We start from the raw sequence: 144,179 nt of genomic DNA, 5'->3' as shown, positions 1-144,179 counted from the left end.
TTCTTAATCTTGAGTTCTAGTTTGATTGCACTGTGGTCTGAGAGACAGTTTGTTATAATTTCTGTTCTTTTACATTTGCTGAGGAGTGTTTTACTTCCAACTATGTGGTCAATTTTAGAATAAGTGTGATGTGGTGCTGAGAGGAATGTATATTCTGTTGATTCGGGGTGGAGAGTTCTATAGATGTCTATTAGGTCCGCTTGGTGCAGAGCTGAGTTCAATTCCTAGATATCCATGTTAACTTTCTGCCTCATGGATCTGTCTAATGTTGACAGTGGGGTGTTAAAGTCTCCCATTATTATTGTGTGGGAGTCTAAGTCTCTTTGTAGGTCTCTAAGGACTTGCTTTATGAATCTGGGTGCTCCTGTATTGGGTGCATGAACATCGATGCAAAACTCCTCAATAAAATACTGGCAAACTGAATCCAGCAGCACATCAAGAAGCTTATCCACCATGATCAAGTGGGCTTCATCCCTGGGATGCAAGGCTGGTTCAACATATGCAAATCAATAAATAGAATCCAGCACATAAACAGAACCAAAGACAAAAACCACATGATTATCTCAATAGATGCAGAAAAGGCCTTTGACAAAATTCAACAGCCCTTCATGTTAAAAACTCTCAATAAATTAGGTACTCATCGGATGTATCTCAAAATAATAAGAGCTATGTATGACAAACCCACAGCCAATATCATACTGAATGGGCAAAAACTGGAAGCATTCCCTTTGAAAACGGGCACAAGACAGGGATGCCCTCTCTCACCACTCCTATTCAACATAGTGCTGGAAGTTCTGGCCAGAGCAATCAGGCAGGAGAAGGAAATAAAGGGTATTCAATTAGGAAAAGAGGAAGTCAAATTGTCCCTGTTCACAGATGACATGATTGTATATCTAGAAAACCCCATTGTCTCAGCCCAAAATCTCCTTAAGCTGATAAGCAACTTCAGCAAAGTCTCAGGATACAAAACCAATGTGCAAAAATCACAAGCATTCTTATACACCAATAACAGACAAACAGAGAGCCAAATCATGAGTGAACTCCCATTCAAAATTGCTTCAAAGAGAATAAAATACCTAGGAATCCAACTTACAAGGGATGTGAAGGACCTCTTCAAGGAGAACTGCAAATCACTGCTCAACGAAATAAAAGAGGACACAAACAAAAGGAAGAATATTCCATGCACATAGATAGGAAGAATCAATATCGTGAAAATGGCCATACTTCCTAAGGTAATTTATAGATTCAATGCTATCCCAATCAAGTTACCAATGACTTTCTTCACAGAATTGAAAAAACCTACTTTAAAGTTCATATGGAAGCAAAAAAGAGCCCTCATTGCCAAGTCAATCCTAAGCCAAAAGAACAAATCTGGAGGCACCATACTACCTGACTTCAAACTATACTACAAGGCTACAGTAACCAAAACAGCATGGTACTGGTACCAAAGCAGAGATGTAGTCCAATGGAACAGAACAGAGCCCTCAGAAATAATACCACACATCTACAACCATCTGATCTTTGACAAACCTGACAAAAACAAGAAAAGGGGAAAGGATTCCCTATTTAATAAATGGTGCTGGGAAAACTGGCTAGCCATATGTAGAAAGCTGAAACTGGATCCCTTCCTTACACTTTATACAAAAATTAATTCAAGATGGATTAAAGACTTAAATGTTAGACCTAAAACCATAAAAACCCTAGAAGAAAACCTAGGCAATACCATTCAGGACATAGGCATGGGCAAGGACTTCATGTCTAAGACACCAAAAGCAATGGCAACAAAAGCCAAAATTGACAAATGAGAGCTAATTAAACTAAAGAGCTTCTGCACAGCAAAAGAAACTGCCATCACAGTGAACAGGCAACCTACAGAATGGGAGAAAACTTTTGCAATCTAGTCATCTGACCAAGGGGTATTATCAAGAATCTGCAAAGAACTCAAGCAAATTTGCAAGAAAAAAACAAACAACCCCATCAAAAAGTGGGCGAAGGATATGAACAGACACTTCTCAAAAGAAGACATTTATGCAGCCAAAAGACACATGAAAAAATGCTCATCATCACTGGCCATCAGAGAAATGCAAATCAAAACCACAATGAGATACCATCTCACACCAGTTAGAATGGCCATCATTAAAAAGTCAGGAAACAACAGGTGCTGGAGAGGATGTGGAGAAATAGGAACACTTTTACACTGTTGGTGGGACTGTAAACTAGTTCAACCATTGTGGAAGACAGTGTGGTGATTCCTCAGGGATCTAGAACTAGAAATACCATTTGACCCAGCCATCCCATTACTGGGTATATACCCAAAGGATTATAAATCATGCTGCTATAAAGACACACGCACATGTGTGTTTATTGTGGCACTATTCACAATAGCAAAGACTTGAAACCAACCCAAATGTCCAACAACGATAGACTGGATTAAGAAAATGTGGCACATATACACCATGGAATACTATGCAGCCACAAAAAACGATCAGTTCGTGTCCTTTGTAGGGACACGGATGAAGCTAGAAACCATCATTCTCAGCAAACTATCGAAAGGACAAAAAACCAAACACCACATGTTCTCATTCATAGGTGGTAATTGAACAATGAGCACACTTGGACACAGGAAGGGGAACATCACACACTGGGGCCTGTTATGGGGTGGGGGAGTGGGGAGGAATAGCATTAGGAGATATACCTAATGTAAATGACGAGTTAATGAATGCAGCACAACAACATGGCACATGTATACATATGTAACAAACCTGCACGTTGTGCACATGCACCCAAGAACTTAAAGTATAATTTAAAAAAAGTTCTAGTGGAAAAGTGTGGCCAATGAGCTAGTGGGTAATTTAGGTAGGGTGATGGAAAGAATCAAATAGAAATGCTAGAAATAATTTCTAAAAACTCATAGTATGAGATCAAGAATGTCTTTGAGGGATTCGTTTTAAACTTGAAAGTCAAGAAAGGATCAGTGGACTTGAAGATAAAAGAAATCATGCAACTGAAACCCAAAAAAGAAAAAAGTATTACAAAAGAAAACCTAGAATAGAGCATCCAAAAGCTATGGGAAATCTCATGATTCAATATAAATGCAATAGGAAATCCAAAAGTTGAAAGAAAGAGATAATGGAGCAGACAAAATATTTGAAGAAATAATGGCTGTGAACTTTACAAAATTAGTGACAGACACAAACCACAGATCCAATAAACTTAGATAACAAGAGAGGATAAGTACTTCTGTGCACACACACATACACAAATGCACACACACATAAACGTGCCATTTTATGATGAAGAAAACAAAAAAATATTGAACAAAACTCTTGAATACAGGGAGAGAGAACAGACAGAGGTAAGAATGGAAGCAGACTTATATAGGCCAGAAGATAATGAATTCATAAATAAAAGACAGAAAGACTTTTTTTAAAAGTCAACCTTCAATTTTAATAACAGCAAAAATACCTTCAAAAATGTAAAAGGAGTAAGGGTGTATCTGATAAAAACCTTCCAGTGTGTGGTAGACTGAATAATCCCCTCACCCCTAACCAAAGCTCTCTATGTCCTAATCCCTGGAACCTGTGAAAGTTACCTTAAACAGCAAAGACTTTGCATATATGATTCACTTAAGGATCCTGCACGAGAAAGATTTTCCTGAATTATGTGGTTAAGAGGGAAAGAAACAGAAAGAAATATGAGGGAGGAGAAAGGAATGTGACCATGAATACAGAGATTGGATTCACGGTGCCACAAACCAAGGAATACCAGTAACCATTAGAAAATGAGAGTGCAGAAAGAGATTCTTCTCTAGGGCCATATTTGGATGGAATAAAGCCCTGTCAACATTTTGATATCAGGCTAGTGTTGCTGATTTCATATCGTAGGCCTCCAGAACATTTAGTAGATAAATGATTGTGTTAAGCCAAATAATTTGTGTTATATTGTTACAGTAAACACACAAAAAATAATAAGACACAAGCAAACATTAAAGAAACTTCTTCAGGTAGTAAAACAGACACAAAAAAGAAACATGAATCTGCATAAATAAATGAAATCCATTCAAATGTAATACGTGAAAGTGAGCATTAAGTTATATTTCTCATTTTAATGGCTCTAAAATAGAATTGGCTGCAAATGCTGGAGAAAATATGTTAAAAATAGAAAAAGGTGTATTAATATTTAGCCAGGCATTAAGATTTACAAAGCCATAAATTAATTATGAAAATGGCCGACAATACAGAAAAAATAATAAAAGCATGAAACATTTAGAAAACTGCCACTAGGGTGGTACCAGTGGCTGTTATCCAATATTAATGATACTTGCCTTAAATGTAAATGAGCTAAGCACTAGCTAAAGGACATATTTTCACATTAAAATTAAAGTAAGAGTTATATTCTATCTACATGAAACTCATTTTTAAATATAAAGATAGATACAGGTTAAAAGAAAAACTGTGAAAAATATGGACTGAAAACACTAATGTGTTACTCTACAGAAATATCAGAAAAATTAGAACTCAGGAAATGGAATATTATGAGAAATACAGTGATATATTAGATGATTATAGAGTCAATTTTTCATGAAGACATAACATCATGCCTAAGAATAAATACAACTAAAATGAGAACTTAGAAATATGTGAATCAAAAACTCATAGAATTTAAAGAAAAATAGTCAAATCAAAATTATAGTTGAAGACATGCATACTCTTTCTTTGGTAACAGATATAACAAGTAGACAGAAAACCAGTAAAGGGATAGAATAGGTAGCCAACAAGCATATGAAAAAATACTCAATATCACTAATAATTGGAGAAACGTGAATCAAAACTACAATGAGATACGATGTCACACCAATAAGAATGGCTATTACTAAAAAGTAAAAAAAAAAACAAAAACGAATTCTGGCTTGGTTGCAGAGAAAGGAAAGCACTTATACACTGTTGGTGGGAGTGTAAATTAGTTCATCTTGGAAAGCAGTGTTGCGATTCCTCAAATAACTAAAAACAGAACTACCATTACACCCAGCAGTCCCAATACTGGGTATGTCCAAAGAAATATAAATCACTCTACCATACTGACACGTGCACACATATGTTCATTGCAGCTCTGTTCACAATAGCAAAGATGTGGAATCAACCTATTAATAAGTGTCCATCAATGGCAGACTAGAAAAAGAAAATAGGGTCATATGCACCATGAAATACTATGCACCCATAAAAAAGAATGAGATCACATCCTTTACAGGAATATGGAAAGAGCTGGAGGCCATTATCCTTAGCAAACTAATACAGAAACAGAAAATCAAATGCTGCATGTTCTCACTTATAAGTGGGAGCTAAATGGTGAGAACACATGGACGTATAGAGGGGAACAACTGACACTGTGGCCTACTTGGTGGTAGAGGGTAAGAGGAGGAAGAGGATAGGAAAAAATAACTTTTAGGTACTATTCTTAGTGGGTGATTAAATAATCTGTAAATCAAACAACCGTGAGATTAGTTTTTCTATATAACAAAGCTGTGCATGAACCCTTGAACAAAATAAAAGTTAACAAAAAGAAACAGAAAAGGTAAACAATGGTGCCAATCAACTTGACCTAAACAGTAACACTGCAGACAACAATTACAACACAGTTATTGTTATTTTTTAATTTGCATGGAAAATTCTCCAAGACTGACCACATTTGGGGTATTTTAAAAAGTCTAATACATACAATAGTTGAAATTCTGAAAAGTATGATCTTATACCATACTGGAATAAAATTAATAATCATTAAGGGAAAGATAACTAAACTTGACATCTACCCAAATATTTTGAAAATAAACAGCACATTTTTCTTTAACACATGGGTCAAAAGGAAAAACTTACGGAAAATAAGAAAATGTTTTGAGATGAATAAAAATGGAAACTCAACATATTAAATATGTAGGATGTAGCTTGAACAATGTTTACTGATAAAATTATAACATTAAATGCTTGTATTACAAAGGAAGAAAACTTTCAAAGTAAGATTCCACATTCAGACACAAGGTATAGAAAAGCATAAACCTGGAATAAACAAAAGAACAGAAGTCAATAAAATTAAAAGCAGGAAAAAGCAAAATAGTAGAAAAAAAGAATCCATAAAATCAAAAGTCATTCCTTTAAAATATAAAACAGAAAAATATTGAATAAGATTGATCAGGAATATAAGAGAAAATGCATGAATAATACCAGGAATAAAAAAGGGAGCACGGGAGCACTCCTGCAAACCCTATTAATATTAAGAGCAAAATCAAGGAATATCAAGAATAACTCTATATCAATAAATAAGACAACTTAGATGCAATGGATAAATGCGTTAAAAGGAACTGCCTAAGTTCACTGAAGAAGATATAGAAAACATGAATAATACTACCTACTAAAGAAATTGAATTTCTAGCTAAAAACCTTGCACCAAATAACCTCCATATCCCGATGTCTTCACTTGTGAATTCTACCAAACTTCAAAGAAGAAATAATATCGTCTAAAAAAAAATAAGAATATTGAGAGGGTGACCAGCATTATCTGAAAAACAAATAGAGAAATTAAAGAAGTGAAAACTATAGACTAATATTGCTTATAACATACTGGCAAAAATTCTCACCAAAATGCCTGCAAACATATCCCATAATACATGGAAAAAATAATATAGTATGACAAAGTAGAGTTTTTCCTTGGAATACTAGGCTGATTCAAGAATCAGAATTCAGTCCACGTAAATAGCCACCCAACAGACTAAAGAAGAAAAAAAATTATAAAAATAAATGATTCAGAAAAAAAGCCTTTGATAAAATTTAACATCCATTTGAGATACAGATTATTAGTAACCCAGGAATGGAAGAGACCTTCCTCAAATTTATAAAAGATATCTTCAAAACATACCCAAAAAATGTCACATACTTGCATAGGAGTTTTATACTTTCTTTCTAGAAAACTGCCCAAACTGTTAAAACTTAAGGAAAACATTGGTATCATTTTGCATTTCTACCAGCAATGTATGAGAGTTTCAGAATATATTCCTTGTGGCATCATGATGATTCTAAAAATGTTTTACATTTGGATTTCAGGTTTTTCGATTAGGAAAGCTCTACTTGTATTATATTATTATTTCTGAAGATATAAAATCTTGACTAAATAATTTTTGATGTTAAAATATAAGAAGAGTAAACAAAAATTTATTTCCTGATTGAATTAAATTTTTGAAAAATATCTTATATGAAAGCATGTTAAAAGTTACACTAGAAAGCATGTGATATATTTTTGCCTAAAAAAAAAGTAGGAGGATTTAGGTATCATTTGGCTCCACTTGCTTGCATTCTGTAGTAAAATTATTGTTTGATTACAATAGTTAATATTCGTTATAGATAAAATAATTTATCACTCTTTACTAAATATATTTACCAAGAACCAAGTCTTCTACATTAGATCAAAATACCTAACAGTTTGAATTTTTTTAGAACAGAAATATAACAGCAAGAATAATTACTTTAACACAAATTAAGTTATTGATTTCAAAATCAGTGCTTAGTCAGCAAAAAATAGTTAGCACCTAGTCACATACTTTCTTGTAGTAAATACTATCAGTTTTACACTTGTGACCCTTCTTCCACCTGACATTCACAGACATATAATGATCAAAAGAACCATTTGTCTCTTCATAAATGTTACATATTTTACTTGGCTAAACATTACAGTTAATTAATTTTTGTCAGAAATCCAGTTACCTTTTTCTTTACTTCCAGCATTGTTTAGAACAAAAGCTGCCTCGTCATGTTGTGATAATCTTCTGATTTTTTTTTACCCTTTATGAAGATGTAACCACCTCCTATAGCCAGATAACATCGTCATTAATGCACAAATTTTACACTTGTTTTCTCTGAATGCGTGTGTACTTATGTATGTGAATATGTACATTTATGAATACACATAAACATATATGTTTCCTATGCCTCTTTTGCTACATGAATACAGATAATTATTTCCTCCTCAGTCTTCTCACCCTGAAATTCTGAATACATCCTTCTAATACTTCATAACACAATTATTTACAAACCTACCGGCTGAGAATTCAGCATACTCTAATACAAAGGCTGCAAATCACAAAAGCATTAAAAGAAAATATTCAATATAAAAACCATGTATTTTCAACATATTTTAGATACCTTGAAAGAAGGTAGAGTATATACAAAAATAAAAATAATGAAGGCCTCACTCTTTTTTAAGTTACAGTCTGTGATCAAGAAGATAACATGAATTAAAAAAGAATGAAACAATTAAGAATAAAATATTCTATAACCTAAATCTTGCAAAATGAAACACCATTTTTAAATTTGTTCTAGAAATGATTCTGTGTTTGGTGAAGAAATGATTGGACAAATAATATTAATTTATGTAGGCTGTTTGAATAACACATTGATAAGTTCAAGTATTAAAAATATGAGCTTGCAATTGAATATATTCAATTAACACCATCAGCAAGCAATTTCTTTTTTCTTTTTTTTTTTAGTAAGTAGATAGTCAAATAAGGCAGTAAATAATTATCCAAAGAATTCAGCTACAACATAATCTCAAAACATTATGTTAGGACTCTGGAAGTATTATTGACTATTCTTCTATTAATTAAAATGAATCCAGAATAATAATGTTTAATTACTTGCAAGGCTTATTTGATTTTTAATTTTTGAAAAGATAATAATTAGAGCATCATCTAGGTATCCATACTAAATGTCTGTTCCATTTAAAATGCAATTAATTCATTTTGTTAATTATTTTCAACTTCTTTTCATGCTGTTTCTACATGTCTATTTGGGCATAGATTGCTTTAGATTAAATATAGCCTAATATTACATTTTCCAGATAATGCCTTTGTCATACTTGTGAGCAAATAGAAATGTAAAGAAATGATAGTGACTTAATCTATATAGCTGTTTACTAGGTACTAGTAAATCAAAATATTAACCACAAAACATTTTGGGTTTGTGGAAGACAAAATTACATATTGAATAGCTAAAATTACTCATCTTTTTTTTTCTTTCAGGAATATGTGAGCCTCTGGCAAAGTTGACTATTAGGATACCTCTGTAAAGGATCAGAAATTATAACAAACTGTCTCTCAGACCACAGTGCAATCAAACTAGAACTCAGGATTAAGAAACTCACTCAAAACCGCTCAACTACATGGAAACTGAACAACCTGCTCCTGAATGACTATTGGGTACATAATGAAATGAAGGCAGAAATAAAGATGTTCTTTGAAACCAACGAGAACAAAGACACAACATACCAGAATCTCTGGGACACGTTCAAAGCAGTGTGTAGAGGGAAATTTATAGCACTAAATGCCCACAAGAGAAAGCAGGAAAGATCCAAAATTGACACCCTAACATCACAATTAAAAGAACTAGAAAAACAAGAGCAAACACATTCAAAAGCTAGCAGAAGGCTAGAAATAACTAAAATCAGAGCAGAACTGAAGGAAATAGAGACACAAAAAACCCTTCAAAAAATTAATGAATCCAGGAGCTGGGTTTTTGAAAAGATCAACAAAATTGATGGACCGCTAGCAAGACTAATAAAGAAGAAAAGAGAGAAGAATCAAATAGATGCAATAAAAAACGAAAAAGGGGATATCACCACCGATCCCATAGAAATACAATCTACTGTCAGAGAATACTACAAACACCTCTATGCAAATAAACTAGAAAATCTAGAAGAAATGGATAAATTCCTCGACAAATACACCCTCCCAAGACTAAACCAGGAAGAAGTTGAATCTCTGAATAGACCAATAACAGGTTCTGAAATTGTGGCAATAATCAATAGCTTACCAACCAAAAAGAGTCCAGGACCTGATGGATTCACAGCTGAATTCTACCAGAGGTACAAGAAGGAACTGGTACCATTCCTTCTGAAACTATTCCAATCGATAGAAAAAGAGGGAATCCTCCCTAACACATTTTACGAAGCCAGCATCGTCCTGATACCAAAACCTGGCAGAGACTTAACCAAAAAAGAGAATTTCAGACCAATATCCTTGATGAACATTGCTGCAAAAATCCTCAATAAAATACTGGCAAACCGAATCCAGCAGCACATCAAAAAGCTTATCCACCATGATCAAGTGGGCTTCATCCCTGGGATGCAAGGCTGGTTCAACATACGCAAATCAATAAATGTAATCCAGCATATAAACAGAACCAAAGACAAAAACCACATGATTATCTCAATAGATGCAGAAAAGGCCTTTGACAAAATTCAACAACCCTTCATGCTAAAAACTCTTAATAAATTAGGTATTGATGGGACATATCTCAAAATAATAACAGCTATCTATGACAAACCCACAGCCAATATCATACAGAATGGGCAAAAACTGGAAGCATTCCCTCTGAAAACTGGCACAAGACAGGGATGCCCTCTCTCACCCCTCCTATTCAACATAGTGCTGGAAGTTCTGGCTAGAGCAATCAGGCAGGAGAAGGAAATAAAGGGTATTCAATTAGGAAAAGAGGAAGTCAAATTGTCCCTGTTTGCAGATGACATGATTGTGTATCTAGAAAACCCCATTGTCTCAGCCCAAAATCTCCTTAAGCTGATTAGCAACTTCAGCAAAGTCTCAGGATACAAAATTAATGTACAAAAATCACAAGTATTCTTGTACACCAATAACAGACAAACAGAGAGCCAAATCATGAGTGAACTCCCATTCACAATTGCTTCAAAGAGAATAAAATACCTAGGAATCCAACTTACAAGGGATGTGAAAGATCTCTTCAAGGAGAACTACAAACCACTGCTCAATGAAATAAAAGAGGATACAAACAAATGGAAGAACATTCCATGCTCATGGGTTGGAAGAATCAATATCGTGAAAATGGCCATACTGCCCAAGGTAATTTATAGATTCAATGCCATCCCCATCAAGCTACCAATGACTTTCTTCACAGAATTGGAAAAAACTACTTTAAAGTTCATATGGAACCAAAAAAGAGCCCACATCGCCAAGTCAATCCTAAGCCAAAAGAACAAAGCTGGAGGCATCACTCTACCTGACTTTAAACTCTACTACAAGGCTACAGTAACCAAAACAGCATGGTACTGGTACCACAACAGAGACATAGATCAATGGAACAGAACAGAGCCCTCAGAAATGATGCCGCATAGCTACAACTATCTGATCTTTGACAAACCTGACAAAAACAAGAAATGGGGAAGGGATTCCCTATTTAATAAATGGTGCTGGGAAAACTGGCTAGCCATATGTAGAAAGCTGCAACTGGATCCCTTCCTTACACCTTATACAAAAATTAATTCAAGATGGATTAAAGACTTATATGTTAGACCTAAAACCATTAAAATCCTACAAGAAAACCTAGGCAATACCATTCAGGACATAGGCGTGGGCAAGGACTTCATGTCTAAAACACCAAAAGCAATGGCAACAAAAGCCAAAATCGACAAATGGGATCTCATTAAACTAAAGAGCTTCTGCACAGCAAAAGAAACTATCATCAGAGTGAACAGGCAACCTACAGAATGGGAGAAAATTTTTGCAATCTACTCATCTGACAAAGGGCTAATATCCAGAATCTACAATGAACTCAAACAAATTTACAAGAAAAAAACAAACAACCCCATCAAAAAGTGGGCAGAGGACATGAACAGACACTTCTCAAAAGAAGACATTTATGCAGCCAAAAAAACACATGAAGAAATGCTCATCATCACTGGCCATCAGAGAAATGCAAATCAAAACCACAGTGAGATACCATCTCACACCAGTTAGAATGGCCATCATTAAAAAATCAGGAAACAACAGGTGCTGGAGAGGATGTGGAGAAATAGGAACACTTTTACACTGTTGGTGGGACTGTAAACTAGTTCAACCATTGTGGAAGTCAGTGTGGCAATTCCTCAGGGATCTGGAACTAGAAATACCATTTGACCCAGCCATCCCATTACTGGGTATATACCCAAAGGATTATAAATCATGTTTCTATAAAGACACATGCACACATATGTTTATTGTGGCACTATTCACAGGAGCAAAGACTTGGAACCAACCCAAATGTCCAACAACGATAGACTGGATTAAGAAAATGTGGCACATATACACCATGGAATACTATGCAGCCATAAAAAATGATGAGTTCGTGTCCTTTGTAGGGACATGGATGAAACTGGAAAACATCATTCTCAGTAAACTATCGCAAGGACAAAAAACCAAACACCGCATGTTCTCACTCATAGGTGGGAATTGAACAATGAGAACTCATGGACACAGGAAGGGGAACATCACGCTCCGGGGACTGTTGTGGGGTGGGGGGAGGGGGGAGGGACAGCATTAGGAGATACACCTAATGCTAAATGACGAATTAATGGGTGCAGGAAATCAACATGGCACATGGATACATATGTAACAAACCTGCACATTGTGCACATGTACCCTAAAACCCTAAAGTATAATAAAAAATAAAAAAATAAAAAAAAAAATAAAAAAAAAAGAAATGGAACAAGAATGGAAGAGATAAATTAAAGGTGACTCCAGGGTTTGGGGCTCGAACAAATTATCATAGATGGTACTCATTTCTGAGCTTGAGAACCCTGGGTAAAAGCAGGCTTCAGACAGGGTGGGGGAAATCAAGAGTTCTACTGTGGAAAAGTAATGCTGAGATTCCCACAAGACATTCAAGTGAGTATTTTAAGTAGGTAATTGGACATGTGACTCAAGGGAGATGAATATTTTAAGTTGTAAATTATAAGCATATGTATGGTATTTGAATCTATGGGACTGGATATCGATCACATGATTCTTAATCCTGGTTGCACTTTGGAATTACCTGAGGTATTATAAATAATACTAATGCCAAGTTCTACCCTAGAGTTTCTGATTTAATTGACCTGCTGATAGAGCCTAGACATCTTAATTCAAAAGTAATGGGAGAAGTAATAGAAAAATTATTATGGCTGCAGCACATAGTAACTCAGAAGTCCATGGCTGTGAGTGAGAAGGCTCCATAAGCATTTTTGTGAGATAGGGTAGTGAAGGTCACAGTGAGATCCAAGATGGACTGACTTCATGACAGAGCTGCTCCTAAGGATAACCAGCTTTTCTTAGAGTCATATCAGTCCAATTGATAATTTCTTACAAAACATTGATAGAACTTCATGTTCTATAGATGAGATAATTTGATGTCTGATTTTCTTCGTTTACAGCTCAAATTTGGGGTTGACATCATGTCAACAACCAAAATCAGAAATGAATATGAACACGAATAACTTCAACATCACAGGTATTGAGATCTTCGATAATTTTGCTAAGTCATTAACTTTCTAAAATTCAAATTAACATTCAGAAAATCATACTCTTTATTATATTGTGCATTATTATTATGTTTTAATACGAGGATAAAGATTGACTAATATTCAGTGCTCAAAATGAAAACCTATGCTTGAAGTGTGAACATGCTTTTGAGGAGATTAATAAATCCTTTCTTTTATGTTCACCCTAAAATATGTTTTAGTATGATTTATCTACTTTTTTTTAGGTTCAGGGGTACATGGGAAGGTTTGTTATATAAGTAAATTTGTCTTACAGGGGTTTGTGTTTCAGATTATTTTGTCACCCAAGTGCAAAACCTAGTACCCAGTAGTTACATTTTTCTGATCCTATTGCTCCTCCCACCCTTTACACTTAAGTAGGCCCCAGTGTCTGTTGTTCCCCTCTTTATGTGCTTGAGTCATTGTTATTTAGCTCCTAGTTATAAGTGAGAACATGTGTTATTTGGTTTGCTTTTCCTGTTATTTTGCTGAGGATAATGGCCTCCAGCAGCATCCATTTTCCTGCAAAAGACATGGTCCCATTCTTTATTATGTCTGCATGGTATTCCGTGATGTATATGTACCACATTTTCTTTATCCCATCAGTCATTGTTGGGCATTTAGACATTCCATGTCTTTTATTGTGCATTGTTATTAAAACTAAATCCTTCCTTGTTAGATATATATTTACTGTGAATGGATTTTTAAAAATGTGCCCTCCACAGACCATTTTCCAAAACATATTAAAAATCTCCCATAACAAAAATGTCTGTATAATTTTCAGTACTTTTAATATTGACTTTAAATTACAATAAAAAGAAAAGTTGCCCTATCTATCTACCTATCTATCTATCTATCTATCTATCTATCTATCTATCTATCTATCTATCCATCTGCCTATGATCCATCATCTGCCAAATTTAGGCATGTTTTCCAATATATGTTTGATTAAAGAGCATTATCAAGCTCATCTTTAGTAATTTAGATGCTTAAAGTTCCAGGGGATAGAATAAAATTTAACTTATTTGGCATAAGTTATAGTAATATTAACAAATATTACGCCGATTTGTACCTAAAACATACGCTTGCAAAACAAAATTATTAAACAATATGTCATATTTAATGGTTTGTGACAGATCTGATAACCACAGGGAAAACAAAAGTTTGTTTTAGGGCTCAGTTAGAATGAAGTAAATTGACCTGTGTGCATAATATAATGGTAAGTATGCACAGTTTATAGTTTTTACCAGAATTATACTGGCCTATGTCAATTATATTGGTTTCTAGTGAAATGAAAATAGGCTTGAGGTTAAATTGTAATGAATTCATCTATTGTGATATTTTCATTTCTTTGAAATATGCAAATGCAAAGCTCAATAATTAGTAAGGTACATCTTTATTAAAGAAATTCCAAGTGAAAAAAATTAAAAACTGTTCTTTTAGTTTTACCCTTTTCTCTAAAAAATACACAATATCTATAAAGGAATGAAGCTGATATTCATCTGGCATGTACTTGATTTTTCTTTCTCTGTCATTCACGGTTATACCAAGGGTGAAATTTGCTCCTGGCCATTGGAAATAATAGAAAAAAATGCAAAAATAAAAGGTCACACCAAATTTTTTATCTCATGTCCTTCTTACAGAGAATATTTTATGTTAATGTCTTTTTACTTCTGGAAAGTGTGTGAAGGGTGCACAGTTTATGGAGAAAACATTTCAAAGGGTTAAAATAACTACTCTTTCAATAGAAAAAGTCTGTAATCTCCTGAAGAGTTCGTGGGAGAAATAAGAGTGTGGAGTTTTCTTTCCTTTCTTGATACAGCTGCACATTCACTACTGCCATGGAATAAGGCTAGGTGGGAGAGAATAATCAAATGCATTATTTCTCCCTCTCCATACTCATTTCCAAAAGGGCTGTGGCAGAGGGTGGAATTGTTTATTCTGATTACTTTAATTTAGTTCTTTTTCTGAGCTAACACAATTCATTTAAACCAATAAAATATATTTACATAAACTAATAAATCACATATGTTATCTACAGAAAGATTTCTGAAATATATGAAACTGGAAGTTTCATAATGGAACACTTAATTATTTTCAAAAAGTATAAATAATGTTTGTATATCTAAAGCCCCTACAATTTTTTAGCCAGCTCATATTTATACAGATTGAATACTTATTTTATCTTACATTATTAAAAGTATTCAAGAGATATTGCTTTCTCTGTCGACAATTCTGGCTCAAAGGCAACTAGCTTGAAGACAGAATTAAAGAAAAATTAGTAATATGGCCATAGATTTTAGAACCACTAATCCAGAAAATATTTGTTGAAGATGTTGATAACAGAAGCTATGCTCAATCTGTGAACATAAAGAATCTATTATAACTAACACTAATTTTGCACTGAAAAATAATATGGGCAGACACAATTCCAAGTGCATTTTACTGCAATGATTGTTCTACTGTATCTTCACAACAGCATTTTGGCACTGGTAAACTTTTATAGATAGATACAGAAATACTCATACAGAAATACTCATAGAATGTTTTTCGTAGATAAGTAGGAAAATAGTCACAGAGGGGTAAAATAACTTGTCTAATGCTATGAGCTATGACTGCCAAACCTACAATTTTTGGTGCATTATGCATGAAGAAAAAATAATAAGGGTAATGTTTCCAATATTAAGACTAAAAAGAAGGTTTTTAATAAATGTTTCTTCTCTTCAGTCTTTCTGATGCAATGGTCTTAAAATACCAGAGGTTTCCTGAAAATGATATTATTATGCACAATCTCTTTTTTATTTTTCTCTTGTAATTATTCTTAACCTAAAATAAAAATGCAGAATTTATAAGTTTGGTTCTCATGTTTGTTGGACATTTTGGGATGTGTGTGTGGCTGTGTGTGTGTGGCACATATTATTAAGGAGACAAGTGGTTTCCATGTGTATTTATATAACATACACTATTTTTAATTAACATATACAATTTTTATGTATATGTATTTATATACACATATACATATATACAAAATATATCCACATATACAAAATTTTGTGTATGTATATACACGTAAACATATATACAGATTTACTCAACTGCTTGCATTGAGAAGTCTCCTATAAAATACAAGAACGGCAACATATATATTCATTCATATGTGTATATAGATAGAGATACAGAAATCTTAATGTCCTTGGTCTTTGATAAAACCTCTAAAGAATGACAATATATTTCTTTGGGTAACTTATGACAGGTGGGATTTATGACAGTTAGATTTTCCCATTCTCAGTCTGTCACATCAAAATTCTAATACTCGGACAAAAAGGTGTCTTACGTTGCAAAATTTACTCTCCTCTCCAAGTGTGCATGCACACAGACACACACACAGAGCAACTTAACATACTTAGTTTAAAAGAGAAATAACTGTAGCTTTGTTATGCTTGAAGTAAGCTTATTACCTATGTCTTCATACCTAAACATGGCTACAACTAATTTTGGCAAGATTGCTTGTAGTCAATGGCATGTAGAGGCTAATAGCAAACTCTGGAGTCAAATGAGTCTAGTTATGAATCCCAGCTTTCTATTAGCTAGAGTTACTTATCCTCTCCGAATATATTTTTTCGTTTTTTTTCACGAGAACATTGAGTTATTTTAAGGCTTAAATCACCTAATGTAAGAAAAACGCTAAGCAGGTTGCCTAGCACATAATGAGGGCTCAGTAAATGTTAGTGATTATTACTTTTATTGAGACTACAAAACAACCTTGCTAATGTCTTTGTAGATCCTTAATAGCTAAAGAGAAATACAGTTAACAATCAGGTGGTTCTGAGGATCAAATGAGACAGATACATATAAAATATTTCACTCAGGATTTGGCACATTTATGAATCTTTTTTCTCTATCTTGCCTTTCACCTCCAGCTAAGGCAGAATACAGAATAGTGTTTTACTATGTCCAAATTTTGGAGAAAAATAAACATATTATTTTAATTGCAATCATTTCACAGTTGGTATCATAACTGATGTCACAAGATAATAGAAAAATACTCCTATTCTGATTTTATATATTGCCTGGATTCAACAAGGGATCACTAAATGATTTTCATGGGTCATTTTATAATGCAAAGAGAAGCATAAAAGTATTTTAACTCTTTTTAAACCAAAGTTGGGTTGGCATGAAAATCATTCTTGTTTATTGCAGTTTCAAATATTTATTCTATATCGCAGTAGCAGTTATATGTAAATTCATTCGTACTGCCATTGGTGTCTTATTTAAATCAGCCCTTACTACTGTGGGCTTAGAAATTCTGTCCTTTTGAGCTTAATTCTTTATCCTGCAAACACTTCTGATTTCAAAACCTGGCAAATTCCCTGAGGAGAAAACTGTTCCTTGTGCTTGTGGCAGGACTCCTTCTGGTAGCACTTCGTCTTCTACGTGTTGAGACTGCAATATATTCCCTTCTGATTTCCTGTGCAGCCCACAGTCTCCTGAAGCTCCACAAATGTCAGTGCTGCCTTGTAGTAAAAACCAGCTGTGTGTTGAGAATCTTGTAGCTTTCCACCTGCAACACAAGCTCCGTCTGGCCACACAAACTCTGCTGGTTTCTTTTTCCCCAGTTAAGTGCCTCTGCATCAACCATACCTAATCTTCAGCCCATGCTCAGAAGCAGCCAAATACTCAACGGAGGGAATAGCCTGTAATCATGGATCAACTAAGAAGGACTCTTTACAGAAATCATTTCTAGTCTCAATCACTTCTAGTTTCCTGCTGTCCGTAACAATATTGTTTTTGGTTTATTTTCTCTTCCTAGTTTTTGAAGGAAGAGTAGTAACCTACCCTGTACTACTACATTCTACACTGAATTAGGAGTATTTTATCAATTTCAAAAAATGGTTGTAACATTATATATTAAAATTAAGTGATTATTTGCTTTTATAATTGTTTTTCTGAGGAAAAAATCTACCATATTAATGTTTCAAAAGTTTAAATTAAGGTTCCAAGAGGAGTCAAGATTTGTGATTTTGATCTTATTTAGAATATTTTATTTTTTCCTTTTGAAGTAAACTAGTTGTTAATGTACTAGAAACATGATAACCTGAGTTTCCTCAAATGAAAGCTAGATGCTATAGAAAACAATCATGCTGAAAAACATAATTATTTTAAACAAAATCCAAATAGACTCTTTTTAACTTTATTATTATAGTTAAAAAACTGAAAGTCCTTTCAGCTTGTGGACTTTTAATATGTGGGCAGAATAGTGTTTTACTATATTCAAATTACTTTTAATATGTGGACTTGACATTAAAGGTATGACAAAACACCTTTAAAGAACAATTAATTATGACAATTTAATAAAAGTGGTCAGCATTGAAAAAATACTGCTATATTCTACATTTTGTAGTTCAGATCTGGGAAAGGGTAAATCTTATTAACCCTCTAAATACACATTTATTATTCCTTTATTCTATTCATGTTCAAATTTCAAGAACAGAGTAATCTCTGTTCATTTATTTTGTATACAACAACATAGTGTTAAACTCCACTTGCAATCCTTCAACTATATTTTCTTCGTTGCCATACCTACAGGAAGAATGAAACACACAATAGTATTTTAGACTTAAAGGGTCATATATTTTCAGGCCTGTTTCTTCCACTTCTATCTTTGCGTATGAAATATAAGTTAAGTTTTATAGACTTATACAAACTCCTTATCCCTTGTGGAATAAGTTAAATTCTCTTCATGCAGTCTAATGTTCTACCTTATTTTCCCTTTGATTCAAGAAAAATATAAATATGATTTACAAGTGGAAACAATTGTGCTTAATGAAAGCTTCAAAATTTAGACTCTTTCTGGCACAAGATAGTGTTCTATGCTATTGGCAGAAAATAAACTGGATACAATATCAAAGAATCAGAAAGATTAGTAAAATCTCTCTGACTGTAATAAAAGCATGAATAGTAAGAACCTTAAGATTTTCAAGCTAAAATTGGATCCTTAGTATTTTCAGCTAGATGGCTGCTTCTAGCAAAGGTGGATTCCCCCAAGAATGTCATGGTATAACATTCTTGTAATAAAATTAAATTTTAAAGTTTTTTTAAAAATATAAAACTAACTTGTCTTTCTGTAGTAATCTATTGTAATTTTACCAGCTATAAGTTTTTGCTAAAGTACCTTTAAAAATTATGTATTTTTGGTGGTTGTAAATTATTGAGATAGGGTTGAAGAAGGACATTTTGTTAAGTACATCAAACAAAAAGTAATGACTGACCACCTTAAAACAATCAAATAAAAATCAAATTTCCTTTACAACAATTATTTTTAACTAAAAGTCATATGTCTCAAAATCACTCTTTACCAAATATTATTCAATTATTTCGTTTTCTCTCACTTTTCTAACTCCTCTGTTTTGTACAGGCATAACTCATTTTATTGTTCTCTGCGTAACTGTGCTGTTCAGATACTGTGTTTTTACAAATTGAAGGTTTGCGGCAACACTGCATCAAATAAGTCTATCAGTCAGCAACATTTCTTCCAACAGCATTTGATCACTTAGGATCTCTGTGTCACATTTTGGTAATTTTAATAATAATTAAAACTTTTTCAATATTATATTTGTTACGGTGATTGGTGATAAGTGATCTTTGACATAACTATTTTAATTATTTTGTGATCCCACACAGGGTGCCCATAAACTTGGTGATCTTAATGAATAAATATCATTTGTGTCCTGACTGATCTACTGCCTGGCCATCCCTGTATTTAAGACTGCCTCTCTTTAGGTCTCCATATTCCCTGAGACACAGCAGTATTAAAATTAGGTCTAGCAATAACCCTACAATGGCTTCTAAGTGTTCAAATAAAAAGAAGAGTTAAAATAAAAGAAATGCCGTCTCTACTAAAAATACAAAAATTAGCTGAACGTGGTGGCAGCTTCCTGTAATCCCAGCTATTCAAAAGGCTGAGGCAGGAGAATCGCTTGAACTTGAGAGGTGGAGGTTGCAGTGAGCCAAGATCACATCACTGCACACCAGCCTGGGACAGAATGAGACTGTCTCAAAAAAAAAAAAAAAAAAAAGAAAGAAATGAAAAGTAGCAGAGGTTAGTTTATGTGAGGTTCAAAGAAAGAGCCATCTCCATAACATAATAGTGCAAGGTGAAGCAGAACGTGCTCATGTAGAAGCTGCAGCAAGTGCTGATCAAATAGTGTAAAGTGAATTGAAAGGATGTGAGTAGGACTCTGGCAGCATCTGCTATAAACTTTAATATTATTATCAGAGTGTGTGTATGTATGTGAGTGTGTAAAAAAGCCATCAATACTTCTTGGTCTTGACATGGAGAGGGTTTAGGAAAGACACCAGATAATCTCAACATGATCAAATAAGGTATTAGCAGAATATATAGTTAAGAACATTGATGAATGACTCAGATAAATGTTAACACTTTTTAGCAATAAACCATTTTCTAGCAAAAGTATGTATTTTTTTTTAGAAAAATGCTATTGCCCACTTAATAGACTACATTATAGTATTACCATATTTTTATATGAACCAGGAAACCAAAAAAATTGTGTGACTTGCTTTATTGCAATATTTGCTTTATTATGGTAATTGAAACTGAATCTACAATATCTGCAAGGTATGGCTGTAATTTGTGGAAGATCTATCAGGGAACCGTGGAGATTACATTTGGCAGATTGTTGAAAAAAGCGACCTTTGGTCCTGAGAAGTCTAACCCTGTATCACTTACCTCTGGACTTATTATGTTAGATAACTGATTATCTTAATTAAACCTTAATTTGAACTGATACAGAATAACAGACCCTGAGGTGTTGATGTAACCAGTAGAGGAAGCAGGGCAGTGAGGAGCCCTCCACTCAAAGCTGGATAAAATTTGTTATGTACTCTCAACTGTTGTAGTAGTTTGTTCTCACAGGGCTTTGAGAGGTCAAGGTGGGAAGATCGCTTGAGCTCAGGAGTTAGAGGCTGCAGTGAGCTATGATCACTATGATCACTTCAGTCTGGGTGACAGACTGAGACGCTGTCTCTTAAAATAAATAAATAAATAAATAAATAAATAAATAAATAAATAAAATAAAAACATGAGTTTCCTAAACAAACAATAATTGATTTCCATTGATCTGGTTAGACAGCATATTAGAATATAATACATGGCCATAATGAAATGAACCTACAATGTTGTGAGAACAGAAGGGATCATATCTCATGGAGCGTCTTGGAACTACACATTGCTTGACTCTAGCTTCGTCTCCTGGGTCTGGCTACAAACATTTACTGTGGCTTGAAACATCTGTACTTTTTGGTTTTTGTTTCCTTCACTCAGTGTTTTCCAAGATCAGCTTTATGTAGCTGGTTCTGTCCCTTTCTGGCTGTTTCTAACTACTACTCTGACCTACAAGCTTGGTGTTTCGGAACCTCACCCTGAAGCAACCAGACTTTGATAAGCCAGTGAAGCTGCTCCTGAGGAGCTCTCCATAGTTCGGAATGGCACTTGGAACACAAATCCTCCATTCTTCATCCCTTGGTGTGTTCTTTAGGCAACCTACTGAATGCTCTGGGAGCAAATAAGTCACTGCAATGGGCTCTCAAGTAATAATCATGAAACGAAAATGGTTAAAGATTCTCTGAAGAATCCAAAGGAAGCCTTCCTCTGAGGTTAGAGAAATGGTTTCATAACTAATTCCTACCTCATGCTTCTTCACTTGCAACTACTTTGAGAGGAGTCTAAAATATAAAAATAATGATGCAACCTACATGTGTTATCCTAAATTATAGCAATACTGAACTATAAAATAAATGCTAGGAAAATCAATAAAATTGTAAGCATTCCTGAGAATACTTTATATTTATACATATAAAGTATTTATAAGTATCTATAATGTCTTTTAATTATTTCTTGAGTATCCCCTTCACTGGTACTCTATGCTTGTGCTTCATCTACTTCTTGTATAGTTAAGTATGGTTTTCACACTTTCCTGAAGCATTATTTATGGCTAACAAACTTCTTTAGGCTAAGGATGAGGTCTCATAATTTCTACAGGTGACACATTTCGATTTTCTTTTTTCTTTTTTTTTTTTTTAGACGGAGTCTCGCTCTGTCTCCCAGGCTGGAGTGCAATGGCGTGATCTCCAATCACTGCAAGCTCCGCCTCCCGTGTTCATGCCATTCTCCTGTCTCAGCCTCGGGAGTAGCTGGGACTACAGGTGCCCGCCACCACGCCCGGCTAATTTTTTTGTATTTTTGGTAGAGACGGGGTTTCACCGTCTTAGCCAGGATGATCTCCTGACCTCGTGATCCGCCCGCCTCGGCCTCCCAAAGTGCTGGGATTACAAGCGTGAGCCACCACGCCCGGCAGACATTTTGATTTCTAATGTAAGATATCTAAACTCAGATATCTAGGGAATTAAGTGTATCCTTCAGACACCAAAATAAGTGCACAAACCTAATTAGCAATTCTCAGTCAAATATGTTACTCATATTCTATGTGACTGTGAAGAAATGGCATTTACCTATAAGAAAATTCACTAGAGTAGCTCCAATATAGTGTTTGGTAATTCCAATAAATTACACTTTAATCATAACCTGTTACACAATGCCAATTATAACCTAGCAAATTTCCATCCTTACTTTTTCCCATTATACTTGGCTGAGTCTCTTCCTGTGATAATCGCGTGTAATGTTGTACCATTTCAAAAGCATGCTTTGGAAATTCAGGCCACCATGCTGTTATTGTTTCCACTTTTTAAATGTTTGTTTGTTTGTTTGTTTGTTTATTTATTTATTTATTTTGAGGCAGGGTCTCACTCTGTCACCCAGGCTGGGGTGCAGTGGTAGGATTATGGCTTACTGCAGCCTCGCTCTCCCAGGCTCAAGCAATCCTCCTGCCTCAGACTCCAGAGTAGCTGGGACTGCAGGCCTGCACCACCACTTCCAGCTAATCGTTTTCATTTTTGTAGAAATAAAGTCTCATCATGTTTTGCTAGACTGATCTGGAACGCCTGGGCTCAAGCAATCCTCTCACCTTGGCCTCCCAATCCTGGGATTACAGACATTAACCATTGCACCTGGCCTGTTGTTCCCACTCCTAAGAGTCATCTACCTCTTGCTTACCTAAAGAACTTTGGGTAAATTTTCAAAAAGAAGAAGCACTCTACTGTTTCTCTGAATTTATCTAATTTCCAGGAAAATCACTTGCTCCCCCACATTTATTTATACTTATCTATATTTTAATACATGTTACAGTATGTTATGTATTTATTTTCTCTCATTGACAGTGAAGTCCAGGAGGGCACAGATTTTACTTTACCAATTTGAATAGCTTTAAAGTGAATCACAAGGCCCAATACATTGTTAAATAGCAAATAGGCTTTATCCATTTCTCAAGAAATATTCTCAAGAAACTGTTATTCCAGTTTTTGAAATTATTGTTTGCATTATTGCCTCCACCAATTGAAACAGCAGTTAAGCACAAAGATTGACATTCAGAGGCTATAAAACTAGATTGCCTGAATTTGAAAACTGTTTCCAAATGTACTGTCTATGCCATTCCCAGAAGTTACTTCTTATGTCTCTGTCACCATTTCACACCTATAAATTGAAATAGTTAATAATACTCCCTAAATAAAATGTAAGTAACTACTTGACAACTTAATTACAGATTTCAACACAATGTTTTGCAAAAATGTAAACCATCAATTAATATTAATTATTTTAGTATTATTTTTCATAGTAGTAGCAAGGTGTTTATCCTGGCAAGTTTTATTATATTATTTAAAACATCCTGTTAAATTTACCTTTTTTTGGTCCAGTAAAATTGCTTGAGAAAAATTTAGCGTTAAAAACATTTAAATTACATATCAATGTAAACCCTAGTTTCAGCAGAAGAACTAATATCAAAGTGTGAAATGTAATTTTAATGATGACTATAACATGCTCTTTGTTAGAAAACATAATCCTTATCTTATTTCATTTATCCCAAATTTGCTGGTGTTTTATAATAGAAAATGTATATCCTCTTTAAAATGATAGATTTATTTTATATTATGCTATGCTTTCTGTGATGGGCTCTCTGTGTAATGCAATGAATTTACAAATTTATTTTAAATAAAAACCATGGCCTCTAGGTCTTATTTTAACTCATTTCCCTTAGCATTTCATATTTGGTGTAATTTTATGAGGACTGTTCACACTATAATTTTACACTGTTTATTAAAATGAAAATAGCCCTCAAGAGATAAGCCAAGTGAAGTGGAATTTTAAAAGTGATTTTTGTTGCATTAAGAGAAACTAGAGTCAAAATTATATTCATAATCATGTTAAGAAATAACAGGCCCATTTATATGCATAATATAAACATTAAACAGTAAAGTGTTAAAAATAAAATCCAGATTTGCAAAATTTTTAAAAAATAAAATCCAGATTTGCATGATCTTTAATATGTATATATAATTAACAGGTAAAAGTAGATACTTTCAGACAAACAAAAACTAACAATTAATCTCCAGCAAACCTGCACAAAAAAGTATGCTAGCAGATAATCCCTTTCATGCAGAAGGAAAATAATGCCAGATCAAATTACCTTAAAATAGGAGTAAAAAGGTGAATTCAAGTGCATATTGAATATATATATTATTGATATTGTTTTATGTGAGACATAAAATGTATCTAGATATAAAATATATGAAAGCGCCACCACAAAATGTGGAATATGATAAACAGATTTAAAGTGTTGTAAAGCCATTATTTGATCTAAGAACTAATAATGTCCTAATTCGTAGTAGACTCTAAGTCAAGTACGTATGTTATAACCTACAGAATTTCTACTAAGAAACTAATAAAATAATGTACAATTAGTGAGATAAAGGTAGGAAAATTACAATAACTTGAAAGAGTAGAATTCTTAAAATGAAAAGAAAAATGAAGCTAAGCCAACAGCTTGGCCAAAAAAAAAAATCGATTAATAGAAAGAATTGGTATAGCTTTCTATAAATATCGAATATAACATTAAATGCCAATGGAGTAAACAATCCAATTATAAGATTCCAATCACCAAACTAGATTTTAAAAGAAAATAAACTATACGTTGTGTGGCAGACAAACATGTCTCCACTTCCTGGCCTTCTTGTCTTCAAGACTTTGTGTTATTACACACTTTTCCTGGCTACCCTGAGTGTGGTCAGGACCTGTGTATTACTTTTAGAGGTTAGATTATTACAAAGTTGATGAATATAGCACCCACATTACATTCAGTTTTACTACAGAAATCCTCTCATTTTAGCACACTCCTTCTAGAGATTCTTCTTGCTGGCTTGATGAAGTAAGCAATCACGATACAAAGCCAGTGTAGCAAGAAACTGTGGCCAGCTTCAGGGAACTGCAGGTGGCCTCAAGGAGCTGAGTAGCCTATAGGTGACAACCAGGAAGAATCTGGGACTGTCAGACCTTTAATTGCAAAGATATAAATTCTTACCACACATGAATAAGCTTAGAAGTAGATTCTTTCCCAGTTGGATCTCTGGTTAAGAACACAGCAGAGCCACAATTTTGACAGCAGCCTAGTGACACCCAAGCAGAGAAATTAGCTAAGCTACATCTAAACTTATGACCCACAGAAAGTGTGATGTAATAAATATAGGTTGTTTTAAGATGCTAAAACAACATTTAATTTGTGATAATTTGTTTGGCATTAATAGAAAATTAATGCATATTACTTAGAAAAAATTTAAAATACATTTAAGTCTTTAATCCATCATGAGTTAATTTGTTTATAAGGTGTAAGGAAGGGATCCAGTTTCAGCTTTCCGCTTATGGCTAGCCAGTTTTCCCACCACCATTTATTAAATAGGGAATCCTTTCCTCATTGTTAGCTTTTGTCAGGTTTGTCAAAGATCAGATGGTTGTAGATGTGTGGTATTATTTCTGAGGGCTTTGTCCTGTTCCATTGGTCTGCATATCTGTTTTGGTACCCATATCATGCTGTTTTGGTTACTGTAGCCTAGGCAATACCATTCAGGACATAGGCATGGGCGAAGACTTCCTGACTAAAACACCAAAAGCAATGGCAAGTGAAGCCAAAATTGACAAATGGGATCTAATTAAACTAAAGAGCTTCTGCAAAGCAAAAGAAACTATCAGCCAAGCGAACCGGCAACCTACAGAATGGGAGAAAATGTTTGCAATCTGTCCATCTGACAAAGGGATAATATCCAGAATCTACAATAAACTTAAACAAATTTACAAGAAAAAAAAAAAACATCGAAAAGTGGGCAAAGGATATGAACAGACACTTCTAAAAAGAAGACATTTATGCAGCCAACAAACATATGAAAAAAAGCTCATCATCACTGGTCATTAGAGAAATGCAAATCAAAACCACAATGAGATACCATCTCACGCCAGTTAAAATGGCCATCATTAAAAAGTCAGGAAACAACAGATGCTGGAGGGGATGTGGAGAAATAGGAACGCTTTTACACTCTTAGTGGGAGTGTAAATTAGTTCAACCATCGTGGAAGACAATGTGGCGATTCTTCAAGGTTCTAGAACTAGAAATACCATTTGACCCAGCAATCCCATTATTGGATATATACCTAAAGGATTATAAATCATTATTCTCCTATAAGGACACATGCACAAGTATGTTTATTGCAGCACTGTTCACAATAGCAAAGACTTGGAACCAACCCAAATGTCCATCAATAATAGATTGGATAAAGAAAATGTGGCACATATACACCATGGAATACTATGCAGCCCTAAAAAAGGATGAACTCATGTCCTTTGCAGGGACATGGATGAAGCTGAAAACCATCATTCTCAGCAAACTAACACAAGAACAGAAAACTAAACACTGCATGTTCTCACTTATAAGTGGGAGTTGAACAATGAGAACACATGGACACAGGGTGCGGGGGCATCACACACTGGGGCCTGTCGGGGGTTGGGGACTCGGGGGAGGGATAGCATTAGGAGAAATACCTAATGTAGATGACAGATTGATGGGTGCAACAAACCACCATGGCAAGTGTATACCCATGTAACAAATCTGCAAGTTCTGCACATGTACCTCAGAATTTAAGGTATAATTAAAAAAAAAAAAAAGAAAAGGAAAAATTTTTAAAATCACAGATGCAGAAAGGTTGCAAACAAACATGTGGAGAGATATTTATGAAGCAAATAGCAACCCAAAAAGTTATTGTGCCAAGTGAACTTTAACACAGAAGGATAAGAAGTGTAAAGGGATATTTCATAATAAAAGTAGTCATTCTAAAGAATAATATAACAGGCTTAAATTTTTGTAATTCATAGCTCAGCCTCAAAATATGTGCAGCAGAAACTAAAAACTAAAAAGAATAGTACACAAATTCATAATCATACAGAATTATTTTAAAAGAATTCTTTGAGATGCAGATACAAAAATCAAAACATCCACAGAAATATTGAATATTTGGAAAACTAGTGTAAAAACTTAACAAAAGCCCATATACAGAACACTGAATGCAAGATTTAAAGTTTGCATATCCTTTTAAATAAATGCATGTGGGCTGGGCCAAAATTAACATGCTGAGCACTAATATTATGTGTCAACAAATTTTAAATAATTTAAATCTTACATAGTGTTGTATATATAAAATTAAAATAAAATTTAATTACACACTCTTCATATTCAAAATCACCAAAACATTTTGATATTAATCCATGTGCTTCTAAGAAAATAAGTAAAATAATGCATAAAAGTATGTTAGTAAATAATAATAATAAAACATAGCATATCAAAACTTGCAGATGCAGTTAAACCCGTTATAAGCATAAAATTTATAGTCACAAATGCACCTATTACAAAAAGAAAAATAGGAAACATATTAATCAAGGTATCATCTAAAGAAGATAAAATATAAGAGCAATTTAAGCCTGATAATTTAAAAAGAAAAATAATTCTAAATATTATAAATAATAAAATAGAAAACATACATAAATTAAGAAATTTTTTAAAAGTTTGATCCCTTGATTATATAAATATATGTGTATTTTAGTACGTATATACATCCCAAAAGTGACTATTGAAGGAAAACGATCTGAAAACACTAATTATTAATTATAAATTAAAAGGGAGGATTCTACAGACATTTAATCAATAATATTGAGGATATTAACAACCAAATAACATTGGATGAAATTAGCCAAACTTACAAAAATTGAAGTGAAAAGAAATAAAATTTGAATAGTGTCATAAATTTTAAAGATGTTTATAATAAAAAGAGGTTAAAATTAAAAAAAACTTAGGATCAGACAATTTCAACATAAAATATGTCAAGAGCAAGTCAACATTTCTCCAGAAATGAAAGTTGGCCTAATATTAGAGAGAACACTGTTATACAGTATATTAGCATAATGAAATCCAAAACACAAAAATTTAAAAATCATATATTTTTTAAAAAAAGCTTTTGATATAAAAGCCAACACCTGATTAAAGGTTTACAAAATAAACCTATAGTTATATTTATACACGTATATATGCATATATACGTATTTAGGCATTTATATATATTTGTAGATATATTCAGAAAGTGAGATGGCTGTTTCTGGCTGTATCATTTTACACAGAAATATAAATGAGTTTGAGAATACAGGTTTGACTGTAAAAGTCATTCTCTACCTCCATTAGCTGAAAAAAAATAAGATAAAATGCTGATTCGATATCATTCTGCCTTAAGGTAAGTAAAAGTTGAAGAGAACATTTGTAACATATTTCTCTCCTTTCAGAGTTTATGGCTAATTATTTTTTAAAAGATTTGTCTTCTATTGTACTCTTAGAGAATGAAAGTCACAATCAAAGAACGTATTCATGACAGCAAATTTGCACTAAAGTTTCTTGTTCAACTATTTTTAACTCATTTTGTTCTAAATGCATTTAATCAGACTTTCATGTAAGTCACATAAGTAATCTTCAAAGCTAATATTCTTTAAAATGTAGTACAAAAACATGTAAGCCACAACACACTTTCATTATTTCTTATTCCTATATAATTCTTAATCTTGTATATAATCTAGAAGTTTAATGTTTAAAGACCATCTGAGATAGCTATTCTAGAAGACAGTGCTATGTACCTAATTGTGCCAATGCCAAGCTCATTAAAAATATTTACTCATTAAATGTATGCCGAGGAAATTATCGAATAAACAGTAGATAGATCCGTTATGAATAAAATAATTTACAAAGGAAATTAGATAATCTTATGTCCTGGGTATGAAATGTTAAAAGCAAGCATCAACTTTATTTAAATAATTCATGTTTTTATTTAAAATATGTTAAGTAAGTGCTTGTTATGTTTTAAGTATTAATACAATGATGATTAAAAATGGTATGGATTATAAAAAATTTGAAAATATAGTGAGAAATAGGATTACTTTATATATTTTATATCTCTACATAATATGTGCTATGAACTGAGCTGTGTTCCCCCAAAATTTAAATTTTGAAGCCCTAATCCCCCATGGGATGGTATTTGGAGATGAGGACATTGATTTAGATGAGGTCATGAGTATAGCATCACCATAATTGTATTGGTGCCCTTATAAAAAGAGACCAGACCGGACATCTAGAGTCTTGTCTCGCTCGCGCTCACTCACACTCCTACTCTCTGTTATGAGAGAGTACAGCAAGAAAAAGACCAAATACAAGCCAGGAAGATGGCCCTCCCCCAGAGCTGAATCTGATGGCATCTTATCTTGGACATCCTCGCCTCCAGAACTGTGAAAAATATATGTCTGTTGTTAAGCCACTTGGCCTATTTTTTTTATAGCAACCCAAGTTGACTAATACAACACAGCTTAAATTTCAGAAATATTTTAACTAAACTACCAATTTCATATTTTAGTAAGTAGCTACAAATATTACCAGAGTAAGTTTGATGCTCTTGTGTGGCTACAGTTGTTCCACATAGAGTCTATCATTCACAGTAACTTTTTGATTTGCCTTGGAATTACTACTCTGCCAGGTACTTTTACAATATCACATGTAATGAAAATAATACACTATTCTCAATAAAGAATTTTGTGCATATGTATTCTGGTTTCCCATAGCAACTTAATAACTAGATTTTATAAAGTGTATCAGTCCTTGGTGAAATTTATAACCTTTTTATGAACCCCGTATTAAGGATTCTCATTATTGACTTTGGTGGCTATATAAAATGGAAAAAAAGAAAGACTATGTGAAAGACAGGGAAATATCACAAATAATTTATTTGCCAAATAATTGGTTAATTTAACACATTCATATTGAGTATCTCCTATAGGCCAAATGCTCTACTAGTTCTGCAGATTCAATTGCAAGACAACTAGCCACACATTTAACCTTCATGGAGTTTGCTATCTCTTATAGACAAAAGTGGGTCCCCTACAAATGCATACGTTAAAATCCTAACCTCTAGTGCTAGAGTATGTGACTATATTTGAAGATTAGGCTTTCAAAGAGGTGATTTAGTTAAAATAAGTCCTTTGGGGTGAATCTTAGTCAAATCTGTCTGGTTTCTTTAAAAGAAGAGAAAATCTGGACACACAAGAAACACCAGAGATGTGCCCTCACAACAGAAAGACCATTTCAGAACAAGGTACTGTGACTCTAAAGAGTACAAATATTTTCACTGCATTTGAGGTACAGCAGAGTTAATCACAGTGAGAATTTACGCTGCAGAATAACCTCACAGACTGAATGCGAGTTTTGTATATTAATACTGCTTTAGTCAATCCATCCATTTACAGTGCATTTAATCTAGGTTTTGGAACATTTTGCCCCTTCTGGAATTATTTCTTGAAATTTGTAAGTCACATATTCTCCACTTAATTGAACTATATATATTAATGCCTTGGAATATATGATATACGTGTTATTTCTAAATTATATCAACCTAAAGACAATATATAGTTTAGAAATAACACATATATTATAGACTCCAAGGCATTAATATATACTTCAATTAAAAATAAAAATGTATCAGTATAAATCTCATGTCACTAGTGTGTGTCATATTAGCAATATTAATATCAAATATATCAATCTATAAAGAACATCATCTTATTTCCTGAGAATGAGCAAACGAGAAGCTTACATTATTTTAAATATTTTAAATATATTTAGATATTTCAAATAGTACTGGCTATACATCCAAAGGATTATAAATCTTTCTACTATAAAAACACATGCACATGTATGTTTATTGCAGAACTATTCACAATAGCAAAGATTTGGAACCAACCCAAATGCCCATCAGTGATAGACCGGATACAGAAAATGTGACATATATACACCACGGAATACTATGCAGTCATAAAAAAGGATGAGTTCATGTCCTTTGCAGGGACATGGATGAAGCTGGAAACCATCATTCTCAGCAAACTAACACAGGAATAGAAAACCAAACACTGCAAGTTCTCACTCATAAGTGGGAGTTGAACAGTGCGAACACATGGACACAGGGAGGGAAACATCCCACACCAGGGCCTGTCGGGGGGTGGGGGACTAGGAGAGAGGGATAGCATTAGGAGAAATACCTAATGTAGGTGACAAGTTGATGGGTGCAGCTGCAGCAAACCACCATGGCATGTGTGTACCTACATAAAAAACCTGCACGCTCTGCACATGTATCCTAGAACTTAAAGTATAATAAATATGTATACACACTAATTATGGAAGTGTTACTATCAAAAGCAATGAATATGTAGAAGGGATAAGTATAGCTATCCTAACAAAGGCCCTTCCATGCCAAGCTCACAGTTTGCTTTTTATGAGGTCACCCTGGGAAGTCCTTGAAGCGCCTAGTAAAAAAATGGCAGGATCATATTTTTAGCTGAAACGTCTAAGCTGGAAGAATTGTGAAGAAGAGCTCAGAGCAGGATTTCACCAGATATAATTCCATATAACAGTGGTTTAGTGGGATTATATGTCATGTTAAAAAAAGAAGAAAAGATTTCTGTTATCAAGGAAAATAAGAAAAATAACTTTAAATGCTTAAAAATTATAACTAAATTTGATAGAACATTGATTATGCTGAAGATGTTGTGCTATGCATTTTATTTGAATCATCATACTTATTTCCAGAAATATACTTATGGTTTCTTGAGACAAGCACAACTAGGAACTGTTTTAAATTGATTACAGTAATGTTCCAAGTCTGATTGTTTTTTCTATCTGTAACTAAGCTGCTTGGTGGCATCTTTCCACGTTAACTCTGGGCTTGCTAAACTTAATTTGGCTAAAGATACAGTAGTAGCAAAGTTATGCAAGCCTACAAGATGTGAAAATAGCTTGCACATTGGGTCATACCTTTTGCTGCTTTTAGAACCATGCTGTCTGCTGCCTTCTGAACAAGCCCGGATTAGCCTTCTGGGTGATGAGATACATAGCTCAGTCACTACCCTACTCCTTGCCACTGAGTTGGGGTAGTGACTGGGTCATACTGCCAAACCATTCAGACCCCAGAAGACATGAGACAGTCTGAATTCAGTAGAGCTGAATATATGTCAACAGAATCAGTTGACCCACAGGCATGTGAACAATAAATGATTGTTGTTTAAACTGCAAGTAGCTGGGTTCATTGAGTAGTGAAAGTTGATATGTTCATATATATCTATTCTCTCCTTCTACCTTATTAAAATAACCAGAAATATGGTGCAAAATGTTTATATTACACGCACAGTAAAAAAAACTATTTCATTGATTCTTTGCAGTTGAGCGTAACTATGTGTCCCAGTTCTGTCTGGTGAGAAGTAAGCAGAGTTTGCTCAGTGAGGAATCCAGCGAGGTTATTGTTTTCCTGATGTAAAGGGATATGTGTATCTACCCTTTACTCTCTGACTTCTTTTTGCTTGGAATATAAATGAGATGGCAGGAGATGCACCAAGTTTTCATAAAATCTGGGAGGCCACACATTTTGTATAGAAGAGCGGAGAACTAAAAGTAGCTTGTGTTTGTGATAACCCAGCTACATCCAATCTCAAAGTGCCTATTTTAGTATGACCTTTTACATGACAAAAGTAACTCACCTCTGCCTTTACCCATTCTTAGTTCCTAAAAATGTTTTCAGCTCAATGCATTAATTACTAGCTGATATATAAGTACTATTATTCACCACCAATATAAGATTAGAAAGTGAGATTTAAGAAAGTTAACTAACATTCCCATAATATTTATCTATTAGTGGATTATCTTTTCAACTCCAAAATACGTATTAAGCACAAATTATGTGCTGATTTGTATTATGTACTGGGAAGTGCTAAAATTTAAATGCAGGCAGTCTGATTAGATAGCATATCTTCTGTAGTACTATTCTATATAGGTTCTTCACTGTGGCTCATCTCAGATTCTTTAATACACTGATGTGTATTATAACTTCCAAAATCACACTTTTTAAAGCACTTTGTGGTACCATAGCTCTGAAAAATTCAATTGGAAAATGCTTGTTTAGAGGTCTGTAAAACAATGAACAGGGAAACCAGTCAGTATACTATTGCCTTGTTTTAGGTGGTAGGGAGTCAGTGGCTACATTAATGGGGGTGGAATCAAGGGCTGGGGAAAGTAAAGACAAATGTTTAAGAGGATGGAATTCACTATACAGTTTATGTGAAAGGGTTGGAAAGACTGGACTTGTGTGCTGCTGTTATTTGAGAATGTAAACCAAATGAGGTTATTGGGGAAACTGCGATGTGCTCTGTTGGGATATGTTAACTTTGAGTTGCCTATGCTAACATTCAAGTAGTAAATGTGTCTTAAAAGGGGCTGGATATGCAGAAGAATGTAAAAATTATTTAACTGGTATATCTCGAGCACTGATCACTTAGAATGGAAACTGATTAGCATATTCTACAGGTGAGTAACAACTTTATATCAGTGCAGCATATACAGGATTGATGTCAGAAAACCATGTCAAACTTAAAACAAATAGTTCACAAATAGGTGAAGAAAGGAAGAAAAAAAGGAGAGAAGAAACAAATGAACTAATGAATGAATAAAAGAATGAAGAAGATAAATAGGGAAACAAGAAATGAAGAAAAGAAAAGAGAAGGGAAGGAATAAAAAATAAAAAATAAGCAAAATTATTTCAGATCATTTAAGTTAGACATTTTCTCGTAGATGCAGACAAATTAAAATAATATCTGCGAGAAACGCAGAAGACAAACTAATGTTCATTCAATAAATATAAATTGGCTCCTACCTTATGCAGGCACTTTTCTAGGGGCAATGAGTGGGACAATGAGCAAGATAATTGAGGACGTTGTTTAAGGTGTATTTGTTTGCATTTGAGAAAGGTAGATACTGAATAAATAAATCTAAAACACATATTTTACAGACACTGATATATGCTTTGAAAACAGTAGAACAAGTAAATTATGGCAACTTTCATTCATATGTTCAAATTTATTGGGCAATAATGTAGTCCTAGGGATAGACTATGCAACACAAATGTATCACTATCTATAGATTCCTATTATCTGAAAAACAGTAATAGCATTTGGAGGCTGGCAGCAAGAAAAAGGAGAGATGTGGGACAATTTCCCATGTGCTATTTTCCCCTGCATTTTCTCTATAGTTGTAATGTAGACTCACAAATAAATGTAAGTTCTGGTGTTGAAGCTGGCAGTTTAAAAAAAAAAAAAAAAACTCCAACAATAATCTGAATCACTTTCATCATAGCAGTCCAACTGACCAGTATTGATGGCATGGAGAAAAATACCTGAAGCATATTGCCCAGAAAGTGTGCAACTGATGGGAATGTCCTCTTATTTGGGTTTTCTTTACCATAGCTTCTGAATCTAAAAGGTCAGGACACAGACACACTGGATCTGCAGTTAAAGGCAGCTGGTGAGTCTTCCCTTGTATTGGGGTGCACTAAAAACTAGTTTTTTTTTATTTAATTGCTAAGTCAGATAAGGTAAGAGAGCCAAAATGTCTATGTGCTTTCCACAATATCTAAAAAAATTCAAGTATGAGACATGTAATAATTTCAGTTTGAAGCTATAGAAAATTATCCTTCAATTTGTTGGCTAGCTCCTAAAACTCCACTAATTGCATTGTAAGAAACTCCACTTAAGTGGCAAGTCTCAGAATTGGTGTGTATGTGTTTGTGTGTGTGTGATTTATTCCCCATCTTCTGTAAGCTCTGTGTCTTACAAAAACATATAAGGTAACTATTATTTTCCAACATATAGAAAATGTCAGCATGATTTGGTCAATACAGTTTACCACGTTTATGTGCTGTGAAAATTGTAAGATAGACAAGTTCCTTGGAGCATATACTGTATGAAAAAAAAACAGAGCAGATATATATCTGAAACAAGATGGAAATATCTCTTATGAAAGACAGTAAACGTCTGCCATTTATTTTTATTTTTAATATGAGTGGAGTGAAAAATTAATAGCAGTCACTAGAAGAACTGAGTAACTATAATAAGGAACTGAGAAGTAGCTCCACCTTTGTTTCATTAGGATAAACTAACAAAACAACCTTAAAATCCTAGTAAATTTGTATAACAAAGATTAAGTTCTTGCTTACACATAGTGTGATACAGATAACTCTGGACTGGTGGATTGGTGGATTTTTTGGGTGGCTATATTCTAATTGACATACTCAGGAATGTGGAGTTTTTCCATCATGTGGCACAACTATTTTGGAATGTGTCACTTTCAGCCATGCTGGAACATGCACTTTCAGGATAGGAAATTGTGTAAACTATTATAATTATGGTTTTTCTCAATCCTAATAATATTATGTTTCATTTCGGCCCACAATTGTCCAGAACTCATCCACGTGGTCCTATCTGAATGCAGGGGAGTGGGGCAAAGTGATCTACCTATGTGCTCAGGAGGAAAGTAAAATAATTTGATGAAATATGTTATTTTTATTTAATTATATATATAATAAACATGTAATTTCCCCAAAATTATCAAACTTTTGCTTGAAATCTATTGCAATATTAAAAAGAGGCATGAGAGAAGTCAACCTTTCAAGTCATTGATGATTGAATATCTTGAGAATTCTTTTGGAAATGAGATATAGCTTTTGGTCAACTATTTTTGAAATAATAACTTTAATAATTTCCATTTGACACTTCCTGGATATATAAATTTCATCCACACATCAGTAGCCATGTTTAAATGTTTGCAGATGATAGTATACCAATTATAACTCTGAATTTAAGACCTGAAAAATGACCACCAAAAAGATTTGAGTTCACCTGTGCCTACCATGTAGCACTCATGTAAACTCTATTTGTCTCTTGACACTCTTGAGCTCCACTGACACCAGCAGACCAGTGTTGTTTTAGATCCCGAAAGATTAAGGATTATAACTAGATAAGATCCAATGTCTAATAATTTTCAACAATTCTGTTTTTTTTGTTTGTTTCTTCAAAGCTTAATTGTGAGAAAAATAAATGCAAGATCATTGGTCCCTTTAGGGAAACAGTTAAGAAAGGATCACAATATTTCACAATATGGACCTTAGGTTTTTTCGAACAGTTCTATTTATTTAAATAGTTGATAATAAGACTCAGACATTAACTGAAAAAAAAGAACATGGTGACTCTGTAATATATCAGACATACTAAGTTGTACAAGAAAATATAATACAATAATAATAACAGAATTAAGGTAGTTATTAATTTTATATATATAACAAATAATTCCTTAGGGGTGGCCTAAAAATTTCTTTCCTATGGACCTATAATTAATTATATCCTCTCAGACATTTCTTTGGAGATGATTGGATTACTGTGCCTGTCCTTATACCCATCATGTTACTCATATCAACTTTGTTCCTTTTAAAACTTTGCTATGGTTCTTATACTTGGATTCTATGTTTGTAATCCACCCAGACATACTAAAATTGGAGAGCCCATTTCAATTGGAACTGTTTAGTTCATTATTCATAGGTGCATTTTTGGTAATCTGTGTGTCTTTTTTTTTTTTCTTTTTCTTTCTGTTCTTTTTTTTTTTTGAGACGGAGTCTCGCTCTGTCGCCCAGGCTGGAGTGCAGTGACGCGCGATCTCGGCTCACTGCAAGCTCCACCTCCCGGGTTTACGCCATTCTCCTGCGTCAGCTCCCGGGTAGCTGGGAATACAGGCGCCCGCCACTACGCCCGGCTAATTTTTTGTATTTTTAGTAGAGACGGGGTTTCACCGTGTTAGCCAGGATGGTCCTAATCTCCTGACCTCGTGATCCGCCCACCTCGGCCTCCCTAAGTGCTGGGATTACACGTGTGAGCCACTGTGCCAGGCTGGTAATCTGTGGTTTTTTTTTTTGGCAAATATCTTCCTTATTTAAAGTGTTGGTGAAGAAAGCAAATTCTAGTATCTTTCAGAGAATATAATAAGGTAAGGGTTTTTGATGTATTTATTAAACTAACTAGCACTTCAGAATCTTTCTGAATTTAATGTGTTTGAATCCTAACTTCTTAAAAGGGCATGTGATATCTCTGTCCGTCCGATGACATTTAGGCACCAAGTTTGCATACAGATTTACACTAGAAATCTGACTTAACTGAGGAAACACAAGATTTCTAGTAATCATATCTACAGGGGCAAGTTAAGTCTGATATAACATTGTTTTGCTTCTTTAGTCAATAGTCTCAAAATTCATTACTAAGAACAGTCCTTAAGATGTTAATGCACTGTTTCTGCTACATTTAATGAGTAAAAACTCTATGTCTCTCTATTTTACATCTACATTTTACCTCAGTTCATGACGAATTTAGATTTTGTTCACTTTGGAAATTGGTGATGTAAAGTTTTATTATATTTAAAAACTTGAGACATATAGTTGATTCCTTACATAATAGCCATTTCTAATCATTATTGCTGAACAATAATGCAAAAACAAGCATATAGTTACCTCACAGCTTAAGTATAGTGAGGGTGCTTCACTATTCAGTATGAAAGATTGTCAAAGACTCCAGTAGAAGATTTACTAAGCAGTGGTATTCTAGGAGAAACTGAATAGTTTCCCAGCATCTCCACACACTCTGTTGTCTATATAAAAGCAACTAGGGAAAGAGCACACTGTCTTCTCAGGAAATAAGAATCTGTTTCTCCCCTCATCCGTCTGAACTCCTCCACTCCCTAAGTTATACTTTATTTTGTGTCTAGTATCTGATTATTGTTGTCACATAAATAGCAGGGGCCATATAGAGAAAAGCAGAACATATTTGGATGGCAAAAACAGTATATTTTAAATTGGATATAGTAAAGTAACATGAGTTTATGTGGATTCAGAAGAATTTGTGAGAAGTAGCCAGTCCTCAAATTGCCATTTTCAGTTCTCAAAAGGGCTGTCTTCTAGAGGGGGAAAGCACTGCAGCTAGAGTTTGTAATGAGAGGCAGATCACATTCTAGAGAAGCCATGGAGGGCACAGCTTCAGCTTGCCTGGATTCTTCACACTAGGTATTGGCATGGACAAGGAGTCCTCGAAGAGTTCCTTCAAAACCAGCAAATGCACTCCATCAGTATCACCAGCATTTGGATGTGAGTAGCACAGGTCATACTGAGAAGCCAACAACGTTAAGGAGAGATACAACTTCTACCAAAAGATGAGAAGATGCAAAAAGATATTTTTTGTCGTCCCCACAAGCTACTAGTGGAGCAGAATCAACAAGATAGGGCATTAACCCAAGAGAGAGAAACCACAGGAGACTATTAAAATGATAACCTCTGCCTTCTGCTAGTGGTCCACTGATTTAGTTAATAAAAATAAAAGAAAGACTGCTGGCACAAAGAGCTATCAAGATGCTACAGAATGGCAACTTTACATTTTTCTCCCCCACACTCCCAGGCCAGCCCAATGAATTTTTCAGAGGCTTCTCCAAAGGCAAAGTTTAATGAGAATTATTTGGAAATGAAATCAGGGCTGAGTTAAGGCAGTTCAATCAAATCTGTAATGTTAACTTACAAGTGCAATTTTTGAATCTGCACATATGTCCCAATCCTGATTATTTGGATTTCTTTAACTATCATGTCAGAAAACTAGGAGGGGTTTGAATTCAATTGCTGTTCTAATTAATTACACAAAAAATGTAACACTGACTTATTTTTCTCCAGTGATTTCAATCCAGTGCCTAGAAGTATGATTTTTTTTTTTGTATAACAATTCTAATATTTTATGACTGGTGGTGAGAAATTAAGGATTTGAGTATGCCGTTCTCTTGTTTTATTTAATCTAGTATGCAGCCGTCTTTTTCCCTTTATCATTAGAGAATTCCTCATCCTCTTCAAATTATTCTATATATTTGGCTACCCAGTCATTCAGGACACTTTCCTAAAGTAGGCATAGGGCTTTATGTGACCACAGGTGATAATGAATTAGCTACTATGAGGTGTTACTTTTACATCACAGAAAATCAATGAGATTTCCACTGCAATTTGCTCCTTGTCAGCTCAATAACAAATGAAAAGTTATTGCCATCAAACCCTAGGCTTACTCGACTCTGTATCTTTTGCTATATAATGGTTGCTGAAAATACCTATTGAATTTGGCTAACATAAGTACAATAAAATACATTTAATAAATCTATTGGGCAGCTGACCAATTAAAGGAAAAACTGAAGAACTGTGTCTCAGAAAGAATAAGAACTGGTAAAGTTACTAGGCATTGACCCTCTCTTCATTGTGTTCTTTTATTAAAAATCAAATTTCCACAACAGATTGCCATAGACTGAAGAAGGAGGAGAACATTAATAGACTCAAGTTAAAACTATAAGCAATGGAATAAGAGTATTTAACAAAGAAAAATCGTGATATCCTAAGAGGAAAAATGGATAGGCAGGCAAAAGCAACTAATGTCACTATTTTGCACAACACTTTAAAAATTTAAAAGTGAGTTAAATGAATTAATAAAAATTTACAATATAGAGAATTAAATCAGCAATAAGAATTAAATAAAATTGAGAAGTCATATTAAAGAAAAATCATTCATTGAAAAGCTTTAGAAATTACTCAAAATTCAGGAGAAATGTCAGCATTAAGTTGACTAGCTTAGTATACACAATAACAACATATATAATGCAGAATCCATCAGCAATAAATTCTTCAACATGCAAGTAACAAACTATAAACTTAGCACAATTGCCTATTGTTACTTTCTACTTATAAATGGAAAAAGCACCCCATCCATAATAAAACTAATCACTCCATCTGTGTTATGGATTCAAATTTTACTGATTTTTTTAAGGATCACATTCTATCTATGAATATCTCTTTTTTGGTAAAGTATGTTTAAATACTTTGTATATATGGCATCAATCTCATCAAAATTTAAATATAATCAATTAAACCTTACAATCAAATGTTAAGATTAAAGTCATTCCAAAGGAATATTAATATAGATTCATAAAGTGGAAAACATGTTTTAGAATTCACCATAAGTATAAACGTGTGTATCTGTTTGTGTGTGTTTATGAGATCTGTAAAATTGCAATTTAGTGAGAAAATTACAGTATATTCAAATAAAGGTAGTGATACAACCAATTAGTCATATGAAATGTTAGCCTAAAACAAAAATTAATTTAAGGTAAAATAATTATTATAAAGTTAAAATATAAAAATGGGAGGTTAAGGACATTTTCAAGGAGAACTATTAAACTACTGCCCAAAGAAATCAAAGAGGACACAAACAAATGGAGAAATATCCTGTGCTCATGGATAGGAAAAATCAATATTGTAAAAATGGCCATAATGCCCAAAGTAATTTAGAGATTCAATGCTATTCCCATTAAACTACCATTGAAATTCTTCATAGCATCAGGAAAATCTACTATCTACTTTAAAATGTTTGTAGAACCAAAAAATAGTCCAAATAGCTAAGGCAATCCTAAGCAAAAAGAACGTAGGTAGAGGTATCACACTGAAATGGGAAACGTTCCTTTATCCACCTCACAGTGTGTGCCATGTGGGTGTGGCTCGCTTCTTAAGTGTCCTGCAGCTCAAACTCCTAAGGGTAGCATGCAGACAGGCAGGTTGTGGGGAATGTGGGCTCCTACCCCACGGCAGCATCTAGGGTTGAGTGTTTACAGCTCCTGAAGCCCCAGTGGGTGTATGTACCACTGTGTGCTTTCAGTTCAGCTGTCCACAGGTGGCTTGGATTAATTAGCTCAATTAGATCCTCTCCTAATCCCAAGGGCAGAGGGTTTTCTTTATCCCAGGTTTCTTGCCTTAGTGTACCGGAATAATCAAATCACAGATGGGCTTAGTGAATGAGTGCAAGGTATTATTGAGTGGTAGAAGTAGCTCTCAGCAGATGGATGGTAGCCAGAAGGGACATGGAGTAGAAAGGTGGTCTTCTCCTGGAGCCGGGCCGCTCAGTGGCTGGGCTCTCCTCCAACCACTGCTGGCCAGATTCCATCTAGTCTGCATCATTCTGCTGTCAATAGCCTGCCAGAGTCTGTTGGTGTATTCTTGCCAGTGTATTTCACTCAATGTTCAGCAGATTGTGTGTGTGCCTCCTAGGGTCTCAGGGTATTGACAGGCACAGAATGAAGGGCGTGGTAGGGCAGGATGGTCTTGTAAAATGCAACATTTGGGCACAAAACCAGAAATGCCTGTCCTCACCTATGTCCATGGGCGTAGGCCCAAGCGTAGAGCGCTAGCCAGTGACCCCACCCTTCTCTACCCAGCACTTCTCTGCCTCCCTCCTATATCATTTCTCCCTTCTGAAGAGGTACATCTAACTGCTGTTACAATATGGACAATGACCAGTCTTAGCTACTTCCTGCTGACAAGAGGCATTTTGGGGGGGGGGAAACGGTAGTCAGATCCCTCTCAGAGGTCTACCTAAGGGTTTCTGGCAAAGGGGAGCCATTATCTGAGGCTCCAGTTGCCTGACCATTTGGAGTTTGATGGCTTTTAGGCATGAGATAAAAATCAAACAAACAAAGTTTTATAAGATTTAGTATGCATGGGTTAAACAGCTGTATTATACAAGGAAATAATCTATGCTGAAGATTGTAGATATAAGAATTGAAATATACCACCATCATTGTGCTCCGAGCTGTTTCACCCTGGTGAAAGAAATTAAACCTTGAATGGAAGCAGTTACACTTTAGAAGAGAGATAACTATTCTCGTCATATCCTTAGCATTTGCCAGGTGTACCCTGGGAACTCTGGGGCTACTGGGCTTGCATGGTGGCCATTAAAGCTTCTAACTCTTCCCTGTATTTCCTCTCTCTTTCCTGGGCCTCCTTGTGTCTATTATAAAAGTCCAAGGTGGCTATTTCCAGTCGGTCGTCTAAAGTACTATCTAGCCTCAGTGCCTGTTTTTGTAGCTTTCTCCTAATATCAGGAGCTGCCTGATTAATAAATTTATTCTTTAGGATTAGCTATCCCTTGACTGAATCAAGAGATAGAGAGGTATGCTTTGCCAAGGCCTCTGTTAGCCTTTCCAAGAAAGTAGTGGGATTTTCATCAAATTGATGGTTGATCATGAATAACTGAGTGTAATTGAGGGGCTTGGTTCTATTCCTATGTAAGCCTCACATTGTGCGCACCTGAAAGTGTCTCCTCTTCCAATCTTCCAACTCGTCATTGAGATTCCATTTAGGGTCATTCACTGGTACTGCTTCTCTTCTAGTTGGATAATACTCACTCCCTTCCCTGACACTATATGAGATACAAAGGTCATCCCCATAATTCTCTGCTGCTTGCAGAGTGGCGTGTTTCTCAGTGTCTGTCAGGGTCTGATTCAAAAGTAACACATCTCTCCAGGAGAGTTCAAATATTTAGATAAAATTCTGGAAAGCCTCTATATATCTGTCAAGGTCATCTGAAAACTTGCCAAGATCTCCCTTAATTTGTTTTACGTCCTCTAGGGAGAAGGGGAGTAGGACCTTACTGGGGCCAAATTCACCAAGCATCTGTTGGAAGGGCAAGAGAGAGACTGGGGCTTGTTTAGGGCAAGGGTTTCTAGGAGGGGGCATGTGAGAGGCTGAAGCTAGTCAAGAAGGTCAAGGTGGACCTGGAACTGGCTCCACTGCCAGGGTTGCCTCTGGGACTTGTCTGTTTAGTTCCCTGGGGTTGCCCCTTGCAGCCTTACCTGAGATGGCAAACAGGAGGGCTGGATCAATCCTACATTGTTGGCAAGGGTCTGGATTGCCTTACAAGGTATGAAAAGCCTGCACATATGGGACTTCAGGCCATCTGTCCTCATGTCTACAGAAAAGTTGCAACAGCTTGATGGTATCAAAATGAATGTGTCCTTCTTGGGGCCAATAAAGTCCTTCATAATTTGACCAAACCTTTGTGCGAAGGCTATGAGGCATTTTTCCTCAAGATTCTGAGGGTCAAAGCAGTCCCAATGGTTCAGAATATACTCCAGAGGAATGCAAGCTGGGAGTGGTCAAGAGAGCTGGTTGCCCATTCTGAAAAACAGAGAATAGTGCATCCCTCATTTTCTTCCTTGTTTCAGTGAAAACTCAGGGTGTGATGGAGAGAGAAAGTGAGCATCTTTCCTTTCCCTTTCATCTCTTAGCCTTGAGTCCTGGCAACCTTGGCAGGTGCTGGACATAGGTACCAATGCAGGATGCACCCATGAAACAGGGGAAACCTAGAAAATAGGAATTAACTACCCTAACCTATGCCTACTTTTTTCTCTGATATCAACAACCTTTGAGTTCCCTAGGCCCGTTTATGCCATGGGTCATGGATTCATTTCATGGGGTGGGGGTTTAGTTGGCAGTATTTGTCTTGCCTATTTACATTGAGCCTGTTGCCTGGCTTTGGATCCCTCAGACCTGGATTCTCTTTCTCAGGGCCTCAGAATGAAGCTTGAAATCAAGTTTGGGACAGAAAAGATATTTCAGAGGCTGTTTATATTTTTTAGAGTGTCTCAAATGGCCCCTGCCTAATAAGTAGTTATCAGCTAGCAGGGGCCATTCCTCTATCAACTTCTCTATTAGAGAGTGTTTAGATCACAGAGTGATCTAAACTTGTATTCATGTTTTATTTTATTAGCTCAACCATTGTGGAAGACAGTGTGGCGATTCCTCAAGGATCTAGAACCAGAAATATCATTTGACCCAGCAATCCCATTACTGGGTATGTACCCAAAGAATTATAAATCATTCTACTCTAAAGACACATGCACACGCATGTTTATTGCACCACTATACACAATAACAAAGACTTAGAACCAACCCAGATGTTCAGTGATAGACTGGATAAAGAGAATGTGGCACATATACACCATGGGATAATATGCAGTCATAAAAAAAGAATGAGTTCATGTCTTTGCAGGGACATGGATGAAGCTGGAAACCATCATTCTCAGCAAACTAACACAAGAACAGAAAACCAAACACTGCATGTTCTCACTCATAAGTGGGAGTTGAACAATAAGAACACATGGACATAGGGAGGGAAACATCATACGTTGGGGCCTGTCAGGGGGTGAGGGGCTAGGGAAGTGATAGCATTAGGATAAATATTTAATGTAGCTGATGGGTTGATGGGTGCAGCAAACCACCATGGCACGTGTATACCTATGTAACAAACCTGCACTTCCTGCACATGTATCCCAGAATTTAAAGTATAATTTAAAAAAAAAAAAAAGAAAAGGAAATGGAGTACTGGGGAGGGGGAGCCCTCTCCCTTGGAAAAGGAAAAAAGAGAAAAAATGTTTAAGGTGCTAAAGGCGAGGGAGATCCTGGGGGAAGAACTTCTTGCTCATTGTAAGTGGGTCCCTTTAATCCTGTATCTTTTCCCTGGTTCAAACCAGGTTGAATTCCTTGGCCAGGGGGAAAACATTCCAATAGCACAGCAGGTGAGAAGTGCCCACCCGTAGGCCTGTTGGGGTCCTGGTTTTCTCCCACTCCAACTCGTAGTTGTTGGGCTCAGCCTTTGCTTGCTGTGGACATTCCTAGGCACCCCAGCTGGGAGTAGAAATGGTAAGGGGAGGTGCCCTGAGCCTTGTGTGCCTGTGATTGGCAGAGGGTGGAGGCTGAGATGGTGCGTCTAAAACAGTTGGTCTGATTTCCACCTTTGGGGCTGAACCAAATGCTCGTTTTACTTAGTAACATTGCCACAGCCAGTAGAAAAACTCTTAACAATATAAAGGAAAAGATGAGAGCCATTTCAAAACATGAGAGAGAAAGAAAAGGTTAACTAAATAAGTCTGGGGTTTTTATCTGCCTCGGTTAGGGTGGTTTAAACTCTGAAGAGAAACAGCGCCTTTAACCTGCAGGAAAAACAGAGAGGTTGCAGGGTTTTGGAAAAGAAGATGATCTGACAATTTTGATTTGCACTCACCTTCCAGGATCTTGGGCGAGCCCCCATTTGAAATGGGAAAAGTTCCTTTATCCCCATTGCAGAATGTGTGATGGGGGTGTGGCTCACTTCTTTGGTACCCCACAGCTCAAACCCCTAGGGGGAGCATACAGAAGGTCAGGTCGTGGGAACTGTGGGCTTTGACCACATCGCAGCATGTAGAGTTGAGTCTTCACAGCTCCTGAAGCCCCAGTGGCATGTGAAACAGTATGCTCTTTCAGTTTGGCTGTCTGCAGGCAGCTTGTGTAAATCAGCTCAGTTAGACCCTCTGCCTTATTGCAAGGGCAGACGGCTTTCTGTATTCCAGGGTTTTTGCCTTAGTCTACTGGGAAAATTGGATCACATGTGGGATTGGAGAAGGAGTGCAAGGTTTTATTGAGTGGTGGAAGTCATTTTCAGCAGGTAGATGAGAGCCAGAAGGGAGATGGAGTGGAAAGGTGGTCTTCCCCTGGAATCGAGCTGCTCAGTGGCCTGGCTGTCCTCTGACCACTTCTGGCTGAATTCCATATCATCTGCATCATTATGCCATTGATGCCAGAGTCAGTGTGTTCTTCTGTCAGTGTATTCCTCTCAACCTCCAGTGAATTGTGTGTGTGCTTACTTGGGTCTTGGGGTTTTTATAGGCACAGGATGGGCCATATGGCGGGCCATGGTTGCTTAGAAAATACAACATTTGGACACAAAAACAGAAATGCCTGTCCTTACCTAGGTCCATGGGCACAGGCCCAAGGGTGGAACCCTAGCCACAGACCCCACACTTCTCTACCCAGCACTTCCCTGCCCCCTTCCCGTATCAGCACAATCTGACTTCAAATTATACTGAAGGTTACAGTAACCAAAATAGCATGCTACTGGTATAAAAACATATGTGTAGACCAATGAAACAGAATAAATAACTCAGAAATAAATGACAACCCTGACAAAAACAAACAATTAAGAAAGAATTCCATAATAAAGGCTGCTGGGAGATCTGGCTAGCCATATGCAGAAAATTGAAACTGAACTCTTTCCTTACACCATATACAATAAGTAAATATAAAATCCAATGCTATAAAATCCCTAGAAGAAAATCTAAGCAATACCTTTCAGAACGTAGGCACAGGCAAAGCTTTCATGATGATAATGCCAAAAGCAATTACAACAAAAGCAAAAATTGACAGTTGGAATGTAATTAAACTAAAGAGCTTCTGAACAGCAAAATAAACTATCATCAGAGTGAACAGACAACCTACAGAATGGGAAAAACCTACAAAGAGCTTAAACAAATTTACAGTAAAAAATAACATTAAAAGGTAGGCAAAGGACATGAACAGGCAATTCTAAAAGAAAACATACATACTGCAAACACACATGTAGAAAAAGTCTCAACATTACTGCTAATTAGAGAAATCAAAAAACAAAAAATCAATATGAGATATCATCTCACACCAGTCAGAATCATGATTACTTAAAAAGTCTGGAAACAACAGATGCTGGCACGGTTGCAGAGAAAAAGGAATACTTTTATACTGTTGGTGGAAGTCTAAATTTGTTCAACCATTTTGGAAGACAATGTAGTAATTTCTCAAAGACCTGGAGGCAGAAATACCATTTGACTCAGCAATCCCATTACTAGGTATATACTCAAAGGAATATAAATCATTCTATTACAAAGATACATGCATGCATATGTTCATTGTAGCACTGTTTATGGGAGCAAAGATGTGGAATCAACTTAAATGCCTATTAATGATAGACTTGATAAAGAAATCTAAACCATGAAATAATATGCAGCCATAAAATGGAACCAGGTTATGTCCTTTGCAGGGAGATGGTTGGAGCTGGAAGCCATTATCCTCAACAAACTAATATAGGAACAGAAAACTAAACACTGCATGTTCTCACATATAAGTGGGAGCTGAGGAATGAGAATACATTGACACATAGAGGAGAACAACACACACTGGGGCCTATCAGATCAGGGAAGGAGCATCAGGAAGAGTAGCTAATAAATGCTGGGCTTGATACCTAGGTGATGGGATAGTCTGTGCAGCAAACCATGGCACACATTTACCTATGTGACAGCCTGCACAGCCTGCACATGTACACCTAAACTTAAAATAAAAGTTGAAAAAAAAAGAAAATGGCAAACAACAAAATATATAAATGATATGTGAATAAATAAAAAAGACCATACCGAAAACGGAAAAAAGAGAAAGCTTAATACATAGCATGGGGTAAGGCTGTCTAAATAAATGCAAAAGGATGAAGCCCTAAGGAAAATTTTAATTGAAGTGTCTCAATACATTTTAAATAATTCATGTAGAAAAGCATGAAGAAAAGTGGCAATTGAAAATACTTGCTCAAGGATGATAAAGTATGTCTGTTGTTATGGGATCATTTTCAATGTGTATCTCAAATTCTGCCATAGTCCAGATCCTCTGAGCAAAGGCAATTATAATGAAGAGTGATTGTACAGGGAAACATTATACAGGGAAACATTCCAAGATAGTACTGATTAAGACATTATCTTGCTCCCTAATCCAGCCTCAATTTTCTCTATGTATTGTTTGCAAAGGGCATTTGTTGGCTTAAAAAAAAAAATGAAATGACACCAAGGAATTGGGGAAGACAAGATATAAGTTTTTTTTTTTTTTTTTTTTTTTTTTTTTGAGACAGAGTCTCACTCTGTTGCCCAGGCTGGAGTGCAGTAGTGCAATCTCAGCTCACTGCAAGCTCCACCTCCTGGGTTCATGCCATTCTCCTGCCTCAGCCTCCCGAGTAGCTGGTTTCTCTGTGTTAGCCAGGATGGTCTTGATCTCCTGACTTCGTGATCCACCTGCCTTGGCCTCCGAAATTCTGGTATTACAGGCATGAGCCACTGCTCCTGGCCAAGATATAAGTTTTTAATAGATGCTGTATGGTGTCAGGAAGCAAGTTTGCCCACACTTAAAGAGACTTCCTTCCATACTGAGTTTACAAGCCATAAATTTACAATGGTCACAATCTTTTGGGCTATGTAATTTTACATAGAGCTTCTCAGAAGTTATGTGTAACAGTAAAAAAAAGTGTTAATTCAAAATTAAGAATAATTATATGCATGTATCAGAAGGAAAAATACTTGTAATGGAAAAGGTGATGATAAGATAGAGATATATGTTCTTCTCTGGTTGAATAAAAAATAATGTGAAATAAAGAAGACCAAAGGACAGTGTGGAGTTCCTAGATGCCAGTAATTGTGGGTTCAAAAAGAGGAAGAATAAGATAGTATAACTTTCAAAATAGAATTCTGGATAACAATAGAACCCTAGTTATTTGAATGAGTGAATGGAAAAGGAAATAATGTTGATGCAGACTCTAGACTCACCATACTTATAAAAATAAGCAGTATTCAGCTGAATATTTCACAAGGGAGAAAGTATTCACAAGGAGAGTTTATATAAGAAGCACCAGGTTTAACATAGGAAACATCAGGACATGGTGCAGCAGAATACTTGATCAAAGGAATGCTTATGTAGGAGTGTTTATGATGAAGGATTTCAGAGGGTAATATAGTTTGGCTGTGTCCCTAGCCAAATACCATCATAAATTCCCATGTGTTTTGGAAGGGATCCATTAGGAAGTAATTGAATCATGGAGGTGGGTCTTTCCCATGCTGTTCTTGTGATAGTGAATGAATAAGTCTCATGAGATCTGATGGTTTTAAGAAGGGAAGTTTGCCTGAACAAGCTCTCTTTTGTTGCCAGCTGCCATCCATGTAAGACATGACTTGCCACTCCTTGCTTTCTGCCATGATTGCAAGGTCTCCCCAGCCACATGGAACCATCAGTCCAATTAAGCATCTTTCTTCTGTAAATTTCCCATTCTCGGGTATGTCTTCATAAGCAGCATGAAAACAGACTAATACAGTAAATTGGTACCAGTAAAGTGGGGTATTACTGAAAAGATACCCAAAAATGTGAAAGTGACTTTGGAACTGGGTAACAGGAAGATGTTGGAACAATTTGGAGAACTCAGAAGAAGACAGGAGAATGTGGGAAATTTTGGATCTTTTTAGAGACTTGTTGAATGGCATTAGCCAAAATGCTGATAATAATATGAACAATAAAATCCAGGCTGAGGTCGTCTTGGATGGAGATGAGGAACTTGTTGGGAACTAGAGCAATGGTGACTCTTGTTATGTTTTAGCAAAGAGACTGGTGGCATGTTGTTCCTATCCTAGAAATGTGTAAAACTTTGAACTTAAGGTATCTGGCAAAAGAAATTTCTAAGCAGCAAAGCATTCCACAGGTGACTTGGGTGCTGTTAAAGGCATTCAGTTTTAAAAGAGAAACAGCATAAAAGTTCAGAAAATTTGCAGGATGACATTGTGATATAAAAGAAAATCCCATTTGCTAAGAAGAAATTCAAGCAGCCTGTAAACATTTGCAGGAGTAACAAAGCTAAATGTTAATCACCAAGACAATGGGGAAAATGTCTCCAGGGCATGTCAGAGATCTTTACAGCAACCCTTCCCATCACAGGTCTGGAGGAGGTTTAGGAGAAAAAAAATATGGTTTCATGAGCTGGGCCCAGGGTCCCTGTGCTGTGTGCAGCCTAGGGACTTGGTGCCTGCATCCCAGTCACTCTAGCCAGGGCTGAAAGGGGCCAACATAGAGCTACAAAGGGTACAAGCCCCAAGCCTTGGCATTTTCCATGTGGTGTTGAGCCTGCAAGTGTACAGAAGCCAAGAATTGGGGTTTGAGAACCTCCACCTAGATTTCAGAGGATGTATGGAAACACCTGGATACTCAGGCAGAGGTTTGCTGCAGGGGAAGGGCCCTCATGGAGAATCTCTGCTAGTGCAGTGTGAAAGGGAAGTGTTGTCAGAGCCCCCACACAATGTCCCTACTGGAGCACTTCTGAGCTGTGGAAAGACAGTCACCTTCCTCCAGACCCCAGAACAGTAGATCCACTTACAGTTTGCACCATGTGCCTGGAAAAGCCATAGACACTCAACGTCAGCCTGTGAAAGCAGCCAGGAGTGGGGCTATACCCTGCAAAGCCACAAAGGTGTAGCTGCCCAAGGCTGTGGGAGCCCACATCTTGCATCAGCATGACCTGAACGTGAGTCATGGAGTCAGAGGAGATCATTTTGGATCTTTAAGATTTGACTGCTCTGCTGGATTTCAGACTTGCATGGGGCCTGAGTCCTCTTTGTCTTGGCCAATTTCTCCCATTTGGAATTGTGGTATTTACCCAATGCCTGTACCCCTACTAGGTCTGGGAAGTAACTAACTTACTTTTGATTTTACAGGCTCATATGCAGAAAGGACTTGCCTTGTCTTGATGAGACTTTAGACTGTGGTCTTTTGAGTTAATGCTGAAATGAGTTAAGACACTGGGGGACTTTAGGGAAGGCATGATTGGTTTTTAAATGTGAGGACATGAGATTTGGGAGGGGCCAGGAGTGGAAATATATGGTTTGTCTGTGATCCCACTGAAATCTCATCTTGAATTCCCATGTGTTATTGGAGGGACCTGGTAGGAGGTAATTGAATCATGGGGGCAGTATTTTCCCTTGCTGTTCTTGTGGTGGCAAATAAATCTCATGAGATTTAATGGTTTTAAAAAGGGGAGCTTCCCTGCACAAGCTGCATTTTTGCCTGCTGCCATTCATGTAAGACATGACTTGCTCCTCCTTGCCTTCCACCATGATTGGGAGGCCTCCCCAGCCATGTGGAACTGTGAGTCCAATTAATCCTTTTTCTTTTGTAAATTGCCCAGTCTCAGGTATGTTTTTATTAGAAGCATGAAAACAGACTAATACAGAAGGTAACAGAGCAAGTACAGAAGTAGGGGTGGGGGAAGAAAGAGTTAACAATTTAAAAATTGTAGCAAACAAAAGTATTGGAGATAAGATGGATTTGAATGTACAAAAGTAGCAGAGGATGGCACACACACACAAATATGGATAGACTCAACCTCCAAAAAAATGACAGAAGCTCATGCAATCCTGAAGAGATCAGCTTGTTGAATTTTCCTCTTACCATTTTAATGGAAAAGATTAGTTTATTTATTGACTACTCAAGATAAGGTATAATAATAATCTTTGAGTGTAACTTCAAGTATTTGGAATACTGCCGGGTAAAGTCATAAATTCAATTAAAATATTATGCACTTATTAAAATAACTAATGTATCATTGCATTTAAAATATGTAATTAAATAAGTATTTAAAATTTGAAAAGAAACTGGAAATATACAGGTAGTGGGAGTATAAATTTATATAATCCCTTCAAAAACAAATTTGCTAAAACCTACTAAAACACCACATAGACATATCCTGTGACCGAGCATTTGTACTCCTTGGCATTTATCAAAAATGATTACAGATGTTCAACAAAAGACTAAATGTTTATTGTAAAACCAAATAATACTCAAAGGTTTAATTTAAGCTCTCAATAGCTCTGATGTGGCTAGAAAGATTCCATAGAGTATATATATTTATATATAATATATATATTTAAATTAATATATATTTAAATATATATATAAATTATTTTGAACAATACTATAAAAATAGATAAAAAGATCTTATGAGATAAAACATTAAATTTAAAAATTACATACAATTAATATAACATAATTCATATGTAAATGGTAGACAATTTCTGACAAATTCTAAACTTACAATATATTAAATTATTATATTTTGAAATGTCTATGTTTCAAAAACATCAAACACTAAATTTGAAAAGAAAATTACAAATTGTAAATGATAGACACATATTATAGTTTAACTTTTAATATCTTTGATATATTAAATTGTTATAAAAAGCTTAAGAATATGGTAATAAAATCGGTAGAAAATTTATATACATCTAATTCTCCCATATATAGGAAATACATATATGAGACAGCTAACAAAAGAAATACAAGTGTCCCAAATTATTCAAAAATTATGGAAACCAAAAATGTGAAATTAAACGATCATATTTAGTCTTGGAAAGTGTTGACAACCAAATTGAGTAATTGAGGCATGGGTCTCAAATCATTGAGGTTTATTGACCCAATTTGAGGCCACACCCAGAAAATTGTGGATCACAGAAGCATCTGTGGCTTTTTTTTCCAAAGAGGTTCTTAGGAGATTTAGTATTTATACATTTTCTTTAAAAAGGGGTAGAGAGGAGCAACAGTGAGACAAATGCCCAATGCACAGTCTTCCCCAATTAACTTCAGACCACTTCTCATTCCCACAACCCATGTACCCATTCACACCAAGAAAATATTAATATAGCAACATGGAACAACAAGTGTCCTCCTCTGCCTGGTGTGTGGTCACACAAATTGGTACCCAGCTTGTAGCCTTTTCTATTAAGTATTCCGATTCTTCTTTCCAAAAACAGCTAGCTACCTGATTGATCTATGAGCCACCTTGGGCTACTCGGAAGTTAACTGGGCCAGTAAGAAAACTCAAACTCAACTTAACTATTGACTAAATAGACTCAACATTTCATGTTAATGTATATTAGAGAAAAAGAGTACCTATTAAAGTAATATTTATCTTAGTCTTGACTCTTCTGTACAAAATATCCAACATTCGGTCAAAAATTCTGAAACAATCCAAGAAATCAAGGAGACAAAAATATAAATTGTCTACAGAATCATAACTAAAAAGCCCCAGAAGTGAGAAGTTTCATACACGGAGTTTAAAATAATTGTGATTAATATGTTAGACTCTCTAGTCAAAATTTGACAATTATGTAATGTTAATAGACCTATGTATTCATTGTCCAAATCAAGATGTCAAATGTTACCAGCATCTTGTAAACCTTTCTCAAGAATCGTTATAGTCAATATCCTTTCAACGTTCACCGTTGCTGACATCTCACCACAGATATATTTTATGCAATGTATATAAACAGGTGTGCATATTATGCAGTACTTTTTATGTAGGTCCTTTTGCTTAGACAATATTGGTGACATTAGTTCTGGTTGTTGCATTTAGCAGTAGTCTGCCCTTTTTCATTTTTATTTAGCAATAAGAGGATGGAGATGAAAAAAGAGAGAGAGAATGGCAAGTCATAGAAACTTTTAAGGCTGCTATCACATAAATAGGTGGTATCATTAATCCTAATTGAAAATGTAGGGCAAGGGCTAGCAATTCACAGAATCGGCAAAAAATGAGGTCTAATCTGAGGTGCCTATAATACACACAAGTACAGATTCAAAATCTATTAAATGAAATTATTAGAGGCAAATGTGTTTTGAAAATCAAGCTTTAAAAACAGTTGGAGGGGGCACAGAATAAGATTCACTTTTACTTTTTATTTCTTTAAAGCTTTTACAGCAGTGGAAAAGAGATTCTGGGAATGAAGTATTTCACTAAACAGACCAAATGACAAGAGCTCAATATATGTGAGTGCTAGAAATAGATCCTTTTCGTATCTAACATGCAATAATAAATAAAGGCAATAAAATAAGAATGTTCAGATTATAAGAAATTAAAAATCAAAGATAGTTTAGAGTGGGGCCCTCGTGAGCCTGCATTTCTATTAAGGGAGTTGAGAAGGAGAAATTAGAGAAGACGAATTTTAATTTTAACAGTGAGTCCATGGATCTGATTATGTTAAAAAATTAGAAAAAAAATGAGACAAAATGGTTGCGTTAATCAGAATTATTCAGAAAAACAGAACTAATAGGATGTGTGTGTGTGTGTGTTGTGTGTGTAGAATGTCTGTGTGCCTGTGTGTGTGGTGTGTTTGTGTACCATGTCATAGACAACATAAGCCATCTCAGTCAAGGATGTACAGTAGATATAACCGTGGTTCCATAAAAGTATAATTCTGTATTTTTGCAGTGTCAGTGGCTTAGGCCATTAATTTCAGCTACTCAAAAGGCTGAGGTGGGAGGATTGCTTGAGGCCAGAAGTGTGAGAACAACTTGGACAACACAACACAGCTACATCCCACCCATAAAAAAAATAGTTGTAATTAGCACGGTGTGGTGGTGCATGTCTGTAGTTCCAGCTACTTGGGAGTTAGAGGCCAGAGGATCTCTTGAGCTTCCGTTTGAGACTACAGTGAGCTATTGTCATGCCACTGCCCCCTAGCTCTTGATGACAGAGCAAGGCATGTTTAAAAAAAAATAATAATAATATTGTATTCTTCCTGTATCTTTTTGTGTTTAGATACATTTAAATATATATAAATACTTACTATCATGTTACAGTTGCTTGTAGCCTAGGAGAAACAGGCAAAATCATATGGCCTAGATATGTAGTAGCCTATACCATCTGGTTTGTATATATACACTCTATGATGTCTACACAACAATGAAATCAGCTAATCACACATTTCTCAGAATATATCTCGGTCATAAAGTGACACAATGTATATAGAAAGATTTATTTTAAAAATTGACTAATAGAATTATGGACATTGGCAAGTCTAAAATCTGCAGCTGAAGTCTCATGGCCATCTGCTGGAGAATTCCCTCTGCTGAGGGATTTTATCTTGCTAGAGGAAGGTCAGTCTCTTGTTATATTCAGACCTTCAACTGTTTGGATGTGGCCCACTCACATTATGGAGAGTAATCCACTTTACTCAAAAATTCACCAATTTAAATCTTAATCTCATCAAAAAACACCATCAAAGAAACATCCAGAATAATGTATGGCCGCAGATCTGAATATGATGGCCCAGTCAAGTTAATACATAAAATTAGCCATTTCAATGATTAAATTGTCAAATGTTTAGAAAATGTAAATGAGATACAGATTAAAACTCTTCAAATGATTTTTTATGTTCTTTTTATTTACAGATTATATACACTGATTTACATAAAAGTAAACACAAGCAAATCTTATTTAATTGCTTCTGATCCACCATGACACCTTCTCAGCCCCTTTTTCTTCTTCTCTAAGGGTCTTATATTCTCTTGGCCTTCATTAAATTTTATATCTCTATCATTTTTTAATTTCATTAATTGCATTCTGAATCACCCAGGGAGAGCATTTGAATTCTGCATCTCATAACTAATAAGTCGTTAAGTTGTAGAAATTCTACTACCATGTTATTTATATTTACACAAATTTATTTATATTCTAGTCTTCATTTCCAATTTTCATTATTTCCCTGAAGGCCCTTAATACTAATGATCTAGAGTATAAAAGTAGAATAACAAGCAAGGTTATAACCTACCCTCTCTCCTATTTGCAATCTTTTTTTTTAATAGGTCCTGGATTAATCTTTTTATAATGATGTTCTAAATATGCTGCTTCCCTGACAAGTAAATTTGTACCACTCTTTGTTACTTAAAGTATAAGCTACTTTGGCAGCAGTTAGGAATCTCTAAGATTTTACCTTAACAAATCTGTAACTCTGTGTACAATATAGTTTGTTACTATATTAATCAATTATTGTTTTTACTGTATTTAATTACCACAGAAACACTTTTTTAACATTAATCTTTTATCTTGATATTACTGACACTCTCTCTCAGTAAATTTAGGTTTTCTGTAGATTCCTTTGGATTTGCTTAAAAGAAACTAATAATTTGCTAATAAGTTTTGCTTAGATTTTCCACCTTTTTGGCTAGTTTTTATAATTTTGGATGTAAGACAAGTTTTAAGATATCAATTAAAATATTTACTGGGAATGAAATTTTGCATGTTTGCCTTGTGTCCCATTTTAGTGGGCCTATATCTACATATTTAGCATTAATTATATAAATGTTTGATAGCTATTCTATAAGGTTGAGACATATATTTCAATTTATAGCTTTGAAATTATTTCATAATAAATGAATATTAAATTATATATAATGTTTTTTCTTTCTTTTTTGATATAAATTTTTTTATCATTTGGTGTGAGATATTTTCCTATTCTCAACCAAATTTTATTGGTCTTAATGTGTTAGTATTTTATATATCTGTCTTTGATTTTTGTAAATTTACTAAATTTTTCTGCATTTGGGGTGAGAAAACAGACTGAGTTCCCCAAGTGTTAATGTGATTTGTTATATTTTTGTTTAATATACTTAACTTCAAAATAGGCAAAATGTTCACATAATTTATGTCATAAAATGGTGCACTTTTACTTAACCTACTCAACATGTACCACAGTCTCGCATTTCTTGCGTATTCTTTCAAAGTTTGTCTTTATTATTTTATACTATCAGTAATGATATGTATTCTCTTACCTCCCTTTTACACAAATGATAGAAACTATACACATTTTTCTGAAATTTGACTTTTTCCACATTACACTATAACTTGGAGGTCTTTCTATATCTGTGTATTGAAAACACTCTCATTCTTTTATTTAAGGGCCAGATTTATTACTCATTCTTTTACTTATTATTTTAAGATTACTGTAGAATCACATGCAGTTGCAGAGAATAAAACTGAGAGACCTCAAAGAATCTTTACTCTGTTTATTAAAATATTACCATTTTGCACATGCAAGTATAATAATATTCCAAATGGGAAAATGACACTGCTGCAATCCATGAAGTCTATTCAGATTTCACTAATTTTTACATACACTCATTTATGTGTTTGTTTATTTAGTTCTCTACAATTTATAACATGTGAGACCACCATTATAGACAATATACTAAACTGCTGAGAAGTCTACTTTATTTGACATGTTATAACCATTCCTTCATTCTTTTGATTGTTTTCATGTAATATGTTTTTTCTATTTTTTTATTTTTATTCTCCCTATATCATTGTATTAAAGATGAATGTCTTAATGACAATATGTACTTGAGTTAGGCTCTTATCTGCTCTGCCAACATCTGTCTTTTAATTGATGCATTTGGACCATCCACATTTAATATAGTTACTGATATGTTAGGGTTTCAGTCATTCATTTTATTTTATTTTTTCTCTTTGTTATCTACAGTTTTTTTTTATTTGTTTTGTTTTTCTGAGATGAAGTCTTGCTCTGTCGCCCAGGCTGGAGTGCAGTGATGTGATCTCAGCTCAGTGCAACATCCACCTCCCGGGTTCAAGTGATTCTCCTACCTCAGCCTCCTGAGTAGCTGGGATTACAGGCACACAAAACCACATCCAGCTAATTTTTGTATTTTTAGTAGAGACGGGGTTAATTTATGTTTTCTTTTTCTAGCCTTTCCTGTGTGTTGCTTGACCTTTTTTCTTTTTTTATTTTAGAATTCTAGTTTGATTAATCCCACCCGAATAACTTGCTTAAGTAATACATTATGGAACAAGTGATATGCTGGGTATTCCAAGGCTAAATTATAGAAACATCCCATCTGAGCCTCTCAGAATGCTTACTCCAGGGGAAATCCATTGCTGATAAAAATTGACACAGCCTCTTAAGATAAACAAGCTTTTTATTATACAAGCAGAAGATTTAGAGATATTTGTTCAAGATAAGTAAAAGCACTGGTCCACAAGAAGAAAAAAAATATTGGCATTCATAGCAGTATTATTCACAGTAATAAACACATTAAAGCAAAAGAAATAACATGATTTGGCTCTGTGTCTCCACCCAATTCTCATCTTGAATTGTAATGTTGTAATCCTCATGTGTGTGGAAGAAATCTGGTGAGAGGTGGTTGATTCATGAGGGCAGTTTCTTCCATGCTGTTCTTATGGTAAGTTTTCATGAAACCTGAGGGTTTTATAAGCATCTGGCATTTACCCTTCTAGCACTCATTCTCTCTCCTTATGCACTGTGAAGAGGTACCTTCCACCATGACTTTAAGTTTCCTGATGCCTCCCCAGCCATGCAGAACTGAGTGTCAATTAAACCTCTTTTCTTCGTAAATTACCCAGTCTCAAGTATTTCTTCACAGTAGTGTGAAAATGGACTAATACAGTAAATTGGTCCTGAGGGAGTGGGGCGCTGCTGTAAGGATACCCAAAAATGTAGCAGTGACTTTGGAAGTGGTTAACGGGCAGAGATTTGAACAGTTTGGAGGGCTCAGAAGAAGATAGAAAAATGTAGAAAAGTTTGGAACTTCCTAGAGATTTGGAAGGTTCCAGAAACAGGGAGATGTGAGAAAGCTTGGAACTTCCTAGATACTTGCTGAATGGCTTTGACCAAATTGCTGATAATGATATGGACAATTAAGTCCAGGCTGAGGTTGTCTCAGATGGAGGTGAAGAACTTGTTAGAAACTATAATAAAGGTGATTCTTACTGTTCTTTAGCAAAGAGAATGGTGACATTTAGCTCCTGCCCTAGAGAACTGTGGAACTTTGAACTTGAAAGAGATGATTTAGGGTATCTGACAGAAGAAATTTCTAAGTGGCAGAGCATTTGAGAGGAAGCAGAGCATAAAAGTTTGAAAGATTTTCAGTCTAAAGATGCAAGAGAAAAAAATCCATTTTCTGAGTTGAAATTCAAGCCAGCTGCAGAAATTTGCATAAGTAATAAGGAGCCAAATGTTAATCACCAAGGCAATTAGATAAATGTCTCCACGGTATGTCAGAGACCTTTGTGGCAGCCCCTCTCCTAACAGGCCTGGAGCCACAGGAGGGAAAAAATAGAATTGGTGCCCAGCATTCCAGACACTCCAGACATGGCTAAAACCCAAGGTACAGCACAGGCCATTGAATTGAAGGGCACATGCCTCAAGCCTTGGGAGCTTCTACTTGGTGTCAGTCCTGCCTGTGGGTGTGCAGAAGACAATAATTGAGGTTTGGGAAGCTCCACCTAGATTGCAGAGGATGTAGGGGAAAGCCTGTGTGTCCAGGCAGAAGTTTGCTGCACGGGTGGTGCCTTCATGGAGAACAACTGCCAAGGCAGTGTGGAAGGGAAATATGGGGTCCAAGCCTCCACAAAGCATCCCCACTGGGGCACTTCCTAGTGATGCTCTGAGACGAGGATCATTGTCCTCCAGATTCCAGAATGATAAATCCATTGACAGCTTCTACCATGCACCCAGAAAAGCCACAGACACTAAATACCAGCCAATGAAAGCAGCCAGGAGTGGGGCAGTACCCTGAAAAGCCAGAGGGATGAAGCTGCCCAAGGCCATGGGAGCCCACCTCTTGCATCAGTGTGACCTGGTTGTGAGAAATGAAGTCAAAGAAATTCATTTTGGAACTTTATTTATTTATTTATTTATTTATTTTTATTTTTTTGAGACGGAGTCTCGCTCTGTCGCCCAGGCTGGAGTGCAGTGGCGCGATCTCGGCTCACTGCAAGCTCCGCCTCCCAGGTTCACGCCATTCTCCTGCCTCAGCCTCTCCAAGTAGGTGGGACTACAGGCGCCTGCCACCACGCCCGGTTAATTTTTTGTATTTTTAGTAGAGACAGGGTTTCACCATGGTCTCGATCTCCTGACCTCGTGATCCGCCCGCCTCGGCCTCCCAAAGTGCTGGGATTACAAGTGTGAGCCACCGCGCCCGGCCATTTTGGAACTTTAAGGTTTAACATTACTCTATTGGATTATAGACTTGCCTGGGGCTTATAGCCCCTTTGTTTTGGCCAATTTATCCCAATTGGAACAGGTGTATTTACCTAATGCCTGTACCCTCATTGTATCTAGAAAGTAACTAACTTGCTTTTGATTTTATTGGCTTATAGGTGGAAGGGACTTTCATGGTTTCAGATGAGACTTTGGATGTGGACTTTTGAGATAATGCTGGAATGAGCTAAGAATTTTGGGTGACTGCTGGAAAGAAATGATTGTGTTTTGAAACATGAGGACATGAGATTTGGGAGGGGCCGGGGCAGAATGATACGGTTTGGCTCTGTGTGCCCACCCAGATCTCATATTGTACTATAATCTCATAATCCCCACATGTCAGGAGAGGGAACCGGTCGGAGATAATTGAATCATGGGGGCATTTCCCCCATGCTGTTCTCGTGATAGTGAGTGAGTCTTTACAAAATCTGATGGTTTTATAAGCATCTGGCATTTCACCTGCTAGCACTCATTCTCTCTCCTGCTTCCTTAAGAGATGCCTTCTATCATGATTGTGAGTTTTCTCTCCTTTCACAACTAACATCAGCTTTTTTTACAAACCAGTACCAACTATTCTCCTGTTTTCTCTGTGTGTATTTTAAAATGGTCTTGGGCACCCACAAGAACATCCACCCCACAGGCAAGTCTGCCTCTTTGCTTTCACTTCACAGGCCTTGTGACTTCTAAAAACACACTAATTAGAAGCCCACTTCTGCCAGCTTCTTGTGACTTACCATATGTTTTTTATTCACGCTATGGCCCAGGGCTGAGTTTTCCCGTGGCTTTTGAAGCAGTGTGCTCCCATCATAGTATCTCACACTGGTTGTTTAAAGATCCTACTTAGTTTCCTTTATGAGTTATGTGTTAGCTCCCTTTTTGGAGGAGGGGAAATTGTTTCTTTTCCATTTGAAAGTTTTTCTCCCAAGTCCAAAGTCCTCTGGAGGTTACTTCTTTATGTCAAGAGGGCAAATAAACATTTCTCTCTCAAATCCAAGGCCTACTGTTTTTGCAAGCATATAAAGGCCTTCTGTGAGTATTCCTACAGCTTCCTCTCACTTCCTCCTGTAAGCACCATTTCTCTAATCACTTCCAAACCCTTCTCAATATGTATCAGGACCTTCAGGGTCATATTCCAAGGGAAGGAATTCTAGCTCTTTTGCATCAGTTACCTGAAAAGTCATCTCCTCATTGATTTAAAGAACATGTGATACAAGATTATAAGAAAAGATATAAACATTTTGTTGCTAAAATGCTCCTTCAAAGAGTCACTATAAGGTCATGGAGACAAGAATATAGGCTGGCCCAAGGCCTCAAGCACGAGAGACCCATAGGACAGAGAAGAAGTGTGGTCCCTGCCTAGCAGATTACCATATCAAAGATGAAGTCAAGGTGTCATGTAAACAGTAAGACCAGTTTATTCTAGAACCTCATTTGGCAATGAATGTTATAAAGGGAAGAGATTTTATGTGACAAAGCATCCTATATGTTAAATCCTTGCGCTAAAGTAAAATGACTGGTTGTTTGAAAAGAAGGATGTTTAGGATAAGTCAGAAAGTCAAAGCATGTCATAGATGATCTGTGTAAGTCATAAAACATTCATGAAAGGAAATTTATTAACAATGTACAGTTTTAAAGGGTATTAGGTCTACTAAAAGCTTTAATGTCATAGATTGCTACTATGATCCTTAAGTGTACAACTTGCCTGCTTTAAAGATAGGTAAGGCCTGGGAACACACAGAGTTAGCCATGACTCCTTGCAATGCTAGAAAACATCAGGCCTTACCTGCACTGTTGGGTTTCCTAGGCTCCAGACCTAGTACATAATTAGAATCACTATTTACCAGGTTTTTCACCAACAGTAAAAGTTGCTAAAAGTTAATAGTACAACATGTACTCAAGACTACTTCAAAAACAGTTTTACATGCAAGGTATGTAAGGAAACAAGAATGTGCTTTTAGCAAAACGTTATAAAAAGCCAGGAAATGTGAACTATTTTGCCTAGTTTAGAAGGTTAAAGGATTGTTTTAAGTTAGATAGGATAAAGTTGAACATTTAAGAAAGTTGTGGAAGGTTCATAAAAGATTAACCTTGTAAAAGAAATTCTGTGTGTGAACATATCAACTATAAAGAAGTATTACTCAGTTTTCTTCATAAATATAATATTTGAATGAAAGCACAACAGAGTTTTATTAGAGCAGGGGTGGCCAATCTTTTGGCTTTCTGGGCCACATTGAAAGAAGAAGTCTTGTCTTTGGCCACACAGACACACAAAACTACTAACACTAATGTTAGCCGATGAGCTAAAAAAAAATAAAGTCCCCCCCAAAATTATAATGTTTTTAAAAAGTTTATGAATTTGTGTTGGTTCACATTCAAAGATGTCTTGGGCCACATGCAGTACACAGGCCATGGGTTAGATAAGCTTGTATTAAAGCATTGAACATTTCATTAGAAAAATTGTAAAAAAAATTATAAAAGGTTTATGAGAATCTTACCTTATGGTCAAACTAATTAAGATTGGATATATTTATCTATAATGTTTTATCAAGAATTAGGTTTGACATCAATAGTACACTAATGCAGAGGTAAAATATGGCTTTTTTTTGGACTGTATTTGTATAAATGTGTTTTTGGCATATGCTAATAATTACAATTGTTGTGTTAAATTATTGTGTGCCACAGAGGTAACAAATTTCTTTGTCAGTTATGCCTTTAACTGTGGCTGCCCTAAGACATTTTGTCATCCACAGACAATTATTGTTTCATGTTAATCCTCTTTAAAAGGAGGTTTTATAATCTAAAGGACTCTAAAAGGTGCTCTTAAATGCACGTTTCTGATAACTTTGGATGTTGTGACATTAGAAAAGAGGAAAAACTTTCAGGACTCCCATGGATAGCTGAAATGTTTATGAATTCTAGCAATACTGTAGTTGACTACATGGACTGAACTAATAGAAGACTAAAATAATCCTTTTATGACTCTACTTAAAACGTTGCTAGTTCTTCATTTTTTTAAAGTGAAGAAAACTTTTGAGCTTTTTACAGCTTTTAACAATTGAGTAAAGTATAATCCTATAAATAAAATTTGGAACATATTTCTCTCTGTCTGATTTCTCCAGAATTTGGAAACTATTTTTGAGTATTCTTAACTTATGGCAATATATTTATTTGCATAAATGTGATAAGAATCTGTTTTCTGTGCTCACTTTGGCAGCATACATACTAAAATTGGAAGGATACAGACATAAACATGGCCCCTGCACAAGGATGACATGCAAATTCATGAAGCATTCCATATTTTTTTTTAAAAAGAATGTTTTCTTTTGTGAAAGGACACAATTGGAGAAACTGGTTATTTTACCAAGGCTTTGATTGGAATGGCATGCTTTCCTTTAAGAAATACAATTTGACTTATATAGCCAATGAAAGCCTTTTGGGAAACTGACATCATACCTTGTCTATACAGTTCTTGCACAGAGTTCCTTACTTGTCGAAATAAAGAATGTACATTTTCTCTTTTTTTTATTTTTTGAGACTGGTTCTGGGCAATAGAATGTAACTTTCTAACAAGCTGAGGAGCCCCACGTTGTCTTGAGACCTCAAGTGGAGAGGAATATATCCGACTTACAAAGGAATTTAATGACACAAATAAACCATGACTAGGCTTAAGGCTTTAAAAAGTCTTTTCTGAGATAGAACAAAGTTCCTTCAAAGCCATTATAAAAAGGATCTTATGTGGCAAATAATTATTCATGCTGTGCTTTATGAAAATAATCAAATTCACATACATATGATGAGAGAGAGAGAAAGAGAGAGAGGGAGAGACAGTGTGTGAGATAGAGCATGCAAGCAAGCTCATACTTACATGCAACCCATACAGGTCACTTTAACTTTTGACTTTGTGTCTCAACCTGGTTGTGTTGCTTTACCATTCAGAGTCCGCAGGTTGTGGACCAAAGTTTTCAGTTGTAATCGTAATAAAGATAACCCACGCTGGGTTTTTCCCCACTTGGCAAGATGTATCATAGTAACATGAATATATATGCCTGATGTACATTTAATAAAATTAGTGTGTAAAATTGCCTTTCTGTGTTATAAAAGAGTATTAATATTTAGTAATTATAAACAATTAAAATGAATCTAAGAAGGCAATTTAGGCCCAAATTATATATATGATATATATGTGATATTATATACATTATATATACACAATAAAGTGGATATGTACAATCTAGTGAGTATATAATCATTAAATATATAATTGAATATATAATAAATTTAATACACAATATATTGAATATATAACAAATTACTAAATACATTATAAAAATATGCCGCTTTTCTCTTTACCTGCTTTGCTTTTCATCTTTTTATGTCATTCATTTAAAAATCCCTAAAATCTTTAAAGTTTCTTTTTTTAGTTATTATGGGTACATGATACGTGCATATATTTATGAGTTATATATAATGTTCTGATATAGGCACACAATTTGTAATGATCAAATCAGGGTAATTGGGATATCTCTCACGTTGAACATTTATCTTTTTTTGTGTTAGGAATATTCAAATTCCACTCTTTTAGTTATTTTTAAATATACAAGAAATTATTGCTTACTATAGTCACTCTATTTTGCTATAAAATACTAGATCTTATTTAATTTATCTAGATATATTTCTGCACTCAGTAGCTATCACCACTTCTCCCCACTTCCCCTCTTCCCTTCCCAGCCTCTAGTAAGCATCATTCTACTCTCCATCTCTATTAGTTCCATTTTTGTTATTTTTAATTCCCACATATGAGTGAGAACATGCAAAATGAGTGTTTCTGTGCCTGGCTCATTTTACTTAACATTATGCCCTCTAGCTCCATTTATGTTGTTGCAAATGATAGAATATTATGCCTTTTTATGGCTGAATATTTCATTGCATATATGTGCCACGTGTTGTATTGATTTATCTGTTGATAAACACTTAGGTTGATTCTAAATCTTGCCTAATGTGAATAATGCTGCAATAAATATGGGAGTGCAGATATAGCTTTGATATACTGATTTCCTTGCTTTTGGATATATTAACTAGTAGTGGAATTGCTAGATTATGTGGCAGTTCTATTTTTAGTTTTTTGAGGAACCTCCATACTACACTCCATAGTAGCTGTACTTACTTACGTTCCCACCAACAATGTACGAAGTTTCCCATTTCTTCACAACCCCACTAACATTTATTATTGCCTGTCTTTGGAGAAAAACAGTTTTAATTGGTATGAGATTAATATTGTAATTTTTATTTGCATTTCTCTGATGACTAATGATGTTGAGCATATTTTTTATGCCTGTTGGCTATTTGTATGTCTTCCTTTGAGAAATGCCTATCAGATCTTTTACACATTTTAAAATAATATTATTTGATTTTTTCTATTGAGTTTTTGGTCTCCTTATATATTATTTATTAATTCCTTGTCAGATGGGTAGTTTGCAAATATTTACTACCATTATGTGCATTGTCTCTTCATTTTGCTGATTGATTCCTTTGCTGCACAGAAGCATTTTACCTTTCTGTGATCTCATTTGTCCATTTCTGCTTTAGTTCTCTGTGCTTTTATGGTATTTCTCAAGAAATATTGGTCCACACCAATGTCGTGCAGAATTTCCCCAAAGTTTTCCTTTGGTAGTTTCATAATTTCAGGTGTTTCATTTAAGACTTTAATTTATGTTGATTTGAACTTTTTTTTAGTTTTCTGTCGCATTTTGTGGCTTAATATATGGTCTATCTTTGAGAATAATCCACTTACTGGGGAAAAGAATGTGTATACAACAGCTGTTAGATAAAATGTTCTGTAAATATCTATTAGGTGCATTTAGTTTATTGTACAGAATATGTCCAATGTTCCTTTGTTGATTTTCTGTCTGGATGGTTTGCCTGATGCTGAAAGTAGAATGTTTAGGTATCAAGCTATTATTGTATGAGGGCCTATGTCTCTCTTTACTTCTAGTAATATTTGCTTTATAAATATATTGGTGGTCCAGTGTTAGGTGAATAAATAAAACTGTTGTAACCTCCTGATGAATTGACCCCTTTATCATTACATAATATCCTTCCTTGTATTTTTTATGGTTATATCTTTAAATCTATTTTATCTGATTTGATCAAAGCTATTCCTGCTCTTCTTTAGTTTACATTTGCATAAAATATCTTTTCCCATCCCTTTGTTTTTAGCCTACATGTGTCTTTATAGGTGAAGTGAGTTTCTTATAGGCAGCATTATATTGTATTGTATCATTATATTTTATTATATTTTTATATTATTATAATTATAGATATTATGTCATTATATTATATTTTATTTATTTATTTTTTATTTTATTATATTATATTTATTATTTTATATATTATTATATTTTATTTATTTTTTAAAACCTATTCTGCCACCCTATGCCTTTTGATTGGGAAGTTTAGTCCCTTTACATTCAATGTTATTATTAATTGGTAAGGACTTACTACTGCCAGTTTGTTGTTTTCTGGTTGTTTCATGATCCTCTCTACCTTTTTCTTACCTGTCTTTCTTTGTCTAAAAGTAATTTTCTCTAGTAGTATATTTTAATTTAAGGTAAAACTAATACAGCTTAAGGAGACTCTGGGCTGAGATGATGGGGTTTTCTAAATATACAATCATGTCATCTGCAAACAGGGACAATTTGACTTCCTCTTTTCCTAATTGAATACCCTTTATTTCTTTCTCCTGCCTGATTGCCCTGGCCAGAACTTCCAACACTATGTTGAATAGGAGTGATGAGAGAGGGCATCCCTGTCTTGTGCCAGTTTTCAAAGCGAATGCTTCCAGTTTTTGCCCATTCAGTATGATATTGGCTGTGAGTTTGTCATAAATAGCTCTTATTATTTTGAGATGCATCCCATCAATACCTAATTTATTGAGAATTTTTAGCATGAAGCGCTGTTGAATTTTGTTAAAGGCCTTTTCTGCATCTATTGAGATAATCATGTGGTTTTTGTCTTTGGTTCTGTTTATATGCTGGATTACGTTTATTGATTTGCATATGTTGAACCAGCCTTGCATCCCAGGTATGAAGCCCACTTGATCATGACATTTATGCAGCCAACAGACACATGAAAAAATGCTCATCACTGGCCATCAGAGAAATGCAAATCAAAACCACAATGAGATACCATCTCACACCAGTTAGAATGGTGATCATTAAAAAGTCAAGAAACAACAGGTGCTGGAGAGGATGTGGAGAAATAGGAATGCTTTTACACTGTTGGTGGGACGGTAAACTAGTTCAACCATTGTTGAAGACAGTGTGACAATTCCTGAAGGTTCTAAAACTAGCCATCCCATTACTGGGTATATACCCAAAGGATTATAAATCATGCTGCTATAAAGGCACATGCACACGGATTTTTATTGCGGCACTATTCACAATAGCAAAGACTTGGAACCAACCCAAATGTCCATCAATGACAGAATGGATTAAGAAAATGTGGCACATATACAGCATGGAATACTATGCAGCCATAAAAAAGGATGAGTTCATTTCCTTTGTAGGGACATGGATGAAGCTGGAAACCATCATTCTCAGCAAGCTATCCCAAGGATAAAAAATCAAACACCGCATGTTATCACTCATAGATGGGAATTGAACAATGAGAACACTTGGACACAGGAGGGAGAACATCACACACCGGGCCTGTTGTGGGGTGGGGAGAGGGGGGAGGGAAAGCATTAGGAGATATACCCAATGTAAATGATGAATTAATGGGTGCAGCACACCAACATGGCACATGTATACATATGTAACAAACCTGCACATTGTGCACATGTACCCTAAAACTTAAAGCATAATGACAATAATAAAAAAAGAAAAGTCTGAAAGAGAAGGGGTGGAAAAAACTAATACAAACTGTACCCTTTAAGTTCATTCCCCTGATTTTTAATTTTTTTGTTGTTTCTGTTTATATTTTTATACTCTCTATCTCTTAAAAAGTTGTAGCTACTATTTTTGATAGGTTTGTCCTTAGTCTTCCTACTCAAGATATGAGTGGTCTACACAAGACAATTACAGTGTTAGAATATCCTGTATTTTTTATTTATTTACTGTTACCAGTGAGTTTTGTACCTTTATGTGGTTTCTTATTGCTCATTAATGACCTCTTCCTTCAGATCAATGAACTCCCTTAAGCATTTCTTGTAGGACAGGTCTGGTGTTGATCAAAATATCTCAGCTTTTGTTTGTCTTGGAAAGTTTTTATTTCCCCTTCATGTGATAAGGATTTTTTGTTCTGGATATAAGGGGCGGTGGCTCAGGCTTGTAATCCCAGCACTTTGGGAGGCCAAGGCGGGTGGATCATGAGGTCAGGAGATCGAGACCACAGTGAAACCCCGTTTCTACTAAAAAATACAAAAAAAATTAGCCGGGCGTGGTGGCGGGCACCTGTAGTCCCAGCTACTCGGAGAGGCTGAGGCAGGAGAATGGCGTGAACCCAGGAGGCGGAGCCTGCAGTGAGCCGAGATTGCACCACTGCACTCCAGCCTGGGTGACAGAGCAAGACTCTGTCTCAAAAAAAAAAAAAAAAAGAAAAAAAAAGTTGTCCTTTTTTTCCTTCAGCACTTGAATATATCATGCCACTCTCTTCTGGCCAGTCAGGTTTCCACTAAGAAGTCTACTAACAGAAATATTGGACTTATTAAAAAGCTTTTTAGGTCCTTTCTTTAACTTTGACCTTTGGGAGTTTCATTATTAACTGTCTTGAGGTAGTTGTATTTGATTTAAATCTGCTTTGTGTTCTATTATATTGTTGTACTTGGATATTGATATCTTCCTCTAGTTTTGCAAAATTGTTATATTTTATTTGAAAAAACTTTTTATGCCATTCTCTCTCTCAATCTCCTCTTTTAAACCAATAACTGTCAGATTTGCACTTTTGAGGCTATTTTGTAAATCTTGTAGGCATACTTTTTTATTATATTTTAAGTTCCAGGGTACATGTACAGAACGTGCAGGTTTGTTACAAAGGTATACACGTGCCATGGTGGTTTGCTGCACTCATCAACACGTCATCTGCATTAGGTATTTCTCCTAATGTTATCCCACCACTAGCTCCCAACCCCCTGAAAGGCCCTGGTGTGTGATGTTCCCCTCCCTGTGTCCATGTGTTCTCATTGTTCAACTCCCACTTATGAATGAGAACATGCGGTGTTTGGTTTTCTGTTCTTGAGATAGTTTGCTGAGAATTATGGTTTCCAGCTTCATCCATGTCCCTGCAAAGGACAGGAACTCATCCTTTTTTATGGCGGTTTAGTATTCCATGGTGTATATGTGCCACGTTTTCACTATCCAGTCTATCAGTGATGAGCATTTGGGTTGGTTCCAAATATTTTCAATTGTAAATATTGACAGAACAAACGTAAGTGTGCATGTGTCTTTATAGTAGGATGATTTATAATCCTTTGGGTATAAACCCAGTAATGGGATTGCTGAGTCAAATGGTATTTCTAGTTCTAGATCCTAGAGGAAACGGCACATTTTCTTCTACAATAGTTAAACTAATTTACATTCCCACCAACAATGTAAAAACATTCCTATTTCTCCACATCCTCTCCAGCATCTGTTGATTTCTGACTTTTTAATGATCGCCATCCTAACTGGCATGAGATGGTATCTTATTGTGGTTTTGATTTGCATTTCTCTAAGGACCAGTGATACTGAGCTTTTTTTCATGTGTTTCTTGGCTGCATAAATGTCTTCTTTTGAGACATGTCCGTTCATTTCCTTCGCCCACTTTTTGATGGGGTTGTTTGTTTTTTCTTGTACATTTGTTTAAGTTCCTTGTAGCTTCTGAATATTAACCCTTTGTCAGATGGATAGATTGCAAAAATTTTCCCGCATTCTGTAGGTTGCCTTTTCACTCTGATGATAGTTTATTTTGCTGTGTGCAAGCTCTTCAGCTTAATTAGTTCCCATTTGTCTATTTTGGTTTCTGCTGCAATTGCTTTTAGTGTTTTAGTCATGAAGTCTTTGCCCATGCCTGTGCCCTGAATCATATTGCCTAGGTTTTCTTCTAGGGTTTTTATGGTCCTAAGTCATACATTTAAGTCTTTATTCCATCTTGAGTTAGTTTTTGTATAAGGTATAAGGAAGGGATCCAGTTTCAGCTTTCTGGATATGGCTAGCCAGTTTTCCCAACACCATTTATTATATAGGGAATCCTTTCCCCGTTGTTTGTTTTTGTCAGGTTTGTCAAAAATCAGATGGTTGTAGATGTCTGGCATTATATTTGAGCCCTCTGTTTTGTTCCATTTGTCTGTATATCTGTTTTGGTACCAGTACCATGCTGTTTTGGTTACTGTAGCCGTGTAGTGTCCTTTGAAGTCAGGTAGCATGATGACTCCAGCTTTGTTCTTTTTGCTTAGGATTGTCTTGTGTATGTGGGATTTTTTTTGGTTCCATATAAAATTTAAAGTTGTTTTTTCCAATTCTTTAAGGAAAGTCAATGGTAGCTTGATGGGGATAGCATTAAATCTATACATAATTTTGGGCAGTATGGCCATTGTCAAGATATTGATTCTTCCTATCCATGAGCATGGAATGTTTTTCCATTTGTTTGTGTCCTCTCTTATTTCTTTGAGCAGTGGTTTGTAGTTCTTCTTGAAAAGGTCCTTCATATCCCTTGTAAGTTATATTCCTAGGTATTTTATTCTCTTTGTAGCAATTGTGAATGGGACTTCACTCACCATTTGGCTCTCTGTCATTTGTGTATAGGAATGCTTGTGATTTTCGCACATTGATTTTGTATCCTTAGACTTTGCTGAAGTTGCTTATCAGTTTAAGGAGATTTTGATCAGAGATTATGGGGTTTTCTAAATATAGAATCATGTCATCTGCAAACAGAGACAATTTGACTTCCTCTCTTCCTGTTTAAATACACTTTATTTCTTTCTCTTTTCTGATTGTTCTCATCAGAAGTTCCAATACTGTCTTGAATAGGAGTTGGTGAGAGAAGGCATCCTAGTCTTGTGTCCGTTTTCAAGGGGAATGCTTCCAGTTTTTGCCCATTCGGTATGATATTGGCTGTGGACTTGTCATAAATAGCTCTTACTATTTTGAGATATGTTCAATCAATACCTAGTTTATTGAGAATTTTTAGCATGAAGGGCTGTTGAATTTTATTGAAGGTCTTTTCTGCATCTACTGAGATAATCATGTGTGTTTTTTTTTTTTCTGTCATTGTTTCTATTTACGTGATGGATTAGGTTTATTGATTTCCTTATGTTGAATCAGCCTTGCATTCCAGGGGTGAAGCCAACTTGATTGTGGTGGATAAGCTTTTTGATGTGCTGCTGGATTCAGTTTGCCAGTATTTTATTGAGGATCTTCACATCAATGCTCATCAGGGATACTGGCCTGAAATTTTCATTTTTTTGTTGTTTATCTGCCAGGTTTTGGTATCAGGATGCTGCTGGCCTTATAAAATGAGTTAGGGAGGAGTCCCTCTTTTTCTATTGTTTGGAATAGTTTCAGAAGGAATGGTACCAGCCCCTCTTTGTACCTCTGGTATCATTCGGCTGTGAATCTGTCTAGTCCTGGAATTTTTTTGGTTGTTTGCCTGTTAATTGCAGCCTCAATTTCAGAACTTGTTATTGGTCTATTCAGGATTCAATTTCTTCCTAGTTTAGTTTTGGGATGGAGTATGTGTCCAGGAACTTATCCATTTTTTCTAGAATTTGTAATTTATTTACATAGAGGTGTTTATAGTATTCTCTGATGGTAGTTCGTATTTCTGTGGGATTGATGGTGATATCCCCTTTAACATTTTTTATTGTGTCTATTTAATTCTTCTCTCTTTTCTTCTTTATTAGCCTGGCTAGTGGTCTATCCATTTTGTTGATCTTTTCAAAATACCAACTCTTGGATTCATTGATTTTTTGAAGGGATTTTCATGTTTCTATCTCCTTTAGTTCTGCTCTGATCTTAGTTATTTCTTGCCTTCTGCTAGCTTTTGAATTTGTTTGCTCTTGCTTCTCTGGTTCTTTTAATTGTGATGCTAGGGTGTTGATTTTAGATCTTAACTGCTTTCTCTTGTTGGCATTTAGTGTTTTAAATTTCCCTCTACACACTGCTTTAAAAGTGTCCCAGATATTCTGGTATGTTGTGTCTTTGTTCTCATTGGTTTCAAAGAATATCTTTATTTCTCCCTTCATTTCATCATTTATCTAGTAGTCATTCAGGAGCAGGTTGTTCAGTTTCCATGTAGTTGTGTGGTTTTGAGTGAGTTTCTTAATCCTGAGTTCTAATTTGATTGCACTGTGGTCTGAGAGACTGTTCGTTATGATTTCTGTTCTTTTGCATTTGCTGAGGAGTGTTTTACTTCCAATTATGTGGTCAATTTTAAACTAAGTGCTATGTGGTGCTGAGAAGAATGTACATTCTGTTGATTTTGGCTGGAGAGATCTGAAGATGTCTATTAGGTTCCTTGATCCAGAGCTGAGTTCAAGTCCTGGATATCTTTGTTAATTTTCCGTCTCATTGATCTGTCTAATATTGACAATGGGTTGTTAAAGTCTCCCAGTATTATTGTGTGGGAGTCTAAGTCTTTTTATATGTCACTAAGAACTTGCTCTATGAATCTATGTGCTCCTATGTTGGGTGCATATATACTTAGGATAGTTATCTCCTCTTGTTGCACTGATTCTTTTACCATTATGTAATGCCCTTCTTTGTCTCTTTTGATCTTTGTTGGTTTAAAGTGTGTTTTATCATAGATTAGGATTGCAACCCATTTTTGTTTTTCCATTTGCTTGGTAAATATTCCTCCATCCCTTTATTTTGAGCCTATGTGTGTCTGTGCACATGAGATGGGTCTCTTGAATACAGAACACCAATGGGCCTTGACTCTTTATCCAATTTGCCAGTCTGTGTCTTTTAATTGGGGCAGTTAGCCCATTTACATTTATGGCTAATATAGTTATGTGTGAATTTGATCCTGCCATTTGGTGCTAGCCAGTTATTTTTCAAGTGAGTTGATGCAGTTTCTTCATATCATCAATGGTCTTTACAATTTGGTATGTTTTTGCAGGGGCTGGTATTGGTTGTTCTTTTCCATGTTTAGTGCTTCCTTCTGGAGCTCTTGTAAGGCAGGCTTGGTGGTAACAAAATCTCAGCATTTGCTTGTCTGTAAAGGATTTTATTATTCTTCACTTTTGAAGCTTAGTTTGGCTGGATATGAAATTATGGGTTGAAAATTCTTTTCTTTAAAAATGTTGAATATTGGCACCCACTCTCTTCTTGCTTGTAGGGTTTCTGCAGAGAGATCCACTGTTAGTCTGATGGGTTTCCCTTTGTGGGTAACCCGACCTCTCTCTCTGGCTGCCCTCAACATTTTTCCTTTATTTTAACCTTTGTGAATATGACGATTATGTGCCTTGGGGTTGCTCTTCTCAAGGAGTAACTTTGTGGTGTTCTCTGTATTTCCTGAATTTGAATGTTGGCCTGTTTTGCTAGGTTGGGGAAGTTCTCCTGGATAATATCCTGAAGAGTGTTTTCCAACTTGGTTCCATTCTCCCAGTCAGTTTCAGGTCCACCAATCAAACATAGATTTGGTCTTTTTACATACTCCCATATTTCTTGGAGGCTTTGTTAGTTTCTTTTCACTCTTTTTTTTTTTTCTAATCTTGTCTTCTCGCTTTATTTCATTGAGTTGAATTTCAATCTCTGATATCCTTTCTTCCGCTTGATTGATTCAGCTATTGATATTTGTGTATGCTTCACAAAGCTCTCGTGCTGTGTTTTTCAGCTCCATCAGGTCATTTATGTTCTTCTCTAAACTGGTTACTCTAGTTAGACATTTGTCTAACCTTTTTTCAAGGTTCTTAGCTTCTTTGCATTGGGTTAGAACATGCTCCTTTAGCTCAGAGGAGTTTGTTATTACTCACCTTTTGAAGTTTGTTATTACTCACCTTTTGTTATTACTCACCTTCTGTCAGTTCATCAAACTCATTCTCCATCCATTTTTCTTCCCTTGCTGGGGAGGAATTATGATCCTTTGTAGGAGAAGAGGCATTCTAGTTTTTGGAATTTTCAGCCTTTTGCACTGGTTTCTCCCCATCTTCATGGATTTATCTACATTTGTTCTTTGAAGTTGGTGACCTTCAAATGGGGTCTCTGAGTGGACGTTGTTTTGTTAATGTTTATACTTTTTTTTTCTGTTTGTTAGTTTCCTTTTAACAGTCAGGCCCCTCTGCTGCAGGTCTGCTGCATTTTGCTGAAGGTCCACTCCAGACCCTGTTTGCCTGGATATCACCAGTGGAAGCTGCAGAATAGCAGTGATTCCTGCCTGTTCCTTCCTCTGGAAGCTTCATCCCAGAGGGGCACCGGCAAGATGCCAGCCAGGGCTCTCCTGTATGAGGAGTCTCTCAGCCCCTACTGGGAAGTATCTCCCAGTCAGGATAAACAAGGGTCAGATACTCACTTGAGAAGGCAGTCTGTTTCTTATCAGAGTTCAAATGCTGTTCTGGGAGTTTTGCTGCTCTCTGCAGACCTGCCAGGCAGGGATGTTTGAGTCTGCTTGATGCTGTGCCTACAACCGCCTCTTCCCCCACGTGCTTTGTCCCAGGAAGTTGGAGGTTTTATCTATAAGTCTCTCACTGGGGCTGCTGCCTTTTCTTCAGAGATGCCCTGCCCAGAGAGGAGAGGCAGTCTCGCCTCAGTGGCTTTGCTGAGTTGCTTTGGGCTTTGCCCAGTTTGAACTTCTTGCCGGCTTTGTTTACTCTGTGAGGGTAAAACCGCCTACTCAAGCCTCAGCAATGGTGGACGCCCCTCCCCACAATAAGCTTGTGTGTCCCAGGTCAAGCTCAGACTGCTGTGCTAGCAGGGAGAATTTCAAGCCAGTGGATCTCAGCTTGCTGGCCCCGTGGTGGGGGGATCCACTGAGTCAGACCACTTGGCTCCCTGGCTTCAGCCCCCTTTCCAGGGGAGTGAATGGTTCTGTCTTCCTGGTGCTCCACGCACCAGTAGGGTATGAAAAAAACTACTGAGGCTAGATCAGTGTCTGCCCAGGTGGTGGCTTAGTTTTGTGCTGGAAACCCAGGGTCTTCTTGGTGTAGGCACTGGAGTGAATCTCTTCGTCTGCAGGTTGCCAAGATCATGGGAAAAGCGCAGTATCTGGGCCTGCGTGCACTGTACAGTCCTTGACAGATTCCCTTGGCTAGGAGAGGGAGTTCCCCCACTCCTTGCGCTTCCTGGGTGAGGCGATGCCCCACCCTGCTTTGGCTGCCCTCCTTGGGCTGCACCCACTGTCTAACCAGTTCCAATGAGATGAACCGGGTAACTCATTTGGAAATGTAGAAATCACCCGCTTTCTGCATTGATCTCACTGAGAGCTGCAGACTGGAGCTGTTCCTATTTAGCCATCTTGCCAGCAAAAAGCCATGCTTTTTAAAAATTTTTTTTTGTGTTTGTTTTCTCTTCTGATTGTGTATTTATATAGTGTATCTTCAAATTAGCTCATTTCTTCTGCTCGGTCAATTCTGCTGTTAAGAAACTCTAAGAAGTTTTAAGTCTATTAACTAAAATGTTCAACTCTAGGATTTCTACTTGCTTTTTCATTATTTTAATCTCTTTGTTACATTTCTCTGACAGGATTCTGAAGTCTTTCTTTGTGTTGTTTTAAGTTCATCTGGCTTCCTCAAAACAGCGATTTTGAATTCTCTATCTGAAAGGCTGCATACCTCTGTCACTCTGAGATTAGTGACTGGTTTTGTATCTAGTTATTGTGGTGAGATCATGTTTCCTGGATGTTATTGATGCCTGTGGATGTTCACTGATATCTAGGATTCAAGAGTTGGGTATTCTTTCTAATCTCAATCTGGATTAGTTTCTATCCATCCTTCTTGAGAAGGCTTTCCAGATATTCAAAGGAAATTAAGTGTTGTAATCTAAGTCTCTGATTAATGCAGTTGTATCTGCACTAGGGAATGTCCCAAACTCAGGAATTTTAAAAACTTTGCAGATTCCTGCTGCTTTGTTGGGCTTGGGTACGATTCAGGAGAATTTCCTGGATTCACAGGAAGACTTTCATTCTTTTTCTTCACTTTTCCTCAAGCAGAAGGCACCACTCCTTGCTGGAATACCTGGAGTTGGGGGGAGCATGATGCAAGCACTCTCATGTCCATCACAGCTAGAACAACACTGAGTGACACTTGAATCCTGCATAGTAGTGGGTTGTCCCAAGGCCCATGGTGACTACTTCCTGGCTATCACTGATGTTTATTCAAGGCAAAAGAGATCTTTAGTCAGCATGTGGTGAATATTACCAGGACTGGGTTCTTCCCTGTGTGACAGCAAGTTCCTTTGTGGGTCCACAGCACATCCAAAAATGCAGTCCAGCTGGGCGTGGTGGCTCATGCCTGTAATCCCAGCAATTTGGGAGGCCAAGGTGGCAGGGATCACCTGAGGTCAGGAGTTCGAGACCAGCCTGACCAACATGGAGAAACCCCATCTCTACTAAAAATACAAAAAATCAGCCGGGCATGGTGGCGCATGCCTGTAATCCCAGCTACTCTGGAGGCTGAGGCAGGAGAATCGCTTGATCTTGGGAGGCAGAAGTTGCAGTGAGCTGCGATCACTCCATTGCACTCCAGACTGGGCAACAAAAGTGAAACTCCATCACAAACACAAAAAGCAATTCAGTAGCTAGGGCCTAGCAATAGGGCCTTCAGAAAACTGCTTTGTGCTTTATTTTACTGTAACTGAGCTGGTACTCAAGCAGAGACTCTTGCAAGGCAGAGTACTCTTTCCTCTTCCTTTTGCAGGGGCATGGAGTCTCTTCCCAAGCTGCATTGGCTGAAGTTGGGGGAGGGGTGATGCAAGCACTCCCTTGGACACCACAGCTAGTGTGTCACTGGGTCACATGCCCCACCAAGTCCACTGAGTCTGAGTCTAGCCAAGCCCCAGGGCTTGCCTAAAGACTGCAGCCTTGTGGCCTAAATTTATTCAGGACTCTAGACCACTTTGGTCAGATAGTGGAATTAGATGGAATTCAGGTTTATACTGCTAGGGCAGAGGAATCTTCTCTAGCTGAGGGTAGTCTAACTGCTGCCTCCATGGGTGCCAGAACTGTGCTGTGTGTTTTGTTCTTCTGTGACAGAGCAGCATTAATTTCCAATGCAATTCCCACAATCACTTTGCTCTCCCTCCCATAAGCACACAGAATCTCTCTGTCCACTGCCAAGGGATTAGAAGGTGTAGTGCAGATACCAAGACTGTCTTTTCCACCATCTTCAGTGCCTCTTTCCTTGACATAATGTTAACACTATATTCTGTGACTGCTTACCTAATTTTTGGTTCTAATGGAAGTGATTTCTAGCATGGATAGATGTTCAACTTTATGTTCTTGGGGTTGGGGGGAGCGATTGTTTGGTCATCTTGCTCTGCCTGCTTTCTACCTTTAAGTCTTTCAATAATCCTAAAACACCTTCCATCAATCACTTTTCATAAGATAATAACAAAAAGAATTATAAGCATAAAGGTTTACACATCTACATGTGTACACATTTTTTCCCTCAAATCCTACATGCTCCAGTAAGTTTAGGAAAGAAAATCTTAGTGCTCTGTTCAATGATTTAAAAATTCAACTTTAGTGTGTCTCTGTTTTGGGGTTGCTTCATCTTCCTGCTAAACTTAATGAGACTTGATGCTTACAGTAGCTTTATTGTAATCACATGGCTGATGCAGCATGAATAAATTATATGATTGTAAACATAAGTTGAAATAGTTTTTTAAAATATGCAGATATATTTGATTATCATTATCTCTAGCTCTACTCATGTTGATATAAATCTTAACATATAGAATTCCTTTCATAGTCAATCCCAAATTCTAAGCGTCTCTTCTTAACATGCTGAAAAATATTGCTGAAGATTTCATTTAGAAAAAGTAATAAAGCATATGATTAAAGGTAGCATTTTCTCTCCCTGAAAAATTCCCAGGGGAAGCAAGGCAACCTGTGAAGTTGAGCATGGACAGCAAGGAGTAACTTCGTTTTTCTAAAATAATATAAAGATAAAATATATTTATGTAGTAAAATTTTATGTTAGATTTCATGATGAAATGTTTATAAATGAAGGAAAAATGCCATTAAGCCATTAAATTTTATTATGGGAGAAAAATACTTGTAAAAATACCATTAAAAAGTCATATTTTGCTTCCTTTATTTTACTAAAAGAATAAATATTATTTACATAATTTCTGTATTTAACATTAAATTATTTGAAAAAATATAATATAGCTTAAATCACCCAATTATGTATGGGTATATTCCAGTATTTCTTTTATAACATCCATTGGCCAATGTTTATTTTACTGAAACAGGTCATGTAGGAATATAGTACACTATACTCTATTCAATTGAATAGAAATCCAATAAAATATTGAATAAAATATTGAATCTATTATTTTTCATTTCTATTGAAACAGGCAATGTAGGAATACACTACACAATATAGTACATTAGATTCCTATACTATAAGTACACTATATTCCCTTTTATCTATTTTTTAATTAAATAATACATTAGATTCAAACTTTCTAATTTTAGAGGCACTTTTTATGTTTCCAAAATCTTAAGGAGAAATTTTTCTAAAAGTCTCTATTTGAGTCCATACTAACCTTCCTGCCACATAAAATTTAAAAAAGAAATTCTTTTTCTTGGTTGGACTCATGACACACATTTTCATTATTCACGGATTACTTGCCTTTTATCTTGTTAGGGAATACATTTTTGAGTGTGGTCTTCAAACCAAGATATTGTACTTGCGATGAACGTTTTATAAGTATGCTTGCTCTGAGTGAGTCTTACAAGAATAATTTTCCAGATTCTTGACTTCACATGTACCCTTTTTTAAAACAGATCTGCCTGAGAACATATCTGTGATGGAGAAGTATCTCTTCTGACCTTTCACAACCACTCCTTTCTATTTGGTAAAAAAGAAAGGTTTAACCCTGACTTAACCCTACATTTAGTGTGTGGAATGACCTCTTGGGGCTAAAACTTCCAGATAAGATAATTAAAACATAATTGAAAATATTGTACAGCATACAGGTGTTGATTCCATGAAATACAGATCTTTGTAGTCAAACGGTTTACAAAATTTTGCTTTTAAAAGAAGTGATTGAAAGGCTCATTCTAGGCCAGGGGTGGTGGTTCCCGCTTGTAATCCCAGCACTTTGGTAGGCCGAGGCAGGCAGATGACCTGAGGTCAGTCAGGAGTTTGAGACCACCCTGGCCAATATGGCGAAACCCCATCTCACCTAAAATACAAAAAATTAGCCGGGGAAGGAGGTGAGCGTCTGTGATCCCAGCTACTAGAGAGGCTGAGGCACGAGAACTGCTGGAACCCGGAAGGCGGAGATTGCAGTCAGCCGAGATTGTGCCACTGCACTCCAGTCTGGGCAATAAGAGCAAGACTTCGTCTCAAAAAAAAAAAAAAAAAAACCAGACATTCAGTAATATAATTACCTTACTAAATAACTGAGGTGTTTCTGTTTGTTTGTTCGTTTTGTTTTGTTTTGTTTTGTTTTTGAGACTGAGTCTTGCTCTGTAGCCCAGCTGGAGTGCAGTGGCGGATCTCGGCTCACTGCAACCTCCGCCTCTCGGGTTCAAGTAATTCTCCTGCCTCAGCCTACCAAGTAGCTGGCACTACAGGCGCGTGCCACCATGTCTAGCTAATTTTTTGGTATTTTTAGTAGAGACGGGGTTTTACCACATTGGCCAGGCTGGTCTCGAACTCCTAACCTCATGATTTGCCCTCCTCAGCCTCCCAAAGTGCTGAGATTACAGGAACGAGCCACCTCGCCTGGCAGGTTTATATAGTCTTGATCGTATTTAACAATTACTTCCTTTTATTATTTTACTTAATTTTTAGTAAATGACTAGTAAATATTATCAGAATAATTTTTCATATTTATTGATATTATCACGTTTTTATCTTCCTTACTTTTTTGAAATAATGAATTAGGATAATAACTTCTCTCATGATGAATGCTCCTGAATTGGAGGTCTGTGTCTTACTTGGTCTTTGGAAATAAGTCTTCTGATATACTGCCAAATGACAAACTCCATTTGTTGTACGTTATAGTTTTTGACCTACATCAATCATCAGTTTGTTTTCAGACTATCTTTATGATTTTTAGTATTAATAGTATGCTAGTAAGATAGAATTTATGACAGACCTTTTTTCATTTTATCTGATCTAAAATATTTTAAATAGCACTCAGAATTATGAACTTGACAAGAAATTTAAGTGCAAAGCCACTCAAAAGTTCTCATAAGAGAAGAGACTTATCTTTGCGGATCGTTGAAAAAATAGTTATTTTTAATTTTTAATTGCTGTTTTCTCTAATTCACTGGGATTTTCTTGGGGCACAGAAAGTGTTCTCTTCTGTTTACTTAGTGCCAATAGATCACAGAAGTTAATACCTTCCGAGAAGTTTGGCTGTCACTCCAAGATTGGAATGCAAGACATGAGTCAAGCTTATGTGTGTTAAGCTTAAGACGTTGCCTGAATCTGAGGGAGTTCACATAAATATCCATGCCCCCTTAAAAAAAAAAAAAAAAAAAAAAAAAAAAAAAAAAAAAAAAAAACCTCAGTAAAAGACATCTTGGAAAATTCCAGAAAAAAATGAAGAAGAATGTAATTAAACTTGCCAAACAGTTAGTTGTTTGTAATTACATATATACATACATATATAGTACAAATAAAGTACATTTTATTTAAAACATACTCTGAATTTTTAAAATCAAGTTGAATGGTGTAAGGCTAGATCAGTTTAAAGAACTACCATGAAAGCATTCCACTAAACAAATCATCCATACTAAAATAAAGCTTCTTTATGACCAAAATGAATTAAGAATTCTTACATAGTTTTATGGAATTTGATCTTGGTTGAAATATAACATAATACCATAGATTATAATAGATACATGTACTATTCATAATTGTATTAAATCGTTTGTTTAATCATGGCGATAAATGATCTGAAAAATGATATTCTGTAAATCATAGTCCTAAGCACATATATGTCATTTTGTATTCAATAAATTTAATTAATTGTACTTTATTTTACTTAAATATTCTCTCATTACAATTTTTAAAATCCAAAAACATAATGGAAAGAGCTGTGTTAACTGCTTGTCATTTGTAAACTAAAACCCTGTGTGGCACTTTCAGTGCATTCCAGTGTCAGAGAAGTCAGGTAAGTAAGTAATTATTTTTGCCTGTTCACATGTTTCAAATATTATGTTAAATATTTCACCGATATTTTGATTTACCTGGCTTACTACCGAGGCAGGTCACAGTATGAGGAATTCAATTCCTTCATGAAGTTGCTCAAAAAACTTTACTCAGCTCAGCTATGATGAAATATACTTCTTTCATATGTATATACTGAAATAACTTTTGGTATGCATAATATGATGTATGTGAGGCAACAAGCTTTATTTTCTGGACCACTTTTTTGCTTACTTCAACCAGCCAAGGCAGCATGTACTTTGATTAATCTGAAATACACAAATATTGGAACAAACAAGCTTCTTAAACCATTATAGGAACAGCAACAAAGCATGCCCCTAGCTCAGTGCTTTTGTTCTTCCTTCCAAATGAAGTGTTCTTCTAGATAAATGAAGACTCTTTCCCATACTTCATTCAGATTTTGGTTAAATATTACTTTCAGAGAGAAAACATCCCTCTGCAACTAACCTCATGTGCCTATTTTATTTTAAAATTTAAACAAAAATTAAATTAAAATTTTAAAATTTAGTGTTCTATCTCGCTTTTGATATCAAATGTAACTAGTAGCTTTCATATTAGATAGAGCATATAAAATATTTCCACTATTACAGAGAATTCTACTGAATAGTTCTGCTGTATTCTCTTAACCTACTTCATTTATATGGAAAATTCTTATCACTATCTGATATTACATTACACATCTTTTTATTTCTAATCATTTGTTTTCATTATAATGGGAAACCTTACTTTAGTTACCAGGCTTCCTACTATCTAAAATAGTGCTTGGTGCAGAGATGTTGCCCAGTAAATATTTGTAGAATACAAGGCCAGAAATTACTCATTTTCCTTGTATTTTCTAGCGTCTCTTTGCTACCATTACCTGGTAAAACAGGCATGAACTATGCCCTTTGCCATTTTAGTCTAGAACATACAGAAGCGGACATTTTCCTGGCTTTTTAATATTTATTTCTATTTCATTTATTTATTTTATTTTTAATTTTTGTGGGTACATAGTAGGTTTATATATTTATGGGGTACATGGGATGTTTTAATACAGTCATATAACATGAAATAAGCAAATCATGGAGAATGTGGTATCCATCCCCTCAAGCATTTATCCTTTGAGTTACAAACACTCCAATTATACTCTATTTTTAAATGTACAACTAAGTTATTAGTGACTATAGTCACACTGCTGTCTTATCACTTAGCAAGTCTTACTCATTCTTTCTCTTTTTTTGGGGGGGTACCCATTTATTTTTGCTTGGTCTTCTAAGTCTAGAGCACAACAGTAGTGAAAAGAAAGACGTATAGAAAAAATACAAGAAACCAATGCAAATTTCAAAACAAATAAAAGAACTTACTTTGTAGATTTAAGTTTTTGAACTTACTGCTCTTTCTACAGATCATGGCTAAATTATATGTCCATGATGAATCTTTGAATTCTTATCAAAAGTGTAATTAATGCCTGGTGCAGTGGCCCATGCCTGACTGTAATCCCAGCACTTTGGGAGGCCGAGCCAGGCAGATCACGAGGTCAGGAGATCGAGACCATCTTGGCTAACACCGTGAAGCCCCATCTCTACTAAAATTACAAAAAATTAGCCGGGCATGGTGGCGGGCTCCTGTGGTCCCAGCTACTTGGGAGGCTGAGGCAGGAGAATGGCCTGAACCTGGGAGGCAGAGCTTGCAGTGAGCCAAGATCGCTCCACGCACTCCAGCCTTGGCGACAGAGCAAGACTTCTTCAAAAAAAAAAAAGTAATTAATAGGAATAATAGGAAGGCAGCCCTTAAGCTAATTTGGTGTTATAATTTTTTAAAGAAAATCAAAGCAATGCAAATGAATAAGACAACAACTAAGTAAATTTAGAAAATAAAGTTAGTTTTCAGGCATCAGCGTTTAAAAAAATATATAGTGTGTCTGAAAAGAATAATGAAAAACTGAGGCAAAATAGGATCTGCTTTACTCAAGAACTCCTTACTATTTTTCTGAAGTCTAAAGGTGATTTGATTTAAAAAGGGAGGAAATAAAGAGCTTACACAAATTACTATATATCTGTTGAGTAGAAATATTTCATAAATGCATTTCTTTATAAAATTCCGTTAAAGAAAATGCAAAATATTATCTTCCAAGATCAAACTTAATCTAACAATAGAAAATTACATATTAATTCCTTTAAATTAGTATACCCCAAGAAAGATACAAGAACTTTTAGATTGTAGTAAAATCACTGCTAATGACAGAAAAATAACTTCTTTTGAAAACTCACACTGAAGTCTTAGCGTGTCAGTTTGGTCTGACAAAAACAGTGCAGATTTTCAGATTAGACAAACCTAGATTTAGTAGCTTGATAAGTATCTGTAAGCAAGTAAGTGATTTAAGCAATTTAACCTCTCTAAGCATAAATTTAGAAAGAAATTAATTAAGCCAATATTTATTAAAAATTTTTATTGGATGGCCTTATGCTCATTTACAGAATTTACTCGTGAGAATGCACATAGACTTTGCTTTGATCACGTTTATAATCTTATTAAATAATACATGTGATAAATATAATTAGAAGTCCACTGCTAGTCACTGAGGAAAAACAAGGTTCAGGCTTAACCTCCCCTTATAAACAACTAGAAATCTCTGCAAAATATATAAAATAATACTTTTAAACATATTAAACAAAAAGCATACAACTCTAAGTACTAATAGAAAAAAAACATAGTGAATATTAAGTCAATCACTATGTGTGTATATTTTTATTAATTAAGGCAATTTTAAGACTGTACACACAAGAAATGGAAAAGAAAACAGAGCTTGGCAGACCTTCTAAATTGAGGTGTCAGAGTTAGTAGTGTCAGAAGGCTCAGATAATTGAAAATTGCAGGCTAGAGTTCTAGAAAGGAGAAAATTGCTCAGAAAAAGACCTCTACATATGGAGTCCCTTTTATTTTCTGTGTAGTAGGTCCCTCGTCTTTGAAGTATAACTCCACAAGACAATCACAATAATAGTAGTAAGATTGTCGTGATCATCTGGATAACTTACTGGACACTCCAGAAGGGACATATATTAATAGTAGTGGCCTTGAATTGAACACTACTTTGGACCTTTCTTAGAAAAACTAAATCTTAAGTCTAAAATAGATCAAAACAATCAGCAAAAAAAAAAAAAAAAAAAAAAAAAAAAAAGCTGAATTTTTTTAAAGTCCAATGGGAAATGACAAGAAACAACATAGAGCATAAACATGATGTAACTCATTGATGTGATAATTCATTGATGTGATAATTCATTAACATAACTCACAGTGCATAACATCAGATCACAAATTATTAGACATGCCAAGAGAAAAATATGTGACCAAAGCTAGGAATATTATCACTCAATAGAATCAACAACAATAAAAGAGAGAGATGATGTAACCAGCAGAAAAAGATGTTCTAAAGGGCTATGTGTACTAAAATTGTAGAAAACCAAATATCTACAGTTAAATGTTGACATTTTAAAGCTCTCTCTAACATTCATATAGCAAAATGACAAAAAATCAAGAATATATTAGATATATTAATAGCTGTAGAAGTCTTGAACAATAGAATAAACAAAGAAAACCTAATTGTCATTTAAGAAACATTTCACACAACAGCAGCAGAAGGCATACTCTTTTCAGGTGCACAGAAAACATTCAACAAAACAAACCATATAGTGGAACATAAAACATATAGCTAAAGAAATAAAACATACAAAGGAACCAGATGGAAATTTTAGAGTTAAAAAAGAAAATGGCTGTAATGACAATATTTTTGTATAAACTTAAAAGTTAATCAGGCACTACAAAAGAAACATTTAGTAAACTTGAAAATAAAATAATAATATATATCAAAAATAAAGAGAGAAGAAAATGAGAAAGGAAAAAAGTTTCAGTGATTCAGTTACCTGAGGTAAATTATCAAATATTTTTGCACATGCAGTTGGAATTTTTAAAGAAATAAGAGAGTAGTGATGATGAGGAGAATATATTTGAATAAATAAAGTATAATTACATATTTCCATGGTGTTTAATAAATGTAAGTAGTATATACACAGAAAATAATACCATAAGAACCATCATAATTAAATTGTTAAAAAACAGTGAAAATTCCCCATAAAACTCCATATTCCCTATAGAAAAAAGTATAATATGAATGACAGTTAACTTTTAATACCAAACAATGCAATCCAGAAGATAATAAAAATAAAGTCTTCCTGTGCTGGAAGAAGAAATTTGTCAATGTATACTTTTATATCCAGCAAATATATCCATAAATAAGGTGAAATAAAAAAAGAAAGGTTAAAAAAATTGATGCTAGCAGACCTATACTACAAAACATATTTCAAAAAGTTAGTCAGGATGAAGGAAAATAATGGCTAATGGAATCACATGGTGTTTTTTTTCCAGGAATGAATAAAGAGCACACAAATTATAAATATTAGAGTAAATGTAAAACAGGTTTTTTTTTTTTAACTTTAAACATTTTTCCAAAATATTATCAACTGTTTAAATGCATTATGTGTTTTATATCTTATGAAGAAGCAACATATAGTACTATTATAGCACAAGATTCAAGAAGTGAGAAATGAAATTATACCCTTTTAAGTGTCATGCACAGAAAATTAAATGGTATAACATAATGGAAGGGATACTGTGATTAAAATGCATATTGTAAATCCCAAAGAAAAAATGAAAATACAATAAAATACTTAGTTAATAAGCAATCAATTACCAAAATATACTAAATTAATGCAAAAGAAAATAGAAAATGAAAAATGAGGGTACAATTAAAAAAACTGGATGGTAGATATAAATTTATATGTACAGTTAAAATGAGTGTAAATAGACTAAAGATTATAATTAAAATACAGAGATGGTCATACTAGATATAAAAAGAAAGACCAACCACTTGCTGTATGCATAAACTCAATTGAAATATAAAGACATACATAGGACCAAAATAAAATATGGGAAAAGTTATATTATGCAAAGTGTAAAAAAGCCACAGTGGCTACATTAATATAAGACAATACAGTCTTAGCAAATAAGAAAAAAAGAGGAGAATTTCACAATGAGAAAGATAACAAGTCAGTAAGATGACATAATAATTCTGTATGCCCTCCACAATGATGTCAAAATATATAAAGTAAAAACTGATGTAACCTAGAACAGACAAATGCACAATTGTAACTATGTATTTTAATAATACTCTTTCCATATTTATACACCACACCTGCAGAAAATCACTTAGGTTATAAAAGAACTAAACAACATAATAAACAAATTGAGCATAATTAACATTTATTAACAGTTTATACAATAACAGAATAGATGCTGTTTTTCCAGTGAACATAGTATTTTCAACAAATTGACCATATGATGTATTATAAAAGAACTCTCAACAATTTTTAAAGATTATTGTGCAGTATATGAACTATGATCACATTGACTTTGGGTTGATAATTAACAAAAGATTTTTTTAAAAAAACTGTTGTTTAGAAAGTAAGCAACACATCTCTAAATTACATATGCTTCAAAAGATAAAACAAAAATGCTTAACAACTATTCTGAACTTAAAAAATTAAACACAACATATTCAAATTTGTGTAGAAAATTACAATGCTAAATAGAAGCAGAAACAGAAAACAACTTTGTTTTATTGCTATTCGACATTATAGTTGAAGGCATCCCCAGTTTAACAAGGCAATGAAAAAATAAAATGCATATAGAATGTAAAGAAAGATGTAAAACTCTCTTAGCTCATAGAAAGAATGATTCTATATGTAGACAGCATTAAAAAAAGCCAATAGAAATAAGAAGTGATTTAGTAAGATTAGGAAATAAAAGGTTACTACTCGTATATCAATTGTTTTTAGTATATTTAGAAAAAACACCATTAGAAAGTTAAATATAACATTACTTATGAGTATAAAATATGAAATAAATATGGTTACATGTAATAATATGTACAAGAACTTTATTTTAAAGTGCTACAAATATTACTAGGTGAAATAAAAGAAGAAATAATACGAGAGATATATCATGTTCATGGATAGGAAGACTCAATACCATTAATGTTTCCCCAAACTGTTCTACAGATCCATTGTAATCTACGTCAAAATTTTAAGAAGGTTTGCCTGTAGAAACATATAAGCTGATTCGAAAATGTATATGTAAGCACAAAGAGTGTGTAATAACTAATACAATTTTGAAAATGAAGAATAAAGTTGGGTGATTTCTTTTACTTGATTTCAAGTCTTAAAATACGTTGCAGTAATTAAAGCAGTGTTAAATTAGCATAAACATAGATATAGATAGGTCAATACATACTGGTTTTAGAATAGAGTCTGGAAACACACATATACACAGTCAATTGATTTGCAAAATGAGCACAGCTAAGTTAATAAGAAAGCAATTTTCAACAAATGGTGCTAAAATAGTAGAAACCAGACTATCTTAATTTTTAATCTATACTTGAGCATACAAGTTAACTCAAAATGTGTCATAGACTAAAATTTTTGAATGCTAAACCCCAAAATTATCTGATATTGTAGAATATGTTGGAGTATCTCTTTGAAAACTTGGGGTAGTCAAACATTTAATTTAGTAACATAATGCTGAAACATTAAAAAAACTGATAAAATGGTCTTTGCAAAAATGTAAAGCTTCTATTTTTAAAAAAATAAGGTTCAAGAAATTAAAATGCAATCCACAGGCTACACATATGTGTTCCTGTGTAAAGAATTCTTAAAACTCACAGATGTGAAAATAAGTAGTGCAATAAAAAATATGTAAAATATTTTAAATAAAAACATTACTAGGATCGTGACCAATATACATGCAGTTATACATCATTTAATAAGGGTGATGTATTCTAAGAAATGTGTTGTGTGGCCATGTCATCATTATGTAAACATCATAGACCGTACTTACTCAAAACTAGATGGTATAGCCTATTATACACCTAGGCTATATGGTTCTATTGCTCCTGGGCTACAAACCTGTACAGCATATTAGTATACTGAATATTGTAGGCAATGGTAATAGAATGATAAGTATTTGTGTATCCAAACATATTTAAATATTGAAAAGGCATAGTAACAATGCAGTATTATAATCTCTCATCATTGTATATTGTCAATCATTGACCAAAATGTTTGGTGACACATGATGGTATAAAAAGATGTAAAACTCCATTATTCATCAGGAAAATGTAAATTAAAATCACAAGACAATATGACTGCTTGCCCATGAGAAAGGGTGGACTAGAATGCCAAGTAACACTACTGGTGGGACTATTAAATGGTACAAACACTTTGGAAATAAAGTTTTAAAATTTCTTATTCAGTTAAACATAGTATCCCAAATTGAAATAACCCAAATGTGCATTAAGGAATTGAATGGCAAAACAAATTGTGGTACATCCACTCAATGGCATACTACTCGGAAATTAAAAGGAAAGTAATACTGATACAGATGTAGACTTGGGTCATTATCAAAGTCATTTTTTGGATCCAAACCATTGCGTTATCTGCTGCAAAGATTTCCTTTCTCACCACCCATAGCACCATTTATTTCTTACCTTCTATCTCTGATGTATCTTCTGTTATCTCCATCTGTCACTGAAATCTTTCTTGAAGTAGTATCAGCACTTCAATATCAATATCGATATATAAACTGCATCAGTATCAAAGTCATTTTTTGGATCCAAACCACTGTATCATCTGCTGCAAAGATTTCCTTTCTCACCACCTATAGCACCATTTATTTTTTACCTTCTACTTTTGATGTAGCTCCTCTTATATCCATCTGTCACTGAAATTTTTCTTGAAGTAGTATCAGCTCGCCAACACTGTGACATTTCTGGGATGATTGCCTTTGTCTTTGCTGTTTCTGCCATTTCTTCAGATATATTCATTTCTCCTCTGCTCTGTTCTGTCTTTATCTGCCACGACTACCATTTCAATTACCAGCATTAACTCTGCTACTTAGAACAATGAAAATCAACATTGTCTCTCTCTGTATGTACTTTCATTCTCAAATTCACTCAACGCTGGCTCCACAGCATCCATAAATTTTTCTTAAATATTTTAAACAGCTGACTTTATTTCAGTTTATATAATTATAAGGTTATTAATTAAATAATACATACCTATAATTGGTAATTAAATGTACCATGAATCTAAATATCTGTTGCTTCTTTAAAATGAAGCAGTGGATGATAATATATGCTCTGAATCAAATATTAGTTTTTTTAATTTTAATTTTGTTCCATCACTTATTGGTAGTGAGATGACTGGTAAGATATTTTACCCGTTTAGCCTGTTTTAACATTTGTACGTTGTTCTTAGCCTCACAAGGTTGTACAAAGATGTTTAAAGCACTTAGCAAAGTTCCTGGAAAACTGTTAATTTTAGATTAAAGTATTTCAGTATTATCTTTAATTTCTTTTTCTCTTTCGCCCCTAAAATATAACCACCATTTTCTCTAATTTGAAAAAAGACTTTAACTCTGTTGCTTTTACCATTTCCTTCATTTAGGTCACCATCGTCTTTCCTTTAGATTAACTTGCCCTTTGCTAAATTATTTCACAATGCTGCACCTACAATGTTCTTTCTGAGAAACAAAATCACTAATGCCCCTCAATACAGAAATGTCAGTCATGCTTTCTGTTAATATTCAAACTACAAGGAATGCATCCAGTTTGTGAAGTGCTTCAGGATGTAACCCACTTTAAACTTTTTCAGTCTCCCATTCTATCCTCACTCTCTACACTTTATCTGCAGCCACACTGAATGAACTCATTTCTTTTCTTATGTTATTTCCTCTGACTGGAAACCTTTAGTATCTTCTCTTTACCTGGTTGATTCCTAGTAATCCTCACTGTCACTTCATTTGAGATGCGCTAACATTGGATACAAGGTCGAAAGTTCCAGTTGTATATTCCTGAATTTTCCACCAAAGGGTTTGTAGGCCTTGAAGTTAATATTATCATTAAGTCAAATGACACCTCCAATACATTGCATGATTTATGAGAATAGAGACCACATCTAACTTCCAGTGGGTAGCATCTACCATAAGACTTGGCACACAGCACACAGCTAATAGTTCAACAAATACTTGTGTAAGATATTCTTGTTAACTAAGGATAATTCTACTCAAAAGAATCCCAGAAACCTTTGAAGTTGTTACTCTATATATAAATTCCCTTTTTTGCCAAGTTATTATTATCATGAGATTTTTCCAGGCTCTGTCTTTGCCACTTGCTAGAGATGCACCTATTTCCTTTTAGGACCTCCCATGGCTATCTTTGTGTTTTGATTCTGTAATCTTTTATCATACTCTGTAACTTATTTTATAGTTAAAATATTAAGGAGAGAAGACCTCTGGACTTAAGTGTGTGAACTTATTTATTAGTCCCAGATCTATTTTTTTCTATTTAATAGGCAATTAAATTCAGTTACATATTCAACAGATAGAGGCTGATTAATTGTTGACCCAAAATGAAATTATTCAGTTATTAAATATCAGTAATATTTGTTTGTTAAAAGAATATACAGTTGACCCTTGAAGCTATCAAAAACCAGTCATGTTACCACTGACTCCCCAAAACTTAACAACTAGTTACCTACTGTTAACAAAAAGACTTACTGATAAACTCTCTTTTAACACATATTTTGTGTAGGTATTACAAACTGTATTCTTGCAGTTGAGTTAGCAAGATAAAAGGAATATCATTAAGAAAATCAGCAGGAAGAGAAAATATATATTTTTATTTATTAAGTGGAAGTGAATCATCATAAAGGTCTTCATCCTCATAATCTTCAGTTTTGTAGGCTAAGGAGGAGGAAAAAGAGAAGGGGTTGGTCTTGGAACCTCAGGAATGGCAGAGGTAGAAGAAAATCTGTATATAAGTCGACATGCTCAATTCAAACCTGTGTGGTTCAAGGGTCACCTGTAACGTAGGTTCTTCTTTATGAGGTGATACATTCTACTAAGCCAAAGTTATGTTTTTTTGTTTGCTTGTTTATTTTGGCTTACACAAAAGACCTTTATTTTCTTACAGTTGAAGTACAAGATCAAGGTGTCACATGATGCACTTTCTGGTGTGACTTGCAGATGGTCTCTTTTATGTGAGTGCAGAGAGAGAGGAAGAGAAGATATGCTGGTGTCTCTTCTTATCAGAAAAAATACTAAACCATTAGGTTTGGGCCCCACTTGATCACCTCATTTAAGCCTAATTCCCTCCTTGTAGAATGTATCTCCAAATACAATCACATTGAGGGTTAAAGCTTTACTACATACATTTTGAAGGAACACAATGCAGTCCACAGCAGAATGGAAGCTATAAGCAATGGAACAACCTCCCAGGGAAACAGTGGGGACCATTCCTGGGGAAATAAAAGGTCACTGGACTTGTCCAGTTCCTCAATATGTTGTAGGCCTCCTCCTGATCTTTTGGAGATGTGTGGAAGTGAAGGGCACAATGAAAGTGTTAAATTAGAAGAAAATGTGCATAATAGCATATACACATAAATATATGCATATATTCTTCAGAAACATGTATTGTATAAATCATAATAACATAAAACAGTTTGGAGTATTATTTTATAGGCATTCAGTTATATTAGGTAACATAAATAAATCCACATTTTGTTGTAAATTATCTTTTTTATTTGTTTAAAATGATATGTTCTATTTCTGTTTACATATTTAATTCACACAAACTAAAAAAATAACATTACTTACTATAGAAGAAATAATATATTTTTTGTTAATTTTATTATCAAATATGTTTGAACTCAGTAGAAGCCTATTCTGCTTGCTTCTGTAGCCCTAGAATGCATAATATTTAATCATCTAATATAGCTTTTCAGTTGAGCTTTTAAGATTATAGATGTGTTTTTCCCTTTATGCAATTACTAATCAACTTTTCTCTCTTCTTCGTTTTGTCTCATTCAAGTTCATTTTAAGTCGTGTGGGCCTTGATTTACTCATTTTTTTAAATTAAGGTTAGCAGAGGAAAAACACAATGAACAAGTTTTATTTTCTTTAATAGGTAAAATCTTTTCGTGAGTGGTTGGCAGTTCAAAGAATGCCATTATACTCTGAAATTTTGAAGCAATTGCTGTTTAAGGCAAAAAAGTCATAATAGACACAATGTCACAATATTTTAAAGTTCATTTAACACATTATTAACTAATATATCTGTTGTCCTATAATCCTAGAACTTTATATACTCACCATATTTCTCATCTACTTTGTTTTTTCGAAAAGTAAAAATTAATTCTTCATCCATATTTTTCACTCTTTAAAAGTATATCTCAATATTAAAGAAAATATTCTTCATAGCAATGTGCTTTTATTTCTGAATTCTTGTAGGGATTTTATTGGACCCTAGAGATTTTTGAGATTCAGATATTTTAATTGCCTGACCACCTGTCTTTCCTAAACTTTGGTTCTTCTTTTGCTCTTGGGAATTGTACGTAACTTTCCAGCATCTGTTCTTAATCTGTTTGGTAAATGCAAAGAGAAAATATTCATTTAATTCCTCAAAGGCTATTCCCAACTCAATAAAAACTACTGAAAACTTATGTGATTTCTTTTTAAAGTAATATACATTCTATATGGTTTCAAATTTATTCATATGCAAATTATGTCATTTACTCCATCAAAAATGATCAATTTTTCAATGTTTATATAACAATAAGGACTGTGTTTCCAATTATTTGTATTATAAATTTAATGCTGAGGTTTTATATATGATCCAACTGTTTTTCTCCCCTATAATTCCATTTCTTTTTTTCGGTTGGGGATTTAAGGTAAACTATAACTTGATTTAAATTACATTGTTTAAACACTCAAAACTTGTTTGCCTCATGAATATTTGGGTTGGTTTGGTAAACATCTTCATCATATAAAATCTAAACATTTGCATTTCTCCCTATAATTTCCTTTTATATTTGTAAGAAATCATGAGGTATAGGTAAAATTATTTTTATTATACCTGTAAGGGAATTAAGGCTAACAATATAAAGACTTACCTCATAGTTGTGCACCTTTCTAGTGATGAGATAGGGATTCAAATCGAATACTGATTTACATCATAGTTAATAAACCAGAGGAAGCAGTTGATGGATTACATTTCACTTTTTGTTTCCATCTTAATATAAATGTTTAGCTTTATATTCATAAAGAAATATCAAATTATAAAAAGGTAATTTGGAAAATAATACTGAACAATTTCATGGAATATAATGCCCTATGTCTCCATATTCTCATAATATTCCTCAAGATAAACACCTATGTTTAGTGTATTGCTTCTAATAACAAACCCTTTTTTAATTATGTAAATGTTTCTGAGTTATTACCCTACCTGTTACAGTAAATTTGTGTATATATTACATAAATACAATAATATATTATATATAATATATAATTATATATTAAGTATATTATATTTACATATTATATATGTAAACAATATGTATATATTATATATATTGTCTATGTACTATATATACAACGTATATGTTACAGATACAATAATATATTTATATATAATATACACACACATTTACTATATCAATAACTTATAGTAAAATTATGTATTATAATTGTATATGTTTATATATAATTTGTAATATATAATGTTTATGTATAAAATTTGTAATATATATTTATAATACATAATTTGTTACATGATTTAACTAAAAGACAAATATCAGTAATATAGCTGTGGCAACTAGTGGTTGTGGGTCAATAGATACAGCCAGATTGTAACTCCAACTTACCTCTCTTATCAACCTGACTAGGGGCAAAGAGTAATAGTACATAGGGCTCTAAATTTACTCTTTAAAATTTAATGTAGTATAAAACTTATTTTGAAAAATATTGTATGGTTTTCTATTAGTAACATCTAAAACAAGCCCATGACAAATTATTAGAAAGAAAATGCAAAGAGCTTTTCAGTAAGGGGAACAGTTAAAAAAATTTAGAGACGTTTATATTTTTCTTTATTTGAATGATATTAAACAGGAATCAACTTAAAAAGGAATGAAAGGAGATATACTTAAAGACATTAGGAAAGTTTTAACAAAACTTTAAAACTGAAAAAATGAGCTAAACACTTGGATATAATTATTGCAAAAATATTAATTATAAATTTAAATTAATTCCAATCAAAACTACAATACATCTTTGATATGGGTCGACTATGTCCCCACCCAAATCTCATCTTGAATTCCCATGTGTTATGGGAGGGACCCAGTAGGAGGTACTTGAATCATGAAAGCAGATCTTTCCCATGCTGTACTCATGATAGTGAATAAGTCTCACTAGACCTGATAGTTTTAAAAAATGAGAGTTTCCCTGCATAAGCTCTTCTCTTGTCTGCAATCATGTGAGATGCGCCTTTCACCTTCTGCCATGATCGTGAGGCCTCCCCAGACACGTGGAACTGTAAGTGCATTAGATCTCCTGCTTTTGTAAAATGCCCAGTCTTGGGTATGTATTTATCAGCAGCTTAAAAACAGACTAATACAGTAAATTGGTACCAGTAGAGTCGGGTGCTGCTTAAAAGATACCTGACAATGTGGAAGTGACTTTGGAACTGGGAAACAGGCTGGGGTTGGAACAGTTTGGAGGGTTCAGAAGAAGACAGGAAAATGTGAGAAAATTTGAAACTTCCTAAAGAGTAGTTGAATGGCTTTGCCCAAAATGCTGATAGTAATATGGACAATAAAGTCCTGGCTGAGGTAGTCTGAGATGGAAATGAGGAAATTATTGGGAACTGTAGCTTTACATAGCAAAGGTAACTCTTGCTATGTTTTAGCAAAGAGAGTGGTGGCATTTTGCCCCTGCCCTAGAGATTTGTGGAACTTTGAACTTGAGGGAGATGATTCAGGGTATCTGGTGGAAGAAATTTCTAAGAAGCAAAGTATTTAAGAGGTGACTTGGGTGCTGTTAAAGGCATTCAATTTTATAAGGGAAGCAGAGCATAAATGTTCAGAAAATTTGCAGCCTGACAATGAGATAGAAAAGAAAATCCCATTTTCTAAAGAGAAATTCAAGCAGGCTGCAGAAATTTGCATAAGTAACAAGGAGCCAAATGTTAATCCCCAAGACAATGGAAAAAATGTCTTCAGGGGGTGTCAGAGACCTTTGCAGCAATCCCTCCCATCACAGGCCTGGAGACCTAGGAAGAAAAAATGGTTTCATGGGTCAGGCCCAGGGTCCTCATGCTGTGTGCAGCCTAGGGACTTGGTGTCCTGTGTCCCAGCCTCTCTAACCATGGCTGAAAAAGGCCAACGCAGAGCTCAGGCCATGGATTCAGAGGGTGCAAGCCCTGAGCCTTGGCAGCTTCCATGTGGTGTTGAGCCTGTGAATGCACAGAAGTCAAGAATTGGAGTTTGGGAACCTCCACCTAGATTTCAGAGGATGTATGGAAATGCCTGGATGTCCAGGCAGTTTGCTGCAGGTTCATGGAGAACCTTTGCTAGGTCAGTGTGGAAAGGAAATGTGGGGCCAGAGCTTCCACACAGAGTTGCTACTCAGGCACCACCTAGTGGAGCTTTTAGAAGAGGACCACCATCCTCCAGACCCCAGAATGGTAGATCTACTGACAGCTTGCACTGTGCACCTGGAAAAGCCACAGTCACTGTACTGGAGGGTGGCTGTACCCTAAAAAGCCACAGGTGTCTATAGGTTTTGAAACATGCACTATGGTTTAAATCATTATACTATCATATGAAATTGTCTCATGACCCTAAAAATATGCCATCTTTGACCTATTCAACACAATCCCCTTCTCATGAATTACAAGGATAGTTTTTTTTTTACTGACTCTATAATTTTGCTTTATTTAGAATGTCATATAATTGTAATAATACAGTATGTACCCTTTTCAGAATGTCTCCTTTCACTTATAAATATGCATTTAGGTTTCATTCATGTATTCTTGTGGATTGATTGCACATTTTTTATTGTTGAATAATATTCCTTGTATGGTTTTACACAAATATGCTTATCAGTTCATCTGTTGAGGAACACCTTGGTTATGTCCATTTATTGGTAATTACAAATAAAGGTGCTATATACATTCTTGTGCAGGTTTTTGTGTGGATAAAGATTTTCAAAAGAACTGGGTAAATATCTAGAAATGTAAATGCTGGGACTTTGTAGCTTGGTAAGAATCTGCCAAATGTCCCACTAGAAATTAATGACATTTCCTGTTTTCTAAGTTCTCAAAAACATTTGGAATTATCAGTTATTAGATTTTAGTCATTCTAACAGGTATATAGTATTATCTCACTGATTTAACTTGCAATTTCCTAATGACAAATGATATTGATAATCTTTCTGTATACTTCTTTGCTGTTTTGTGTATAGTCTTTGGTAAGATTCCTTTTGTAATTTTTTAATTTATTTTATTTTAGTTAGCTTTTATTTTTAGTTCAGGGCACATGTTCATGTTTGTTATAGGTACACTGTAAGCAAAGGGATTCAAATGTTTTCTGTGCTTAGGGAGTTGATGTAGACATAGTACATTATAATGTAAGAAAAATTATAAAAGTGAACTAATAAACAGGTCTCTAAGAATGAAGATAAGAAAAATCATGTAGCAGGTTTTTATCTGTGGTTTCAAAAATATGTATTTATACGGCTGTATTCTGAGCTGTATTAACTTTCCCTATTTTGATTCTATTTTTGAACCAACATTTGAAGTTAAACCTGAGTTCTTGTTTAGAAAATTGTACTAATATTACATTTATATTATTAATATCTACAAATATTACATACTTCAACAATAAATATAATTTCATTTTTTCTTTTTTTAAATTCTATTTTAAATTCAGGGGTACATGTGCAGTTTTGTTACATAGGTAAACTTGTGTCATGGGGGCTTGTTATATAGATTATTTAATCACCCAGCTGTTAGGCCTAGTTCCCATTATTTATTATTCCTGATCCTCTCCCTCCTCACACCCTCCACCTTCTGGTTGGCCGCAGTGTCAGTTGTTCCCCTCTATGTGTTCATTTATTCTCATCATTTAGCTCTCGCTTGTAAGTGGGACCATGTGGTATATGATTTTCTGTTCCTGCATTAGTTTGCTTAGGATAATGGCTTCCAGCTGCATCCATGTTGCTGCAAAGAATTTGCTTTTATTCTGTCTTATGGCTCTGTAGTATTCCATGGTGTATATGTGCCACATTTTATTTATCCAATCCATCATTGATAAGCACCTAAGCTGATTCTATATATAGGCTATTGTGAATAGTGCTGTGATGCACATGTACATGCATATGTCATTGTTCTTCCAAAGTAGCTCAAGAACCATTTATTGAACATGGAGTCCTTTCTCCATTGCTTATTTTTGTCAGCTTTGTCAAAGATCACATAGTTGTAGGTGTGCAATCTTATTTCTAGGCTCTCTATTCTGTTTCGTTGTTTTATGTTTCTGTTTTTATACGAGTACTATGCTATTTTGGTTACTGTAGCCCTATACTATAGTTTGAAGGCAGTTTTTTTTTGTTTTGTTTTGTCTTCTTAGCATTGCCTTGGCCATGCTGGCTCTTTTTTGATTCCCTATGAATTTTAATATATTTTTTTTCTAGTTCTGTGAAGAATGTTATTGTTAGTTTGATAGGAATAGCATTGAATCAATACATTGCTTTGGGCAGTATTGCCATTTAAATAATCTTGATCCTTTTTTTCCATGAGCATGGAATATTATTCCATTTTTTGTGTCATCTCTGAATTCTTTGAGCAGTGATTTGTTGTTCTGTTTGTGTAGAATTTTCACCTCCTTAGCTGTATTCTTAGGTATTTTATTCTTTTTGTAGCAATTGTGAATGGGATTGCATTCCTAGTTTGGCTCTTGGCTTGACTATTGTTGGTCTGTAGGAATTCTAGTGATTTTTGCACATTGATTTTGTATCCTGAGACTTTGTTGAAGTTGCTCATCAGCTCAAGGAGCTTTTGGGCCAAGACTATAGGCTTTTCTAGATACAGTATCATGTCTTCTGCAAACAGTAGTAGTTTTACTTATTCTCTTCCCATGTGGATGCCCTTTGTATCTTTCTCTTGCCTGATTGCCCTGGGCAGAATTTCCAGTACTACGTTGAATAGGAGTGGTGAGAGAGGGAATTCTTGTCTTGCGCCAGTTTTCAAGGGGAATGCTTTCAGCTTTTGTCCATTCAGTATGATGTTGGCTATGGGTTTGTCATAGATGGCTCTTATTATTTTGAGGTATGTTCCTTCAATACCTAGCTTGTGGATAGTTTTTAACAGGAAGTGCTGTTGAATTTTATCAAATGCCTTTTCTGCATCAATTGAAATAATTGTTTGGTTTTTGTCTTCAGTTCTGTTTATGTGATGAATCACATTTACTGATTTAAGTATGCTGAACCAAGCTTGCATTTCAGGGATAGTCTACTGGCTCATGGTGGATAGGCTTTTGAATATGTTGCTGGATTTGGTTTGCCAGTATTTTGTTGAGGAGTTTTGAATCTATGTTCGTCAAGGATATTGGCCTGAAGTTTTCTTTTTTTGTTGTGTCTTTGCCAGGTATTGGTATCAGTATGATATTGGCCTCATAGAATGAGTTAAGTGGGAGTCCCTCTTTGTCTTTTTTTCTTTGGACTAGTTTCAGTAGGAATGGTGCCAGCTTTTTTTTTTTTTTTTTTTTTTTTTACGTCTGATAGGATTCAGCTGTTAATTTTACTGCTACTGAACTTTGGTTGGTTGGTAGGCTATTTATTACGGATTCAATTTCAGAGCTCATAATTGGTCTGTTCAGAGATTCACTTTATTCTTGGCTCAGTCTTGGCAGGATGTATGTGTCTAGGAATTTATCCATTTCTTCTAGATTTTCTAGTTTATATGTATAGAGGTCTTCATAATATTCCCTTATGGTTATTTACATTTTTGTGGGTCAGTGATAATCTTTTAAATTAGATTGCTTTCCTGTCATGCTATTGTGTTTTAAGAATTTTTTGTACTTTTAGGACACAAGTTATTTACTAGATACTTGCTTTTCAAATAACTTTTTAAACTCTATGATTTTTTTTCTTTTTTTAAAAAAAAATTCAATTTATATTTTAGATTTATGTACAGGTTTGTTACATAGATATACTGTGTGACACCATGGTTTGGCAAGTGAATGATTCTATCACCCAGGTATTGAGCATAGTACCCAATAGGTAGTTTTTTAACCCTTTTTCCACTCCACCTCTCCCACCTCTAGTAGTCTCCAGTGTCTATTTTTTCCATCTTTCAGTACGTACATACCCAATTTTTAGCCCCCACTTATAAGTGCTAACATGCAATACATGCTTTTTAATTTCTATATTAATTTGCTTAGAATAATGGCAAACAGCTGCAAACATGTTGCTGCAAAGGACATGATTTCATTCATTTTTATGAATGGATAGTACTTCATGGTGTACATGCACCACATTTTCTTTATTCACTCTTCCACTGATGAGCATGCAGCTTCATTCCATATTTTGCTATTGTGAATAGTGCTGCAGTGAACATGTAAGTGCATGTGTCTTTTTGGTAGACCTATTCATTTTCCTTTGTGTATATACTCAGTGATGGGATTCTTGAGTCCAATGGTGGGTTCCAAGTTCTTTGAAAAATCTCCAAACTGCTTTCAAAGTGGCTGACCTAATCTACATTCCCACCTATAGGTTTCCGTAAGTGTTCCTTCTTCTCCACAGCCTCACTAATATGTTTTTGTTTTTAATTTTTAAAATAATAGTCATTCTCACTGGTGTGAGATTATATTTCATTGTGGTTTTCATTTGCTTTTCTTTGACGATTTGTGATATAGAGCATTTTTCCATGTTTGTTGGCCACCTGTATATCTTCTTTTGAGAAATATCTGCTTATTTGTTTTGACCACTTTTTAATAACGTTATTTTTCTGCTTGTCGAAATTGTAATTTCTTATACATTCTGGATATTAGACTTTTGTTGGATGCATAGTTTGTAAATATTTTCTCCCACTCTGCAGGTTGCCTGTTTACTCTGTTGATAGTTTATTTTGTTGTGCAGAAGCTCTTTAATTTAATTAGGCTCCATTTGCAACTTTTTTTTGTTGTTGCAATTAATTTTGAGGTCTTAACCATAAATTCTTTACCAAGGCCTATGTCTATAATGGTATTTGTTACATTTTCTTCTAAAATCCTTATAGTTTAAGGTCTTACATCTAAATCTTTAATCTCTCTTGAGTTAATTTTATTATAGAGGGAGAGACAATCATCCAGTTTCACTTTTCTGCATATGATTAGAAAGCTATCTCAGCACGATTTACTGAATAGGGAATCATTTTCCCATTCCTTACTTTTGTGGACTTTGTCAAAGATCAGATGGCTGTATGTGTGTGGTTTTATTTCTGAGTTCTCTATTGTGTTCTATGTATCTGTTTTTGTACCATACCATGTTGTTTGGGTTTCTGTAGCCTTATAATATAGTTTGAAACCGAATAATATGAGGCCTCTGGCTTTGTCCTTTTTTCTTAAGAGAGTTTTCCTTGTTGGGCTCTCTTTCAATTCCATATGAATTTTGGAGTAATTTTTTCCTATTTCTGTGAAAAATGACATTGGTAGTTTGATAGGAATAGCATTGAAACTGTATATTGTTTTGGGCAATAGGGTCATTTTAACAGTATTGATTTTTTCAATCCATGAGTATAGTATGATTGGCTATTTGTCTGTGTTATCTATGATTTATTTCAGCAATGTGCTGTAGTTCTCCTTGTACAGATCTTTCACTTCTTGGTTAGATGTATTCTGAGGTATTTTATTTTATTTTTTGGTGGCTATTGTAAATGGGTTGCATTCTGGATTTGACTCCCAGCTTAAACATTTTTGGTGTATACAAATGCTACTAATTTCTTACATTGACTTTTTATACTAAAACTTTACCGAAGTCATTTATCAGTTCTAAGAGGCTTTGGCAGAGTCTTTAGGGTTTTCTAGGTAAAGAATCCTATCTTTAGTGAAGGGAGATAATTTGTATTCTCATTTTCATATTTGGATGCCTTCATTTCTTTCTCTTGCATGATTCATTTAGCTAGGACTTCCAGTACTATGTTGAATTGAAGGGTGAGTATGGGCAATCTTGTCTTGTTCCTCATCTTAAGGTGAATACCTCCAGCTTTTGTCTGTTCAGTCTGATGTTGGCTGTGGGTTTGTCATAGATAGCTCTTATTATTTTACTGTATGTTCTTTTCATGTCTAGCTTGTTGAGGATTTTTTCATGAAGGGATGTTTAATCTTATAATTTTTTGTATGTCTATTGAGATGATCATATGGTTCTTGTTTTTAATTTTGTTAATGTTGTGAATCACATTTATTGATTCGTTCAACCATCCTCGCATCCCAGGAATGAAGACTACTTAATTGTGGCAAATTAACTTTTTATGTGTTGTTGAATTCAGTGTGCTAGTATTTTGTTGAGGATTTTTGTGTCTATATTTGTCAGGAATATTGGCCTGTAGGTTTCCTTTTTTTGTGATGTCTTTACCATGTAATAGTATCAGGGTGATACTGGCTCCATAAAATAAAGTAGAAAGGAGTCTTTATTATTTTTTGAAATAGTTTCAGTAGAATTGGTACAAGCTATTTGTATATCTGGTTGAATTTTTCTGTGAATCTATCTGGTCCAGAATTTTGGGGGGTTTGTAGGTTTTTATTACTGATCAGTTTCAGAATTTGATATTAGTCTGTTCAGGGTTTCAATTTCTTCCTGATTCAGTCTTGAGAGGTTTAGTGTTTCCTGGAATGTAACCATTGCCTCTAGATGTTCTAGCTTGGGTGCATAGAGGTGTTCATAATAGTCTGTGAGTATATATTCTGTTTTTCTGTGGAATCAGTTATAACATTACTTTTTTTTCCTGATGATACTTATTGAGTTTGTCTCTTTTTTTTCCTGTGTTAATACAGATAGTAGTCTATTAATTTAGTTTATCCTTTCAAACAAAAACTTTTGGTTTCATTGATTCTTTATATGGATTTTTAGATCTCAATTTTATTCAGTTCCACCCTGATTTTATTTATTTCCCTTCCTCTTATAACTTTGAATTTAGTTTGCTTTTGTTTTTCTAGTTCCTCTAGGTGTAATATGAAATCATAAATTTTAGATTTTTCTAACTTTTTGAGGTAGGTGGTTGGTGCTAGAAACTTTTTTTTAACACTATTTTTGCTGCATCCCAGGGATTTTGGTATGTTGTGTCTCTGTTTTCGTTTTTTTCAAAGAATTTTTTTAAATTTCTGTCTTGATTTCTTTGTTTACTAAAAGTCATTCAGGAGCAAGAATTCCCATGTAGCTGTGTGGTTTTGAGAGATTATCTGTGTTGATTCCTATTTTTATTCCACTGTGATCCAAGAGTGTGGCTGGTATGATTTCAAGTTTTTTGAATTTATTGTGACTTGGTTTATGGCTGAACATGTGGTTGAGCTTAGAGTATGTTCTGTGTGCAGATAAGAAGAATATATATTCTGTGGCTGATGGTAAAGTATTATGTAAATGTTTATTAGTTCCCATTGGTTAAGTGTAGAATTTCAGTCCAAAATTTCCATGTTAGCTTTTTGCCTTCATTATCTGTCTAATGCTGTCAGTAGGGTGTTGAAGTCCTCCACTATTATTTTGTGGCTGTCCAAAATTTTTGTTTTTGTTTTTACATTCATAAAAACCTGTTTTATGAATCTGTGTGTTCCAATGTTGGGTGCATATATATTTAGGATAGTTGTCCTCTTGTTAAATTGAACACTTTATCATTATATAATGCCATTCTTTGTCTTTTGTTCTACTATCGTTGGTTTAAAATCTAGTTTAAAAATAGTGAGCACTTATTTTTTTGTATGTGCCTTCCATTTGCATGATAGATCTTTCTCTATTATTTTACTTTGAGCCTATGGGTGTTGTTGCATGTGAGATGAGTCTTTTGAAGAGAGAAGATGAATGGGTCCTTTTTTTAAACAACTTAGCTTGCTACTCTGTGCCTTCTAAGTGAGGTTTAGACCATTTACATTCAAGGTTAGTATTGATATGTGTGGTTATTATGAAGTTTTTAGCTGTTTTCTTTGTATTTTATATTGCGTGCTTGGTTCACAGGGTCTGTGAACTATGTACGTAAGTGAGGGGTGTGTGTGTGTATCAAGTATTGTTCTTTCATTAACATGTTTAGAACTCTCTTGTAAGGCTAATCTCATCATAATGAATTCCCTTAGTGCTTGCTTCTCTGGAAAATATTTTCTTTCTTCTTCACTTATAAAGCTTAGTTTGGCAGGATATGAAATTCTTGGTTGGAATTCCTTTCCTTTAATAATGCTGAAAATAGATCCCCAATCTCTCCTGGATTGTAAGGTTTCTGCTGAGAAATCTGCTGTTAACTTGATGAGGTTCCCTTTGTATATGATCTGACTTTTTTCTCCAACTGCTTTAATATTTTTTTTCTTTAGTACTGACCTTGGACAGTCTGGTGACTACATGCCTTAGTAAAATTCATTTTGCATAGTATCTTGTTGGTGTTCTCTGGGTTTCTTGTATCTGAATGTCTATCTGACTAGGAATATTAGAAAATTTATCTTAAATTATTCCCTCAAATATGTTTTTCAGGTTCTTTTCTCCTTCTCTCTCATAAAAGCCAACAACTTATAACTATTGGTTGTTTTATGTAATTCCATGTTTCTTAAAGACCATTGATTTTTAAAAAGTTATTATTTTTTATTTAGTAAAGATCAGTATTTTTATTTTGTTAACTATCGTTCAGGTTTTTTTTGTTAACTATCTTTTAAAAAGCAGATCAATTTCAATTTTAAGAAAGTATAAACTTTCTTTTTTTTCACAGATTGTACATTTGAAGTTTTTATCTACAAACTCATCATCAAACACAAGGTCATGTAGACTTTCTACTGCATTTCCAGAAATTATATTATTTTGTGTTTTACATTTAGGTCTGTGTTCCATTTTGTGCTGGTTTTTGTGAAAGATATAAAGTTTGTTTCTTGGTTCATTTTTGCATGTGGATATCCAATTATTGTACAACTGTTTATTGAAAACACTATTTTTCCCCTTTGAACTGCCTTTGCTCCTTTTTCAAATGTTAGTTGACTATATCTGTATGGGTCTATTCCTGGGCTCTCGATTCTGTTGCATTGGTCAATATAATCATTCTTTCACCAAAACCAGGCTGTCTTGATTACTGCAGCTTTGTAATAGTTTTGAAGTCATGCATTGTGAGTCTTCCAAAATTGTAATTCAATTCTTTTGAAATAGGGTATTACACTGTTGCCCAGGCTGGAGTGCAGTGGCATGATCATAGCTCACTGTAACTTTAAACTCCTGAGTGCAAGCAATTCTCCCACTTCAGCCTCATGAGTAGCTGGGACTACAAGAGTGCACTACCAAACCTTGCCAACTAAAAAAAAAAAAAACATATAAAGAGAGGTGGGAACTCACTATGTTGCCTAAGCAGGTATCAAACTAGTGGCCTGAAGTGATCCACCTGCCTCAGCCTCCCCAAGTGCTTTTACTATTCTTGTTGATGCCTTTTCATGTAAACTTTGTTATCGGTTTGCCAATATGCAAAAAAACAACTCATTGGAATTTTGACTAGAATTGCATTGGATTTACAGATCAAGTTGAAAAAATGGACATCTTAGCAATGTTGAGTGTTTCTGTCAATAAACATGAACTATATCTTTATTTATTTATATCTTAACTGATTTTTTTTTCAGAGTTTTATAGGTTTCCTCATATAGCCCTTGGATTTATCTAGCTAGATCTATAAATAAACGTTTATTTTTATTTGATGCTTTTTTCTAATATATGCCTTCAGTGGTGTGTCTATCATTCTGAACACTGCCTTCCATAATTCCACAAACCTTATAAAACCATATTCTCATTTTCATTTAATTTAAAATATTTTTAATTTGTTATTGAGACATTAATTAACCATGAACTATTTAGAAGTTAGTTATTTAATCTGTAAAAATTTGAAATTTTCTAGCTCTTCTTCTTTCATCGTTTTCTAGTCTAACTCCATATAAGTCTCAGAATATACTTTGTCTAATTTGTTAAGAAGTTCTTTTTGGCCCATCACGCAGCTTATCTTGGTAAATGTTCCATGTGAGTGTGATAAGAATATATTTTATATAAATATATATGATTATATATTATGATTATATAATATGATTATATATATGATTATATATTATAAATATAATATGTAATTATACATATATATTTATATTTATATTTATTTAGAATAAATATAATCATATTTATTGTTGGTTGAAATATATATGAATATATTTTATATAATATTAAATATATATTGTTGGTTGAAATATATATGAATATATTTTATAATAAATATAATCATATTTATTGTTGGTTGAAATGTTTATAAATGCCAATTAATGTTAATTGAAAAAATTGTTGGGGCCAACTGTACACTAACCTATTTTCTGCCTGTTGAATCTGCCAATTACTTATAAAGAGATGTTGAAATCTTTAGTGACAATGGGGGATTTGTCTATTTCTTTTATGTAGTTACGAGAATCTAACCTATTTCATTTTTCCTTTTTCTGAATAACTTTTGAAAATATTTCCTGCAAGACAGGTTTACTGGCAACAAATTCTATCAATTTTTGCCTATCTGAATAAGTTGTTTTTACTGCTTAATTCGGATTAGTAATTCTCCTGGATATAGAATTCTAGATTTGTGTTTTGTTTGCTTTTTTTATTAACAGATTAGTCCATTCCACTGTCTTCTTGCCTACACGATTTCTGAGATAAGTCTAATTAAATCCCTATGCCTGTTCCTCTACAGATAAACCATTTTTCCTTTTATTATTTCATTCCAGATTTTCTATTTATGATTTTCTGCAGTTTAAATATGATATGCCTAAATATACATTATTTGGTTTTTATTTCCCCTGGTATTCTCTGAGCTTTCAGTATCTATGGTTTTGTGTCTGTCCTTGATTTTTGAAAATTATCAGTTATTATTACTGTAAATATTTATTATTTTTTACCTCTTTTGCCTTCTTCTGGTATTCTCATTATGCATATATTCTAGGTTTTGCAGGTGTCTCAGAATACTTGGATATTCTGTTATACATTTTTTCTTTTTTTCTCTTGCATTTCAGTTTTGTGAGTCTATTGATGTAATGTCAAGGTTTCTGATTTTTTAAACTATATCCAGTCTACTCTTGAATATGTCAAATACATTTTTCATTTCTGTTAGAGTGTAATTTTATTTCTAGCATTTCCTTTGGATTTTAATAAGTTTATCTTTTTGCTTACATTACATTACCTATTTGTTTATGCATGCTATTTAATTTTTACATTAGGACCCTTAGCAAAATATTATAGTTATTTTGAGTTACCATTCTGATAATCCCAAAATCTTTGCCATATCTGAGTTTAATCCTAATGATATAAAATCTGAAGAGATTTTATATCATTTTATATTTTGCCTTTTAGTATTTATATTTTCAGGTTTTATATTTTTCCTTTTAGTATGCCTTGTAATTTTTTGTTCACAGCCACACATAATATATTGAGTAAAATAATCTGAGTTCAAGAGAGTGTGGTTGTTCTTCCTAAGACTGGATCACTGGAGTCATGAACTTTCAATCTCATTAACACTTATCCCCTACCAATTTGTCAATCACAGTTTAAGAGCTTCTATTATTACTGCCCCAGCAATGGAATTGTACTCCTAGGATTCTGCTTCTGGTAGGGTGTGAATCTTCGTATTTTTTTGACTTTCCGATTTTCAAAGTGGCGGTATGTCCTCAATACTTTTATGATCTAAGAAAAGTTGTTGGTTTTCAGTTTGTCCAGATATTTCTTATTTTGAAGATAGGGGTGATGACTTCTGTGATGGTTATACTAAGTGCCAACTTGATTGGATTGAAGGATGCACTATTGATCCTGGGTATGTCTTTGAGGGTGTTGCAAAAGGAGATTAACATTTGAGTCAGTGGACTGAGGAGGGCAGACCCACCCTTAATCAGGTGGACACCATCTAATAAGCTGCCAGCGAATATAAAGCAGGCAGAAAAACATGAAGCGATGAGATGGGCCTAACCTCCCAGCCTACATCTTTCTGTCACGCTGGATGCTTCCTTCCCTCAAACATCGTACTCCAAGTTCTTCAGTTTTGGGACTCGGAGTGGCTCTCTTTGCCCCTCAGCTTGCAGACAGCCTATTGTGGAAGCTTGTGATTGTGTAAGTTAATAATAAATTCCCATGTATATGTGTGTGTGTGTATATATATATGTATGTATGTATACATACATATGTATATATGTATACATACGGATACGTATGTGTATACATACGGATACCTACGTGTGCATATACGTACGTGTATACGTATGTACATACGTGTGTATACATACGTATGTAATACTACATGTATATACATTATAATACTACATGTAATACTACATGTATATATGTATGTATACATACGTATGTATATACGTATATGTATGTATACATACGTATGTATATACGTATGTATATGTATATGTACATCCCATGTACATATACATGTTATATATATGTGTATATATGTATATATATATATAAACAGGATGTATATGTCATGTTAGTTCTGTTTCTCTAAGAGAACTCTGACTAATTCAACTTCCAAGCCCTTTATATCTTAGACCAGAAATGTAAGTCCTCTTTTTTTGCTTTGTTTTGTTTTAATGTGTGGTTTTAAATTACTCTCTGGGGTCCCTTGCTTTAACCCTGAAGAATTTTCTCTAGTGTTTCTTGTAAGGAGTCTGATAACAATTAATTCTCTCAGTTTTTGTTCAGTTGAAAATGTTTTTATTTTGCCTTCCTTTTTGAAAGATTGTTTTTCCAGATATGTGTTTCTTGGGTGACAGGTTTTTATTCATTCAGCCCTTTGAATATGTTCTCCTACTGACTTATGTCTTCGTATTTTTTTTTAATAAGAAGTTATCTGTTTATCTTCATGGAGTTTTTTGTACATGATTGGCTGTTTCTCTTTTGTTGCTTTTGAGAGTTTCTCTATTCTTTGACTTTTAGCATTTTTACTGTATGCTATGTCTGTGTGAATTTTTGTATTTATCCTACTTGGATTCTGTCCAGTTACTTGAATGTGTGTAAGTGTTTCAATGAATTTCAGAAATTTAAAAACATTATTTATTTGAATTCTTTTTTGCATCCTTTCTCTTCTTCCAGTACTGTCTTTATGCATATTATGGTATACCTAATGGTATTTGTATTAATCGATGTTTTCCAGAGAGAAAGAGAACCAATTTTCTGTATGTGTGTGTGTGTGTGTGTAAATTGGCCTCACACAGCAGGTAAGTCTCAAATCTGAAGGGCAGGATGGTAACCCAGGAGAGTTGATATTATAGTCTCAAGCCTGAATGATTTAAGTGTTAACAAATCTAAAACACATTCGTGGCAAAATCTACAATGGTGTTTGATCAGTGTCTGGGCACCATACCCTATCCAAATTGACATGAATTTACCCCATCACAATATCCCACATTTCTCTAAGATTATTTTCTTTATTTTTTTCTCTCTCTCTCTCACCCACTTTTTGGATTGTATAATCACTATCAATCTATCTTCAAGTTTACTAATTGTATGTTCTACCAGTTCAAATCTGCTTTTCGTCTTGCTAGTGAAATTTCTTATAAGTTATTATAGTTTCCTTTTTTCTTCTTTCTTTTTGTCTATAGAGACAAGATCTTGCTATGTTTCCTAGGCTGGTCTCAAACTCCTGGCCTCAAGCAATCCTCCTGCCTCAGCCTTCTAATATGCTGGGATTAGCAATGTATGTCATCATGCGTGGCCAGTTATTGTAGTTTTCAATTCAAAAACTTATGTACAGTTTATTTTTATAATTTCTCTTTATTGGTATTCTCCAATTTATATAACACTGTCATTGTAACTGTCTTTACTTCTTTGATCATGTTTTGTTGCTGTTGTTTTTCCTTACGTGTATTTAAAATAGCTACTTTGAAATTTGAATTTGACATCTGGTCTCTTTCACTAGCTCTTTATTTTGCCTATTTGCATAGTATATGTATATGTGTATGAATCACACTTCTATTATTTATTTTTGCATTTTAATACTTTTTACTTAAAACTGGAAATATTAGATATATTGTAGCAACTCAAATAACAACTATTCATCCCTCTAGTGCCTCTTACTGTTGTTTGCTTACTTATTTAATGACTAGCTGTACTATTTTAGTGAAGCGTATTACCTCCACAGGGTGACGTCTTGGCGTTGTTTCTTAGACGGTGCAGCCTTGGGTATGCACAAAGTCACACTTAAATGAAAGTGGTTTAACAAGGCTAATTTTGATTTTCTCTTTCCTTGAGCACGTCTAACTGTTAGGGTACGCTAATTTTTAGCTAATTCCTCTATTGTTTTCAAGATGGTCCTATGGCATAAATTGACCCACAGTTTAATCCAATTAAATCCAGAGTCCTTTGTGAGGATAGCTTTTGAGGTAAATGTTTGAGATTTTTTGTCTCACTTCAGATGGAGCCATCACAGCTTTGTATTTTCCTATTTCTCTCTGGCAAACAAGCTGGCTAATTGTTTAGGCCTTATTTCCCATGAAGCATCAGTCTTTACTAATTTGCTTACTATCAAGAGCTCCATTGTTTTTTATGTCACCCTTCAACTTGAACTTCTCAATACTCTGTTTCAGATAGAGGCATTTCCTTTGGGTAAGGCTTCAGAGTTCTCTGATTTGTGGTCTGCCTCTTCCCATGGCAAACAATCTGATGTTCAGCTCTGGAGCTGATGGTCGAGACAGTATGATGCTTCTCTCTAGGTGACACCCTTTAGAAGCAGAGTGGTAGGTCAAACTGTTCTTCCTTCATGCTTCCCCTCCATAAAATTTCTGCCTTACAAATAAATTGGGGTAAATATTATGATGCCCAATATTCTCACTATACTGTACTTGAGGTTGATCCGTGCCTTGTGAGTTGGGCTGGAAAGAAGAAAGAATCCCCCAATCTTTTGATTATACTCCTCTAGAATTTAAGCTTTGCAATGCAAAGCTGTGGAGAATAGAAAACTCTAGTGGTCTTTCCCTCCCGAGAAGGTACAATATCTCTAGAATTAGAGTTTGAAGAAGGGAGCTCTGTGTTTTTTACTGTACATGCCTGGAATTTCCATCTTGCTGAAGTGGAAGGGAAGAGAAAGGGATATGCTCACATTTTAAATTCCATAGCTTCACTGTTTTTACCAAGTTCAAGTAGATTTTCTTGAATATCTCATTTGTTTTATCTCCTCTGAATAATTTCAAAAGAGTTTTTTTCAATGATTTTTACCAGTAGTGCTTGTTTCACTGAAAAACTTGTCTATGGACCTTCTGATGGTGCCATTTCAGAAGTAAATTTCTATATTCATATTATACTTTAAATGTACTTACTTTCTCTGCCTGTTAGTGTTCTCATTTAAGTCACCATACTCCACAGGACATTTAAAAATTATTCTTATTGCATCTTCGTGCACCATCTTTTCTCCTTCAACCTAATTTGTAGACGATATTTAAAATGTGCTAATGTGGAGCAACAGGAATTCTAATTCATTATTGGTGTGTCAGCAAAACAGTACAACTACTTTGCAAGACACTTTAGCAGTTTCTTAAAAATTAAACATGTTTTTACCAAATGATTCAGCATTAGCACTCATTGGTATTTATCCAAATGAGTTGAAAACTTATTTTCCACACAAAATAAGCGTGGATAATAATGGATATTTGGATATTTATGGCAGCTTTTTTCATACCTGCTAAAATATGGAACCAACCAAGATGTCTTCCAGTAAATGAATAAACTACTTAATATTCTTCTGCAGTAAAAAGGAATGAGCTCTCAAGCCATGAAAAGAGGTAGACAGATCTTAAATGTATATTTCTAAATGAAAGAAGCCAATCTAGAAAGCCTATATACAGTATGATTCCAACTATATGACATTCTGGAAAAGGTTAAACTATGGATACATTAGAAAGATTATTTACTGCCAACACTTGGGGCAGGGAGAGATGAATGGTGTATCTCAGAGGTCTTTTACTCTATATGATACTATAATGATAGATGCATACTTGTCATTATACATTTGTACAAATTTATAGAAGGTACAACCCCAAGAGTGAACCCTAATGAAAACTAGGAACCTTGGTTTATTATTTTGGGTCAGTGTAGGTTCATCAGTAGTAACAAATGTACCACTGAAGGGATGATGATGATGATAGGAGAGAATGTGTAGAGGCAGGGAATATTTGGGAAATCTCTATACCAACTGTTTAATTTTTCTGTAAACCAAAAACTGCTCTAAAAAGTAAACTCTATTATAAATTCAATCTTTATCTGTTTCATTGCATCAAAAGTCACATATAAATTTATCTTCAAGGATTTAAGATACAATAATAAACTCTGTGCTATAAAGTATTTGAAAAAAATGTATTAGCTTTCAAATCACTTTACTCACCTATTTAAAGATAAGCTGTTCAATAATCCTGATATTTTTCTTGAGATAAGACAAAATCTCCTTAACAGGGCATGCGAGACCATTAATAAGCAGATTTCTGTATATTTGTGACAACTTACGTTGCACCATATTGACATCCGTTAATTCTCTCTATTGTGTTATTATCACATTGGCTTGGGATTCTTGTTATGTGATGTGTTTTGACTTAGAAAACTTCTGCAAAAGCATGCTTGCCAACTCATTTTAACTCTTCCATTTCACTGCTTAGGTATCTAGCGTAAATGCTCATCTCATGTGATCTGAGAGCACTGTACTTTCCTTATATTACATAGTATGAATTTGGGGACTTAACTAGCTACAGAAAATGAGTTCTGTGAGAGTACAGTTGAGATCTGCAGAACTAACACCTAGAGTAGTGCCTGGCAAGAAAAAAGATTCAAAAGAGGAGAAAGTTTTGAGCATTATTGAATCCCTATAGACAGTACCTTTTCACTAGACTCCAGAAGATAAATGCAGTTAAATTTATGGTCATAATTTCAATAAGTAATTTAAGCCAGTTTCAGAATTTACCAGTTAATGGCTTGATAATTTTTACTTTGTTTTATTTCTTTTGTTTGTTTAAGCTTGCTAATAATATTTTAACAGGGGCATTAATAAAATGTAAACAAACCTTTAAGCAGCACTGACATTAGTTTTCCTTTTGGGTTCTCACGTTTAAGAGAACACCCACCGTATGATTTTAGGCAATATTAGCTAGATACCCATCTGAATTGAGTTAGAACTAAATAATAATTAGAACTGTCTTGGTTACAAATTAATTTGTGATAATAGTACTTTTATCTAAATGTTTAGTTCTGGAGATGGACAATGTAACAGAAGGTTCTATGTGATTTTTATAACTTAATATTACATTGTATTTAAGTCAGTATTTGATGATTCATGACAAATTTCAGGCTTTAGGTACCCAAACTAAAAAGTCCCTATTTTCATAAACCTAAGGGAACTGAGCTACACAATTTTCGACTTCTTTCTCCCTAATGGACTTAGACTTTCAATGCTTATTGTGAAAAAAAAAAAAAAAAAAACACCATATTTTCATAGCTCTATAAGTATTTTATGTTCAGTAGACCTTCTTATGAAGTAAAATCACAATTATGTGATTGTATTACTCACACTGTTACATGCTGTTGTCTTTCTTTATATCTCCTTCCTATACTTTTGGTCCATTACCGGTTTTAATTTTCTTAAGAGAATTTTGAACTGTTTATACCTCATATAACATTATACATAATGTTCATTTTTCATTTTTTATTTAACAAACATATATATCATTCCAGATACTGTTCTAAAAACGGAAAAAATATTAGTGAATCTAACAGATATAGCCTTTTCCCTTCAGGTAAATCTTATAGTCTAGAGTAGAATAAAAACACCGAGGAAAGTAATGTAAAATCTCAACTTCAATGTGATGAAATATATCTTAAAACTTCTAATTATAAAATAAAGAATGAAATAAAATAAACTTTACAGCAAATTTAATCTTTCATTCTTGAGTTTTAGTGATAACTGGAAATGCAGTAAAACTGTCAAAATTAGACTTAAACATTTCTGAAAACTTGGCTTGTCATTGAGTTAGAATTCTTAATTTAATCTCATTATTTTAAATAAATTCTGCTACTGATAAAACAAGCTTATTTCTCTTTAAATTTGATGTTACTCAAAATGTTAAGGTAGTTGCATTTTTGGTTGCTACTTAACAATAATAAGTTCAAGAATAATAGCTTCTCATCATCTAGCCAGAACATTTACACCTAACCCCATTGATCATCTAAGACAGCAATAGAAGAAAATTAGTTTAGATCTCTAGTCATAGCTTTCAGAACTAATATATAACTTTATTATTGCAATTCTCTGCTGGGTAGACTTTACATTTGTGCAATCCATTTGATTTAAACTCCAGTTGCCAAGTGCCCCGCTCCAAACTACATAACTCTAAATCCTTTACTCCCATTGCACATGCTTTTAAATTCCTTTACTTGTTTCTGATATGCTCTTCAAATGGCTCTGAGAAGGATTATATTTGTTATTATATTAATATTGTACTGGAATAAAGCTGTTATATTAAGTGCTTCATAAAATACATGATTGTCTTAATAAGAAGAAATTAAGACTTATTGGCCCGTTATTGCAAAGGGTGATAAAAGTTACAGCCAGGTAGTGGAAAAAAAGAATATTGATATTTTTTGCCATTCTTTTTGAGAGATTCTTAAATAATATGAGAATCCCTGAAAGCCATTTATCTTGCTTTATATGAAATTAATTTTTTCTAAAGTAGTTTGTAAGATTATTTCATATATTTTGGTAGCAGTAGCTAAGTATGCACTATGGCAAGAGCAAAGAAATCAATTGTTGAATAAAATTCTCACTTTGAAATTCACGTAAAGGGCTTCAGGCCTGGAGAACTCACTGAACTTGGAGATCATTTCTTAACATCCTCCAGTGAGATGTGTCAGATACCTGCAAGGGTCTGGAAAGTGGATACTGTACTCTAGAGCTTACTAATATTGATTCGTATACACACAAAATTCACCTTTTGTCCTGATGCTTCTTTGAGCGAGAAAATAAACATGGCACACTAATATTTTAAATATATATATATTATAAAATCCACAAATAATCTGATTACTAGAACATTCTATTGGATTCTTAATTTTTTTTAAAAAAGCCTACATGGTTGGAAATCAGGAATAATTATTTTTCACTATGTGAGGATAATTTTGAGGACAAAACAAGTCAGGCATTTCATGCAGTGACTGAATAATCTGTAATTCTTTGTTATCTATAAAAACTGCTAGAAGGAATCTGTGGAATAAATACATTTAGAAAGTGGTGTAATAATTTAATGTGGTTGTTTGAAAATCCAACTACTCTGTATCAAATCAGAAATTTGAACTATATATTTGCTTTGTCATATTTGCTTATATCTACAACCATATTAATCTTTTAAAAGATTAATATTTTTTAAATATTCTTTGAGTTCTGGAGTACATGTGCAGAACGTGCAGGTTTGTTACATAGGTATACACGTGTCATGGTGGTTTGCTGCACCCATCAACCCGTCATCTACATTAGATATTTCTCCTAATGCTATCCCTCCCCCAACCTTACACCCCGCGACAGGCCCCAGTGTGTGATGTTCCCCTCCCTGTGTCCACGTGTTCTCATTGTTCAACTGCCACTTATGAATGAGAACATGTGGTGTTTGGTTTTCTATTCTTGTGTTAGTTTGCTGAGAATGATGGTTTCCAGCTTCATCCATGTCCCTCCAAAGGACATGAACTTATCCTTTTTTAATGGCTAATCTTTTATAAACAGACCACAACAATTTACAAAACCTCTTTTATACTTTTATAATATTATATTTTATGCCTGTTCTTTCTGAACTGCCTACTCTTTCAATAGGCCTAGAATTATTTCAAATATTGCACAGCTTTTTCTTTTTCTCCCATTTCCCCATATTTTAGAATTAAACTATTTAAATTAATATACTATCTAAAATTAATGAAGAGCTTTAATAAGCAACTTCAAATTAACTGTTGACAAGTTTCTATCAGTTCAGCAATGGTTTAGCACAGTGAAGAGCACAGGTCCTGGGTCAGATTTCTTTGGTTTTAATTCTGACTCCATCAGTTAATAGCTGTGAGATCCAGCGCAAATCACTTACACTTTTTAAGCTTCAATTCTCTTATCTTTAAAATGAGGGTAATAATACTTAATTCAAAGGATTTTTGAAGATTAAGTGCAATAATGCGTGAGAAGTATTCTGTACAGCAGAAGACTAACATGTAAGTATTTAACAATTGTGAGCAATTATAGCCATTAGTTATTATTCAATACACAGTTAACAATGAGAAAAACACAGAGAAATTTTCTCCATTCTATTAGTGACTAAGTCCCATAGGTAATTTTATGTCCCTCATATATATAAATTTATTGAGCAGAATAATTTCAAAATACTCCACTGTTAACCATATGCATCAAACACAGAACATTAGTCACATAATAAAATTTTTTATTTTAATATGCTAATATAATTCTATATTGGCACTAGCACTATTATTTTATTTTTTTGCATTTTAAGAAAGAAACTGCTTTTGTCCATTCCTGCTGGTGGAGCTCTAATCTCCATAATTTAAATGAATATATAAAATGAATCAGTGTAAAAATGTGGGAAGAAAAACTGGTATTCTTGAGTTACTTACTGTGTGCGAGTCACTGTATTAAGTAATTCGCCTATATTAATTCAATGGACATCAAAATACCACCCAGGGGTTGTCGCCATCATCCCCATGTCACAGATGAAGAAAATGCAGCTTAGACTAGATAAGTAATTAATTCACAGTCACAAACTGGCACCATACTTCTTTGCATAACAAAGGTTTGCTATTTGAATGTTACAACATAGTTGAGACTCACAAGAGTCTGAATATTTTCATAATTTGTATATTAACTTTGTGGAAATGATAATAACAAAGTACGTATAAAAATAGATTTTTGTAAACTTTTGGAACATAATTTAGCTTCAGATGTGATGGATTTGTAATTACTTATTGTAGAAATTGGCTTATTTTTTTCCTTTGAAGGGTCAGGTAGCAAATATTTCAGGTTTTTCAACTCATACAATTCTATCATATATTCTTCTTCAATTTGTTTTCTTTCATTGTTTTTACAGTGGTTTAAAGATATAAAACCATTCTTAGTTCTTAGGCCAGATTTAAAGCAAGCTGCTGGCTGGATATAACCTGTGGGATGTAACTTGTGTGTTGTTGACTCCTGGTCCAGAACAAAAATAATTGTTCATCTTTTATTATTATGCAAGTATTTGGACAAATAAGCACATGTATGAGACCATATGCAATAGAAATATAAAATAACAGTGACAAAGTTTTAACAATATTTTATCGTTAAAATAAAAGTAAATTCAGATATACATTATGTACATTGTTTTTTGTTAAGCAAATAACTAAAATATGGTTTATAATTGTGTCCTATACAAGGTACATTGTTCTTCTGGACATACGTTTTTGAACAAAAGTCTTATAGAGTTGTCAACTGATGCCACAGCATGAGAAGAATCTCATATTGTGTGAGATTGTGTTGTGAGAATCTCATATTGTGAGAATCTCATGTTGTGTCGTATTGCTTTTGCCAAATAATTTTTGCTTTAAGGATCATTACAAATTAGTGGTAAATATAGTTTTTTAACTATATAGAAATGATGTTAACAAGATTGTCCTTCATATAATCTTGTGTTAACATATAATTAAAACAAAAATTTAATAAATTACTTAATGTACTTAACTGTCCCAAAATGTGGAGAGGAATCTGTGTTTCTTTTAAAGAAATAATGTCAATTTAATGACTTTTATTTATTTGTCTTGTCTGATTGCTTTGACTATGACCTCCAGTACTATGCTGAATAAAAGCAGTGAAAGTGGGCATCCTTGTCTTGTTCCAGTGTTCAGGGGAAATGCTTCATCTTTTCCCGATTCAATATAATGTTGGCTGTGGGTTTGTCATAGATGGTTTTAATTACCTTAAGCTGTGTCCCTTCTATGCTGATTTTGCTGAGGGTTTTAATCCTAAAGGGAAGCTGGATTTTGTCAAAACACTTTTTCTGTGTCTATTGAGATAATCATATAATTTTTGTTTTTACTTCTGCTTGTGTGATATATCACATTTATTGACTTGCTTATGTTAAACCGGCACTGCATCCTTGGTATGAGACTTGATCCTGGTGTATTATCTTTTTGATATACTGTTGAATTCAGTTTGCTAGTATTTTGTTGGAGATTTTCACGTCTGTGTTCATCAGGGATATCGGTCTGTAGTTTTTTGTTGTTGTTGTTATGTTCTTTTCTGGTTTTGGTATTAGAGCAATATTCAATTCCTAGAAGGATTTAGGGAGCATTCCCTCTTATTATGCAGATATCTTTAGGGTAAAAATAACTTATAAGCTTTTCTTTATTACATTAATTTATGTAAAATTAAAAAAATATAGTCAGGGTAAAATCACTTATAAAACACAAAGTAAAATGTGATTTTAAAAATAACATAATATATGTAGTAATGATTACCTACTACTTTTTAAATATATTTTTACATGTTTCCACTAAGAATTGCATACTTAAAATTCTGCTTGTGTTTTCCCGGAAGATTTTTGAGTAATCTTTTCATACTGTGATATTAATCCTTTGTGCATGTTATAGATCACAAGCAGTTATTTGGAGTATAATTAATTTGTCATCTGATTTCAGTTTGTTCTTCCATACAGAAAAATATATTTAATAATATATTATTTTATGGCTTTTGTGTTTTCTGTTTTCCTTAATCAGACTTTTTTCACTAGAACCATTTATGTTCATTTTTCTTAATTTTTCTAATATTTTATAGTTTTATTTTCAATAGCTATATCTAAAAATGAACAGAAATTATTTATTTTATATACAGTGTATTTTAGGGTACACCTTTGATTTTTCTTTCTCATAATTTCATCAGTTATAGCTAAATAATCATTATTCCTCACTGATGTACTATTTCTTCTCAATTCTATTTATTACTATTATAATGCTAGTTGATTTCATTATACTAATTTTATTTTGAGGCTTCAATTTGTGGATTTTTTTTCAAAATCCAATTAAAATTCTAAGATGTCTATTTCTTTTTTTGATCTTATGAGTCACTTATAACAATTTCAAGAAACTACACTTGAATTATCATTGTCATTTCAGTAAATTCCTATATTTATTTAACAGAATTGAAATTTTGAAATTGCCTTCAAAACCACAAAAATTGCACATCTCTCGCTATAACTCAGATACATTTATTTACTTTAAAAATTTTGTTGCTCCATTCGTACAGGGCCTTGATATTTTCTGTATAATTTTTTTAGGAATTTTTATTTTTGCCAGTATTGTAAATGAAGTTTTAAAATGATCTCTGCCTTCCTTCCTTCCTTCCTTCCTTCCTTCCTTCCTTCCTTCCTTCCTTCCTTCCTTCCTTCCTTCCTTCCTTCCTTCCTTCCTTCCTTTCTTTCTTTCTTTCTTTCTTTCTTTCTTTCTTTCTTTCCCTCTCTGGCCCAGGCTACAATCTACTCGGCTTGCTGCTGCCCGCGCCGCGGACTGCCTGGGACTGCCGGCGCCCGCCACCGCTGCCTGCCTTTTCTCCTTTGGATGCAGGCACGCGTTCGCCATCTTGGCCACGCTGGTCGCCAGCTCCTGACGCCGAGTGCTCTGCCCGCCTCAGCCTCCCGAGGTACTGGGACTACAGACGGAGTCTCGCTCACCCAGTGCTCGGTGTTGCCCGGGCTGAAGGGCGGTGGCGTGGTCTGGCCTCGCGGCAGCCTCTACCCCCCGGCCGCCTGCCTTGGCCTGCCAGGGTGCTGGGATTGCAGCCCCTGCCTGGCCGCCGCCCCATCTGGAAGGTGGGGAGCGCCTCTGCCTGGCCGCCCCGTCTGGGAGGTGAGGAGCACCTCTGCCCGGCCGCCCCGTCTGGGAGGTGAGGAGCGCCTCTGCCCGGCCGCCCCGTCTGGGAAGTGAGGAGCGCCTCTGCCCGGCCACCCACCGTCTGGGAAGTGAGGAGCGCCTCTGCCCGGCCACCCACCGTCTGGGAAGTGAGGAGCGCCTCTGCCCGGCCACCCACCGTCTGGGAAGTGAGGAGCGCCTCTGCCCGGCCACCCACCGTCTGGGAAGTGAGGAGCGCCTCTGCCCGGCCACCCACCGTCTGGGAAGTGAGGAACCCCTCTGCCCGGCCACCCACCGTCTGGGAAGTGAGGAGCGCCTCTGCCCGGCCACCCACCGTCTGGGAAGTGAGGAGCGCCTCTGCCCGGCCACCCACCGTCTGGGAAGTGAGGAGCGCCTCTGCCCGGCCACCCACCGTCTGGGAAGTGAGGAGCGCCTCTGCCCGGCCACCCACCGTCTGGGAAGTGAGGAACCCCTCTGCCCGGCCACCCACCGTCTGGGAAGTGAGGAGCGCCTCTGCCCGGCCACCCACCGTCTGGGAAGTGAGGAGCGCCTCTGCCCGGCCACCCACCGTCTGGGAAGTGAGGAGCGCCTCTGCCCGGCCACCCACCGTCTGGGAAGTGAGGAGCGCCTCTGCCCGGCCACCCACCGTCTGGGAAGTGAGGAACCCCTCTGCCCGGCCACCCACCGTCTGGGAAGTGAGGAGCGCCTCTGCCCGGCCACCCACCGTCTGGGAAGTGAGGAGCGCCTCTGCCCGGCCGCCCCGTCTGGGAAGTGAGGAGTGCCTCTGCCCGGCCACCCACCGTCTGGGAAGTGAGGAGCGCCTCTGCCCGGCCACCCATCGTCTGGGAAGTGAGGAGCGCCTCCGCCCGGCCGCCCCGTCCGGGAAGAAGTGAGGAGCGCCTCTGCCCGGCCGCCCCGCCCGGGAAGAAGTGAGGAGCGCCTCTGCCCGGCCGCCCCATCCGGGAAGAAGTGAGGAGCGCCTCTGCCCGGCCGCCCCGTCCGGGAAGAAGTGAGGAGCGCCTCTGCCCGGCCGCCCCCGTCCGGGAAGAAGTGAGGAGCGCCTCTGCCCGGCCGCCCTGTCTGGGAAGTGAGGAGCGCCTCTGCCCGGCCGCCCGTCCGGGAAGAAATGAGGAGCGCCTCTGCTCGGGCGCCCCATCCGGGAAGAAGTGAGGAGCGCCTCTGCCCAGCCGCCCCATCCGGGAAGAAGTGAGGAGCGCCTCTGCCCGGCCGCCCCATCCGGGAAGAAGTGAGGAGCGCCTCTGCCTGGTCACCCATCGTCTGGGAAGTGAGGAGCGCCTCTGCCCGGCCACCCACCGTCTGGGAAGTGAGGAGCGCCTCTGCCCGGCCGCCCCGTCTGGGAAGTGAGGAGTGCCCCTACCCGGCCGCCCCGTCTGGGAAGTGAGCAGCGCCTCTACCCGGCCGCCCCGTCCGGGAAGAAGTGAGGAGTGCCTCTGCCCGGCCGCCCCATCCGGGAAGAAGTGAGGAGCGCCTCTGCCCGGCCGCCCTGTCTGGGAAGAAGTGAGGAGCGCCTCTGCCCGGGCGCCCCGTCCGGGAAGAAGTGAAGAGCGCCTCTGCCCGGCCGCCCCGACCGGGAAGAAGTGAGGAGTGCCTCTGCCCGGCCGCCCCGTCCGGGAAGAAGTGAGGAGCGCCTCTGCCCAGCCGCCCCATCCGGGAAGAAGTGAGGAGCGCCTCTGCCCGGCCGCCCCATCCGGGAAGAAGTGAGGAGCGCCTCTGCCTGGTCACCCATCGTCTGGGAAGTGAGGAGCGCCTCTGCCCGGCCACCCACCGTCTGGGAAGTGAGGAGCGCCTCTGCCCGGCCGCCCCGTCTGGGAAGTGAGGAGTGCCCCTACCCGGCCGCCCCGTCTGGGAAGTGAGCAGCGCCTCTGCCCGGCCGCCCCGTCCGGGAAGAAGTGAGGAGCGCCTCTGCCCGGCCGCCCCATCCGGGAAGAAGTGAGGAGCGCCTCTGCCCGGCCGCCCTGTCTGGGAAGAAGTGAGGAGCGCCTCTGCCCGGGCGCCCCGTCCGGGAAGAAGTGAAGAGCGCCTCTGCCCGGCCGCCCCGACCGGGAAGAAGTGAGGAGCGCCTCTGCCCGGCCGCCCCGTCCGGGAAGAAGTGAGGAGCGCCTCTGCCCGGCCGCCCCGTCTGGGAAGTGAGGAGCGCCTCTGCCCGGCCGCCCCGTCCGGGAAGAAATGAGGAGCACCTCTGCCCGGGCGCCCCATCCGGGAAGAAGTGAGGAGCGCCTCTGCACAGCCACCCATCGTCTGGGAAGTGAGGAGCGCCTCTGCCCGGCCGCCCCGTCTGGGAGGTGAGGAGCGCCTCTGCCCGGCCACCCATCGTCTGGGAGGTGAGGAGCGCCTCTGCCCGGCCACCCATCATCTGGAAAGTGAGGAGCGCCTCTGCCCGGCTGCCCCATCTGGGAAGTGAGGAGTGCCTCTGCCCGGACACCCATCGTCTGGGAGATGAGGAGCACCTCTGCCCGGCCGCCCATCGTCTGGGAAGTGAGGAGCGCCTCTGCCCGGCCACCCATCGTCTGGGAAGTGAGGAGCGCCTCTGCCTGGCCACCTATCGTCTGGGAAGAAGTGAGGAGCGTCTCTGCCTGGCCGCCCCGTCTGGGAAGTGAGGAGCCCCTCTGCCCGGCCGCCCCGTGTCTGGGTAGAAGTGAGGAGCTCCTCTGCCTGGCCGCTCCGTCTGGGAGGTCTACCATGGAGACCAGAAGCAATGTGGGGGCTGGACGTGGTGGCTCACGCCTGTGGTCCCCGCACTCTAGGGGGCGAGGCGGGTTGATCACTTCGGACTAGGAGTTCGAGACCAGTCTGGCCAACTTGGCGAAACATGAAGAATACAACAGACAAACCAACCAACCAACTCAATGACAACAAAACAGGTCTACCCTGGAGTCATACTCTAATTTTTTCTATTTTCCTCCCTTTCTGATCCTTTATCCCACTTTCTTTTTCTTCCTCTTCCTTCTCCCTCTTCTTTGTCAAATAGAGGACTGAGTTATTATCACTGATCCATATAAAGTCCCTCTCTCATTTATTTTAACTCCCACCCCCATTTCTATTCCCCGACTTCCCATGTGCAACCTTCCTAATATGTTTGATACGCATCTTTTTGTTTGTATGTATTTTTAGAAAATGTTTATTGTTTTTGTATGCAAAAAAATTAATAAAAAAAAAAATAAATAAAAAATAAAATGATCTCTAATTGTTGTTGCTGCCACATAATAGAATGCTTAGAGGCCGGGCGCAGTGGTTCATGCTTGTAATCCCAGCACTTTGGGAGGCCGAGGCGGGTGGATCACGAGGTCGGGAGATCGAGACCACACGGTAAAACCCCGTCTCTACTAAAAATACCAAAAAATTAGCCGGGCGTGGTGGCGGGCGCCTGTAGTCCCAGCTACTCGGAGAGGCTGAGGCAGGAGAATGGCGTGAACCCGGGAGGCGGAGCTTGCAGTGAGCCGAGATTGCGCCACTGCACTCCAGCCTGGGCGACAGAGCGAGACTCCGTCTCAAAAAAAAAAAAAAAAAAAATGCTTAGAATTCTATTTTATGGCACTAAAATAGAATGGAATGTACTATGGAAAATGTTCTTTTCTTGTTTTCCAGAATTAGCTAGTACAACACAAAATTGAATTTAAAGACATAGACAGTACTTGACATTCTGAAGAGAGTTCATTCATGGGGGGACATCCTCTTTCGGACATATGAAATGTACCCTAACTGGCTCTAACCATCAGTATCCTTGTGGGTTTCAGTTAAATAATAGCCAAAATAATATTTTCTCTAATTTTGATCCAATCGAATTTATTATTTTCACCATTACTAATTGATTTTGGCTAGGAGAATGCATTTTGTTATATTTAATTTTTTAATTTCCTCTTCACTAGAGATGGAAATTAGGAATAGCTACCAAATTTTATTGTGTGATTTGTCAGCATCCAGAAGTAAATGGTTTTATGTATACTTTAATTTGTTTATTTAAAAATTCATGTTGATATATTTCCCTAATTGACCAAGTCTTACCCTGCTAGAATAAACATTACTTGATCATAATGCATATTTCAAAAGGTATTTAAATTTAATTTATTTAATTATGTTTTCTTTAGATTTATTGTATCTAAGACAGTTTTGATCAATGTATAATTTTTAGATGTTTTGTATAATATGTAATATAATTTGATTTTTACATATGCTCAAAAAAGAATATTTTCTATATCAATAGATGAAAAAATAAAGGGTGTTAATTATAGCAATAATTTTTACATTAGAAATAAAGAGGTCTTGAGGTGCAATATTACATTACTCTAAAGAAGGAACTATGTATTTAAAACATGTTATGGCTGACTTGTGTTCCCCATCCTAAATTTTTTTTAGGTTGAGGTACTAACTTTTAGTAGCTGAGAATATTATTGTATTTGGAGATAGAGTGTTTAAAGCAGTAATTAAGTTTAAATGAGGTCATCAGAGTGGGATCTAATCCAATATAACTAGTTTCCTAATAAAATGAAAGATTAGGACACACAAAAGGAAGACCTTATGAAGGAACAGGTAGAGAACAAAGATCTACACAAAAACCAAAATGAGAGTCCTCAGAGAAAAACCAACCTTGCTGACACTTTTTTCTCTGACTTCTACTGTCCAGAATTATGAAAAAATAAATTTTGTTGTTGAAGCCACTCAGTGGCTTTGTTGCAGCAACCCTGGTAAACTAATACAATATAATATCTATTTATTTAATGAGATGTAGATACAGCCATGTCTCCTGGAAATGTTTGGTTTATTTTTGAAGAAAATATTTTATATTAGAATAAAGATCAGGGTTACATAAAAATAAATGTATCACAGGAAACCCTAGCAAAGCTATAAGCAGTGTTCACTTTTGTAATAATGTGCCTACTTTAATGGTTTTCTTTTGGATTCTCTGAGTATTTTAGACAAACAAAAACGTGCTGAAAATCATACTCAACACATAAGCTGTAATAACGTTATCTTAACTCCACGTGCTGAATGCTGAACCCCAACTTGCCGAGACTCAATTGGAAATAAACACAGTTCGGTAAACTAAAGACTTTCAATATCCTCACCACATTTTGGTAGAAAAGTAAGGCAAGAGTATGTTCATCTTTTGTGAAGAATGCTTGTTATTTCTTTGTCGTGTTTTCCTTTGCTTTTTCATTGAAAATGTCACCAACCCATTTTTCTCCCACAAATGGGCCATACTTGCTAAGCTGAACCTGTACAGTTACCTCTATGTAACTGTTCTTAATGTCCTCTACATACTGCCAAGACAATGGCTTTTTATTTCTCAAAGTAGCAATTTAGACGAAGGGAATATATCACATGGGGGATACGAAACCACAAGTGAGAAGCCCTGGTTTCTAGAGTTAGCTTTTTATAACCACTCGCTCAGGACTTGGTTCCTTTAAGAAAATCATTGAATTATCTCTTGAGCCTGTCTTATGATTTACTTTCTTTAGGAGACAAAAGATAATCACAGTTTGGAAAATATGGATTATACTTTGAAAACTGTAATAACAATTCAGGAAAGATGTCTGTAGCTAATACGAAAGATAACAAGTGTAAGCTTATATTGTTGCTTACATTTTTTACAGAATGTAGGGCAAAGATCTTGTCTTTTATATCTTGTCTTCTTAACTGAATTTTACACAGTGGTTTGCACATTGTAATTGCCCAATAAATATTTACAGAATGAAATTGAAAATTTTATCACTTAAATGGTTCTTCTTGACACATTCTGGCCAGTGGTGAGTTTAAGTAACTGAACATTACCTTGAGTATAAAAGTTGTACATGGCATTTCAACCTTAAAATCAATTTGACTTTAGATATTCTTTCTAGAATTGTGTTAACATTGTAACTTCTTTATTAGCAATTCATCATATGACATTTATGAAGGATTATGTTGATCATCTAAAGGAAACTGAATCAGAAATTACCCATTCTCTGAACCAGAATGATTGGAGTTTATTGTTTTAATCCTGTCAAGCCGTATAGAACTTATTCTTAAACAATAAAAAAGCTTAAAATGTGTTTAGATCTTATGTTCAATTAAACCTCAAAAGCTACTGAAAACATAGCTTATGACTTGGTTGTTCAGACGTAAGTGGAAGATATTAAATAGTGATAATTTAGCAAGGTGTGTAATTCTATGCATGCATATTTATTTTGTTTTTTATGGAACTGACTTCTAGAATTTGATATATACATTTAAGTTTAAATAAACATTTATCAATCTAAAATAGATAAAGTGTTTAGATATTTCTATTTTGAATTTCTGTACTAATTTTCACTAAGAAAAAGAGCTGTTCTATCTTACGTGCTCTAATAAAATTAAATAATGAGATCTAAAAACTGGCATTAATTTTTATCTATCCTGTCAATGATTCTCAACTAGTAGGAGGGGCTTATTCAAGATCATCTCATCAAAATAATGTAAAGGGACTTTTTTCCCCTTTAAATTGTACAAAGATAGTTAGTTATATCTTTTCTCCAATCCACCAGGGAAAAAATGAAACAGGTAAATTGTTGCAAACCGAATCTTGTCTCAAAAGCCTCCAGTACTTAAAACAGAGCATTTCTTTGGGGCTACTCATTCTTTTTTGTATACTTCAACCTCTTTTTTCTCTCAACCAGCTCCCTCCACATAAGTATCTCACGTTCGGCAAAATATGATCCCAGTCTGATTCTTCATTATGACCCATCTGGTTACCCACAGCTCACTCCGGAGGGTAAGTCTTTCCGTGTTGCTCAATTTAAATTATCCATAGGTAGAATTTGGTGGTCTTGTCTTCTTACATGTCATAGGTTATTAGAATATCTATGGATTATTTGCCTCATGGCTAGGTCTTTATCTAGAGAGAGGTTTATATGGCACAAGGACTGCCTTTTCAAGGGGCTTGGGACAGGGTACATGCCACAAAGTACATCTTTTGCAATTAAAGCATATTGTGTTTGATCAGCAAACATTTATGGAGTGCCTAACACATATAATAAGATCTACTTGGTAATAAGTAAACAAAAGGTGTAATATAAAGGTCTCCACTGTAAGAATGTAGCATAATTAGGAGGACTGAATGCATGCATAAAAAATGGATCCATATATGCCATATATATATACGTGTGTGTCACACACACATATATACACACATAATGTGGTGCCTAAGGGATTACATATTTGTATTAGGAAGTAAAATAATATGTCATTATGGACAATTTGTGTTCAGGGAAGACATACTTCAAGTAATATGACAACTTACACTTTATTAATCAAAAGTAATTTTTGAATCATTTTTCTTCAAATATGTCTTCCCTGTCCACTAAATCGTTCTATTATAAAGAGAAAATACATGTGTGTTCACTGCAGCACACAATATTGCTACTCACAATAGCAAAGACATGGAATCAACCTAAATGCCCATTTTTTTTGGCTGAATACTATTTCACTTTTTCTATAGTACCTTCTATACATTTCTAGCATGCCTCTTTGAGTTTTATTAGTTTATATTAATTAATTTATTAAGAGAATGCTCCTAGGGATATTATGTGATATTCGCACACCAGAACTAATTATCTAAAATAAACCAGTGATTTCCAAAGGATTTTTATTTTATGCTACCAAGAGGAATTCTAGAAAAGTGCAGAAGATGTTACAGAAAAAGTGAAATACTATGCAGCCATAAAAAAGAACAATATCACGTCCTTTGCAGGGACATGGATAGAACTAGAGACCATTATCCTTAGCAAACTAACAGAAGAAAAGAAAACCAAATACCACATGTTCTCACATGTAAGTGGGAGCTAAATAATGAGAAGACATGAACACATAGAGGGGAATGACATGCACTGGGACATATCAGAGGGTGGAGGGTGAGCGGAGAGAGAAGAGCAGGAAAAATAACTAATGGGTATGAGGCTTAATACCTAGATGATGAAATAATCTGTACAACAAACCCCCATGACACTAGTTTACCTATGTAACAAACCTGCACTTGTATCCCTGAACTTAAAAGTGTTAAAAATCAACAACAGCAGCAACAACAACAAAGTGGTTTAACTATTTGATTCACAGTGGTTGATGGAGCAAAGACTTTGACCAGTCTCTCAAATGAATCATTTTCCTAGAGGACTCCCATTTCTCTATCTCATATAACATTCTAGTGAATTGTTTACTTAAACTGTAATATAATTTTGTACTTATGGGTTTTTAAATTTTCTATCAGTATCTTTTACTTCTTAAAAAGGAATATACACGTGCTTCTTGTTAGTTCTCATAACAACCAGCAGAGCACTATGAAACCCAAGTTTGCATGCAGTGAAAATTTAAGTATTTTCTGACTTGCTCAATTTACCCTGGATACAAAAAACTGCCCTTAAAACATATAAAGCTTGAAAAAATGTATTTTATCTTTACATTTTCAAAATATACTTACCTATACAATATATATAACACACTAACATAAAAGTTTAATTACTTATAATAAATCTAACATCACATAAGGAATATATCTATCAGTTTGTTGTGTCAATGTATGTGTCCAATTTCCAATCACCTGACCAAAATTTGTTGCATAAGCTTTCCACAAAGAATATTTCCTCAAGTTGTAAATGCAAAGCATTTTAAGAAATATGAGATGTACCTAATTTTGTGATATTTAATAAGTCACATTTGAAAAATGAGAAGTAACAACATGCATGTTTTCCAGCTTGAGAGGAGCCTTTTTTGTGTTACCAATTTTATGAACTATGTTTGATTAATAAAGTCATTTTTTGTTTCTCTATTCCAGTTTTAAAAGGACATAATGCATATAAAGATGTTTTTGTTATTCTTTCAATGTTGCCAATTTAATGATATCATTGTTTATTTAGCTTTGAAAAGCACTTTTTCCTTAAAATAAATATTGAAATATGAAATGCTGATGTCACTATATAGCAAAAAATGAGGCACAGCAGATCTGGGAAGCAGTCCAAAGTGCTTCAAAGTGACTTTTGTGCCAAGCTAAGGCTTTTTACCTAAAGCCATCAGTTTCTGGAGAAGAAAAAAAAATCATCTTTAAAGATGATTCAGGTACATTATGAAATGATTAAACACTTATGCATACAATTTTATATGCCACTGCAGTTTTACCATAACCAAAAAAATAATCCCAACACTCTCTGAATGGGCAGGGATTCAGGGCCTCCTTTGGATAATTTGCAAATTCTCACAGAGCATATCCCCTGCCCTGCACTCGTTTTCTTGTAGCTAGGATCACATCAACCACATAAAGCAGTGAAAAAAATCAAGGCAAAAAGCATTAAAAACAGAGAGGCTTGTTTGTTAGTCAGTGTGGGGGAATCAATTGGCAAACGTTAAACAATGAAATTATGGAGTGGAAGTTAATCATTCTTAAATTAAGACCGGTACATACTGAAGTCCAGCTGGCAGCAATCACTGACAATACCTATTTAATCTGATTATGCTTTTAAGAAAATTACTCACAAATGGTACAGATTTCAAACTGCAAGATAGAAATCACAGAACAAACAAGGTTAATTGTATCTATCGCTGAATGTACATGCATGCAATAAATCTAATTACATTCACAATATATTGAGTAGCTTTTAGCTCTTGTGTCCACTTCTTTTCTCCGATTTACACTGATTTTATTTTGGTAGAGATATTTTTATTCACTTGACAGATCAAACATCTACTTTATCAATTCCCTTAGCAAATTTCCCTTTTAAGAGTTTGCAGTCCCTTAGGATCTTCAGAGCTGTCAATAACTATACCATCTTTGTGAGTTTTCTGTGATACTGTCTCTCTACCTGCAAGCTCCTTAAGCCTATTACTTCTCTAGTGAAATTGAAATGCTCAGTGATTCTTGACTTGCAGGTAGGATTAGGAATATCTCTCAGTATTGGCACCAAATGTTATAATTGTGCACTGGTAACAGAAAACCAATAAAAGTTGAATCATGCTTTAAGGATTTGCTAAGTGAAGTGAGCACTTATAAAAAAAATGGTGTGAAAAATATATTTCCTAACCTTGCCACTAAAATGAAGTGCCCATGGATAAATATTGTTTTGGCAAATATCATGCCTCAAGGCATTGCTGGAGAATAAAGAATTGTATTTACACAGAACAGGCGTCCCCAGAGTGGTGTAATCAATATCACTGAGCAGTTTTGGCTTGCAGGACAGTGGCTAATTCCCACAAAACATCAGCCACAAGTGGATGGCACCCAGATTCTGTGGTCAAAGGAAATCAGTAGGATTTCACATAGAGAAACTGAATAAAAAGACTCTGAATCATGATCAAGGTTACAATAATACGAAACTGTGCCCTGGAATATACCAGCAGGGCTATTAACAGAGGAGTAAGCAAAGTTAGAAGCTAGAAAGAATGAGAATTGGATGGTGTTGTGTAATAAACAGGTAAAGTGGAGCTCTTCAGAATGAATATTATGATTTGTAGAGAAGGTAGTGTTGGCTAATGAATAGGTCTAGAATGGCATCGTCAGCTTAAAACAAACATGGAGAATATCCAGTCAAAGAGCTAAAAACTGGAAGATCCATAAATAGTTGAAATTTTTAAATACATTTCAGGCTGTTCAACTACTTGTGAAATCACATTGGTGAAGAAATGAAAGCAGAGAAAAATTTACCAGAGATAAGTAAGGTTCTTCATAAGGAGTGCCAAAAGTGTACTAAATGAGGGATCGTTAACTAGTAAGAAAGATAGGACTTGGGCATTTAAAAATTATCCGAGTCATTGGCCGGGAGCGGTGGCTCACGTCTGTAATCCCAGCACTTTGGGAGGCCGGGGCGGGCGGATCACGAGGTCAGGATATCAAGACCATCCTGGCTAACACGGTGAAACCCCATCTCTACTAAAAATACAAAAAAATTAGCCAGGCGTGATGGCGGGAGCCTGTAGTCCCAGCTACTCGGGAGGCTGAGGCAGGAGAATGGTGTGAACCCGGGAGGCGAAGCTTGCAGTGAGCGGAGATCGCGCCACTGCACTCCAGCCTGGGCGACACAGCGAGGTTCCGTCTCACAAACAAACAACCAAAAATTATCCGAGTAATTAAGGGACTCAATTTCATTTTGATGGCCCTCTAAAAAAGATGGGTTGAAAGAAAGGCAAGGTAAGGCAATACAACTTTGCTTAACAGAAAATATAACATAGTTAACAATTCTTAGAGAAAAGTTATTTTAACAGTGCAGGGAGTTCCAGAGTTTCCACTTATTCTCTGATGAAGCCACATGTCAGTAACCCTGGTCCTCTCATCCATATTTTACTGTAGGCATTGCCCAGTAGTAGTATAAGGCTGTAGAGAAAACAAAAACAAAAACAAAAACCTCCTACAGCTACCTAAATAAACCAGAGCTTTTTTTTTATTTGCATGTGAATATTTGCATATGAAGAAACATTAAAAAATTACTAAACATTTTTAGAAATCAAAAAAAAAGTGGATCAAGATGAATCAATAGAACAGCTGGATTTGATATCCATAAAGCAAGATTGGGATGCTATAAGAAAGAAGCAATTTAGAAACTATTTTCATGGAATAAAGTATGGAAATTAAAACAATTAGTATTAAGATGAATAATCCATTAATGAGCTAAATAATAGAATATGATAAAGATGAAAAAAGAATGTAAGTTCTGTTAAAATGATGTCTGGAATATAATGTTCAGAAAATTTAACAATACATAAAGTGTTGGAGGAGGTATATAGGAGGTGAAATATTGTAACTGACAGTTTTGGAGATTTGAAGAATAGCTAACAATTATTTCATCCCCCTACTCTTGTTATTTGTGTACAAATATGCATTTGTGTATCTGATAGGGATATAACATATATAGCTATATTCAATAGCTGTATAGTATCTACCAGCTACATCATAACATATTCAATCTTTCCAATTTAATGGGCATTCGAGTTGTTTCTAGTTTCTCTTCTTATTTTTTCATTTACAAATTAACATCTCGTGAATGTCTGCATGCAGGTATTGATTCAGCTTGTGCTTGTATCGTTTCAAGCTAGGCTTCCAAAAGTTTGAGGTAGGAATAAATGACATTGCATTTATATATAATTTAAATAAATATTGCCAGATTACCCTTTGAAAATGTTTTATTACCTGCTATGTCAATAGAGCTGGATGTCATCAATACTTCTGTTTTTAATTGTTGAAGATTTAAAAGGAAGGAAAATTAATCGCCATTGTATTTCATACACAATCAAAGGCATTTTGTTTGATTTCCCTTTCTAAAATAGTGTGGAAATATGTTTTTTTCCTTATTTACTGACATTTTACCTTTCTTTTGCCTACTCTATTTATAAAGTTTGCTCACTTTTTCTTTATATTTTTATTTTTCTTTATCATTTTGTAATGATAATTGTTCGTAATGAAAACTTGTATTATGTGTGAGCAAATGTGTGTTTAAAGCCTTTTACAGAAGGACGCAAATAGATATATCCTGTCTTTCGAGTATTTTTTAACATTTTATGGTATATTTTTATCAGTAGCACTTTCTCTAAGAAGTATGTTTGGAATCTCATTCATATAAAAATTTCAAACAAATTTTAATTTGAGCAGTTTTTTTCCTTATACAGATTGTCTAATAAATTCAGAGAAAATCTTATTTGGTGGTTTGGTCATATATTTAGTGATAGCTCTAAAGAGAAGTATACACATTTATCTCTCATTCAACAAATTCTCAAAAACCCCAAGCGTTTATAATATCTTGAATTCTCAAAGGGAAAGAAACAAAACATTTAATCCAAAATTCAAATGCCTATATAAATAAATTCTTGCAAGAAGAAAAAGACACTTATGCATCAAAATCAGGCATGCATTCTTGTTTTTCTAGTCTATATTTCTAGGAGTGAAGTTAGCAGGAGATAAAGCTCTATTATCAGCACACTTTTTTTATTTGTGAGAGAGTTGAAATATTAAACTGAATATTTTTAGTCTTTTTAGGAGTCTCATCATCCTTTTGTTTCTATTTAAAAGTGACTTATTTTGCCACAAGATAAATGTTTTAAGTACTGCAGAATGTTTAGGAACATATTCTGGCAAACCACTTTAAATTACAAAGCTAGCCAAGGCAAATTTGAATGCTTGACAGGTTTTAAAATAATACATCTTTTTTAAAAATATATTTTGACACCTGATCTAGAGCATTGGTTTTCAGAATAGAGTCCACACATCAACAATAGTAGCAACACCTGAGAACTCTGCAAAAATGCAAATTCTCAAAAACATACTAGGTGTACTGAATAAAAAACTTGAGGTGAGCCATCAATCTGTAATTTATTAAATCTTCCAGGTGATTCTCACATACTTTAATTTTTAAGAACCACTGCTCTATACTTCTTAGGGGTCCTCTGTTGGCCTGGCACTCAGATATTTTGCATAGGTATGTATTTATAATGCATATTTACTATAAGTAGCATAGTATTTGGCTTGGCCTGCTACACACTGAGGGGTGTTAGTTAACAAGAGAAATATACTTCTCACTGTTCTAGACATCGGGAAGTCTGAGATTTTGATGTGAGCATTGCCAAGTTCTGGAAAGAGTCCACTTGCTGGCTTACAGACTGTGGCCTTCTTGCACTATCTCACATCGTGGAGAGAGTGAAAGCTAGCTCTCCAGTCTCATCTTATAAGGCACTTATTCCATCAAAAGCCCCCCCCATCACTACCTAATCCTAATTACCTCATGTAAACCTAATAAGCCCAAAAGTCCTATTTCTAAATATCATCACATTGGATGTTAGGGCTTCAACCTATGAATTTTTGGGGAAAACAAACATTCAACCCATAACATACTTAATTTACATGACCATGTGTAATTTTATTATAATATCTGGTGCAGCATAAGTAATGAGTTAAAAAAACAATTGAAAGAAGGACTAATAAAGCAGCTAATGGATGAGTATTGGAAAAATACAGTGTGAGTTAAAAATAAATAACAGATTTTTATATATTTAAAAATGATTAATGAATATTCCAAGTGTTTATTTTCTAATATTTAAGGATACTTAAATCATTAACATTTTCCTTTATTTCTAATGTTTATGCAAGTGACAGTCAGACTCTGATTCTACTTCTCCCTATTCCACATATCATGTCCCGGCTTTCCATGTGTGGTCTTTTGCATGTTTGTAAAAATTAAGAAATCGCCAAAGTTTTTAACCTGTATGCTTCAATTTTTTAAAAATATATAAATAAAAATGTAATAACTTCCTTACAGAGTTGTTGGAAAGTTTAGAGGAAGTCATATAATTCATTAGGATTCATGGAAGAGCTACACTTTATGCTAAGCAGGACAGGATGTAGTGGAGAGGTATAATTGAACAAACAAATGCAAGACCCCAATTACTATATCAATACTTTTTCATAAAAATTTCTCAAAATGGCTTTCAAAGCCCTATTGGAAGCAATTACTTAATCTAACTACATAATATTAAATATGTTATATATTAAGTATGTTTCAGAGAAACAAAAAGTGCTATGAAGCTATAAACCATCACATAATAAGAAATAACTAGAAATATTCAGTAAGAAAATTATAAATTATGAAAAAACATTATAGCAGATTTTATGTTATGCAAAACATGTGAAAACATAATTTATAAAATATAGTTATTTTTACATCATTTAAATATATTTTAATCTATTTTTAAATCAAATATGTCTTTATTACTTGGCCATGAGAATAGTATCTGGCATATGATGGACATTAATTGTTGAATTCAGGAATAAACCAGACTTAAACATGCCATTATTGACTGATCCTATCCACTTGTGTGTTAAAGGCATTTCAAACTTTACATACCCAAGATAGAATTATGTATTTCTGACACCCTCATATGTGTTTCTGCATGAATATGTCACATTTTAATAAATGGCACAACTAACTAGTTACTAAAGGCAAAACCAAAGAGGTCATGCTTATGATGGAGAAACTTTTACCAGATTAACCTATGTCAAGAAAAACTACAAAAGCTAGATAACAACAAAAAACAGCAGCAACATATATATTCTAGTAAATGGATAGCATCAGAGATAGCCGTGACATTGTTTATTAATATTTTGGAGAAGAAAATGACATTTCACTGAGGTGAGATCCCCATGCTGCAAGACACTTTTCCAAGTTCTACATTATCGGTGCTGGAGGCTGAAAAGGGTACCCATTAAGAGCCAGAATAGCCAGAATAATTTTTAATTATGTCATAATTCTGAGGAGACAGAATTTGAAGGTAATAAGTACCAGGCCAACAAACACTAAGAAGTAAACATTTTGGAGAGAAAAATAGTATTGAAGACAGGATGAAAATCTGCACCAGTTTTTCTACTTGAGATATCTGAGGTATTTCACCTGCAATATAAAGGAGGGCTAAGAAGCCAAGAAAAAAATTGGTTTATGATAACCTCAGTGGAGCTTTCATCAGTCCTAAATAAAACTGGAGGGAAAATATAGTTTAAGGCCTACCAAGAAGGATTTCTGGTGAATATATTAAGCTTCCAGATGGAAAGCTTAAAAGGCTATACCTTGGGGTTGGGGACTAAATAGAGGTTTATTAGGCCTCACAGACTTTGAAAGTATCCTGTAGTAAACTCTGTTGCTGAAGGAATTGAGAAATCTCAAAATCAATATGGCTGCCAGAACACAAGGTTTATATTCTCTGTGTTAATTTGTTTTCCAGATCCTCTTCAAATTTTCATATATATCCATATTTTTAAAAAATCAAAATTAAGAAATAACCATAACATATAAATATGTACAAATTAGTTCCAGACATTTGTCTTATATTACTGAACTTCTAAAATACTTGTGAGTAATAAGTTCAAAAACATTGATAGGATGATTGATTTAAGTAGAACTAGAATATTTTTAAAACTCATACTGAAATTTTGAGACAGAAAATTATAATTATTAAAGAATATGACAAAGGGACTTGATAGCAGATTGGACACAAAAATATAATTAATGAACTGGAAAACAGGTTATTAATCATGTCAAAGTACACAAGGAAAAACAGATGGAAAAGTATATAAAATACATCAAAGAGCATATGAAATGTATGAGGAAAAATGCATAATAAAATGTTATGCAATTGAAGTTCAGCAAGAGAGGGAGAGGAAGAAATACAGCAAAAGATACTTTTGAAGATATCACAACCAAAAAATATTCCAAAATTATGAAATACATCATTAAATTTCACATTTCAAGGTAAATTTTTAGTATCAGTCAAAAAGACATGTTGGCAACAAAAAGTAAGACCTACTCTATTTACTCTCTATTGAAACAATGGAAGACAAAAGACCATGGATTCATATCTTTACATGCTTAAAATAAAATATCATCAATCCATACTCAGTGAAAATATACTTAAAAGTAAAACAATAATACATACAAACCAAAAATTAAGAGAATTCATTTTCGGCAGACCTGCAGTGGAAGAAGTAAGTTAGTCAGGTGGAAAAAAAAATGATCCCATATGGAAGTAAAGAAAGACAGAAAGGAATTACCAGCAATCAAAATGTTAAATATGGCTGGGCGCAGTGGCTCACGCCTATAATCCCACCACTTTGGGAGGCTGAAGCTGGCAGATCACGAGGTCAGGAGAGACCATCCTGGATAACACAGTGAAACCCCGTATCTACTAAAAATACAAAAAATTAGCTGCACATGGTGGCGGGCACCTGTGGTCCCTGCTACTCCGGAGGCTGAGGCAGGAGAATGGCGTGAACCCGGGAGGCGGAGCTTGCAGTGAGCCGAGATGGCACCACTGCACTCTAGCCTGGGCGATAGAGCGAGACTCTGTCTCAAAAAAAAAAAGGTTAAATATACAGGTAAATCTAAATTGTATTTGACCAAACACATAATTACATCATGTGCATCACTAAGACATATAATTAAATCTGTAACATGAGTCATACAATGATACAATGTGATGGATGGAGTTAAAGTGTTCAATGGTTCTGGTTTATCTAAGGTACAGTATAATAAAATTAATCATTTATGGTAGATTCCATTAAGTCAAATAATAATTCTATAATCGTATTTAACTAAGAAACTAACAGAGAAAAATTGAATAATATTTCAAATATTTTGTATAATCCAAAATAATATAGGAAATAAGAGATAAACATAGAATAGGTGAAATAAGCAGGAAATAAAAAGTAAAATGGTAAGGCTTACTCCGGATATTTTAGTAATTACATTAAAGTAAGCTAATCTAATTAATAGTCAAAAATTGCCAAATGAAATTAAAAAACAAAATCCTCAAATATGATTTAATGATATGTAAATCGATATGAGAACACAGACAATATAAAGAAAAAATGACGAAGAAGATATATCACGAATATACAACGAAAAGAACGAAAAGAATACTAAGGCAAGACAAACATGATTATTAGAAATAAATATATTTTACAATGGCCAAATAGTTTATAAAAAGTAAACATTATGTAACCAATAATATAATATGAATAATACATGTATATAATAAAATTAAAATTGACAAAATTTAAGAAATAGAAAAACTTGTAGTCATTTGAATATTTTAGTAAAAATTTGACAGTATGATTTGAGAATTTATAGGTAAAAGTAAAAGCCAAGAGTAGTGAAGACAGTTTTGAATGCAAAGAAGCAGCTTAGGTGATATACAATACCAGATATAAATATTTGTTATAGAATTGTAATAAATTAGAAATTTGTACAGGCACAGAAAGTAGACCAAAGACACAGAATTAAGTATAGAAATAGAACTTAAAAATTAGCACTAAATTAACCACAACATTGAAACACCATTTTAATGAGGAAAGAAATGATTTTGAGTAAATTATAGATTTAATACATATATATGCATTATATATCTTATGCATCAAAACATGCATAAAAATAAATTTCAGCGTATAAAACAAAAATTATTTAGAAGAAAATAGAGGAGAATATCTTCATGATCTAAGATAGGCAAAGTTTTCTGGAACAAGATATAAAACTCTAATCATACCTTATAACACTGGTAAACTGTGCTATATTAAGTTTAAGGCTTTTAAGTCATTAAAAGACATCATCAAAGATTGAAAAAGCAAGCCATAGATTATAAGTAGATTTATAGAAAGAAAAAATAATATAGATCTAAATTATAGATCTAGTTTATATAACAAAGGACTCATGACCCACATTAAACAGATTAGAAAAAGACAAACAACCTAACTTAAAAATGTGCAAAATTTAAACAGCGGAAGGATATTTAAATAGGCAAAAAGCTTCTAAAAATCTTCACAACCTCATTAATTGTTTATAGTAGGAAACTCTTTACAAATCCTCATGGCCCTGTGTAATAAATCAATTAATAGGAGTCAGGGCTTGGCTTTGGAATCTGATGACCCTGATCCCAAAACCCAGGTCCATGTGAAGGCAAACCTACAAGGAAATAGAGGGCTCTCAGCCATCTATATGATCACACCATATGCTTTCAGACTTTCCTCACTCATTCCCAATAAATATGTGCTTGCTGAATGTGCAAAAAAAAAAAAAAAAAGAAATAAAATATAAATTAAAATTATGAAAAGATAACACTACACACCTGCCAAAATGTCTAAAATTAACAACCCATAACACCAACTGTTGACATGGATGTGAAGCAACAGTAACTCTCATCAGCCAGTAGGAGTCATACAATATAATAAAAAAAATTTTGAATTACCAAAGGTGAAAACATGCACTTTTTATTATCCAGAAATTTTAAATCTATGTATATACTCCAAAGAAATGCATACCTTATACATCAAAAGACACACACAATTATATTAAAATAGAAACTGAAATAGCCCAAATATTCATAAATAATAAAATGGATACATAAAATTTGGTATTTATACAATGAAATATCAAACGGTAATGGGAACAAACTACTGTTTGTCATAAAAATGGGTAAATTTTGTAAACATAATGTTTACCAAAATGATCAAGTACCCACAAAAATAATGCATGTGAGATAATTTATATTACATATAAATTCAAAAAATGTAAAGCTAATGTATGGTAAGAAATCAGAATAGTGCATAGTTTAGGTATGTAGATTCATGAGAATGAAAAGGCATTGTTGCTCTTTATTTGGCGGTGTTTATCTGGACATATTCACATATTTACAATTCTCAAGTTTTATGTTTGGTTATATACCTTGTAGGTGTTTATTTTTTTAAGTTTATTTTAAAAATTCCAAGAAATTCCATTATAATTATATTCAAATCCAGTGTATGTCACTAGGACCGTTAACTCATCATCCTTACCATCACCAAAGCTACCATCAACACAAAAGCAAATATAATAACCTTGTTCTTTTTGTTCCCTCACAAATACCCCATCCTCCAATCAAATTACCAGAGTATGTACCTCTAATCACACAATGTATCCTGACTTGAACAGTTTTACCATTTCCATTATTTCTACCATTAAAACAAACTACTATCATTTCTCTCCTAGAGTCCCACAATAACTTTTATTTGTCTGTGTGTTTCAACTGTTAAGCACCTAAAATTCATTTTCTACAGAGCAGTGAAAGTGATCATTACAAATTAATTATGCAATCACTTTACTGAAACTACCCCCATGGCTTCAAATCTCTCTTGAAAATAAAATAAAATTTTATAATTCTTCATGGTTAGCCAACTGCCAGTCTTTCTTATATAATTCTCTGCTGCTCTCCCATAACATATATCTTCCTGTTCCTCTGGCCTTTCAATTATTTGCAAATCCTTCGTGACTCAAGCTCTTTGCTCTTGCATTTTCCTCTGCCTGCAATTTCTTTTTTCTTCAGAGATCTTCACATAGCATGCTCCTTAGTTGCTACTCAGCTCAAATTTTACCACTTCAGTGGGCCTTTATTTACCTTTTTGCCAATTATTCTCTCTTTCTCAAAAGTATTTCTCTTCTAGCTGGAATCATGTCATTTATAATCTAGTGTTTGCACCTTCTATCAGTTAGGACACAATTTCATTTTGGGGTAATGATGCCTGGATATAATGTCTTTATTATTATTATTATTATTATTATTATTATTATTATTATTATTATTATACTTTAAGTTCTGAGGTACACGTGCAGAACGTGCAGGTTTGTTACATAGGTATATATGTGCCATGGTGGTTTGCTGCATCCATCAACCCCTCATCTACATTATGTATTTCTCCTAGTGCTATCCCTCCCCTAGCCCCCTAGCCCCTGACAGGCCCCAGTGTGTATGTAATGTTCTCCTTGTGTCCATGCGTTCTCATTGTTCAACTCCCACTTATGAGTGAGAACATGTGCTGTTTAGTTTTCTGGTCCTGTTAGTTTGCTGAGAGTGATGGTTTCCAGCTTCATCTATGTTTCTGCAAAGGACATGAACTCATCCTTTTTTATAGCTGCATAGTATTCCATGGTGTATATGTGCCATATTTTCTTTATCCAGTCTATCATTGATGGGCATTTTTGTTGGTTCCAAGTCATTGCTATTGTGAATAATGCTGCAATAAACATATGTGTGCCTGTGTCTTTATAGTAGAATGATTTATAATCCTTTGCGTATATACCCAGTAATGGGATTGCTGGGTCAAACGGTATTTCTGGTTCTAGATCCTTGAGGAATCACCACACTGTCTTCCACAATGGCTAAACTAATTTACACTCCCACCAAAAGTGTAAAAGTAGTCCTATTCCTTCATATCCTCTCAAGCATCTGTTGTTTCCTGACTTTTTAATGATTGCCATTGTAACTGGCATGAGATGGTATCTCGTTGTGGTTTTGATTTGCATTTCTCTAATGACCGGTAATGATGAGCTTTTTTGAATGTGTTTGTTGGCTGCATAAATGTCTTCTTTTGAGAAGTGTCTGCTCATATCCTTTGGCCACTTTAAGGGGGAGTTGTTTGTTTGTTTCTTGTAAATTTATATAAGTTCCTTGTAGATTCTGAATATTAGCCCTTTGTCAGATGGATAGATTGCAAAATTTTCTCCTATTCTGCAGGTTGCCTTTTTGCTCTGATGATAGTTTCTTTTGCTGTGCAGAAGCTCTTTAGTTTAATTAGATCCCATTTGTCAATTTTGGCTTTTGTTGCCATTACTTTTGGTGTTTTATCATGAAGTCTTTGCCTGTGCCTATGTCCTGAATGGTATTGCCCAGGTTTTCTTCTAGGGTTTTTATGGCTTTAGGTCTTATATTTAAGTTTTTAATCCATCTTGAGTTAATTTTTCTACAAAGTGTAAGGAAGAGGTCCACTTTCAGCTTTCTGCATGTGCCTAGCCAGTTTTCCCAGCATCATTTACTTAATAGGGGATCCTTTTCCCATTGCTAGTTTTTGTCAGGTGTGTCAAAGATCAGATGGTTGTTGATGTGTAGCATTATTTCTGAGGCCTCTGTTCTGTTCCATTGGTCTATATATCTGTTCTGGTACCAGTACCGTGTGGTTTTGGTAACTGTAGCCTTGTATTATAATTTGAAGTCTGGTAGCATGATGCCTCCAGCTTTGTTCTTTTTGCTTAGCATTGTCTTGTCTATGCGGGCTCTTCTTTGGTTCCATATGAAATTTAAAGTAGTTTTTTTTCTAATTCTGTGAAGAAAGTCAATGGTAACTTGATGGTGATAGCATCAAATCTATAAATTACTTTGGGCAGTATGGACATTTTTATGATATTCATTCTTTCTACCCATGAGCATGGATGAACATCGATGCAGAAATCCTCAACAAAATACTGGCAAACTGAATCTAGCAGCATATCAAAAAGCTTATCCACCAACATCAAATCAGCTTCATCCCTGAAAGCCTGGTTCAACATATGCAAATCAATAAACGTAATTCATCACATAAACAGAACCAATGACAAGAACCACATGCTAATCTCAATAGATGCAGAAAAGGCCTTCAATAAAATTCCACACCGATTCGTGCTAAAAACTCTCTATAAACTAGGTATTGATGGAACATATCTCAAAATAATAAGAGCTATTTATGACAGACCCACAGCCAATATCATACTGAATGGGAAATAGCTGGAAGCATTCCCTTTGAAAACTGGCACAAGACAAGGATGCCCTCTCTCACCACTCTCCTGTTCAACATAATATTGGAAATTCTGGCCACGGCATTCAGGCAAGAGAAAGAAAGAAATCGTATTCAGACAGGAAGAGAGGAAGTCAAATTGCCTGTCTTTGGAGATGACATGATTGTATATTTAGAAAACCCCATCATCTCAGGCCAAACTCTCCTTAAGCTAATAAGCAACTTCAGCAAAGTCTCAGGATACAAAATCAAGGTGCAAAAATCACAAGCATTCCTATACACCAATAATAGAGAGCCAAATCATGAATAAACTCACATTCACAATTGCTACAAAGAGAATAAAATACCTAGGAATACAACTTACAAGGGATGCGAAGGACCTCTTCAAGGAGAATTACAAACCATTGCTCAAGGAAATAAGAGAGGACACAAACAAATGGAAAAATATAATGTTTTAAATATGACTCTGGTTTATTTATCTCACACATAGCAAAATGTCCAGATATAAGCAATCTAAGGCCACTTTATAATTCCCATGAAGCCATTGTGAATGTAGGCTTTTTTTTGACTCTGGATTTCATTCTCTAGAAAAAGCAAAAAAAAAAAAAAAAAAAAAAAAAAAAACTATGCCACAGCTTTGGGAAACATTTGTGTTGAGACAAGAGAAAAGAGGAAAGAGAGGAGGGCGACAGTGACTCACTTTCCAGCTGAGCAAGCTCCTAGTGAGAATTTCCACATACCATTACCTCTTACACATTACCAATCAGAGTATAGTCATGTTCCCACATCAAAGAGGCTGCAAAATGTTGTGTTAGAGCTGGATGCGTTGCCACTCTGAATAAAAAGTTATATTGTTAAAGAATAAAAATAGATATGGACAGTTTTGTTTTGTTTTTCTCTGAATCCATCCCTTTGGTTTCCACAAAATTTATACCATTTTTTTCTATGCATGACACACACTCGTTGGCTTTCTAAGAAAGATAAATATAATTGCCCTATGAAGTTCAGTATTTGACTCCATATTCAAGGTCAAAGATATCTGAGTGATGTTCAATTTTTTCAATCTAGTTCAAATCTGAGGACTGCTGATCCTGTAATTTAAAAAGCCCAGTTATTTGTCACTAGTATACAAAATAAGCTATACGTAATACATGCTGTGAAGATGTAATAGAATACTAGGGATAAAATATCCAACTTAGGAAAGGGGAAAAGAGAAAATATTCTAGGTAATATCTCTCATAGGTAATATTTCAGTCCCCTACTCTTGCAGTGAAACATGCTTCTTGCATAGCATTACTATCAAGGAAGTTATTCTTTACTCATTATCTTTCATGACCATGAGGTGAGCAGAAAGAATACATCATTTTAAAGTCTGCACAGCTTTAGTAATTGAGATCTTAAAGATTAAACTTGTGCATTCTAAGCATTCTTTTAAGAATTTAATATATACAGATAGTTTCAGGTCAGGTTTTGGGGTTTTTGGTAGCGCTGTTTTAGCAAAAACTTATAAGGCTCCCAGTTTATTTTCTTCCAGATAATCTCACCACTTAGTACTCTCTACATATAGTTTTTAAGCCTGAAGACAATAATACTTTACTTATAGGCCTCTAAGCTGCATCTACATCCCTTTTCCTCAACTTAGTGGATGCTAGGCTGAATATTAAATAATGAACTTGTGTGTGGAACCAAACCAGTTAAATTGTCTTTTCCAATAGACTCATTGCCTTTGCCAACAGGCTCATCGCATTTGTGTTGCAGGTACTAGTTTGACTTTCTGCTTAGGTTGCAACTCCCAGGCCTTCTCACTTTGCATACAGAAGCATTTTTTTTTTTTTTTGACCCTTTGTAGTTTCTAACTGGGAGTGTAGTAAATCTCTCCATTCACTAAACTGTATTTCCTTCCATCTCTGCTTTTAGATTAGTTCAATTGCTTTACTGTCTCTTACTGGATTTTGTTGAATCTGACAACATGGAGCCAAATTATACCAAGATTTAGACTTTATTATTTCTAGCATTGCTACAGCATTGGTTGGCACTTTGACTGGTCAACATACAGAACATGACAGCTGCAACAAATATGTTCACTGGGAAACTCAGTTCATCAGCTTTACAAAATGAAGTAGCTGAGTTCATATGAAAATTCTCTACCCTTTTAATTAAGCCATGGCTATTTTGTAGAACCTGGTACAATACTCCACTTCTTAAACCAATTAAAATACTAGCTGGTATTTTCAGACAACACAGTGGAATCCATTGTATCAATTTTAAACAGAGTAAGCAAAACTCTCTTTTCATCTATATCTATCTAGATATTACCCATATCTAGCTAACTAGCTATCATAAATTTTAGGAACTGAAGATATTCTAGCCTGTTCTTTGCTCTGAGAAGAATTAAAACCAAACTGCTAAACCAACCCACCAGTTGGATAGAAAGAATAAGACTTAGTGTTCAGTAGCACAATAGAGTGACAATAGTTAGGAATCATTTATTGTGTTTTAAAATAACTAAAAAATAGAAATTGGAATGTTTCTAACACAAAGGAATGATAAATGTTGTAGGTGATGGATATCTTTATTACCATGATTAACTAATTACACATAATATGCTTGTATCAAAATATCACAGGTACCCAATACATATAGACAACTATTACATATTCAAAAATTTTTAAAA

General features: G+C 35.1%; 1 long non-coding RNA gene and 1 other non-coding gene across 2 annotated transcripts; both read left to right on the top strand.

Moving 5' to 3' along the window:
- Positions 1 to 37,609: 37,609 nt before the first annotated feature.
- On the top strand, positions 37,610 to 126,122 carry LOC134735808 (uncharacterized). Its single transcript, XR_010119314.1, has 3 exons — positions 37,610 to 37,733; positions 44,357 to 44,440; positions 126,093 to 126,122. It is a non-coding gene; the product is annotated as an uncharacterized lncRNA (long non-coding RNA).
- LOC129477701 (U6 spliceosomal RNA) lies at positions 63,273 to 63,376 on the top strand. Its single transcript, XR_008655895.1, has one exon. It is a non-coding gene; the product is annotated as a U6 spliceosomal RNA (small nuclear RNA).
- Positions 126,123 to 144,179: the final 18,057 nt, after the last annotated feature.

Source organism: Symphalangus syndactylus, chromosome 2, assembly GCF_028878055.3.
Source record: "Symphalangus syndactylus isolate Jambi chromosome 2, NHGRI_mSymSyn1-v2.1_pri, whole genome shotgun sequence".
Taxonomy (NCBI): domain Eukaryota; kingdom Metazoa; phylum Chordata; class Mammalia; order Primates; family Hylobatidae; genus Symphalangus; species Symphalangus syndactylus.
Note: the sequence above shows the minus strand (reverse complement) of the source record. Positions and strands in the feature narration are given on the sequence as shown.